The following is a 121,896-nucleotide window of genomic DNA, read 5'->3' as shown; positions in this document are numbered from 1 at the left end:
GTCATATTTAGAGCTGCAAAGATCTTCTCGCCTGATAGGAAGAATTGTGACTAACTTAATAGTTCTGTTTCTTTCATCATTCTTGCCCGATCTTGTCTCTTTAAGGCGTACCTTCTCCTATACATATCTGTTATGGAAAGCCTGACTTATGTGTAGTACCTCTCATTCAAATTACATGGATTTATCACCTGGAGGAAGAAAGTAAGAGGTCTGTTATGAAGAAGAGCACATATGTGTTCTCAAATTATCCCTCCCCTTCATTCTGTAAGCTTATTCATTTTTTAAATCAGCTATTGGGAATTCATATGTCAATGAAACCATACATATTAAAGGAAGGCAAGCTCTTGCTTAGAACAAAGATTTTGTTGTATGTATTCTTAAGAGCATTTCCTTTCAATTACTAAATATGGATCTATAATCTTGAATTACCATAGATTACCATTTTTCAGGAATACAGAAATATAACAATCTCATTCTTCTACTAAAAGCATTCCAAAGAGGAAAAAGATGCTCAGCTCAAAATATGAACCCCATTTCCAATCAATCTTCGAAAATGATGTGGCCTGCTAACTTCACTAAGGGCTGGATGCCATTACAATGTTTATCACATATAGACAATGACTGTCTGTAATTCTAACAGTAAGAAACAAATATTAGCTCAGATGTATTCATGTCAAGAAAGAGATTGAAAAGAAAGCATCACTTTGTTTTCCCTTCTCCGTAGCATGGTCAGCCAATGAAAAAACTGAGAAAATGTGTTAATATTCCAGTGTAAACTTAATTCCAAATTTGGCTTAGCAAAGTAAATCTAGAAGGCGAGATAACAATTACAGCAAAAACCGGTTAATTCCAAGTAGACAATTCTATGCAATTTTAAAACAATAGGATGGTTTTTTTTCTGTATCACCTGCAATGGGAGAAACTCATTATTTCAAAATGTTTAAGCACTTATACCACAAAACTAAGTTATCAAGGAAAACTATTGTTTAGTGTGCACCAAGACTTGCAACATTTTGAAATGTGGGCTTCTTTACTGGAATCTTAAAAATAATGACCATATGAAGACTGCAGATTTTTGTGCTTGATCAGATGCTTATGGGTTGTCATGAAAATAAAAGAAACTTCAGAAGGAAACCACTTTCTGCTCCTTCTCACCACAGTTTCAACACTATAGGTAAAGCCAGCCAGAAAGATATAGAAGAACATGCATTCAAATGAGTCTTCTAGGAAATGCATCTTTGTGTACTGGATCCATCCATGTCTGCTTTGCTGCGGACCTGTGTTTGCAGCTGTTTGGCTTCCAACAGTTGGAGTCCAACCACTTCTTTCTCACCAATATCCAATGGAAAGACACAAATCTTCACACTGTATTTCCAAGGCTGAAAACCTAACATGTTGTCGCCAAGGACTGATGGATGGGGGGTTGGAAGCAGCGCACATGCTCAACTGTTGAACTGTCTGTTTCCACCGATTTCATGTATTTGTTCAGGATGGCAAAAATCTCATTGTTCAGAATTTGGTACTTCCTGATCCTGTCAGCCATTTTCTTAAGTGGCTGGAGATTGAAACAAAAACAGGGAATAAGGAAACATGAACACCATCTCTACTATTTTTTAGCCACCCTGTTGTCAAAACAATCAACAAGACTACTGGTTAAATATTTAGAATAGGTCTTTCCTACCTCTAAGTGGGACTAAATGGGAAAAAAATGTTTCAAACTCCCCTATTCCTAAGGCATCATAAATATAACATCTCTTTACATACTTCCACAAAGGAGCTAAAAGATAAGTCATTTGCTTATTTTTTTATTAAATGTATGTACAAGTGGACCTATATTTGTTAAATTATTGACTTCCTTGAGTCTTTCTTTTCCTCTTTCTCTTTACCTCACTACCATAGAGGCAAAAGTACACAATTGATTGCTAATAAAGGTCAGCAGATCCTGAATTTATTTTATGCATATACAAAGTATCCACATCAAATATCACCGAGTTCAGTTGGGAAGAGCTACTTACTGTTCCTTTATATAATTCTCCTACATAAAAATGCAAAATCCCCCAAATACAAGTTGTGCTAATCTGGTAGACAATTGTCTGCTTTGTTTAGAATAAAAAAGACAATTTCAGGAGAAAATCCATGGCTTAGTGGTAAAGCAGATGCTTTGCACAAAGAATGTCAAAGGTTCCAAAATTTGGATATTCCTGGCCAGAAAGTCATCTTGCTGAAAGAGATTCAGTGCGTGTAAAAGTTCTGAAGTTTGACAGCAAACTATTTTCAAGTTTCCACCTGGGATATGTAAAAAATCTGTTTCAACTCTGGGGAACCACCAATGTATAGAGTGTGCAGTCAGCTAGTGGAACAAACCCTACACATGGCGTCCAAGTCCTCTCAGACTTACCACATTCTTTATGATTTCATCCTTCCCATCCTGTCTCTGCACTTTTAACAAATGATAGCAGAAGTCAAAAAGGTCGAAACGACGCTGTTGTCCCAGAAGAACTATGACGGAGCAGCCAGCCCAGTTTAAGCCATCTCCAAAGCACTGTCTAGAGTAAAAAGGAATAGGGAAGACATTATTTGGAAATGATGGAAAGATTTGGAAGTCATCTTGCTTGATTCTATGAAGAAATAATATATTCTGAGAAGTTCATACAACAAAAAGACAGCCATATGGCCTTCATTCAGGTCTAGCCTCAAAGATACGGAATCAAGTCACTAGCATAGATTTACATGTCATAAAATCTCAGCTCTTTGCAGAATGGATATAGCCTTCAACACAGGCCTACTCACTCAGCAGTGAATTCATTTGTTCCAACAGGAATGCAGTACACAAATTGCATGGCGCTCCAGAGCCGGTGAAATTCAACACATTCATCAACATGCATGACGCCATTGGTTGGGGGAGGCCCACGCCAGATGGGGTCTTGGAGGTAGCTCCGAATGCGCGTCAGGATAACTTCAAACATGGACAGCCCACAGCACAACCTCTCCTTGGTCAGCAAGTCTCCTTCACGGGCTATGGCTATTTGCTGATGAGGAAGGAAAGTTCTATTATGAGATACCAATTTTTCCCAGAATTCCCAGATTGATCTCCCCACCCAAACTTCCAATAAAGTTTGGAACCTGTTCTTAAACCTGTTTAAGAAAGGGCTTAGTCTGCTTAGATTGAATTAAAATCTAGTAAATTTTGCCTGAGAACAATGAGCTGATTTGCTGTTTAGTTTAAGGAAGTTACTTTCTAATACATCTTTGTATATTTTACCCAAATATTTATTACTTTACTGGTATTCTTCAAATGAAATGACATTTTGGAAAGAGCCAACATTTGCTTATCTATTAGGATTTTTTAAAAAAATTAATTTTCCGCACATGGTATTGTTCTTGAAAATTGAATTCCTCACACTGAAATATATGTTTGCAATAATGTTTTCTTACTGTAGTGAATATTTAACTTCTATGAAGTATAATTTGCATAAGACCATGTATTTTAGGTGTGCATTTATTAAATATATTAACAGTATCTGCTTATTATACATTATTAATCCAGATCTGCATGCCTATGTGAATTTGCATTTCCTCTTTAGGATGATCTTACATATCTGATTACATGCTTATATTTAATATTATTTATAATGCAAAATTCATGTAAAACTTATAATGTGGCAGATGATAAAGAGAGCCTAGGAAAAAATGTCACTATTTTAATAATTTTTAATTGTGTATTTTAGTCATGATGACAAGAGAATAAGCATTTTTGAGATAATATAAGAACAATTATTTTTCGCTGCTTTGATATGAAAAGTCAATTTTATAGAAATTTTGTAGAATTTAGAAGCGGTGGTAAAATATAGTCAAAAAATAATTTTTTACAATATCAATTTTTGGAACTTTAAAAAGTGTAAATCATTTGCAGGCAGAAATGAATGAGGGCTATATATACCGTGTTTCCCCGAAAATAAGACCGGATCTAAATTTATTTTTATTTTTTGCTTCTAAAAGAGGCACCAGGTCTTATTTTTGGGGAATGTCTTACTCACCTCCAGCACCAACAGCCTGGCCCAGCAGGTCCACTTCTTCTGGGGCCAAAGGAGCAGCTTCATTCTGCAGCTGCATTTTGGCCTGTATTTTGCAGTCGGAAGGCCACTGCAGCTGAGTACTGAGCTATAGATTCATCTATAGCTCGGTCTTTGGCTGCAGAGGTCTTGCAGAACCGAGCTATGGATTGGATCCATAGCTTAGTTCTTAGCTGCACAGACCTTCTGGAAAGGCCTGTGACTGAGAAACGCAGGCCTGGCTGCAGAAGTGGACCAAGGAGGAGAGGCCTGGCTGCAAGGTAAATGGGTGCGGGGCAGGTGGGGCAGATCCACACCCCCAGCCCAGCTTGATTTTTAGGTGTTTGCCTCGCCCCCAAACTAGGGCTTATTTTTGGGGTAGGACTTATATTAGACCCACCACCCAAAATCAAGCTAGGGCTTATTTTTGGGATAGGCCAGTGGTGGGATTCAGCCAGTTTGCACCACTTTGGCAGAACTGGTAGCTAATTTTGTGTTGCCCAGGCCCAGAATGGACTTCCGGAAGCAGCATCCACACAGAGAACCGGTTGTTCACATATTTAAACCCCACCTTACTTTTGGGGAAACACGGGTACTATTGCCTGGAGAATGGCAGCTGTCAATTTTCTACACTTTCATTTGAAAGAGCAGCACAATGAAAATACAGATATGCAGCATACAAATGAGAGGCAGGATGGCAGAATGAAATGAACCACTAAAGGTATTTCAGCCATCACACAGCTAGGCCATTTCAGTCCTTTGATAATGCAGTTGCGACCACAAGACAGCACAGCTGGATGGACTTTATCTATTTGCTTCACAAAAATGCTAAGGCACCTTCATTAATACATGTTGAGTAACTTCAGTACTGTTTATTTTTTATGTTCAAAAAAACTCCTATTAAGGTAGGAGTTACCCATTACTTCTAGTTTAAATCTAAAGAAAAACATTAGTATGTGTATTGATAGTAATGGATCAATCCATTTTTAAACCATTAGGCACTGAAAGCTAAACGATGGTATAGAAAACTATGAATATAAGTGCACTTTACCAAGGAGTAAATCAATATATGCAAATCAGGCCATATTGGGAATCTCTGAAAATAATTACCAGTCTATATACTTCTTTTGCATGTTGAAGATTCTTATACTGAAATCTTACACTGATTTCCTCTCAAGTAATTTCCCACAAAATTCAGTGGGAATTATACTGACGAAAGTATTTCAGTCTCTTCTTTTCTGCTCCAAGTGTTTTCTAATAATTTTAATGCAGATTATATTCATTTAGTATCAAAACAATGTTTCTCAATAGTTCCAAAGAGTGATTAGCAAAATCTAAGGCCATAGTTGTTTCACGTAGCAAATCTGAGATTAGATGTTCTACTGTTATTATCTAATCTATTGAGTCGCTTTCGATGGTGTGGTGTATAAAATAAATAAATAAATAAATAGAGTTATAAGAACATTCTGAAGGGAAAAAAATTAACTTTACAGAAAATGCAAAGAGATGCAAATCAAATTATTGTATGTAAAATGTATATATTCTATATCTGGGACCTTTCCTAAAATTAACAATACAATTAAAGAAAAATATGTTATTTTCTTGAGACTAATGTGACATAGCCGTTAGAACTACATTGTTTCACGCCTATTCCTCCAGAGTTTTCCATAAAAAAATGCTGAGGTACACATGGTTCTCAATTGGGCATACAGTGTGCTTGAATATTAAGGAATGCCTATCTGCATTTCAGAGGAAGGGTATGATGTGATACAACTCAAATGGAGATATTAATCTAGGAATAGAAGGAGGGTAGTGAAAAACTCAGTGGGATCCCATGGAAATATGGGATAGCTTCCCCACAGACATTATTATCTGTGTAACTCAGAAGCAAACAATCCAAGAACAAGAAGGCCCAAGACTTTGCTGTGTTAGTAACAATCAGCTGAGATCACCAACAACATATCTCCCTCTGTACTTTATATTTTTATCATCTCTAAAATTACCACTTTCATGCTGGATGTGAGACAGCTGATAGTGCAGTATGTATTTGTGAAGTGAGAACTTCCCATAGAAATCAATTCTACCTGATTTTTCTGACTGGGTATGTTTGGTGGTGAGAATTACTGTTTTAGTAATCCTGAGTATTTGAAAAATGAGTAAAGTGTATTAGATAATTAGCAATATTAAATTCCAACATTCAACCAGTAGAATTTATGATTTGACTTGACCTTCCAAATAGAATAGCTGATCCAGTTTGAATAATTGTATTAGAGGTATCCAAACAGATTTAACTTCAACCATGAACGTTTGTGTTTTTATAGTATTAATCAATCTGAACTGATTCAGTTGAATTTAAATCACCATGAGCAATCTGTACATCCATAGAATGTATAAGACTGAACAAATTATATCTTTAAGGTGTAGTGTAAAATCAAGGAAGATACTTGGATGAGGAATATTTCTAATTGGAATCTGCTGTGAGGTTTGTTGCTGTTAACCATTAGCAGTTCATGGAGCTTTAGATTAAATATGAGGATTTTAAAAAGGGTTCAAAGGCTGAGCAAGTTACCTCACTTGATATGGGACTCTGATGAAGTTTTTAATTGTTTTTTTAGAAGAAATTCTAATTTTGGATTTCCCACCATGTCACATTTAGGTTGACTCTAAATTAAATGTTTAATTAAATGTTCTTGTGTGCCACAGACTGCAGTTAGTACAGGCTTACAAATATCTCACTGAAATCAACAGAAGCAATGGAAGTCATTCATTTTATCTGGACTGCTGTTCTGAGACCACTGACTTGGTTATATGGATGTCAGACAAAGAGCAAAGCACTACATACAGAGAAGCCCCCAAGCACAGGCTGTCCTCCTCCATCTTGTAGGGACAGCAACTACCAGCATGATATCTGAGAATTCTGAGTTGCTGTCTTCACACATTTGGAGGGGGCTAGGTTGGAACAGGCAAACACAAACTTCCTTGTATTCATTTAGTCCTCCACAAGGATCAGTTCAAAAATGAGCCCATGAAATGAATTTATATTTAAATTTTGTGATCCAGAACAAACATTGGAATACTGGGTGTCATAAGACAGACACATAGCCTGTACCATACTGGTATTGTGTCTTTTTTAAATTAAATGTCAACATCTCAGTGGTTTTAAAAGTCAAAATCATAAAAGGGGGGGGAAACTAGTAGAGCTGATAGCTTTAAGACCAAGCCCTCTATTAAAAGAATCACAAGTAAAGAGCAGGTGTGTAGCAAAAAAGGGCTGTTCCAAGCACAAAGATTAAATAACTCATGCAAGTGAGCCAAGCCACAGAATATAAAAGCAGGGAGAAAACCCAACATTTCTGGAATTGCAAACAGTCCACTGGCCATTTTAAATATGTATTCAAAAATGTAGAATGGCTGGGTATGCCTGTGTATGTGCGCTTGAAAGGGAGACAAGTAATCAAATGTCAAAACGTGTTGTCATCAGAATGCCAGGATTGATTGCAGATTCTTGTGAATGATACACTAAGAAAGTGAATCAAGAAAATGTCTTGATATAGAAGCACGTTCCCCTCGTCACCTTTTCCTTCTGATAGTTGGGATGAGGATTTAACCTGAAACACGATTCAATGGCTATGTTTTGGGGTACATATGGACCAATAACAGTGGTTTAAAAGTTTCATTAAACACATACTTAATCTAATAAAAATTTGTAGAATGCTTAAAGTTATATTTGTAATGACAGTCAACAAGTGGTAAAACATGAACTGTCATGTCTCTCTTTGGCTGCAAAAAGGAAGGAGATAAGAGCAGGGGATGAGAAGGCAAATTGAAAAATCTACTTGGGTTTGTGTAGTACCAAAACTTCTGAAATGCTATGTTCACCCATCTCAGTGCTGAAGCTCACAAGCCAGAACATGGCTATCTCCATTTCTTTATTACAGAGACATTCTATCTTCAACACTGAAGCTTGGGTCAAGAATGGGCAACAGTCTGTAATAGTCTGTTAGTTCAAAAAGATCGGATAGAGAAATCTAGGATTTATACTCCATGGTAATATAGATGCATATGACCACTGTGATCTGCACTAAGCAGATCGTCTGGTTATATAGGATTTCTCTCTGAAAAAAAATGGGAGCCAGGGGTGTAGGATAAAGTAGGAGTCCATGACTACTTTGAAACTTCAGCGTCCACTTACAGAAACAAGAGATGAATGAATGCCTTGCCTGACATTCATGTGAACAACAACAAAAACCAACAACAAATAATTCTGATTCAGGCCAATAATGATAAACTGATTGTCTCTGTGGCAGATGGCGATTATGGGGGACACAACTACATAAGAACCACATTGAATTTCACTAATTTTGTTCGGTCACAAGTGATATTTCTACAAATATTCTGGGATGTACAGTTGAAATCCAGGCAACAAAACCAGAAAGGCTTCCTGAGATCCAGGGCAGTCAAGGGATGGGGGATGGGGGAGAGAGAATCAGGGCTGGGTGACGTATTGTGGCACCCAGTCAATATGGGTTTCAATGTCATCCTTACCTGAGGAGTTCCCAGCCTCTCTATTAAGGGAACCAGGTGAAGTGGGGCATATTTGGCTTCGAGACGCTTCATGCGTACCTCCAAGCGTTCTCCTTCTGTTAAGCGAGCAGCAAACAGTGAAATGAGAAAGCAAAAAGAAAAAAAACCCTAGCATTTCAGAGTCATCTCCCAACCATTATCCAACTCTGGGACAAGTATGACATAAAATCGTGGAAATGAATTGTGAAAAAGGGTCTCTACTTATAACTGACACCAAATACACTTGTAAGAGGGTCTTGATTTTAACACAAACATCTTGCTCTTTCTTGTGGATTGGCCAGTAGGGCCCCTAGTCCAATGAAGGCAATGAACAGCTAACTATATCTAAGATTCTTTGAAAGCTGAAATATCTGTAACTTCGTAGCTACTACCCAGCTAGGGAATAATGACTGATATCTATGCATCTCTCCACTCCTTACCTTTGATGTAGACCCTGGGTAAAATATTTTGGAAGGGAGCAGCATGCAGCAAATCACACACTTCTTCCTGGGACTGAGGCAGGAGGAAGAAAAATAAAAGGTGTTAAAAATTACCTAAGAATTGACTGTTTAGCTGTCAACCAAACTGGGAAGGCCATAGTGATCAGAAAGCTATTTAATTCTAGCTCAATATCCAGGACAACAGACACATAACCTGTGTCAAAAGTAAGTTTATAATAAAGATAATCTTTTTTAAAAAATTGTAGCTTCTGCTTTGTTACTTCTTTTGATTCAGCAGTAGGATTTTTTGATCCCTGCTGCTGAATGATGTACTCTCCATAAAACTGTAATAAGGGCTGCTGATAATTAACCAAGCTCCTCCTCCTTTGTGTAATCCAAGGACTATGAGGGTCTGTGTTGATGTATCTTGAGGTGGTTACATTATTCCACATAGGTGTATTCACATATAGGTTCCTCATAGACATATTTAATTGATTTGTTCACTCACAATTGCTTTTTTAAAATCAGTCTTAAGAATTCTCTGAGTGATTTGTTTAAATATGAACTATAAAGACACCCTGAAAATTTCATCCTGTTTCAGTAACAAAACATGTAGTATGTCTTGCACTAACAGAAAAAACTCCAGAATGTACCAGACTTTCAGGTTTTCTACTAGGCCATGACTTTAATTATGATTGAACATCTTGTACCTGGTACTGAGAAGTCCCATTACAAAAACTTACAGTGTGTAAGTCATAGTGTATTACAATATGTGATAAAAACTAGTTGCATTTAAGCCACTATGTTCAAACAATAAGCCAGAACCTAGATTTATGAAAAAATGTGCTTACATTATACTGTAACCTATTTTGACAAGGCTTTACCTTGAAAAATAGCATGACGATATTATAAATTAAATTTATATAGTAGGGTTGTTAACTTGCCTTTTAAAGAAAAAAAATGAAAATTGGATCATTTTTGGCTATGTTAATTATAAGTGTGCATCAACAAAGACTTAACATTAGGTAAACTGAAAAAAACACAAGATGGAAAGTAGCAAGGGCATAGCTAAAGGTAACTTTTTCACACACCCTTCCTTGGCCACTGATCGCAGTGGGGCAATGATCAGTCTGATAGGCGTACAGTCTGAGTTTGGAGGTTAGAAAGGCTGGTCTAACATCTGGACACAGAGTATTTGGAATAATGTTGCAAACCGTTTGGTAACTTCTAATCAAGATGTTAGCAGCCTATGGGCCCTGTGATTACAGGAAAATGCCTAAAAATATAAAACAGAGGGTCTGAGAATTCTAGTACTGCCCACTCCGATGTACTCATAAAATGACTCCTTGGCATCACTCAACAGAGTCTGACTTCCTGAGGTGTCTTCTTTTTTAATCAACTTCATTCGGAATCAATTGGTAGTAAATAAGAGATGCAAACTAAAGGAAGAAGAACATGAACCAGACTGGGTGCCAAAGTCGATTCGACACAAGATTTTTCTGTTGGGCTTCTTTGTTGTTGCTGTGTTTTTCATCTGAAAGCAGCCACAAGAGCTGTGTGACATTTGGTTCAAGACTGTGCTTACAGGAAAGGAAGACTTATCTGCTCCCTACATGTCAAATGGGGAAAAATACAGGATGGCAGAGAGGAAGGATCAACCTCCTGGTCATAAAGACATAGGCCAGATTCAAATCTTTAGGAACTGCTTTTACTTTTAAAAACATGGGAGATCTTGATTGGCCTTCAGGCTCTAAGTATACAGTGGATATTTATTTATTTTTATTTATTTATTTTAATTCCATTTATATCCCGCCCTTCTCCGAAGACTCAGGGCGGCTTACAAGCTTAGCAGTAGCCTTCATTCTATGTATATGCCTGCTTATAGCGGCATTATTACAAAGTCAGCTTAATTGCCCCCAACAATCTGGGTCCTCATTTTACCTACCTCGGAAGGATGGAAGGCTGAGTCAACCTTGAGCCTAGTGGGATGCGAACCTGCACTAATTGCAGGCAGCTGGTGTTACTTAAGGAGGCATTAGCCCACTGCTCCACCAAGGTGGATATAATACAGCTGTTCATCTATATACATTCAAACCTAAGTTTCATTAATTTGCTGCACGTTTCTTGGTATGGACCACTCTAAAAAGAGACTCTGTGTTGTAAGTTGTCTATTTTCCTGGGAATAAAGCCCTACTGATCTCAGGTCAAACTTATTTCCAAGTAGCCATACTTAGAACTGAGCTGGAAGAGGCTGAGAGAGGAACCACAAAATGAGAAGGAATTTAAAAACACATACAGCGATCCAGAGTTAATCTAAACTGCAGACACACAAAGAGGCAAGACCTCGGAAGCAGGAATGTTGGCAGAGACTTGAGTAATGATTGCAGCAAATTCTGCATGACTCTACATGGCGGTATAGCAACAAAGTAAGCCATGATAGCTGCATGCAAGGAGGCAAGACACTGCAAAAGGAGGCGGTTTTGATACACCCTTGAGTGAAGACGCATTTGGAACGTTGTGATCAATTCTCCAATTCCCAGCCACACTTTATATAGACCACTGGTCCCTTATTCAAGCCTCAGTGATTTACAGAATGTAATTTTATGTACATTTTTTATAGAGGAGTCTTAAGGAGTTGTTGCCTTAACTTTGACTGCAATACTTTATGGTAAGTAATAAATCATATAATTAGATATCACTGTTTCCTATTTTATAAAAAAGGCCACATCAGAACTGGGATGTTCGACTTCATTCTTTGGAAGTCCAACACAGAGGGAAGGTTTTAGCTGCTTGATGCAGCACCCTGTCATCAGCAGGGCCTCAATGAAGAAACATCCATAAGTGATACAATGTACTCAGTAAAATACATTCTGCATGCAGGGTGCTTATCTTGTGATCATAAAAAAACCAAATAAATTATTTTAGATGCCACCTTCTGCATTTAAGAACTGAAAACTGTCAGGGAAATTAGATAATTTAATTATGGATACAAGAAATACGGTTTCTTTCTTCCAGACCAGAGGATTGTTCTTGGCATATGATTCAGAATGCTTACCTCCATTCCACCTTTGGCAATCTGCAAATTATTGGTACTATACTATTGTCACAATAAACAATGTGCTATTATTAAGCAATTCAAAAAACAACATGCCCAATAAAAGGGAGAACCTACTGTGAGCTTTCAAGTATAGTTTTAATACTGTGCAAATTAGAAGGATTGTCCCAGCAACAAGAAGAATAAGCATGACTTCTTGAAATTATATCTTTAAAATTGGTAAATATGTTTTTCATCTTAATGGAAGAAGGGAAATATCAGAGAGTTATAAACTGGTACCTGTGGCACTCCAGAACTTGCCGAACTACAACTCAGAACATCCCTAAGCTATATAGCAAATTCCTTCATTGGTTATTAAGATATATTCTGACAGAATAGACATCTTTTTTTTTCATTTGGAGCTGGATGCTATCCCAGGTATGTGGGAAGCAATATTGGGTGCTAACCTGATGAGTCAAGTTGTCTTTACAGATCTTTAGAGCAATTTTATGCAAAATTAACAAAATGCACTACAACCATCACTGCTACACCTCAAGTGGGACTGATAGGTAAGGGCTCATTGCACATTTTAAAAATGAAGCACATACATCATGTTATCAAGGTGCACATGTTATTATTTTGATACTATTGTGGTTGGTTAGAGATGCAGCTGATCACAATCTGCAATGAAGCCTGAAGGCAACTGTGGTTTTTTTTTGCAATAGGAAATGGAAAAGCAAGTAAGTAAATAAAATCAGCTCATCAGAATTGTCTTTAGGCACTTAGAGTGCATTAATATGGACAAGCACTTCTGCTTTTGTGTTTGTCTCAGTACTTCTTTCTGCCTGGCTTTTAGCAAGCCTCTGAAAAGAACTGTGACAAGTAATAGCAAGCTGCAGCATCCTTTTCAATCTGGGACCTTTCTGGTTATGTGGCTTCAGCTCACTGAATATCCCAAGCAGCATGGCCATTGCTATCATAAATTCTGGGATTTGACATCCACATATCTGGATGGCATTCAGGTTGAAGAAGGCCGCTGTGCAGAACTGGGAATGTAGGAGTTCCTGAACTAAGAAGTTCTATACTGACATCTAATTGAACACAGATAATTCATTTGTTTCTTCCTTTGTTTCACATACAATGATTTAAGCCCAATTATTTCCCCAAATAATTCATTTTAACTCACCAAGGCCTGTTCTATGAGAAGGCAGAAAAGAATGGCATTACCCACTTCCCTCAGACTTTGGAATACATCAGTCTTTAGTTCTGCATATTCAATTATGTCCTTCAGCTGGTGATGGAAAAACTCCAGGATTCCTGGGGAAAAGCAAGATATAAATAAAACTACAAAGTAGCTGACTGCTTTTTCAAAAGGCAACTGGACTTTCTTCGTTTTTTCTTGAAAACGTTTCATTTCTCATCGAAGAAGCTTCTTCAGTTCTAATTGAATGGTGGGGAATGAAAGGATTTATATTTTCTGCAGCCACCTGCTTGTTAGCACTCTGAATGGTGGTCATTAGCTCTCTGAGAGCCGTTGAGGCCACTTGGGGGCTTATCCAGGCCCACCTCGTAGGACCTACCTGGCCTAAGTTCCTAGCAAAAGGATCTGAATCATGCTCTCTCTGAAGCATATCAAATGCAATGGGCAGATGTAACTGGGAAGAGGTGGGGCCTCAGATTTTGTTAATGGGTAAAAAAATTAAAACAATGTGGGTAAGTAAAATAAATAAATTTAACAGAGACAAGTAGAAAACTCTTCAATAAGAAACCGATGCACAAATACAGGATGGGGATTCTTAGCTTGGTAACAGTATTTGCAAAAAAGATCTTGTAATAGCAGCTGATTGCAAACAGTGTGATGTGGCTACAAAAAAAGCAAAGGCAATTTTTAGACCGCTGCTCACGCACATTGCCTCCAGCCTCCATTTTGCCATCAGAGGCCTTCAGGAAAGGCCTCTGCAGCTGAAAACTGAGCTCTGCATTGATGTGTGCGGGGGGGGGGGGGCACCACACACGTCAATCCGGAGTTTGGTTCTCGGCTGCAGAGGCTTTTCCTGAAATGGAAATGGAAGCGGCAGCGATTTGCCGCAGAAGAAGTAGGCTGGCTGGGCTGTCGGTGCTGCTGCAAGGTGAGACCATGGAAAAGATATCCCCCCAAAATATGACCTGGTGTCTCTTTTGGAGAGGAAAAAACATAAGACCGAGTCTTATTTTCTGGGAAACATGGTATTACAGCACTCTTCAAATATTTGAAAGGATGACATATTTCAGAAGTTCAAAAATTTCATTCTATTGTGCAGGAAGCATAGTAGATTAATTTACACAAAAACTGAATTTGATTTAATGTTAGAAAAAAAATCCTGATAGGAAGTTTGTCAGTGGAAATAACAGCCCAGATAAGTTGTTGGCATATCTGGGATGCCTTAATTTGGATTCTTGCACTGAGCTCAACTCTATGTTTCTACAGTGATTCTTTCACAGTAACTAGGTTGTTTTTACAATTCTCAGTTAGTTGCTAAATTAAACCTGGAATGTTAATTTTTAAAATATATTTCTTCATGTCTAGAGCACAAGTTGAGACCAGAGAAAATTGCTGCAAACATGTACAGTAGATAAAATGAAATGGGTAGTACAATGAAACCTTTAAAATAAGTATAATTCAAAATACATTATGCTGATGATTTTAGGTAAAGAACAGGAATACCCAAAAGTGATAAACAAATAAGAATTAACAGAATAACAGAGTTGGAAGGGACTTTGGGGGTCTTCTAGTCCAACCCCCTGCTTAAGCAGGAAATTCAATATCATTTCAGACAAATGGTTGCCCAATCTCTTATTAAAAACCTCCAGTGTTGAAGCACCACAACTTCTGGATGCAAGCCATTCCACCGATTAATTGTTCTCACTGTCAAGAAATTTCTCCAGATTTACTAATTTCACAGTACTGACCTGGAGATCCATACTCATGCCTTGGCAGGCGGCAAATCTTCGGCATCACCTCTATCAAGGTCTTCACATACTGAAGGATGGTTCCTTGCAACTATCAGAAGCAATTGGAGATGAATGTCAGCTCTGAGAAGTAGACTCAACCTTCAAAGCAGCTTCAGTGTTATAAAGTGGCCTGCAGCTGCAAATCTTGGCTCTCTTCAGCTAATTTATGCAGTTGCCAGTAATCTTGATCCAGTTCAAAGAAGAAGGAAGCCTCAAATATAATGGCTTATTAAACAGAAATAAACAGATGTAGCTATGCCAGATACTTCTTCTGAGTTCAAAAGTTTGTAGGAAGAAGCTGAGGCTTCAGAAGTTCCAAAACCCAAAGGGAAACATTTGCCAAATAAAAACAGATAATCGAAATTGGCAACTGGACGTGCAGTTGTGTTTTTGAGCTGGGATCCAAACAAGTACTATATTCTTGTTGTGAACTGTTTCAGAGTATTTATATTAAGACCAAAAACAAAGATCACTTTTAAGTGGGCTACAATATATTAAATATATCCAAATAGCTGTTTAAAAATATTTTTCTTTGAAAATGAATCCTATCCCTATCGCAAATGTTTGCAACCCAAAATCTATTTTTTTAAAAAATGAATGCCTGCTAGGAGAGGAGTGGGTGGGATTGATGCATTCTGTTTACGGAAATAAAAATAGTAAGAGTAAGAAAAATAGAATATGAAAAATAAGAAAACAATTTTAAAAGTTTACACTGACGCTAACCCTACTTAAAAAAACCCAAGCAGATTTTTTATATTGTTATATTTCAGTGCAAAAAGTATTTTTTCTTTTTTCCTTTTGCTACCAAGAAACCACTATATCTTAATGATGGGGAAATTATGTGTGCTGACCTGATAAATTTGATATATAGGTTTTTGAACACAGGTTTACCATATCATGGGATCTCTCAGAATAATTACAGAATTATAGCAGAAGTTTGCAACCTTGGGCCTTAAAATCTTGAGGCTATATTCAATGACACATGAATCAACTTCTATTCACACAACATGAGTTTTCATTTTCTCTTCCCCAGATCCACTTGCAGTTCCCCTCAGATCTCTGCCAGAACACCAATCAAATTTCTGGAGCAGATTTTGGGGAACCACAAGGAACTTTAGGAGGAGGAAGAGAAGGAGGAAGAGAAGGAAGATGAAAACAGTGGGTTTATTTATCCCCATTACCAGGCTTTTGACAATCTTCAACAATTCTTCCATCACAACAGCAATCCCTTGGTATCCAAGGAGTCGGCAGATTGTCTTGAAGTGGGGGGGTCCCACAAAGTTTCGGTAAGAGCTATAAATGTGGCTGTATGCAATGTTGAGCGGCTGAGAATAAGAGAAGCAAAAATTTATTTAATAAGACAACTAACATATTGTTGTTATATGTTGATAACCACCAGGCAATGACCGATATTTTATTCTTTTCCCTCACCTCTTCACATCCAAACAATTCGGCTCAGATTCTTTTTCTCTTTTAGCAATGGCATTTCAAACAGCTACTAAACAATAATGCATTAATTCGTAAGTTTTATTTAAAGATAATCTAAAGACATGGAAAGGGAATTTAGCAATACAGGATCGAAGCTGTAATATCAGCCCAGCAGTCTGAGCTTGGTTGATACTGCTGTACTATTTTCTGATGCCAAAAGAAACGTTTAGTCCATTTTAGAAAGTTGCTTCTGTCTCCAACAGTGGGAGCTGCTCCTAAAAACAGCATGAAAGGTTTGATGCACAATGTCTTGTAATGTCTGCTTACAACTGCAATGGAGTCCAAAAATTTTATTGCTAAGCCATGTGAGTTTAAGTGAGTTTTGCTCCACTATGGCCTTTTCTTGCCAAAGCTGTTAAGTGAAGTAACAATGCTGTTATGTGAATCTGGCTTTCCCATTAACTTTGCTTGTCAGAGGTCACAAAAGATAATTGCAGGACCACCGGCAGACAGCAACTCTCATTATTCATGCCAAGCATCCAAATTTTGGCCATGTGACCATGGGGATGCTGCAATAATCGTAGGTATGAAAACTGGTCATGTCATTTTTTCAGTGATGCTGTAACCTTGAAAGGTTACTAAATGGATGGTTGTAAGTTGAGGACTAACTGTATATAACATCTTGGGCTTAAGTACTGTGTGAACCACTGATAACAGTGAAATATACTGGGGGGGGGGACATCGGCCCTCTTAAAACTCCAAAAATGCTCTGATACATAAATAATGAGTTACAGACATGCACTAGCTTCCTTGTTCACAGTTATTATTTTATACCCAATGCTGCACTGTTTCAGATGGTGCAACGTGGAAAACTTAAACTCCTTTATTCTGAAGTGGTCAAAAATTAGGATTGCCTACTATTGATTATTCTTGCCAAGTATTCTATAAAATTAGGAACACAGGAATTTTCAAATTCCCCTATCAGCTGCAAGGGGATCTAGAAATAGCAAACATGTTTTTTGACTCACCTTTGAGCCATAAAGATAATATGGCTGAACGTTGGCAGGTTTATCTCTCTGGGGTTCTTGAGTGAATGGAATTGCTGTCCGCACAAACCTAATATTTGTAAAAACAGACAAAAAAAGTGTGTGTGAAACTGGAGGAGGAGGAGGCTGTATTAGTCATCCCAAGCCACTAATAACACAAAGTATCTATGTTTCAATTAAACATTGCTTCCTAATTTAACACAACTTATTTTAGATGTATCTTCCATTAAGACATGTAACACTTTTGCATCCGTACTAGTCAGTTACATGGAATTCATTATATAATGCAACCTGGTTTGGACTATGGAATAGAAAGAAGTCATTTAGGCTACAGAATTCAAACACCTACTCAGTGCAATAATTAAAATTAAATTATCCTAGACTAATTATTGTGCAGCTTCTACTTGAAGACATCTAGTGAAAACCACTGTCTCTCTGGGCAATTAGTTGTACTGTAAAACTAAGTCTTCTTGTTAAGAAATGTATTCTAGCTTTTGGGAAGAGCAGTAAACATAGAGATGCAAAACTATTGCAGTTATTTATCCCTAGCAGCTTAATGTCTATGGAGATTCTCAGTCATCAAAGGTCATAGTTATGGAAGGATTTATACTCCTTGCAGACAGCTGGTCATTTGCATTCTTTTAGAGAGTTGTTGAAGCCATTTGGAGGTTTACCTGTGTCCTCAAGGTCAACTGCTGAAAGGACTGTGTTGTAGTGTTGTCCAGTCTACAACACACTCCTTTCAACAATTCCAAGAAGGCTTCACACCCATTTGCACTACTTAAATGACCTGAGGACACAGATAAACGTCCAAGTGGCCTCAGTGATTCTCTAAAAGAATGCAAATGACCAGCTGTCTGCAAGAAGTATAAATCCTTCCATTCCCCACCATCCAGTCAGAGCTGACGAAGCTTCTTGGATGAGAAGCAAAACATCTTCAAAGAAAAACAAAGAAGTCCAGTTGCCTCATGAAAAGCACCTTTGGGACCCTAGCAGCTTAGTGATTTATCTCTAGTCTTCAGTGAGGGGACCAAAACATATTATTTTGGCATTTCATTTGTACCTGTTAGTAGACCCATTGTAGCAGTAATTAGGTAGAAAATCAAAGTTTAGCTCCCAGAAGACATGCAGCGTGATGCGCCCATAAGGAGCTGACACATTATGATTGGCCTCGCGGAACATGGCATCAAAACTGTCCAGAGTCATGTGGTTGCACAAGAGTCTGTGTGTCAAACGATTGATCTCCAAAAGCCATTCAAGTTCCTGCATTGAAAAAAAACTGCTTTATCAGGATAAAAACTGAAATCCCTTATATACAATGTTTATTTACCCCATATTATTAGATTAAATCAAATATTAACAAATGCATTCTATATACAGGTAGTTTCTGACTTACGACCAACATTTCTATTGCTAAGTGAGACAGTTGTTAAATGAATTTTGCCCTATTTTACAACCTTTCTTGCCAGAGCTGTGAATCATTGCAACTGTTAAGTGAGTACACAGTTGTTAAGTGACTTCACTGACTTTGCTTGTCAGGAAGTTGCAAAAGGTGATCGCTTGACCCCAGGACACTGCAACCATCATAAATATCAGTTGTCAAGTTTCTGAATTCTGATCACATGAGCATGGAGATGCTATAACAGTTGTAAATGTGAAAAATAGTCATAGGTCACTTTTTTCAGTGCTATTGTAACTTCAAACAGTCACTAAATGAATTGTTGTAAGTCAAGTACTCTTGTATAAAGTGCATTTGTGAATCAGAATCAAGTCCAATTTTTGCTTCTTCCCAACCCAAGTTGTTTATAACATCCTGCCAATTTCAGAGGGAACTTGAATCTTACATATATTTAAGAAGTATGAAAAATCTTGAGAATTAGAAAGAAACAGGCGGTTGGTTTGATCTCTGAGCTTGGCAAATCATGGTCTGGTTTCAAGCTGTTTGATTGGCTGGTTGTTCTTGCTGGGCCATAGTCCTTGGTGTTTAAGTTCTGTCTGTGCGATGCAAATAGTTTGTTCATTTGGTTGCTTCTGAATCATGGTCTGGTTTTGGCTTGTTTGGTTGGCTGGCTGTTGTCGAGACGTGGTCTGGTTTCTTGAGGGGGGGCTATGATTTTTGCTGTGTGGTGGGGTGCCTGCTTGTTTGTTTTAAATACTGCCTTCGGGATTGTGGTTGAAGTAGTTCTTTCATTTTCAGTGGTTGGTAGATTGGGTTGATGGCAATGTGTCTGTTTATTGACTTATTGGTGGAGAACCAGGCTTTGAGGAATTCTCTTTCTCTCCTTGAGTTACAACTGTGATCCCAGTTAGATGAAACTTGTGTACTTCTGAGTCTTCGTGGACGGACATGAGAGATAGTGGGTTGTGTCTTTTGATAGCCAGGGAGTGTTCGTGCAGTCTGATAGATAGTTTTCTTCCTGTTTCACCCACATAGTTCTGTTCTGTTCCAGCCTACGACCGGCCCTGTTTGAATCTCAGGGACAACCCCTTTTTATAGTCAACAGGCTGGAAAAAACCCAACCAAATTTATTTGCAAAGAGTTCAAACAAGAGTTAAACCAAAAATTCAAACAAGAGTTAAACAGGAATAACAGACCAGGACTCTAGCAGAAGATCTTCAAACGGTTGCCTTCAGCAACCAGCACCACACCTTTCCCTTTTATCAGCAGTCCCAAGGCTGATAAAAGGGGAAGGTGTGGTGCTGGTTGCTGAAGGCAACCGTTTGAAGATCTTCTGCTAGAGAAGATCACTGCTAGAGAAGATCACTGCCTTCTCCCAAGTTGCCTCATTGCCTTCCTCTGTTCTGCTCTGCTGGATTGCCTCCGGCTCCTAGCTGAATAGATCCAGCTGTGAATCGTCTATATCCAATACCTTGTGCTCACCCGGCTGAGTCTGAGGAGGAACATGATGGGAGGGGCCAGGCTGAGAGTCCTGCAGTGCATCAGAGCCTACCTCTGATACCAAAGGCTCTCCAAACCCCTCCTCCTCCTCCTCCTCTTCAGAATCATCAGACTCAGCTGCCGATACCACAGGCTGAGGCTGAATCACAACAAGTTCTTTTCACAGTTGCTGCACTGGATTTGGTATATGACGGTATATGAGGAATCATATACCAAAAGCCTGAAACCAGACCATGACTCAGAACCATCCGGACAAATAACACCCACACCAATTTACATCACACAAAAAGGTATTTAAAGGCCAGTGCTCTGACAGAGGAGCACAATTAAAAGCACACTGAAGATGTCCCCCCGAATGGAGATGAAACGTTTGTAGCCAAATCACCAAGCTTGGAGATCAAACCAACAGCCCAACTACCAACCCGGGCTACTAATATTCAAACACATCTCAACATTAGAAAGAAATACTGATAATTCTTCCTTGGCTATAGATAAAATCATTAAATGCAGACAATTGCCAAAGGTTATATACAGGTTTGACATCACCTCAACATACTTGTGAGCAAATTAGGACTCACTGTAAAAACATACATACTGCAGATGTATGTTTTATTTTATTATTACACTGATAATAACACACTTTAATAGAGGTTGATGGAAATAAATTGAATGTATTGATGGATACAATTGTACTAGACATGCAATCCTGTGCAATCCTGTATTTCTTTTGATTTCCCCCCCCCCTGTTTTGGAGCAATACTTACCACTATGGATGTCAGATCTTCACTTTCAAAGCGGCTGATAGCCTGATCTAATGATTTGTACATCGCAGCTGAGATACGCTGGGTGATAAGTCTGTTCAAGTCAATTGACCTCCCTAGCAGCTGCAAAAGGCACAAGCGTAAAGCCAAGAAATTTGGTGATTAAAAATAGAGACAAAATCAAGTACAGAGCCGGAACAGTAGAGTGCTTAAGGTTTCAGACTGGCACGAGGTGTCAAACCCCAGGATGCTGAACAAGACCAATGGGACACAAACTATCATCTTCCAATAAGGCATCTTTAATGTTCACCTGGGGCAACAAAAATCTTGAAATATCGGAGGAATTCCTCCCTTTCATTTATAGTGAGTTAATTATGGCAATGTCTCTTTGAATACCTTGAAAGATTTTTCCCCAGATTTCTTCTCACCTGGGCTACATTACTTTTTATAACATAAGCTGCCAATGGAGTTAGCCATTATCTATTTCCTTCCTTACATTGAGAGTACTTTTTATATTTTCCAAAAATATCTCTTATGTAGAATGCCTTCTGCCATACAGAGATTCATGGGTGAAGCCATTACACACCTACCTTTTGCTAGTATGGTTATCTGAAATGTGACACTTGAAAACATAAATACTTGCAGACAAGTATTCTAAGCCCTGGAAGTGTATGCCATGCATACTAATTCCCCCAGACTTTCCCATGGGAAATTAATGTGTGAATTTGCCCTAAGGAGCAGTCCATAAAAAAAACCCAAAGAATTTGCTAAAAGGAAATTGTACCTGGACATGTCTTTGTTTGAGCAATGTTTCATAGCGATTGGATGGTGGGTAAGGGATAATCACTCCATAATTTTTACATTCAGCCCGGAAACGCTTATCCAGTAAAACGCTGGAAATGGAAAATACTCATAAGAATCTTTTCTTGATTGCCTCTTCACGACTGCAATTCACTTATTCTCAAGATGTCAGTGCAAAGAACAGCTATGTAATAAGATCTAGTGCTTGCATTAAGGGATAATGAAGAAACAAATAAGACAGAAGAAACTGACATGGAAGCAATTCTTGCTTTCTCTCCACAAATTTTAAATGCTTTTCTGAGTAGGGTTACAAGAACCTATGTCTTATTATTTCCTACATATGGTTCATTCAGTGTTAGTATGAAAAGATGGTTAGTCAGGAATATTATTGCTATTGTCATCATCATAATATAAATCTGAAAACTTGATTTTTTTGGTCGTGGAAAGAATCCTTCCAATATCTAAGATTACTTGTTAAGCTGCACTGGAAAAGTATTGGCTCATTAGCAGAAATCAAAACCAATAATTCATCAGGACAGTGTGAATTGCCAAATTAATTATGGGAATCATCCGTGGAAAGATGAAATAGTCTAGAAGCAGCTAACATTCTGATAGTAAAGGAGATTGGTTTCCCTGATGCAAAACAGATTTTAGTGGTATTATTCAACCAGTTGATTTTTAATTGCTGAAGAAGCATTGATCATTCAGTAAGAAGCAATACTATGCAAAGGTTTGCCATGGATTACTGCTATCATGTCTGAGTATGAACAATCTTGTCCCATCAGTTTCCAGCTATGTCTGCTTCTTGTAATGTCATCACACAACCATATATCCTTCAGCTCAGGAACTAGTTTATGCATACAGAAGAACATGAGTAGCTGATGCAACGCTCCCCAAACCAACAGAGGCTTCGTACCTGCCAGCCATTGCTTTATAGTAAGCAAAGATTTGATCTGCCAGTTTATACACAAATTGATCAAAACACAAGTTCACCTGATAGAAAAAGAACCAGAAATGGGTTTTAGAATAGTAGGCATAAAAGTTGAAGTGATGCATAAGTAAAATAAATCAAATGTTTGATATTAATAATTAACGAAAACAATGCGGAGAGAACTCACTTCTGCTTCAATTTCATCATAGAGAAACTGCTTTTTAAACTTGGTCAGAGCGTAATATGCGCTGTCGTTGTAGAGGTCCAGTGGATAGAGCACATACCTGCAAAGAATGAAATAGGCTCATTATGTGTCATCACAGACATCTTTGGGCAAACATTTGTCTCAACTCTTGTAGAAATTCTAAAATGCAATTTAATTTAAACACCAGTGGATTTGGGTTAGCATGCATAAAATTTGATACAATATTAAAGCAAGCTTTCTTAATTATGTCCATAAAGAATCAATATTTGCTTACAATCCCTCTGGCTCTATAAAAAAAATTTCTTCATGCATAAAATGGTATTTCATAAGCCTGCTACAATGGAATCCAGCCAATTGCAACTGCCTATGAATTCATTCATTTGCAACATTTCTATTAGCATCTATCAGCCAAGTGCCCATCTACTAGACTGCTCATAAATTATTTCCTATCATCAATTTTTCCTTACATCCTTAAAAATCGCTTTATACAAGTCACTTCATAATTCCTTTATGCTATATGAAACAGCTTGTTATTTAAGAACACTTCAGCCCCTTCACTCCTCTTGGTGAGGGTACCACTAGACCACATGCAATAAATAAAAGTAAATTATCCTTCAAAAGAGATTGGCAGTTGCAACAGAATCTGATCAGGGAGACTGATTACTGCTCCCTGTCACGAGGCAGAAAGCTGAATTTGAATTAAATCAAATTACTTCAAGTATTATCACAAAGACACCCACAGATACATTGCATATATCATCCTGGAGTTCTTACTCCATCATGGAGGGTTCTTTGGTATCCAGGATGTGATCAGTTAGAATCCATGGCATTGACATCTCAATAGGGAACTGAATTCGGCGACCCATGGTCAACTCCAGAAAAAATTCTCGGAACCAAAGTTGGGATAAATCACAGCACTGTTGGAGGGCTTCTGAAAACGTAAAACATTTTCCCAATGTACAAGTGTTAAGTGAAAACATATAATATTCCCCAAAATAAACTGCAAGACAGGTTTAATGCATACAGCATTAAAAAATACATTGCAGAGCGTGTGAATACAACAACTCCATGTTACAAATAGTATATGGAGATAATTTAACGGCATATTTGAACTGATAAAATTGAATATATGAATATATAAAATTAGACTGTTTTCTTACAAAAATAAGATCATGATTTATTTTAAAAAACTAAACAATTTGACTAACAATTTATTTCAAGTTCACACCCTGTTCTAATAATTCTTTAATATAAATCACAATGAACTGAAGATTCATTGCTCCATTATTATTGACAAGCTAATTCTGTCTAGGTTATTTATTTCAGCCTTGATGTTTCTACTTACCACTTATATTGAGAAGATGTGTAAAGAAGAAAGACTGTTTATGGAATTCTTCAATGGCCAGAACTATAGGTCCATCCAGGCTGCTTCTAAGAGTCTTTTTTGAACCACTCTTGTCTGCAATCAGGGATTCTAGCATGGTCCTCACCATATAAAGCTGAAAAGACATGCTGCTGGTTATTATTACAGTAATCCCTTTGTAAGTAATAATAATCATCATGTACAAATAACAGTGCAGGTAATCTTCAACTTAATACCAGTTGTTCAACAACGATTTGGAGTTACAATGGTTATAAGGGCCTTGGGAATGTGCTGTCATAAAATGTCACTCTGCTTCCCTGTTGGTCACATGACCACTTTCGGGTGGTTGGCAGCTAGTTTCCATTTATGACTGGTCGCAGCATCCTGCAGTCATGTGACCATGGTCTGCTACTTTTTTTTGCCAGTTTCTGATGTTTCACATTGGTTTCTGGCAAAAACCATACATTCGGGAGAAAGGGTTAGCCCTTACAACCATGTGATTCATTTAATGACCCCTCATAAAAATGGTTGTAAAATCAGGTCTAGTCACATGGGTACCTTGACTTACAACTGTCACGATTTAGGACTGAAATTCCAGTTCCAATTGTGCTTGTAACTTGAGAACATTATTCACATTCACTGGAAACTGAGACGAGAGGTGGTTGCCAGTCCACATCATCTATTCCACAGCTGAGGATGTACTATTGAGTAGGCCTACTCAAAGGCACCTGGAAGGTGGAATTCACTTGGAGATGGGAATCTCAACAGGATTTCCCTTCTTGATCTCAGTGGAAAAACAGATTCATTTTGGAGCACAGAAGGTTTGCTACTACTATTACAGTCATAACAATCTGTTTCAAAGGAGAAAGAAGCCTCTGATATGTTCAAGTAGATAAATAATAGAATACAGGTAATATTTAAGTTATAACTGTAATGGAGACTTCCCGGTACAGTTGTAAGATGTGACAGTCGTAAAGCTGGTGGATCATATGACCAACACATTTTATGATAGTTTTTTGCAGCAGATGTTAAGTGACCACCATATAGGATAGAACAGAGCAACAGAATTGGAAGGGACTTTAGAGGTCTTCTACTCCAACTCCCTGCTCAGGCTGGAAACCCTATACCACTTCAGACAAATGGTTGTCCAATCTCTTCTTAAAAACTTCCAGTGTTGGAACATTCACAACTTCTGGAGGCAAGTTGTTCTACTGATTAATTGTTCTAACTGTCAGGAAATTTCTCCTTAGTTCTAAGTTGTTTCCATCCATTGCTTCTTGTCTTGCCTTGAGCTGCTTTGGAGAATAGCTTGACTCCCTCTTCTTTGTGGCAACCCCTGAGATATTGGAACATTGCTATCATGTCATCTCTTCATTAAACTAGACACAGCCAATTCCAGCAACTGTTCTTTATATGTTTTGGACTCCAGTCCCCTAATCATCTTTGTTCCTCTTCTCTGCACTCTTTCTAGAGCCTCAACATCCCAACATAGCAATAGGACTTAGATTTATATTATATACCACTTCACAGTGTTTTACATCCCTCTCTAAGCAGTTTACAGAGTCAGCATATTGCCCCCAAATTCTGGGTCCTCATTTTACCGACCTCGGAAGGATGGAAGGCTGTGTCTTTATTTACTTTATCAGTGTGAAATGAACAGTATAATAGAAAAAAACCCTAAACATCTGGTTGATAAATTAACCTGCATCTTCTTAATAAAGAAACACATACCTGTGTACTTGAAGGTCCAACAGCTCGTCGTGGGACTTTGATATCAAAACCCCCTTTGGGATCTTTTTCCCCTCTCAGACAGGGATCGTTTGGAGGCTCACGTCCTCCCTCCCAATCACAGATTGTCTTTCTAATTGCCTGAAGAACACTGGGAAGGTGAAGAGTGGATCTGTCATTGTGCTGAATTGCTGTGTTTATAGCCAAGTCTAAATAATCAGCTTAAATATGAAGTACAAATATAACTATGTAAGTACTGCATGAAGCTTTAGGGATATCATACAAACCTGATAGCATCAGCACTAATTAATACAGAAAAGCTCTTCTACTTTGTCATGTAAAAGAGTTAAACATTATGCATCACATGAAAAGGCTAATTTCAGTTGCTAATCCATTCAGGATAAAAGCAGCAGATCAATGAAGATTGTCTTCATTTACAGACACGCATTCATACACATTATATACACACCCACATAGACTAAGAGATTGTGTGCATTGCTGGAAGCGGTGGTGGTGAGGAGAATAGGAGAAACAAAATGTTCTGTTAGTTTATTGAATGAGAATAGAACAGAGTAGAGTAGAGTAGAGTAGAGTAGAGTAGAGTAGAGTAGAGTAGAATAGAATAGAATAGAATAGAATAGAATAGAATAGAATAGAATAGAATAGAATAGAATAGAATAGAATAGAATAGAATAGAATAGAATAATAACATTATTGTGTCAATTCTGCAATGAACCTGAATGAAGCCATTTGGCTCATTTTCAGTTGCCACCAGAATGGGAGGGGAGTGGTGGAATTTTTCTGCTAGCTTAAACAATTCTCTGTCCTGTGAGAACCAAGGTAATTTCTGTTCATTACACTGAGGGGCTGAGCCTTCTGTTAGAAAGCCTGCCAAACTATTCTATTGGGAAACGTAGTTGATTGCATAGGTTATGGGGTTGGAAGTTTAACTTGGTAATACTGTTACTTTTTGGAGGAACTTTAGTCTTGGTTTCACTTTTGACAGTGCTGATACTTTGTAGCCAATAAACATGTTCTTAAAGCAGACATGTCAAACTCGCGACATTACGTGACGTCGCGAGACATATCGGGACTGTTTTGCCATTGCCAGCAATGGGGTGGGCGTGGCTTCCGGATGATGCGTCCGGCCTGTGGGCCGGCAGTTTGACATCTCTGTCTTAAAGAAAACCTCAAGCCTCAGAGTTCTGTTTTAGTTGGTCTCATCTATTGGAACCATGACGTATTGTCACTTTGAATGTACACTAATTGGCATACATTAAAATGAAATTTCATTGCATTCAGCTCTCAGAGGTCACCACCTCTGATATACACTACATAAATATGACAAAGATAAATACAGAATTATGCATATACCCACATATATTATATGACACAGACAAACAACAGTCTAATTTGGGTTATGTATACATGTGAATGGCGAGAAAAATGAATCTTGTGAGTTTACCAGATGGATGTCATAGGGAACAAAGCTATTACAGAATCGGGTAGTCCTGCTAGAAATACTTTGAAACCTCCTCCCAGTGGGGAGCTACAGAAATAGATTGTAAAGTGGGTGTGTGGGGTCTCTCACAATGCTTTGAACTCTAAGCACATAGCGCTTATAAGTAGCATCCTGAATACCAGGGAGCGTGCTTCCTATGATCTTCTTGGCTGTCCTTACTATTCTCTGTATGGACTTTCTATCTGAGGCCCCGCTGCCACCAAACAGCCAATAGAAGCTGGAGAAAACTAAAAAGCACAACTACAAGAGCTTCTTGGTTATAAGAGACAGGACTATAATGCATGTTCTATCAAGATCTTCTCTATGAAAGAGAGAGACATTACTGGCCAAATGTCCAGCATACATGGATTCTGTCTGGAAAGCTGATTTTCTAAATACAAATTCTTGGTGACAGCAAGTATTTGAAAATGCCTTGCTTGACACCATTGATCCACCTAACCAGGAACTGTTTATTCTTCCTCCAGTTTTCTACACTTGCAACCTAAGTACTTCCCAACCTTTTAATCAGCAATACTATAGATTCAGCCTGGCATTTTCTGTAAGCCATGCATGGAATCAATCCTGCACTTAGAAACATGTATGCTAATTTAATTCTGGGTGTACACATGCAGAAAGATAAATAAATAGAGCCCATGTATTTACAAAGCTTCTAGGAATTGACACTGAATCCAATTAAGTTACCTGATGAGGACATTTTTCTTCTTTCTGACTGCTTGCCTCAGAGGTTCTCGCAGAGTCACCTGAGCAAAGTCCTGCAGAGCAGCGTAGATCGTGTTCCTGATAGCTTGGTTGAAGACGCTCTCCATGCGACCCATGAGCACTTGCAGGCCCTTGATCATAGCAATAACCTAGTAGAATAAAAATAGTCAGTGTGGCTCTTTTAACTACACCATGCCCATCTGCATGGAATCTCAGGACTGCATTTCAAAGGCGCTCTTCCACTGTTACCCTGGAAGCCCTGGATTTGAGTGGGCTTTCTGTGCTAAGAAAAACAATACAAGAACAAGTGGAGAAAACAGGACAGTTGTAAACTGAAGACGGCAATGTCTGGATCCTCCAGTATTCCATTTCAGTACAAGATTGTTTGAGTCATCCCATTGAAGGAAACTATCTACCCTGGTGCAAAAATGAGGGATACAGCCACCTACCTCCACAAAAGCAAACTTTTCCTCACTGGTATAATTGTATCTTGTAGCTCTCTCATACTCTTCGGCAGTGCCTGGACAATCTTTGTTACAGAACTTATCAGTGGGATGGACCAGCTTCCAAGAATACTTCAAGGAGAAAAGAAAAATCCAGTTGGAAAAATCCAACACACTGATTTCTTGGGAAAAATACCCCCAAAAACCTAAATTCGGCCTATAGCATAATTTCTCCAGTATATGTAGATTCTATTTTCTTTAAGTTACGTTTTGTAAACAGGCATGCACATCTTTAAATAACTCTTCAGTTTCGCATGCTTTAGAGGGAAAGTAAATTAAAACTTGTTCAAGACTCTGGTTTACACTGAAGGCAGCTTTGCCTTAAAAATCAGCCTATAAATCTATCGGGGGAAAATAATAATACTTACCACTTCCATCACATGTGCACTCCACTTGGACAAAAGCTGAAGTCCCCGTAAAGCCAGGTCAAAAAGCTCCCTATATTCTTCATCTGACTTCTGACTGTCCAGTCCTGAGCCCGTTACAACCTGGAAAAAGAGCAGACATCTGTCTCACTCAGGAATCTTTTCTGTAGTTGCTTCACCTTGCTAGTTTCATTAACTGGGCAAGAAATTGCAAACATTCATCAACAAGAGTTAATTGGCGGGGCAGGCAATGAAGGGAAGAACTGAGAAATTATTTGACTCAATTATTTACTCAATTTCTATAACCACCCATCTCAATCAATGAATCTGGGTGGCTTACAAATCCAGAATTGCTGGAATGCTACTGAGATAAAATACACAGATGGTTGACATCAAAGTGAAATGATTCCTCCAATCATCTTCATATTCTAGCCCTTCACCTACATATCCCAAACAATATAGCTCAAAGATAACACTGAACTATCTAAATTCATCCAGTTTCCTGCACGTTCAGATAAAACTAGGAAGATCTTCAAACAGACAAAAATGCAGAAAAATGCACCTGAATTTCTTAATTATTGCAACTTTCAATGAATTCTTTTGCAGACATTTTGATGAACGGTAAATATCTAGGATAACTTCTCCTTTGGGTTCATATATGCGTAATATAGTTGTGTAGTATAGCGCCCTCTATTGTACAGGCGATCATCTGCCCACTGATTGTGAATGTTTTTTAACTTTGAAATGGGAAAGGCTGTAGATATCCAACCTATACAGGTGCTGGGTTGAAACAGCACCCAACAGTACATCATCTGAAAGCACTAAAAGCATGGTACAATTTGGAATTTGGGAGGCCTAGGAACACCTAGGGATTCTTAATTGTTTTCAGAAGGAGATTCATATTTATTCTTCAATAGTATACTAGATCCACAATTCAAATAAGTAGATGGTGTCTGAACAAAGACTAATTCGGTTTAACCAATATTTAAGTTTAGTTGAAAACAAATCAATTAAACAGAATTACAAAGATTACTTTTTAATATTTTTCCCTACCATCTAAATTTAAAAACTTATAATTTAAAGGCAACCATTGAAAAAATTTGCAGGTGGCACACAGGGTGTTCCAGGACTGCACATGGCCCTGGGATATTGCATCATGTACTTTTCTATACAAAATAGTAAATAAGAATTGGACTGCAGAATATATCTGTGATATAGAAGAACAGAGAGAGTTTCATAGTTTTGAATGAGGAAAATCTTTCTACTCTGAATATCTGGAGAGCTGCTGTTGGTTGGAATAGACAAGAGTTGGACATTCAACACCTGAATCTCCAAGAGGCAAGCTGTTTGCATTCCAACATCATTAATCAAACACAGAAATAGAGCAATCCTGATTTGTCCATAGAACGCACTCAACATTTATTCTTTCACACATGGATTGTGCAACACATGCCTTCATGGAAGCTTACCTCACTGTTGCTGTAGCGAGCAAGTTCAGAAATAAACCGGATATGATCATCGCGGATCTGTACCATCTGTTCACATATGTTATACTGTGGACTGATGCTGCTCTGAGTGCATGTCCATCTGGGCAGAAAACCAATGTCTTTAAGTTAACACTCATTCCTGAACCTATAGCTATTACTCAAGATAACTTTGCTCCAATGGTCTACTAATATCTCATTTGGTCCAATGTCTTTTGATATGGTGCCTCACCCAGTAACTGACAACTGAAACCTATAGTTGTTGGCAGTAGATGCATTGTTTAATTTCATAATTTTTCCTATATGTGCTATGTCTATTTTACTTATTTTACATTTGGGGTAAAAGTAGCAAATCCATAGCCGACAAACGGAATTATTCACTCATTATTCAAGTGCACGACAGAATTTGAGGACTGGTCTTTAAGAAACTATATATACTGTAAACAAGAGTATATAAGGAAAAGATGTCTAGAATCAAAAATTAGGGTCTATTTAACATATATTTATAACATTCTAGGTTTATGCCAATACAGGACATTAAAAAGTTAAAAATTGAATTAGGAAATAAATAAGGGACAAAAATGATTTGATACATCTGGCAACCATAAAAATAATAGCAAAACATAATTTAGAATAGTTTTGTCTTCCTGGCTCCCAGTGCAAGGTCTAAGCTATGATTCATCTATGCAGATAACACAGAGAATCATAGTGAATAACAAATGAACAAGTGTTTTATAAAATCATCAAATTAGAATTTCAAAGTCTTAGTTACAGGTTCATCATTTCTCGGTTTAAGATGACATCAATAATGACACATCTTTAACTTGGTTTTCTATGAAGTTTGAACTTAGCCATTCATTCCTTCTTTTACATGACCACAAATTATTCTTAAATGTACAAAAGAAACCTGTCTTCTAGGTAAATGTCAGTAAGGAGTATTTATACAGACTATCTGAAGTGCCAACTTTCCTATTCAAAATTTGCTGCTTATTTGGAAAGTGTAGGATATATTAAAATCTCAGTTCTGGGACTAGATCTCCTTGGTTATATTGAAGTAGATGAAATTCTCTTAATTACATTGACAATGATGATTAGGTCCTATTATATTTCCAGGTGTTCAGAAATCCAATGCTTTACTCTTACCCTTTCAGTGTACTGCTTCCCCCAAAGAAATCATCAACAGGTTATCAGTGGTGATCAGATATTTTGCTGTACTAGCTCAACCTGCCATATATAATCTATTCCATTACACAAAATTAAAAGGCCATACAAGGGAAAAAAAACACAGTTAATTACATCTCACCACAAGGATGGAAATGAATTAGGGAGACGAAAAGGAAAAGAGGGGCATGAATGTGCAGGAACATAAAACCCCCACAATTGTTGTACAGCCAAGTTAGTGTTCATAATCTCTTCTCCAAGGAAGGAGACAGAGGCACAGGAGGCGATACTGGTCTGCTTAGAAACTGAATAAGTAAATAATAGTTAGTAAGTAAAGATGAGAAGAAGAAATAGGTTACAGTTTGATTATTGGGATGTAGTAGGATAGATTAGAAATGGGATTAAACACACATTGTTAAATACTTCCATGGACTGGGCTGAGTTTAAAATCCAACTTATTTTGGCAATAGAAGTAAAGGTTAGAATGATGAGTGAGAAACAACATACACAGTTTATGTAGTATGGAAGCCATTAGTCTGATACCATAAAACAAAATAAATATGCACCCAACGAATGCCATGAATTCCAGTAATGAAATCCAATTATATCTTGATTTCTTTTTTTGTAGTAGTTAGTGATTGTCTTTTATTAGCAATAACTCTGTGACTGCTGGCCTTGAGATCTAAATTTGAGAAACCAAAACTATTTGTTTCGATTCTTGGTAATTATCCCAAAATAAAGTCACCACGTTGTGTAGTGAAATGGAAAATGAAACTGCCAACTGAAAGGCATGCAGCAATGCTTTTATCAAATTTGTGGTCTTCGTATAGTTGGACTTACGTCTTGCAATAAATTGAACTGCAACACTAACCCTTCATGACTAGAAATAGCTACAGGGGAAGCTGCCTGAAATACAGTGGGAGAGCATTGCCTCCTAGGGTTCCATATCAAGAGAGGTGGTCATAATTTAACCCTTAATTGTGATTTCATTTACCAGGATCCTTGTAGGGGAGCTGGGCAGCTTCAAAAATAAATAAATAAATAAATAAATAAATAAATAAATAAATAAATAAATAAATAAATAAATAAAAAACTCCTGTCTAAGCTATCACTAAAAACAGTCTCCAAGATCCACATTCATCCCTATGAACAATTCCACTGAAAACAATTCAAGTTGGAAGTAACTAGAGTTTACACTACATTTCTTTTATTGTCCTGCCTAAAGCCCAATCTGAGAATCCTTCTGGACAGATAGAGTGCTGTGTTCATGCTCTGGAGGATTTTCTATCCAATTGAAAAATGTGGATAAAAACTACCCAGAGCAGGCACACTCGGTTACATAGACGTTCACAGTATGAGCATTCATACCTACATTCACAACTGTCAAGCATACAAACAAATAACAGTCCACATACAAGTACAGACACTGAATTTAATATATGCAAATATATTGCCAGTGTATATCATCACTCCTATACATTAACACCCATATCCATTTTTCAGCCAGGTAAGCATACTTCACATATACATACTTGCACAAATCCAATCATTCATTCATTTCTACCTTCATCAAAACCATCAGTCAGTACTTTCTTATACAAACAAGTATTCAGATATTGGTCTCCATGCATACACATAAACTCTTGTGGCAAATTACTGATCTGCTGTCAGTTCTTCCCTGTATCCCCAAAGACACATCTTTATGGCTATAATTTATGAGCACTTTGCTATTAAGAGATATTTAGCCAGCCTGACTGGTGAACATTATGAGAGCTTGAGGAAGCTTGAGGAAGGTAATATCTACATCCCTCGCTAGCCAAAGGACTGGATGAGATTTTAAGCTGAAATTAAGGTGGAAATAGCAAGGAGTAAGTAAGAAAGTTGAAAGTTAGGAGCAAAATCTGCCTGACTTAGGGGAAAACTCTAGGAACACAGGAATTTTGAATGGTAGCCAGAGTTCACTGAGTTCACTTGGTATAAATCAGAATTATAAGTCTTATATTTAGTATAGGTTTTCAATAGCTGCATGTCTAGATTTGTCATCAAAAGATAATCTCTGTGTAGCCAAGCAGAGAAAGGTCCCAAAAGATCTGGACTGCCACTTCAAAGACAAAATAATCTGATTTAATTATATCTTCAGAGCAATTCTAGAGTTATTCTTGAATTGATCCTTTAGTAAATCAAAAAATAGGGGCTTTTATAGGCACTCCGTCAGTTCAAGATCACACCCTGAGATGTTGGGACTTCTAAGAACGGGAAAATACCAGGGAAGGGAGATTAAGATTGAAGAACATTCAATTCCAAAGATGGCAGTACTTGAGGAATCAACGTTTAAAAGACAGCACTTGTCTGCACGAGTTATTTCTTCCTTTCATTTTCAGGGCTTACTGGGAGACCTGGCTAGGGAACCAAGGAAGAATTGGTTTATTTCAGGGAGGTAAGGTACATTTAACTGTACAGAATTGGTAGAATCGGTGTCTTTCAAGGTACAGCAAAGAGAAAATAATAAGTTTATATGGTGACATACATCCTTAGCAAAGCACTCATTCGTATGTTCAATCATTTAACCACTCGGACACAGGCTCACAGGCAGTCACGCAGCGAGCTTACACACGAGTGGGAGAGGAGACTAAGACACACCAAAGCCAAGAGACATTATGGCAGGCACTCACTTGGATTTGTTCTCCTCATAGTGAGCACTGGTCTTAATGTATCTGGCCAGCTCTATCTGCATATCGCCGAATAAAGGAACCACCTGCAGCTGCTGGAAGAAAAAACAAGAAATGGTTTAAAGAAGGTAAAGAGGCTTCCTTTGGTATGAGTGTGGTGCATGGAGTAAAGAAGTATCTAACCACCAGAGGGGGCTAAAAGGCTGAAAGAGTGTTCCTAAACAGTATATGGAGGAGCAAAATAGTTGGTGAATTTTCAGGGTGAAGCCCAGAAATATGTGTTGTTGTGACGACTCAGATCAGGTCAGCACAATTTTTATTGAGCAATCTGCGTCATCATTTTGCATGGGCATCAGTCCTTTTGAAAACTACCTCTGCGGGATTTCTGAATGCTAGGTCTATTCGAAAAAACACACTTTCTCTTACAATATAAGTACACTGAAACACTCTGAGTTCACTAAGTGGTGGTGGTGGGGGGCCACATTGAAAAAGAAATACTGACTGATGGTCTTGAGAAGGTTAATCTTCTCAATGATACCTATTAGAAAGAAGCAGCCATGTTCCAAGGCATCTAGTGTGAGGGATACAAGTTGTCCTCGACTTACAACCACAACTTACAACCACAATTTCTGTCGGGAAGCAAAACGTTTGTTAAGTGAATTTTGCTCCATTTTAAGACCTTTCTTGCGACAGTTGTTAAGTGAATCACTGCAGATGTTGAGTTAGTTATGTGATTGTTAAGTGAATCTGGTTTTCCCATTGACTTTGCTTGTCAGAAGGTTGCAAAAGGTGATTACGTGACCCTGGGACACAGCAACCGTCATAAATACATGGCAGTTCCCAAGCATCTGAATTTTGATCACGTGACCACGGGGATGCTGCAACGGTTGTGTCAAAAACAGTCATAAGTCATTTTTTTTCAGTGCCATTGTAACTTCGAACGGACACTAAATGAACTGTTGTAAGTTGAGGATTACCTGTAGTACTATCATGTGAAAACAAAACAGTGTCTCTAAGTCATCTGGCCAAGTTCACCAAGGGCAGAACCTCTATTGCATTAATAACTGCCTAGAAGAGGAATGTCAGCAGAATTAGTAAAAATGCATGAGCGTTAAGTTCTCTTGCACCTAATCACCCTATGATCACTTTGACACAGGAAATACATCTTCATGTTTTTACTTTCTGTTTTGCCTCCTGCTACCATGCTGAGCCATCAATCTCAACACATGTAGAAGCTTATTATACAGACAGGAAGACAGGATTTCTATTCTCATTACAAATCTTGAATCACATATTTCATTTATTAAATATGAAGCCAAGACTTCTCAATTGGCTCAGATTATTAAAAATGAAAATAGCTTTGGCCAGCGAAAAAAGGAAATTTACCCTTGGTAGGTTTTCAGTATATGATAATATGTTTCACTTGAAGCAATTACATGAATTTATTAATAATCTTGGATTACCATTTGTAGGTTGCAGAAATCTGAATCTTTGCTGCCATCTAATGAGCAACTAGATTTTGCAACCCAAATATGGTAGCCTTAGTCACATTTGAAAACCTAACAGCAAAGGTTATTTCTTAAAGATAATTTGACATTATATGCCCATTTTATTGACAAAAACAACAGAATATCAATTTCATACAACAATAGATTTTTTTCCTAAAAGGAAACTATAGTCTTCAAGGAGTGCTCCTGAATTAAACATGGTCAGATTTTGTTCAACAAAGTGACTTCTCCCAGATGTGCTTTTTTCCAAAAGGCAATAGAACTTTCTTTGTTTTTCCTTGAAGACATTTCACTTCTCATCCAAGAAGCTTCTTCAGTTCTTCTTCAGTTCAGAACTGAAGAAGCTTCTTGGATGAGAAGTGAAACATCTTCAAGGAAAAACAGGAAGTCCAGTTGCCTTTTGGAAAAAGCACGTTTGAGACAACCATGACTTGATGCATGAGAATCTCTATTGAAAAAGTGACTTCTCATTTCCATCCTTCACAGAATATTTTTGATTACAGTGATTTGTTTGAACCATTCACTCTACCCAAATAGCATACTATGAACTACATCATCAAAGTTGAATCAATCAATTAGCAGTCAGTAACTAACACATTATAGGTCTTACATTTAAAGAGGCAGAGCTAGGATTGCTTTTACTGTAACTTTTTTTTTTGGTAAAGTAAAATCTTTAAACTGCATATAGTTCTCATTTAATAGCCATTCATCCAGCAACCATTCAAAGTTACAACAGAGCTGAGGGAGACTTGTGACTAGTCCTCATAGTAGTGGCCACCACAAAGTCCCCATGATCACGATTTGGGCATTTGGAAACCAATTTGCAATTATGACATTGCGGCATTCTGCATTTTGTAATCTTCGCTGCCAACTTCAGACAATCAAAGTCAATGTGGAAGTTGGCAGGAGATCACTAATGGTGACTACATGACCGTGGGACATTGCAACCACGTGGGATTAGCCTAACAATGGCAACTGGGACTGCCAGAATTGCTGAGGTAATTTGGCATAGTCATGTGATATTGTGCTTTCTGATAGCATTGCTTAGCAATCCCAGTTACTGTGGGTTAAAAGGACTACCTGTATATGGAAATGTTATTGGGTAACTGAAGAAAATGGAAGTAACTCAGATATCTAATATGTTTTAGAATGCCACTGTGCTTGGCATAGATTTAACACTATTTTTTAAACAGGTACAAGAATCGAATGGCCTTCTTGTGATAATGAGGACTCTAAACTTTGGGTACCTGTCACTTTTGAAATTCTTGCCCTCCAAATATTAAGTTTATGGAAGAAATTAATTTAAATTAATTTCCATATTTTCATAATTAATTAATTTCCATAATTTCCAGAAATGCAAGAAATCACTTTAACTTCTGCCTGCAAGAGGAAAAATGAAACATGTAAATCAGTTAACATGTAGATTTCTTTCACAGGCACGTGCGTGAACTGTGGAATACTTTCTGGAACTTGGCAATAGCTTCAAGGTATGGTAAAGTCGAACAAGTATACAAATATCTTAATTTAAAATCTGTTTATTTAATTAAACAGGATCCTTAGCAGTTGACCTTGCTGGTGGGCCAAGACTAGAATGATAATAGGTAATATTTACCAAAAGATGCTGTCTTCCTTTATTTACTAAATGAAACACACTGTTATGTCTGAACAGCAGTAGGTAGAATGTTAGTAATTATTAATTAGAGGTGCTGCAGCTACAATGTAGTTTTTGAGTTCAACTTAACAATTTGTTGTTAGTTGCGAAGTCGTGTCCGACCCATCGCGACCCTATGGACAATGTTCCTCCAGGCCTTCCTGTCCTCTACCATCTAACTTAACAATGGAAAGTATTTATTTTGATGAACTTTCAAGAATAAGCATTTAGCAATGCTGCAGATTGAACTGCTGTAAAAGGAGCCACTGGATAGGGCACCTCAAGGTTCACAGCAAAAGTCTGTTGCCCTGATAAAGGAACTATGTTTGGCCACTTATGTACAGCAGACGCTATTTGGAAACTTTAAAACTTCTGCAAACAATCATAAATGATTATGAACGATCCCCTTTCATTTCTTCAAAAATTTTAAGCAGCAGAAATGTTACATCCTTTGTTTAAAACGCACCACAATATGAAAGAGTACCATAATAAATTCTGTCTTTTGAAAGAAGCAGGCAAAATGGCCAGACGCTTTTTCATGCTGATACAGGAGATATACATGACCGATACCTAGTTTTTACAGTTGAGTAGCCATATTTTTTTAAGATGGGTTGAAATTTCTACCACAAGCAGGTCCTGCTCTTCTAAGCAGTCCAAATATGGGAACCATTCTTGGCAAAACCTAAAACAAATTCTAGGCTGGACATTTTTGAGATCAGCAGGTAATACACTGTATTTATACAAATCTGTTATCTAAAATCACTGCAGCTGTCGCTTGACTTGGTTGCTAATAGATAAATCAAGCAAGAATGAAACAGTCAGAACACTTTTTATGCAGTTTACAGTAGCTTTAGTTTGTAAAATAAACTAAAAATGATGATAAAGTTTCTCTCCAGTTGAGTTTAACTTTCAGTGGCCTCTCTGGTGGTTTCCCTGGCATCTGTTTGGAGATATATATTTTTTGAAATACTTTTTCCCCCACTTCTCAATCTAGTCTCTTCCACAGCCTTGGCATTTTTGGATAGCTTTCACTGTTGTACTATAGAACAGAAAATATAGCATGACCTCCCAGCAGGTCCACCCCTTCTTAATGTTTGGAGATGAGTCAAAGTTAGCATTACCATGCTTTTAAAAGTTTGGTACCCGACCGAGAATAATGCACAATTGATTTTTTTTAAAAAAAGAGGGGACAGAGGGAGGTAAATCAGAAAAAAGAACCAAGCAAATTATGTCTTTTACAATCAGCCATTACAGTGAATTCCATAAGGACTTTTTTCTCTCCTCTAATCACATCTAATTTAACTCAGAAAATACCTAAATGGAAGCTACAGTTTCCATTTATTGATGTATGCGAATCTATAAATATGCACAGCCGGTATGTTTTTGTTTTTTGTTTTAGTCCCTCCCCCCCCCCGTTGTAATTTTGTGCATTCTCCTTTTCTTTGTTTTCTGTATTTAATTTAAAAAATGAAAATTAAAAACAAAATTAACTGAATGGACAAGCTTGTGCACTGTAACTCACATTAAAAAAATCACCTCTATCTAAAAGATAATCAACCTATTGTCCTAATATGTGCAGTAGCTATGTCCACTGTAGGAACCAGGTTTTCCCTGAAGAAGAAACAGAAGAATTCCCGTCTATGATTAATGCCCCGATGTTGATTTTTAGGGTTTATTTTGCAGAGGTGAAATCTGGTAGACATGGAATTAATTTGCATGAATCTGATTTTATCATAACTTTTTTTTGCAGAAATATTAGCATGCTGTTAAAACACACAAAATAAAACCCCCTAATTGTTTAAAATTTCCAATTATGCAGCAATAAAATATTCAGATGTTTGTGATTCAATCACACCTTTGGTTCCGGCATGTCAAATTCTTCTGTGTTTGCTTTATCCCTAGACAGAACCAATGCAGAGAGTTTTGGGTTCTTCTGGAAATAATCATGAACCAGAGCCAAGCCAGACACTGACCTTGAAGAATTTATCAATTTTGCTGAGGTTGATTCTCTTCTTGGCATCTAATTTGTAAATATTACTGACATTTCCATCCATCAGATACAGACCAAAACCCATCACCTAAAAGAAAAATACGAGCAACACCTGAATGTTTGACCCATTTAATAGTTACTATTTGAAAGAAGGAAAGAGTATATTCCATGAACAAATTTTCAATTTTTTAAAAAAAACATTTCTCATAATATTTAAGATTACATTTAGTTTGTGACTAACCATAACATACTTTTGATTTCCAAAATTGTAGGAAGCTTCCTTAAATTGCTTCAAAGTATTTGTCCAGTTACTCAGTATTGTCCACTCATACTGGCAGCTGTTCTCTGAATGTAAAGATATTTTACCCTAGCTTGCTTGTACATCTTCCATTTGCACTGGAAATGCAACACTTTGTAGAAAGCATGCACACACACACACAGAGAGAGAGAGAGGGGGGGGGGAAGGATTGGGGGCTTTCTTTGACCCATAGGCTTACAACCTTATATAAAGAAAGAAGGATTTTCAAGCTGACTCTGAAAAAGACTTGTGGGATTTTTTTAATGTATGTTCTTTTAATAATTTTAAATCTTCCTTTTAATAATCCAGAAGTTGTCTTTTCATAGAGAAGTTAAAATCTAAGTATAAAAGCAACATCTGAATGTTTGTCACAGTCAGTTAATAGTTACTGTATGAAAGAAAGAAAAAGAAAAATTGTCTTCAAGAAGTATACAATCTAAAAAGAGAAAAAATGCCACCACCACCCCTCCTCCTCCTCCACCACCACCACCAAGGCATGCATCATGAAAATAGACATCGCTAAGTACTTGGGGAAAACTGAGATGGCTAAGAGACATTTGTGGAGAACTGAAAGAAGTTACCTTCAAGAGCATATGCTTCTCGCTGGGTGTCAAGTACATCTTGTTTTCATAGTAATCCACACAGATGTTGACAATATCAGCCAACAGTTCTTCATAACCAGGGATCACTTCCAGTTGCTGATGCAGGCACTTAAAAAAAATTCCCACAAGACCCTCACTAATTTTCAGTGAGAACAAAATAAAAGGTTGTAAAGTTTAATTTAGCATCTTCCTTGCGGTGTATAGGCAATGAATTAATTTAAGTAAGTACTGCTTACATCAAATACTGCCTTTGCTCTAAATAGTTGTATGCAGTGTAGGAACACGTGTGCAGCAATGTGAACAGCAACAAGACTGCTAGAGAGAGGAGCTGCATTCTTCCCAGGAGTCTCAGTGTAACTAAGGCTGATACAGAAAGATTAAACCTCTTTTCCTATAGCTACTGTATCCTACCATCTGCCTACTCCTGATGTATTTCTGCTACCACCATTCTTTTTAAAGAGGCAATGCCTTTGACTTCTGCACTAACCAATTCTACATGTAGTAGCTTGCGAAAGTTAGTTGCTAACAAAGGCTGCAAAAGCAATAATTTAAGTGTTTGTGTAAAAAAGAAGGAATAGAGTGGAGTACTTGGTGCTCTCTGTTTCCCCATCTCCATCAAACACCTCCCCCCTGCAAAAAATAAAAAAAATAAAAAACCTGACAGGGCAAGTTACTATACTTAAAGAGGCAACACACCCTACTCTCCGTCACACTGATGATGTTACCTAGTTGGATAATGAAATGTCTGTAAGCAAACAATCAAGCTCAGAAAGCACCAAGAACTCCATAGTTCAACCCTGAGCTATATATATTTTCTTCTGCTGAAATGGAATAGAGACAGGAAATTCAGTGGATCATGCCAAATGTTTATTAACAGGGTGTGTTCCTGATTTTGTGCATTTGTGTGTGTGTATGTATGTGTATGTATTTGTATGTGTGTGTGAATGCATCTGTTGTATAGATAAAAACCACAGTATTTGGTTGCTATGGAAATGTGTTTAAAAGCCTTGCACAGTGTTTGCTATTTCATGGAGTTGATGAATGAAGTTGTACAAGTGACACCTATATTTATTTCATAATGCACAGGGTTTCATAAATAGTCCAGGATGATTAATTTCTCATGTAACAACTTGCATTTAATAAAATAAAAGTCCCAAATTCAAATAAGGCCTTATGGTTGTAAATACTTCTTACGATGTACTGTGTCCTTAGAATTGGAGTCCAAAGCATACACGTTAGGTCAAAGTAAATTTATTAACGTATCATACTATGTGACAAAAGATTCTACCTGGGTGATCCTGTTATGGTTTGCTAGGAACATGGAGAGATTCTGTGATTCCTGAATAGACTGAGGATCAGCCATTTTCCTTAAAAACTGGGCTGCTCTGAAAAACAAGAGAAACTCAATTTTGTTGATAAGTTGGAACACGCTGCCAGCATGTGGCTGAGTAACACAGAATTATAAAAAGGAGCCACAAGAGGAATACAATAATGCCATTTCATTATCTTTATTTCACCGTAAATATATTTTGACACAAAACAGGATTCAGAAGCCTCTATTCCATGACTAAATACTATTACCGTAACTTTGAAAAAAACACTGGCCATATTTCCAAAGATCCCAGCAATAAGCCCTGTAAAATACATACATACATATGACTCTCACCTTTTATAAGCAGAATGGTCATTTTTGACACTGCACTTCATGTTCTTCAGTTCGTCCAAGACAGCAAACATGTTGATAAATTTTCCCAAGGTCAGTAGATATGCTTCTGAAACAAAGTCTTTCCTTCTCTCTGCATGGCACAAACGCTTGACCTCACTACAGAATCGTTCAATGGCCTTTCTCTAAGAAATAGTAAGACACCAATAATTTAAAGAAGGAGTAAAAGGGGAGGAACTGCCAGTAATTGATGAGAACTGAGGCTTTATTAAGTACATGGGATTCCACCAGCTCTGGTCTAAATTTGAATTTGCTATCTCCTAAAGAGTGAAGGGATGTTGATCCTGAAGGTGGTTTTTCACGAGGCAACTGGACTTTCTTGTTTTTATTTGAAAACGTTTCACTTCCCATCTGAAGTGCTGAAGAAGCTTCTTGGATGAGAAGTGAAACGTCTTCAAAGAAAAACAAGAAAGTCCAGTTGCCTCATGAAAAAAAGCACCTTTGGGATAACTATGACCTGGATGACTAAGAATCTCCATAAACATGGGATGCTGATGTTTATTCATCTAGTTGATCCAGTGTCCTCAACAAACCAGGCCTCATGAAGCATTCTAAGAAACTAAAAATAGAAATTGGCCCAAATTGTGATAGCCAGAAAACAATCCAAACAAGCAGAGGAAGTACTAAGAAGCACCCAGGAGTCTGGAGAATGGAAAAAGAAGGGATTCTTTTGGGTATGTTAAAAGTATTTGTTTTTGTATACCAGCTCTTATGCCCTGTTTTCCTTATGGATTTGTGTGTGGTGGCTGACATGCAATCTTTCCTGGCTTTGCTTTTGGCAAGATGCATATTTTGCTTTCTTTGTTTCTATCTTTTTTTTAAAGTACAGTATATGTTGGAGATAATTTTCCTTAGCATCCACATTAGCCTACTGTTCCCACACTGTGGAGATGAATTTTGGGAGCTCTGGCCTTGATTGTGGTTTTTTTTCATTTGGTAATTGGATTATTTGCTTTTTCTTTAAAGCCTCACCAAATGACCTATTTGAAAATTAACATTTTTATTTAATATTCCTCTAGAGCAGACATGTCAAACACAAGGCCCGGGGGCCAGATCTGGCCCGCGAAGTGGTTTCATGCGGCCTGCGAAGCCATCCTGGAAACAGTGAGGGAACGGCTCCCACTGCCTTGGCCCTGGCCCAGAGACCCTCCTTCTGCCAGAGACCCTCAGATCTGTCCCACTCCTGCCCAGGCCCCCATAGGCACCCTTGATGCCAACGATGTAGAGCTGGCCACGCCCACCCAGTAGGCCATACGCACTCTAGCCATGCCCACCCAGTAGGCCACACCCACCCTGGCCATACTCACCCGGCCCCTTGAGGGCAACCGCAATGCTGATGCGGCCCTCAATGAAATTGAGTTTGACACCCCTGCTCTAGAGAATGTGACTAAGCAAATATCTTCCTCAGTTTACACCAGTTCGCGAAAGTGCCCACGGCACATTGTCAAACGTTTAAGGAGACTCCTCAACCAAAAAGCTTTTGGGACACCTACACTTTTCTCCTGTGAGAAAAGAATAGCTGAATGGTGCCTCTTTACCTGGCAGTCACATACCTAATTTCATTTGCTGAAAATTGTATTACATGGACTGCTGGGAAAAAAAATGGGATTCAACTGACAAGGGAATTTCAAGAAAGAAATCTGTATTCCTCTTCTGTTTAATTCTTTTAAAAACCTAATTTTAGATATGCTAACAGATAAACAGACTTATGTTAGAAAGGAAAATGAACCTGTATCTAAACAGGATAGTGCTTCATGTGACACAAGTAAGCAAAAAGTGACCACACCACAATAGATTTATTCTGTGCTATCCCCTAATTGTGTGTTTATGTACTTTGAGTAGCCCAGAGCTACGATAGTATTAAATATAAAGTAGTATTTAAAGTATTTCTCCTGTTACTTTTAGTTTAGTCTGTTTCTATCATATTATCTTCCAATTTAAAAGGCTTTCATTATCTGGGGTCATGTCCTTGGGTTTGCTTATTTGGACTATGATTTGCGGTGCAGTTAAACATCTTTCAAAACCTACCACAATGAACCTCACATTAGATTAGAGAACGGTTTTCCCACATCTGTGTAACTAGTCTTTTTAGGCAAGCAGAAGGAAAGGTCAGCCAATATTAACAAGAGCTTGAGTACTGTCTGTGTGGCATCCAATAACATTCATTTGTTGGCAAAATAGCAAGCAGACTGAATGCTGGCTTTCCCCGACAGTATCAAATCTACCTCTGGAGAGTATTATGTCTTTCAAAACAAGTTTGAAAAGTGTACAGGTATACATGAATGGGAATGGATACAATCAGCAGAAATTTGTTCATATAATTTTAGATATTGCCCTCTTTCACTAATTAAATCAAAATAAGATGCCAAATGGGAACATGAACAATATTAAGCACTTAGCAAAATCATCATACCTCAGGTAGTTTTACTGCAAAAATGGTATTTTATTTATTTTATTTATCAAATTTATTAATTGGCCACCCATCTTAGTACAGGGTAACTCTGGACCAAGAAATAATAAAAGATATATACAGTATATCTATACAGTAACTGGGTGGGCCACAATAACAGGTGAAGGGGACCGGAGTGAATTTGGAACACCTACCTGAAAGTACATGAACTTCATGAGTTTTGTGACTTCTGGCTCTAAGACTTCCACTGTCTTCTCATAAATCTCTACTCGGTTTGGCTGCTCATTACACTTTACCTGAAGATCAATATAACAATTTGATATTAGTCGTCCTTGTGGACATGGGACACAGAGCAAGATCATTTCTAAAGGGATAGTTTTAAAAGTCTAATGTATCAAGAACAAAACATCTTGGACCACTTTTTGGATGAAACCAATTTAAACCAAGATCATGGTATCTGGCCCTCTCAATTCCTGGCAAATAGACGGGGAAGAAATGGAGGTAGTGACAGATTTTATTTTCATGGGCTCCAAGATCATCGCAGATGGGGACTGCAGCCAAGAAATTAAAAGATGCTCCTGGGGAGGAAAGCTATGGCAAATCTAGACAGCATACTAAAAAGCACAGACATCATCCTGCCAACAAAAGTGCATATAGTCAAGGCTATGGTTTTCCCAGTTGCAATGTATGGCTGTGAAAGCTGGACCATAAGAAAGGCTGAGTGCCAAAGAATTGAGGCCTTTGAACTATGTTGCTGGAGAAGACTCCTGTGAGTCCCTTGGACTGCAAGGCGTTCAAACCGGTCAGTCCTAGAGGAGATCAACCCTAACTGTTCTTTAGAAGGCCAGATCCTGAAATTGAAACTCAAATACTTTGGCCACCTAATGAGAAGGAAGGACTCACTGAAGAAGAGCCTAATGCTGGGAAAGATTGAGAGCAATAGAAGAAGGGGACGAGAGAGAATGAGGTGGCTGGATGGAGTCACTGAAGCAGTAGGCGTGAGCCTAAATGGACTCCAGAAGATGGTAGAGGACAGGAAGACCTGGACGAACGTTGTCCATGGGGTCGCGATGGGTTGGACATGACTTCGCAACTAACAACAACAACAAATTTAATGTATTTGGTATTTTTGTCCATCTATCAAGTCCCAGATCACAACTGCAGGATGAAAGCCTCTTTATTTAAGATTATGCAGTGTAATCTACACAATGATCCAATATGAGTTTGTAGTGAAATGCTTATCAACTTCCCAGTCTAGGATTGATTGGCTCAAATTCACCAAACCAGATTTTGTGCTTAAGTGTAGACTAGAACCTGTGTCTTCACACTCTAATCCAGCACTACACTGGTTGTCCATAGTAGGTTAAATAAGAAATACAATCATTATTTGAGTGAATGTTGATGTTCTAGTGATTTGTTTCTTTGGAAATACTGGTAGTCAAAAGCTGGTCATAGTGACCCGTATGTTATGGCATTAACATAAGTAGACTATTATTCCTTGGGTCTTATAAGTTATTAGAGTTTGTCTACTAAGAAAAAGAGAAGCTTATAGCATTCTCAGAGTATATTTCAATTTCTTCTTGATAGCAGACAGAAACGTCTCTCTGATTGAAGTGGATTACAATTTAACTGCACATCTTACCTGGGGAATAGCTCTGGAGCAGCTCCTCCAGGTATAAAGCATTACTGCATATTCATGCCCTTCTTCCAACATCTCATTCTGAAACACAATGGGACAATATAACAGTGCTAGTTGTCACATAACAGTAGACCCTACATCCCCTTCAGCTGATACCTACCATGCTGGAATGCACTGTTGCTTGCTCAATGTACCTTGCAATGCCAGTTACAAAAGCATTTCTGTCTTCAAAATTAGTATCAAAGTTGGCCTGAAAGCAGATCAAGAAAGAGTTAGACATTCTATTTACATTTTCATTTGTTTTCAGAGATTTTCCACTGTCCTATTGTAAGAGTTATCTTGGCATGTGCAACCAGTTAAAATGGAAAATATTAAACTTGATACAAGTAATGCATAAAAAATAAGCAGCTATAAAACAGTTATCAGATTACAGAAAGTAGAGTATTTATCTAACTTAATATTAAAAACAAATGGCAGTGAACAGTACTACTGTACCAATAAGATAAAATCAGAATAAAACCAAGAATAAAAATGGAAATTAATATTAGCCTTACAACGATTTAGTGATTTAGCTACTTGGCTGTTTGGCTAAGATCTAAGTTCAAGTGTACATTGCATTATATAATGCTAACTTTATATATCATTTGATCACTAGGGCAGGGTTTTTCAACCTTTTCACCCATTGTACAACTTTTAGGATATGACAATATCCGAGTACCACCAGTCGCCTAGCAAGGTGTCAAAAACTTGATGACCAAAAAAAAAGAAGGAAAAAAGTGATGAAGTACAGGTAGTCCTCGACTTACAACAGTTTGCTTAGTGACTGTTTGAAGTTACAATGGCACTGAAAAAAGTGCCCCCCAAGCCACAGCCGAGCAAGACACCTGCCTGCCCATCCGGCGGCGCTCTTCCTCCTGTCCGAGGTTTTCATTGTTGTGAGCATTTCTGTTGAGGATTAGCAGCGGGGTTGGGGATGGGGTGTCTGGTTTTTATTCCCCCCATCTGCTGGGTGGTTGTAGCAGGTTTGGGTCATTTCATATGACCCTGGGACACTGTGACCATCATAAATATGAATCAGTTGCCAAGCATCTGAATGTAAATCACAAGACCCTGGAGGTGCTGCAACATTCCTGCTGATCGGCGCTTCTTCTGGGCTCAGAAGCACCAGGATCAGCGCCGAGCTCCAGCTTGCTTCCATGCCACTAAATAAGGGTACAGCTTTATAGCCAAACTATCCCATGATTAACGTTCTTTTCCTGCTTCTTTAAGTCTTCTTTACTTGTCCTCTTCCACACTATTCTATCTGCCTCTTGGAACTGTCTACTATTTTCCCCATTGACAAACTTTCTTCTGCTCTTCAAAGCCTGAGTTGACGTGTCACTTTAAGGTATGATTGTAAGGAAATGTTTGTCACCTGGTACATAATGGACGATGGAGGTGGCTCAATGCATGGCTGCTGATCTGGTAATGGCAGCTCCTCCAATAGGTCCACGTTGGACAGAGCATCCTCCAGCGTCACGTGAGTTGTCATGATTCCCAGCTTTTAGACTCACCACTAAAACAACAATAATAAGTGCTTATGTTACAGAACTGAAATAGAAATATAGAACTTTAGAATGACTACTGAAGAAAATTAGGCAAGAGCAAAACATGACTGTTTCTGATGGGGACTATAAGTTCCAGTGCCACTTTCGACAAAATGCCAGCTGGGTGATATTGAAGACAGCAAAAGCCTTCAGTGTGAAGCTGATTAAAATCTGGTCAGTTTCAAGAAACAGAGAAAGGGTGGGCTCACTTTCTCTGCTTCTTGAAACTGACTAGATTTTAATCAGTCTAATCAACTAATTAAGGTCATAGAGCTGATCTTATTAACTTGCCCTTAGCACTTTAGGGAAGTGCTGGGCTGCAGAGAGAAGCAGCTCAGGAAGAGATAGCTTGTTTAAGCAATTTATCCACCTTGCAAACAGGGGCAAAAAGTGGGGGGGGGGGGCGAGAGAGTCAGGCACAGGACACTGTGGGAGAGAACTTTATCTGCACGACATGGCAATAACCATTGATTTTCTCAGCATTTTCCCCCTCTCAGTCATGTATTCACTTAGCAACCATTTTTCTTATGACTATGCCATTAGAACAGAAGGTGGTCACCAAAGAGAGGATATAAACTAAACTACTAATAAGTGTATGCCAGTCCAAAGATACCAAATGTTTTCTGTCCTCAGACTGGCTTGTTTTTTTCCTCTCTCCCTCATGCAGAGGAGACAGATTAGAGAGGAAGGGATTACCAGAGAAACATACAAAACATTCAAAATGAAATACATCTAGCTGTTTGCATAGTGTGCTCATGGTGGCTGGTGCCGCTACAAACAAAGTGAAAGGTGTGAATTTGACTAGTTTTGTCCATTTCAAACCAAGGGCAAGGGTGAGCATTTCAAAGGGTGGGGAAGTGAAGAAAGGGAAAGCCCAGTTACAGTCACATGATTTCCCACTTACGCCTGCTTCACTTAATAGAGCTGCTGGTTGTAATTTTGGTCGCTAAACAAGGACTACTGATATTTTTTACACATTTTGGAAGAAATTTATTTACAAATAACATTAGTAAAACATTTTCCCTCTGCAAGGTGGCTTTTCATATCATTCTCACCACTTTTTACTATTTCAAAATTCACATCATAAAAACAAATAAACATAAACTCCGTAAAGGAATAATCTGCAAATCTCAACCGTGAAGCAATAGGTACTGTACAAACTCCGCAAAGCAAACAGACATGTATCAATTACCGGTACTCAAACAGTTCAGATAAAAGTGGCATTGCCGTCTTGTCTTTTAAATTCTCTTTCACCATGTAGCTACTATCAGTGTAGCACGAAAGTCCATATTGCCTGGAAGATCGTGTAAGATCTGCTTCTGCAGAGCTTTTTATATTTCATCAGATAACATATTGTTTTTAAGGGCAATTTCACACAACGAAATCTTGTTAATAGTATATAAAATATATGGCAAAAGCATTAATGGTCAGCGAGGGACTATGAATTATGCATATATAGCCAACTACAATCGCATATCAAGATACATTTATTGTTCAGCATCTATCAGTGGTTAGTAGCACTTGGAAAAGGGATGGATTTCCAGAAGACCTTCTTTATTAGCATCTTTATAGTTTAACAATTTTAAAGACATACAAAAATTTATTGGTGGGACTTTACAAGCTTATCTTCTGCATGGGGGGGAGTTTCCTTAACTATGTTATTCCCACAAACAAGCTGTTAAAGGGACATGAGACACACACTCACACTTGGCAATCCAACAATCCTAATAAAGAAACAAATCAGGTATCTTAATCCACAACCAGTTTCTACTGGTTACATTAGCAATTTTATCTTTGTGTTCCCAATTCTTGGTTTCTAAACATCAAACGTTGTAGCAGTAGATCTACCCAGCATTCTCATATGAATGAAGAACATCTGCCAGTTAATGTTAGAGTCATTATCACAAGCAGCCCAAGCCAAAGAAAGTCACCTTTTGCAAAGCTACAGCAATGGGTTCATGGGGTCACTGATCAAAGGTCAGCATGAAATATTAGCCAACAGAAACCATCTGTGCCTTCCCCTAAACCTAAACCAGGCAGGGTTGATTGAAGTGAGAGCTCAAAAGTGAACAAAACAGGATGGTGGGGGAAGGGGCGTTGAGGAAAGGCAAATAAGCTGTTAGGTCTGTGGTTCATGTATAAGTGCAACACTTCCTGCACCATCATGCTCAAGAGACAGCAGTTGCAACTCCAGATTCTCAAGAAGTTAACAGCTGGATACTAGACGTAGATTATTCAATACCAAAAAACTTGAAAGAGGAATTTTTTTTGAAAACTAGGCTGTTTTACTTTTTGTACTGGAAATACAAAAAACACAGAGAGCACTATCGCTTGTACAATCTGGAGTGATTTATGGCTTCATTAAAAAAACAAATCCATGGAAATTCACATTCCCTCCCCCCTCATAGAGATAAGTATATAAGTATTTCCAGCCACTACAAAACAAATGAAATCAGTAATATTGGATCTCTGGAGTTAATTTGCTCCTTTATGAACACAGAAGAGCTAGTTAATTGGTTTGTGGGGAGTGGAGTTCTTTCCGAAATGTACAGTTATTACTTTCCAGAGATGCACAGAAAACGTAGCTCTTCCATGTGCTTCTGGTATCAATCTTGGTGGAGCAGTGGGCTAATGCCTCCTTAAGTAACACCAGCTGCCTGCAATTAGTGCAGGTTCGCGTCCCACCAGGCTCAAGGTTGACTCAGCCTTCCATCCTTCCGAGGTAGGTAAAATGAGGACCCAGATTGTTGGGGACAATTAAGCTGACTTTGTAATAATGCCGCTTGGGGTGTGTGTGAAAGCCCTAATAAGCAGGCATATACATAGAATGAAGGCTACTGCTAAGTTTGTAAGCCGCCCTGAGTCTTCGGAGAAGGGCGGGATATAAATAGAATGAAATAGAATGAAATCTAAGGCAGCAGCAACTCCAGTATGAAAAAATACCTCGAACTGGCTTGGTGACATCTGAAAGAACTATATGAGCCTGGAAAAAACTGCATGGTTGCACATTCATTTGCAGATTTTGGTTGGAAGTACTCGATTGCATGGAACCCATAATTTGAACATAAAGGTATAGGTAAAGGTAAAGGTTCCCCCGCACATGTGTGCTAGTCGTTTCCGACTCTAGGGGCCGGTGCTCATCTCCGTTTCAAAGCTGAAGAGCCAGCGCTTGTCCGAGGACGTCTCCGTGGTCATGTGGCCGGCATGACTAGACGCCAAAGGCGCACGGAACGCTGTTACCTTCCCACCGTAGTGGTCCCTATTTTTCCACTTGCATTTTTTACGTGCTTTCGAACTGCTAGGTTGGCAGAAGCTGGGACGAGTAACAGGCGCTCACTCTGCTACGCGGCACTCGGGATTCGACCCGCCAAACTGCCGTCCTTCTGATTGACAAGCTCAGCGTCCTAACCCACTGAGCCACCGCGTCCCTTAATTTGAACATGCTGTCATTCAAATGCTGAATCTGATATTGATTCAGGATTGTCCAGATTATTTGAATTTATTTATACATCTTTTGTTGCAACTGCAACATGGAAACAAGGGACATAAAAATCAGAAAGAGTCTGGTAGCACTTTTTAAACTAACAAATATTACTAAACTTTATAAGCTTTTGTGGAGACATCCAGGAGAGGTATGAGGAATTGAAGACAGCTCTGGAAATGGACAGCCAATGACCACGGCAAAGAAAGAGGAACTAGTGAGTAGATGGGTCATAGGAACATCTCCAAATAAGGATGGAAGATTGCCCACATAAGCTCTGGATAGCTGTTCCTCAGGTGTCTGTAGGACATTGGTTTTCGGCAGGTTTGAGCACTGAGAGACAATGGGATTAGCCATCTTGCTCACAATCACAGTGGAAACTTTTAAAGGACACTAAGTTTGCAAACTGCGCTTTATAATCACTCTTGGAAATTGCTCATTAACTACTTCTAAGCTATTAGAAATCTTCAAAACGATGAGTTTAAAAACACTAGGTGAGTCTGCTTTTAATTCTGGATGAAAGAATAGCTTAATTATAAGCTTATAATATGAAATAAACAGAAAAAAGTAAATATGATTTTGATCTTAAAAAGTTATAAACTGATTAAGGGTCCAAATAAAATTGGAATATCGAATCTTTTAAGTAAGGTTTTGGAATTAATTATAAACTTTCATGGGAAATAGATTTTGTTTTGGACTAAATTTTAGGTAGAGGAAAGATACACAGGTCTACAAGATAGTTATGACTTTTGAAGAATGGAATCAGAACAATAACAATGTCAGTAATGATATCTGTTTCTATGGTTAGGCTATGTCCAAAAGATGTAATTGAAAAAATATCATTTACAGAACAAATTTTATCTAACAAGACAGAGATGGATTGAAAGTGGATTTGCAAGTGACAGATCAAGAAAGGATATTTCACTTGATTAAAAAAGGATGATTCACTTGATTAGGAAAGGATATTTCACTTGATTAAAAAAAACCTGGCTGATATTTTCAAATTTAGAAAGGAAATACAAATAATAAACCAAGAGAGCAACCTGGATATTTTTTGCAACTAGATTTAGAAAAGAGTCTTGCAAAAGAACTCTGTGCAATGAAATAAAGAAGAAATGAAGGCAAATTGAACAATACTTAAATGAACTAAATATTGCAATTAAAAATAAGGAATATAAAATTGGTTTATTTGATCAAGTTTAAAACAATATATGTTGTTACTTCTGGTTATCCTTTTTCAACTTTCTGCTGACACCAGGACTGATAATTTGTTTATAGATAATAAATGGGATATGGGATGATGAAATAACTGTTTGTAACTTTAGAGAAAGTGAAGAGTTTGCAATAGTGGTGAATATCAGTAGCTGGGGTGTAGGACAAGGGTGAAGGTTCATTCTCCGAGCTTGTGGGTTTGCTTCTGAATGTTACCAGGCTAGATAACTTCTTCGTTACCAGGCTAGATAACATTTTCAGCAGAGTTTAGGGGATATCAGTGTTCTTCTGTTTATAAGGGCTTCAGGTGAAGATGTGTTAAGTGAGGGTCTGTGATGGGTCTTGTGATGGGTAGCTTACATCAGGTCAGGTGTCAATTCTACAACAAACCTGGATGAAGCCATTTTGCTCATACTAGGTTGTCATAAGAAAGGGAACGTGGTGCGGAGTATTTTTGCTAGTCTAAACAATTCTGGGTCCCATGGGAACCAAGGTCATTCTATCAGTTAGAAGGTTGGACGTTTTGTTAGAAAGCCTAACAAATTATCCTATTGGGGAATGTAGCCAATAGCCGTTCATTGGGAGGTGAACTGATAGTGTGAGGGGAGGTCGTGTGTGGGTTGGTTGAGGGTCGGTGCTGTCTCTGGTTGGCTAATTTGGATTCTGAGGGGATTGTAGGCTGGTTGTAGGTCAATGTTTTTGTTGATGGAATTGCATGTGGAGTGCCAGGCTTTGATGAACTCACGAGTGTGGCAGGTGGTAGTGTGGCTGATGATTTTTGTGTTGCTCCAATCGAACTGATGCTGTTTGGTGTAGGTGTGGGTAGTGAAGAGTTACTAAATTTGTTTATACTTGTGATGAAAGTTGGAATTCATTTCTTGATATATTTCTTTTTTCTTTATTATATTCTTACTTTTCTCTTTCTTCTTCTTTTTTCTTCCACTGTTTACTCCTCTTTTTCCTTTTTTTAAATTTAGTTTCTATTAGATTTTACAATTATAATCAAAATTCTTAAAACTGCAGCTCACTTCATCACATGTATGAAGTAGCCAGACTAACAGGAAAGTGTACACTTATATGTTTGTTTATCCATTTATTTATTTATTTATAGTTTACACGTCTTCTCATTAAATTGAGCAGATAGGTAAACAGCTAAGTTGAAAAGATGCATATAAAAAACAGAAGTGGGATGAAGACCATGAAGTGACAAAGGAAGTTAAGATGAAAGACTGAATAACAGTTGCCTCACACACCTGGCAGAATAAGGAAGCAATGGATTTTTAAAAAATTCAGTCTGTGGCTGGCAAGCAGCAAGAAAGATGATCATGAATAATGTACAGTGGGATCTTTGGTTTGATTCATGGCATCTGTCCTTGGGGAGAGAGTTGTAAGTATTACAACAATGAGAGAGTAGACTTGGTGAGGTGGTAGAAGATCAAATGAGCACCAGGCCACAAGCAAACAGAACAGACTTTTTTTGTTGGAGGTATACTTGCTGTTCAAGTCACCAGGAAAGACTGATGAGCAGTCAGAGGTAGAGAGACAGGATTTGAAAAAGCACCTGGAAGGTGCATCAGGTGAGTTCTGTAGCCTAGAGCAGTTGATGGACAGATGAAAACCTATTCATTGCCAAGGGAAGTTCAGGTGTTGGTTTATTGAAGGGGAGAGTCAACAATGGTGAGGACATACCTTAGACCCTGCTCATAGGAGCAAAGCGACTGCCTGAATGAGCAGGAAGGATAAATGGGATGGTGTGATGGAAGTGTAAGAGGGTGGTTATGTGATGGATAAAATAGGAGGTGGTTACAGGATATGCGGGAAGTTTTAAGGGACTGCTCCAAACAGAATGCTGGAAGGGAGTATGAGAGTATGGGAATCACAAGAAGCTAATATTGAGGACATATTCCCATTGCCATGGTCCATGGGAACTACGACAGTAGGGTTTTGGTGAGCCATTTTAGAAGAGGGAATATCAGCAATTTTAATACAAATCCTAGTGTTCAACATCATCTCTCAGTTCAGAGGGGAGGGTTACTAGACACAATGGTCTCAGACAGCTTTTGCTAAATGCCACATTAGTGTGCAAAGATACCTCATTTATCCACAATACAGTGGAAGAGTAACACGTGGACAAGACTTGCTTCACAAAGCTGTGACTGGCTGAGGACAGGGATGTAACCATGCAAACCTCAAAACTTTTTCTAAAGCCAGACCGACCAATTAGTTTTTGTGATCTAGAGAACAATCCTGCCCAATCCAAACATCTTTCATGGAAATAAGCACTATATTGCTACTATCATCCAGACAGTTTTACTTCAATACAAATTGTTTCCACTCTAACTTTTGTTGCCACTGCGCTTCTTATGATACAGGAGGGCAAGGAATGGGGAAACAAAATATGGGAAAGCAGGAGAGGGGAACTAATATGTATTAACCAAACAATCCACAATTATGACATCAGAAGAGATCATAAAATCAATTTTCTACTGACTTGAATAATAATAATAATAATATAGAAATATAAGATGCAATCAGAAAAGCAGAGAAAGGCACTGCAGGAATTTAAATTGAACATATAGGTTATCTTAAATACTATATGTTCAATTAAAAATAAATCACAGTGTCACATAGGATTTATTCCCAGATATTCCCAGCATAGAAGTGTCACCCATATGTTTAAAATGGGAACTAGTCTTGAATCTAATCTAGCAAATGAAAAATTCTTTTTCCAAGAAATATGATGGTTAAATTCTTCTGAAACTGTTCTAACTTTCTCAGTCCCTACAAACTCAATTTTGTCTTTGGAATTTGTTCTTTCCCTTATGATTTCTGATTTGCTGAAAGAAAATCTAACAAAACAAACATGAATGTTACTTGGAATTTTGTTAAAGTTCCACGTAATTAAGAGAAAGAGACTTCATTAAATCCATTGTTTACAATTAATTTCTCAGTTGCCTAAATATTCTAAGTTAAGATATAAATGGAAGAAGTAATCAGCTATTCCGCCTATCTATCTATTCATGCCTTCTGTAGCTAAGACTTCCCAATCTTGCATGATCTCATGGAAGAATGCCAATTCATCACTTTCTGGGGCATCAGTAGTGAATGTGGGGCAGAGACAAGATGACAATTGCAGCAGAATGATCAAAATCCCATCCCTTTTCACTGTGTGATATTGATGAACCTATCAAGAAGGGTTTGGTACATTTAAAACTGCCCCACTGACTTCCTTTTTTTGATTTTAACTGTGTATGCCTGTGCTTTATTGTTTGATATGGCCTCTGAAGTTGAGAGAGGTTGTTGTTCCTTGATCTACTTGAAAGAACCATATTCCTTCCCCAAACAAACTCAGGACAGCTTACATGCAATTTCCTTCCTTTGACTGTAATTTTGTCCACACTTGTTTCAGATTAGAATTTACTATATTTATAGTCTTTTTCCCCCTTACTTTATTGTTCTAAATGGAGCATACCAAATCAATTTAAAATGTAGCTTTTCATAAGCTCCGGAGGCAATGTGGCTTTCATTCTTATTGAATTAACTATTACTGAATAGATAGTTATTGTGGCTTTGTCACTCACCTTTGAAGTGGAACTGAGTATGTTTAGTTAGTTTGAATTGTGTGCTTCTACTGAATAAATGCATTTATCATTTCTTTATCACTCAAAACACATCACACCACTTCTTGGGTCCCACTACCTTTCAGACCCAGTCCAAAAACTCTATTACCATTTCCTTAATTATTTTCAAGAACAAATACTTGGCTTTTATCAAATTCCAGGAAGCAAACATTTTTCTTCATTTGAAGAAGAAATATTTGAGATATGAGGCAACTTCCTGTCGGTTTCTCTCAGCCAAAATCAGTGGGGAAGCCGGCAGGAAATTGCAAGTTCCAGGCTTGCAGGCTGGTTGGTGGTTGCTGCCAGGTAGGAGAGGGTGCAAGGGTAAGTGTGAGAGACATTGTATGGGTCAGGGAAGGTGTGCAGGGTGCCCAAGTCGCTGGCACAGAGCTGGGTTACAGTGTGCTGTTGGGGGAGACTTAACCCCTGTTATTTGCAACTTTTCCCACTGGCTTCCCCTTTGACTTTCTGGAATTTTGTAAATCCACTTTCTATAGCTATTATGTGTGAAGTAGTCATCATGACTTATTCACAGTCAATTTTTTTCCATTAGTCCCCTTTTCTAAAAGGTGGAAAAGAATATTTAATTATATTGTAATACTCAGGCCTTTTTTTTCTTCCCCTCTCCCTTTAAAAATTGCTCTGCTATCACTATCAAGTCTTTAATGTGGCATTTGCTTGTACTTTTCTTTTTAATTTTTTTCGCATACGCAAAATTTTTTAAAAAAATTATGAAAAAGTTCACTATATATTTGAATGCAGATGGTTTAATCTTGATCATGATTTAGGAAAGTAAAACAAAATCACATTGTTATAAATAATCTTGGTCTGTTTGATTCAGAAAAGCAAGCTCTCTTCCTCAATGCCATTCCAGAGAAGGCAGGAAACAAATCTATGGTTAAATCAATTTAATACAATTTGCCAACCAATCACAGTTTAATACAATTTGCAAACCAAATCAGTTTATCTTTCTATGATAATTCTCCTCCATTGAATGTTAGCTATAAGAGTTTTTTTTAAAACACAGTCCTGTCCTTTATTATTCTACAAGCACAGTAATGAAGTATATATAACAACAATCCAATCTGACACAATGAATATCCTTACAGTGGATTCAATGAAAATTTATCTTAAATTTACTATTGGCCTCTTTCTGTGCCCTATCAAAGTAACTTTGATTTCTATACAATTAGAATCATCATGTGGCAAGTTTCCATTATATGAATTTACCTCCTATGAAAGCAACTTGAGAAAACATGATTGTACACCAAACAGTTTCATTTGTCTGTGTAATAAACATATACGGCAACATAGTATTTTTCATGCTATGGTATATACAAATTTCCATATTGATTCTGATTCCCACTTAGAGGGAGCCCACACTGGAGGGCTTTCAACATTTAGCAGTGACTTTTAACTCTTGACCTAATATGAACCCCCATCTTTTTATGAATGTTTTTTCACGATGAACAACTATTGATAAATGTGTAAAGTCTACAGATGAAGCTGACCGTTTGGTTCTTGTAATGAAATTTAGTTTTACATCTACTTTTTATTCATTGTAGTGTAAAAATTGTATTTGGAGCCCTACTGATTATTTTTTTATTATTGTAAGTAGCCTTGGATATCATCTTGGTCACAAAATAGGGCAAAAACATAATAAAATAAGAAAAGAGACAAAAAGTTATTTAGAAGAAAATCTTCCTGAATTCAGTAAGTGCCGTGTAAATATGAATAGATCTAAGCCTCAAATGGGAAAGAAAAGCATTCATGGGTAAATAACAGATTCCAGGAAAGCAAGATGGGTTTGAAGAAAAAGGTACTTATACAGTACATACCCAAATGCACACACTGAAAATTAAGTTTAGTTGTGCTAATCTGGAAGAATAGCATTGGTTGTTTGGCCACTGGGTTGGAGAATTTATTTTACTTTGAATGCTGGTATTAGCTGAAACTTTATTTCAATGCAGATTAAAGTCAGCTGATTTCTTGTATTATACCAGCCAAAACATTTTTTATCCACATAGGTCTAATGTTTCTTCTAACAAAATAGCCTAGGAATAACGTCAGATCTCTGCATGCGTCTCTTTCCATTTCCTGTAGTTAAGTCAATCTCATTACTTGAGATTTTTGTGATGGGAAATCCCTGAGCCACCAACAGCAACAGATGGCTCAGGAGGCTTCTGTTTCACTAACAGCAGTCTCGTTTTTACCTGAAAACTCCAAAATCTTTAAAACAGCCTAATGAAACTGCACAAGGCCATTCCTTTCTATATGTCCTTTCCCCTTTTTATTTCAGAGATCTCAGCTATGATTGACAGTACAATTCATTGCAAACCTTATTTAGCTGTTGTCTGGCACTAGCAAATAGCTGATTTCCAACCCACTCAGGCTTTATAGGCACAAAAGTTTGCCTCATCCCTAAGGTATCCTCAGGGATAGAAGTTAAATGACACATAAAAATAATAAATTGTTATAGCCCATTTCAGCTTCCAATCCTGAAATTCTAGTCCAAATTCCCCTTTATCTAACCTTTTCTTTAAAGACTCCATTAAGAACAAGATGGTAGAGAAACAGTCCAAATAAGCATGACTTAGATAATTACACTTATTTTGCATATTTAACCACCCAAAGCATCTTTTGTATTTTCAAGTTGAGAAATACACCTGTTGTGATTCCATTTCCTTTGAGTATTTTCTACTAACCACCCCTCCCAGATGTTTGTTCCTATGCATCACACCTTTTATTTTGAAAGAAAGAAAGAAAGAAAGAAAGAAAGGAAGGAAGGAAGGAAGGAAGGAAGGAAGGAAGGAAGGAAGGAAGGAAGGAAGGAAGGACTAAAATAGTAATCATTTTGCCAACATCATGTGATTTAATTTAATCCCCAAAGCCATCCCTTAATTCAATCTGACGTGTGTGTTAACAAAGATCCAATTAGCATTTCATGGCATGGAAAACCCAGCCTCGGATCACGGATGTTTTTTTTCACGCAAGACATCAATAAAAAGGCTGATCACATGGCAGTTGCTTGATGGACTCTTTATAAACAAGGAGGCCTCAATGCAATAGCATAGGTATCTCTAAGCATTCTGGGATATCGCTCGTAAAATCCTCTTTCCCGAGGGGGCTAGCAGGGCCCGCTCTCCTAGCAGAATGACAGTCGCACCTGCTTGTGCCCCCCTCATTCCTCCTCTCTCCCCCCCCCCGTCAGCCGGGGTCTCTTAAGAGCCTGTTGCAGAAGGGCTGGAATCGGGGCAACCTCTGCAGCAGCCAAGCTGTCACCGCCAGCTCTTGGCGGCCGCGGCCGCCGCCTCCACCTCCCTCGCACCCGTCAACCCACCCAAGGCCGCCAAGCCGAGCGATCGGAAGGGCTATGGAGGAGGCCAGAGGCGGATAAATGAAGGGTGGGTGGCGGAGAATGAAGGGAGAGTCTCGGTTCCCGCGCCCCGCTTCCTCAAAGCTACACCTGCGGCTCTGCTCCTCGATTTAACGTCTCACCCCCCCCTCCCCCGCCTTCATGCATCTGCAGGTCTTCTGCCTTTCATCAACCCAAACAGCAAACCCCCCCCCATACACACACACACACACACACACAATCCCTTTTGCCAGCCGCCGGAGCAGCAATCTCGGCCCCACGCCGCGTGGTCCAGGGTAGCTCTCCGAGCCCAAGGCGAGGAGAAACCGCGAGGTTCCCGGGAGTACAAATCGCGAGGAGCCCCGTGGCTTACCTGGCGTGAGAGGAAGGATGCTTACCCGGCCTCTGCGGTTGGGCTCGACGGTGGCTACAGCGGAGACGGAGGCAGGGATGCTACAGCGTCGACGCCGCCACCGCTCGGCAGTCTCCACCTCCGCCGCCACAGCCGCCGCCTCCTCCCCCTCCCTTTATCGCTGCTTGCTCGAATCTATTTGTGTCTTTCTCGCACACGCAGAGCAGGAGCCGACGGGGCTGTAGCCGGGGTAGACTTCCTGAGCTCTTGCTTTAAAATGATTCCCACCCGCCGAGAGAAAGAAACCTGCCTCTCCATCGCCTGCATGCCAGCCAGCCAGCCAGCCTACATGCCCGCCCGTCCCCCGGCTGTTTACCACTCAAGAAGCCAAACTCTTGTCCCGATGAGCAGTTCGCACCTGTTAATCAGACAAGGACTCATTCATACTTCTCCTTTAAAAAAAAATCACACCCACACACCCACCCACACCCACACACCCACCCCATTTCTAGTGGCAAATGTTGGGGCACCCCCATCCTCAGTTTGAAAAGAATAAAAGAACAGAGTTGCATCTGTTCTTCCCAAACCGTGCAAATTTGTATTTTACGTGTGGAATATGAACGGACTTGTCCTCTTTTAAAACGGATGCAAGTTCTTTTTCACCCCGTTCCTTAAATATCTTCTCTTCCTGTAAGTGTGTTACAATAAATACTTTGGAAGGAAATCGATTCTAGAGCTCCATCTGAAAAAAACAAACCTTGAAGTTACAGTCTCTCTCTGGGTATTGGACAGGGGGAACCACGATGAAAGGGGTTTATGGGAACTGAATTTCAACATACTCGAAAGGCACACATTTCGGTAAGTTGGACTACCTCAGTGGGTTGTACACAGAATTCTCTGAGTACATGACTGGAACTGCAATTGGATGAGTGATGTAACACAGATAAACCAGGAACATTTTAATTAAAAGGGCACTTTAAGTACATAGCTTGGATTCATGTCATTTATTTTAAAATTCTTATTTTAGAATTATTCATTAACAGAATTAAGGGAAATTTATACAGTCAACGTCTAGATGCACATCTACGCTCACATTTTATAAATATGTATAACACCATTGTTTATTTCCTAGCTTAAAAACATATTTAATATTTTAACAATGCTCAAAATGGATAACACTTTTAAAATATAAGCATAATATAAAACATACAGCAGTTATCTACAAAATCCTTCAATAGCAATTCCTTTCAAATAGAGTTCAATCATTTTAAATCATCCTAAAATAACCAGGATAAAGAATTGTACATCCCCTCCTAAATGGTTAATAAATGAAGGACTTTAATAAACCTGCTTTGGCAAAGCTATATATCAATTCAATGCCACTAAAAAGTCATTAATAAATATAACATTTTATGAACCTGTGATATTACTACAAATATAATTTCAAGGAACTAACTCATAATTTAAGAATTGGAAAAGTAATGCACAGAGTAATTGGACTTTATGGATATATATAATAAAATGGGCCCCTTGACATCATTAAGCTAGTAATACAGGGGTCTTCAAACTTGGCCCTTTTATGACTTGTGGACTTCAACTCCCAGAATTCCTCAGCCAGGCACGCTGGCTGAGGAATTCTGGGAGTTGAAGTCCACAAGTCATAAAAGGGCCAAGTTTGAAGAGCCCTGAAGTAACATGTCCAAAGCATGCAATTTATACTTTGATTGATGACATCATGATGCACATTATATCACTGGCTCCCCTGTGAGTATCCAGGCATTTATAAAATGAAATCCAGAAATATATAGATATGCCAGAAATCTTCCATTATTTTTATCTAACCTTTTAATACATCAGCCTATTTCTTCTATTCTGGAACAATTTACTTTTCCATCTAATGGTCAATATTTCTTCAAGCTCAGGGTCTGTGACTGTTACCCTGAGAAACTGAAGCTGAATGCTTGAGAGGCATCCTTTGCAGCATTATTTATTTGGAATGTTAATGTTTTACAAACATGATTGCAATTTATTCCTTTTACTGCTTGTTGATATGTATGTGTGGTGGAAAATAAATGTTAATTCAGAAATACAATTTTTTATGTAGTCTACAATCTCCAATAGTTTTCTCCTCCTTGAAAGAGTAAGATGTAGCAAACCTCAGAGAAGATGAATTCAGCGAGATTTCAGACCCATATAAGTGATTTACAGCAAGCAAAGTTACATACTGCTTATTTTTAAAGGAATGGTTAAAAATACGATCAATATATTTCAGACAAAAATAAAGAATTACAACTTGCAGTCACAAACAGATCAGACCGAGTTGCATAAGAATAGTTCAGAATAACTTTATAAAAGCAATCTTTATATTTGGGGCAATTCCACAAAAAAATAAGTGGATGCCTTTATATATTCATGGCAACTTTTAATGAAACTGACAAAAAGCATATCAATAACTTTAGTTTAAGAAAACTCAGATAATGGATTTAGCTCTATCTCCTGAATCTGTCCATAACAGTGTAATTATAGAATCAGTGAATGAAAGATGCAAGGACTTATTTCACTGCAGCCAAATTAGAATGAAAATCAAAGAAGAGCCTTGGTGGAGCAGTGGGCTAATGCCTCCTTAAGTAACACCAGCTGCCTGCAATTAGTGCAGGTTCGAGTCCCACCAGGCTCAAGGTTGACTCAGCCTTCCATCCTTCCGAGGTAGGTAAAATGAGGACCCAGATTGTTGGGGGCAATTAAGCTGACTTTGTAATAATGCCGCTTGGGGGTGTGTGTGAAAGCCCTAATAAGCAGGCATATACATAGAATGAAGGCTACTGCTAAGCTTGTAAGCTGCCCTGAGTCTTCGGAGAAGGGCGGGATATAAATGGAATTAAAATAAAAATAAAAAAAATAAAAAAATAAGTCTATTCCATTCTCTCTCTCTCTCCTCTCTCTCTCTCTCTCTCTCTCTCTCTCTCTCTCTCTCTCTCTCTCTCTCTCTCTCTCTCTCTCTCTCTCTCTCTCTCTCTCTCTCTCTCTCTCTCTCTCTCTTTCTTTCAGGCAAGGAACAGCACATCAGACTACTTTCCTGTATCTTGAACTGACCACTTTCTTGGGTCTCAATTTTCTCAGAAGGCCAAGAGTCTTCTTAATATCTCAGTTGCAGTTTGTTACTCTTTCAAGATATAGATTAATGATTTACAAAAATGTATGTTTTTCATATCTTCTCAAATCCACTCATTCTTAAAGATCAGATTCAGAAATTTCATTGAGATGGTAGAGCATGTGAGAAAAAGGTGGTCTGTCGTTTTGATTCTGAAAAATAAAAAAAACAAGGAAAGAGAATTAAGTGCTAACTTGTGAGTGCACTAGAATGGCAATTATGAAAAAAAGCCTATAACAAAATAACATTTTAGAGTACTGCACAAAGATGAATTCAAGAGACTATTTTGGCGGGTTGAATCCCGAGTGCCACGTAACAGAGTGAGCGCCTGTTACTTGTCCCAGCTTCTGCCAACCTAGCAGTTCGAAAGCACGTAAAAATGCAAGTAGAAAAATAGGGACCACTACGGTGGGAAGGTAACAGCGTTCCATGTGCCTTTGGCGTCCAGTCATGCCGGCCACATGACCACGGAGATGTCCTCGGACAAGCGCTGGCTCTTTGGCTTTGAAACAGAAATGAGCACTGGCCCCTAGAGTTGGAAACAACTAGCACGCATGTGCGGTGGAACCTTTACCTTTACCTTTATAATGGTGTTATCTAGTAGCAAATGTATTGATAATTTCCTCCCTCCTGGAGGTGAAGCCATTTGTAACTGATAGGAAGTCAGAAGGGAAATCCATAACAAAGAATTCTGCTACTAGATGAATGGTCCAAATTTACAAGAAAGATATTTAGCCCCATTCTTAAATAAGTATAATTTAAAATCCAAAGATAAAATGAGCCATTCTAAATCGTGTTTATTTTTTAAAATCCCACATTCCATGTTAAAGATGAATATTTGCCTCTTTTTGGCATTTCGCCATTGACAGAAACTCTTGCTAAGTGATCACAGATACTTGTAATTTAATAAACACTAAGTAGTAACATTTATATGGCCCCTATATCTTAGTTAGAGTACATGTAGTTGAATAATTACATTTTTTCAATAATAAAACTTCCAGATAACAACTTAGTTATATCCTTAATAGATAGGTAATAGAAAGTCAAAAAATGCCATTTTGTGAGAAACCTTTTCTCTACTGACTTTACAGTCAGGTCCATGAAATCACCAAGAGTTGGATGACTCAATGGAGAATATATTACTTTATTCTTACATCTTTCTTTCATGAAATAGGGTGTACTAACCTCATTCCAACAATGTTGCATAAGATTATAAATGGTATTGGAAGCATGTCTTGGTTTATACAATCGGAGGCCAGCACTGACTTCTTCTACCACCTCAGCATTTGTCCGATTCTCGTAAGGAGTTTTGCCTTCAGAGAATACCTCCCACATCAATACTCCTGAAATAAAGCAAGATGCATAATTCATGAAGAACAGCATAATAATGTCCTCCATTCTGTCTTTCTCTCGAATATCTTAATGTTTTGATCCATTGCTTAAAATAGTCATTTTTTTGGTGAGATTCACAATGTAATCCTATAGATAATAGAGAAAGTTTCATTCAGTTTAAAGGAACTTTCTCCTAAATTAAGATGTAAGGTTGCACATTGGTTAGTCATCCTATTGAAATAATAATAGCAGGCTCCAGATTGTCAACAGATTATGAGTTTGCTTTTGACTATATATTCATATGTTGTTTGTTCACTGTCACTTACTATTACTACACTCCCCCTCCTCCCTAATCCTGCTGTTCTGTGTATTGTGGCAGCATAGGCAGGTGGGATGATGATGAATGGCAGAAACATATGTCAAGAGAATATAATCCTAGCAGGGTCCTCTAAGGGTTGGTGGTCATCCCAGCTGCCTGCTAAAACAAGCAGACCTCTCTATTGAGCAGTGGTGATAGAGGAAGATGCTAGAAGCTTATGATCAATTTAGTGACATCATTTCACACTGGCAGGAAAAGGCAATTATCAAACTATTTGTGCATTTCACCAACCCCCCACCCCCACAAGGGTAAACATTATAATGTGAAAGACAATATAGTGCTGGATGATGGCCCCCTCAGGTCAAATGGCACTCAACACACTATTGAGAAAGAGCTGTGGATCTGTGGATCTTTCAGGGTACTAATGACTAGATTAAAGTCTTCAGGATGCTTCCATGGAAGAAAAGAAAATCTGAAGCTACAAAGATAGAATTACAACCGGAGCATAAAATGTAAGAAGCATCAACATGGAAAAGCTCCACACAGTGAAGAATCAAATGAATTGCTTACACATTGACATTTTATGCATCAGCAAATCAACACTTTCAGCCAGGAGACTATACTATAGCTAGTCCTCGTTTAGTAACTGACTTCTTTAGCAACTCTTTCAAATTACCACACTGATGAAAAATTAACTTTGGACAGTCCTTTCATTTACAATCTTTGCAGGTAATGTTCAAGTTCCAAGTTAAGCTAAAGTAGAAGCAGGAAGCCAACCAGTTTCCATGATATGATCTTGACCATATACCCAACATTTTCAAGAAGAACATTAGGAATCACTTTGAAGTCCCACATTTCACCAATAAGGAACCATAGGAATCGTAGAATGAATTTGAAGATGTTGTTAAGAAAAGAAACAGCCAAAGACAAAGAAACAAAAAAGAAGGAAAGAAGAAAGAAAAAGAAAAGAAAAGAATCAAGCCAATTGTCAGAATAAACAATGGAAATTGCCAAGAAGAGAAGAGAAGAGAAGAGAAGCTCAAAACAAGAAAGACAAAGATCTCAGGAAGAAACTTAACAAAGAGTTTCAGAAAACTGTTAGAAGAGACAAGAAGCTACATTGCAACAATATCTATAAAGACACGATGTAAACAGGCTTGAAAAGGAAAGCCTTCCCAAAAAAATCTCTGAATTCAAGAGTTTCCAACTTGAAATGGTGTGATAAAAGACACCAATGGACAGACAGTAACTGATTCCAAAAAGGTCAAACAAAAATAGAAGGAGTATATTGAGATTCTGTACAATATAGATGTCAACTTCCAAGATACTGAAGAAAATATTCTGTAATTACAAGACCCTCTTATGTTAGAACAGACATGTCAAACACAAGGCCCGGGGGCCAGATCCGGCCCGCAAAGTGGTTTCATGTGGCCCGCAAAGCCATCCTAGAAACAGTGAGGGAACGGCCCCCACTGCCTTGGCCCTGGCCCAGAGACCCTCCTCCTGCCAGAGACCCTCAGATCTGTCCCACTCCTGCCCAGGCCCCCATAGGCACCCTTGATGCGAACGATGCAGAGCTGGCCATGCCCACCCAGTAGGCCATGCCCACCCTGGCCATACCCACCTGGCCCCCTGAGGGCAACCACAATGCTGATGCGGCCCTCAATGAAATTGAGTTTGACAACCCTGTGTTAGAAGATGATGTTAAATCAGCATTCTCCTCCTCATCATTTGGAAGGCTATGGGAATTAATGGAATATTTATAGAATTGTGGCAAACAACAGAAAAAGATGCGGTAAAGGTTCCAATCAAACTACACTAGCAAATCTAGACAACAACCTAGAGGTCAACAGATTGGCTGAGGTTCGGTCTTTATATCAATAGCAAAGAAATCTGCAAAATATTATAAATAATCCTTAACTTCACATCCTAACAAAACAATGCTTACATGGAAGAGGAGATGCCACATGCTCAATCTGGCTTTAGAAAAGGCTGAGGAACATAAGACATTACTGGATAATTGAGAAAGTCAAAGAATATCAACAAGGTCAGTATGAGTTTATATTTAATTTATGAGATTATAGAAAGGGCTTTCATTGTGCTGATCATGTGAAACTGCTGAATCTGTTTAAAAACTCTGAAAGATCCTATTGCCCTCATCCAAAAACTATAGAAAGATCAGAAAGCCACAGTGTTGGCACACAAGCTTCATATTGGCAAAAGAGAGAGAAGGATGTGTACACACCCGTTATTTATACAACGTATGTTAAATACATATTGAGGGAAATTAGATTGGAAGAAGCTGAACATGGAGATAAAAGTGGAGGAATATCTGCATGATGCTGATGACACTATTTTGATAACTGAAAATGCAAATGATCTGCAAGTTCCAATAATGAAATAAAGGAATACAGTGAAAAAAGGGAAATAAAATTATATATATAGATGGCCAAACTAATGACAACAGGTGCAATTAATAAGAAAGCTGCTAAAATGGTGGGATAGCTTATGCCTCAAAGTAGTGCTTAGTAGAATAGAAATGAAGGCCTGGAAATGATACTCAGATGTTATTCTGTATATACATACTTTTAGGTATTCTATACTACATAATCACAATTGTGCAGGAAATATATTTCTCTATGACATTATATGAATCTGAAAACTGAACTTTGAAAATCCAAGACAGGAAGATTTCTGACAAGTTTGATGTTGGGAAATACTTTTGAGAACCCCACAGATAGCCAAGACAACAAACAAATCATTGAACAAATTAATTCCACAGTTCTCACTCAGGACACAAATGAACAGGTTCAAATTGTCATATTTTTGAACATATTGTGCAAAGAAAAAGCTCTTGGGAAAAGTCTATAGTCTTGGGTGAATTGGAAGGAAAGAAAGAAAATGATAACCAAGGTGGATAGACTCAATCACAATGGCAATGAATGGCAATTTAGAAAAATAAAATAAAGAACAGCACCGATTCATTTGAACAACCTCCTATGTTCTTTTCTTAATTTGAATCAAAATTTGTCAATGTGAATCAACCTGATAAATGGCTGGCTTCAAAAGAGCTCATCTAAAAGAGGAAAGGTGAAAGAATGAGAAACAAAAAGAATCTGAACTGTCCTTGAAATGTAAAATGCTCTTCTTCTGATTGACTGGAAATAGCAAACCAGATTATTTGGGATACTTGTAAACTTATCACAGTTAGGTTGATTTTTATTCAATTTTCAGCATGCAAATTTTTTAAAACAAAAATCTTAATTGAAACAGAAAGTTCTTTAGATATATCTTGAACAAACAGTCCCTGTATACCTAGTAAAAATATGAAATGGACTGAGAAGGGTGAAGCAGAAAATCCCCTTTTATGCCAATCATGTGATGTGGTGTGATAATAAACTATGGAAGGATCTCATGTTTTGTGAATTTTTTGTTACTCTATGTCTTCACAAAATTCTAAAGATAAATATGGCTTTAGATACTTTACACTTAAAAAAAAGATATTGAAATATTTTTAGAGAACATCTAAGACAAAAAATGTGGTCGAATTTCTTGTCCTGTTAAGACAAACAACGAACAGTTTTTTAACCACAAGACCTTGAAGCAATTATGTGACTAGATATTTGTTATTTAAGACTTCTTACCAAATGACCATACATCCGACTTGGTGCTATAGCGATTATAGGAAAAAACCTCTGGTGCTGACCACCTGATGGGGAATTTAGTACCCATGGAACTGGTATATTGATCATCAAGAACATACCTAAAAGGGATAAACTTGTTTAAAGTCATTAACTGGTAATTCTAATGTTATAGCTCATGCATGGAAAACAAAAGATTCAAATCTCAGAATCCTATTGAACCATTAATTTGAAACCATGAGTTATAATGACACAGGACGCTCTACCTTTTTATATACCTGATCCACCAGTAGTAATAGAACAGGAATATATATACCCAGATTGCAAGTTACACAGATTGATTGTCATTCCATGTTATCAAACACTAACCATTCTATAGACATGCTTCTCTTTAACTGTCAGTTCTATGGAAGCTATTGAAATAAGACAGACGGCTTGTTGTTATACTACAACCAATGCCATCATTGATTTTATGAGTAGCGCTATTCTTTCACACTCTCCTCTTTAGAAAAGCAGTAATGTCTGTGGAAAGAAACTGACTTCAGATTACCAATAAAATATAATTGGAATGTGTCTGGCTGGCAAGTGATAGAAAGGTGTTTGCAAAGAAGGAAATGATACTAGAGAAGTATGCATGATAGGATGTTGGGTGTTTCAGTGAATGGAACTCAAAGGTGAACTCCAATAACATCCTGTGCAGAACTACTACCAGCATAACTATGAGCAGAAAATTTCTTTTCCCTAATGTAGTCCCTTGGGCACCTTCCAAATCTGATTTGCAAGTTTTATGGGAAAAGAAATTGTATTGAAATGGCAGGGGAACTAGTGCCCCACTAAGCAAGCAGAGCTGCTATACAATATAGCACTCCAAATATGAGTTATAGTTGCCTTCTTCAATGTAGTAGTGCCCTATAGATGGGTTTGGTTTTGAATGTTGGGAATTACAGTCCTAATCCATCTGAAGAAGGCCTGGTTGGGAAAGGCTGTACTATGAACCTTACTGTCTTCATTCATACAAGTTACAGATTTGCAAAGGTGAACAGTGGGAAAATTCAAATGATAAACTAATACAAAAATGCATCGAGATACTTTAGTTCTCTTAATCTGGCTGTCAAGAAAGGAGTAGGTTAAAGAAATTGCAGCAGAAACAGCAGAAATGAGCTTTAGAAGCATTTGCCAATCCAATAAATTTGAATTGGGTTAGGTTGGATATAATTCAAAAACTGTAGTGGATTTCCACTTATCAACTATAGGGTTAATAATGTATAAGAGATCTATATTACCGTGACATTCCAAAATCTGACACTTTGACAACTTGAAATTCGCCCACCAAACAGTTCCGAGCAGCCTGTGGGAAAGAAAAGAAAGAATATATTTGTAGAGAAAATATGAGCCACATTGTACAATACTCACATTTATTGCTGACTGAAAACCCTTTATGAACTTCTGGCAAACAGAAAAAAAATGAATTTCATGAGTGACCAGGATATGAATGACCATGAACAGGGTATGCTGATCCAGGGGTGGGTAAAATTGGTACATAAGATGAACCTGTGCAAAGGGCCTCTAATTCATGGCTGCCATCTGCTTTTTGAATAGCAGCCATAAGTCTAGAACAGGGGTGTCAAACTCAATTTCATTGAGGGCCGCATCAGCATTGCGGTTGCCCTCAGGGGGCTGGGTGGGTATGGCTTGGGTGAGTGTGGCCTACTGGGTGGGCGTGGCTAGAGTGCATATGGCCTACTGGGTGGGCGTGGCCAGCTCTACATCGTTCACATCAAGGGTGCCTATGGGGGCCTGGGCAGGAGTGGGACAGGTCTGAGGGTCTCTGGCAGAAGGAGGGTCTCTGGGCCAGGGCCAAGGCAGTGGGGGCCGTTCCCTCACTGTTTCCAGGATGGCTTCACGGGCCGCATGAAACCACTTCGCGGGCCGGATCCGGCCCCCGGGCCTTGTGTTTGACATGTCTAGTCTAGAAGATTTTGTAAACAGAGCTCTGGCTTTGTTTGAGACAATGCTATCCTATTCTGAACCAGATGGAAAAAATCTCTGGATCCAGGAAGTCCCATAATCCACAGGGACTCAATTATATGAAGGTTGACTCTGAACCTGTTTTCTTCTATCCAATCCTTTATAATCCCCTCCATCTAGACTCTGCAGACAGAACCTTAGTGTGATATGATATATGATATCATACCCAATAACAATAAAAAATTAGCAAACCACAAAGACATTAAATTTACATCACATCACATCAAAACTAGTGGGCACTACAAAACCAGACAAAATCAATAAAAATTTTAATACTCTCACATAGAAGGAATAAATATTGCACAATCCCCACTGTTGTACACTGTTTGTCCAAACACTGAAAGTCTTCTTACGTTAAAATTTAAAGATAATGGCATAATTTCACTTTTTATCTTACAGATTTATTTGCAGGGAAAACAGATGTGATTCAAACATACCAGATCTCTATGAATGACAGATGCCTCCTCAAGATAAGCCATTCCCTCACAAACATCTTGACACATTCCAAGAAGTTCTTCCTTTGATAAGCTTCCACGTTGCCTCTTCAGGTAATCAGATAAACATCCCAACTCCATGAACTCAAATACTAGACATATAGGAGAATTTTGCATGCATACCCCATGTAACTGGACCAGTTTGGGATGAGATAGCTTCCTGATCATGCAAAAAGATAAATCAGATAGAAATTTTCAACAGAAAATAAGGAAGAATACCACAAAAGAAGAAACCCAGATATATAACTGATATGCTAAGAAATAAAAAAAGTGCATAGTATGATTAATGGAAAAACCATGCTACATTTCCCTCATTCATTATGGATAATTCTTGAAATGGAAACCAATTGTGAAGTTACTGCTTTCACATATATATAAAATTCCACTGACATTTTTTATTTTCTGAAAAATACGAATCTTGTTAAATATGTGTCCATAGAATCATCAGGAATAAAGTTCACCTCAAAGAAAAATAATTTTCTTAAAACCTAATTAAAAACAGTATTAGAGATTAGATTCTGTAGAACTTGTAGCAGTACAGCTGCTTCAAGAAAGATCCCAATTGTTTAATGCCTGATTGTGCCAATCATTTGTGAGACATAGCAAACAGTAAGATTTTTTAAAATAACAAAGCAGTCATATTTTAAAAGTTTCTTTGTGTGTACCAGTGATAGAAATTATTTACTACTTCAAAAATAGTACATAGCAAAAATTCTGAAGTATAAAGGAACACTCAAACAATCCAAAAACTGACTACCATTATTTAATGCACATTGCTTTAGAAGCTTTATGCCATTAGAATTGCCTAATATTAAAAATGCCTGTTGTCAGCTTGAGACTAAGAAACACTATGCATTTGCTAATATTTATTCATACAAACATGGGCACATAACTGTAGACAACAACATTCATTTGATAATTCTAATTCTTCCAGTAAATATTTATAGAAGAGATGTGTTGATCAAATCATATATTTTAATTTCATCCATGATGCACAACATTCAGTGTTGCTTTGAATAAATAAGTTGGAAGAAGATTCTAAATTTAATTATAAAAATGATAAAAAAATTGTTGTCCCGCTTATCAAAATTATTTAAAATAAATAATAATGTGAGCCACCCAAAGTGATTAAAACTCATGTCATTGCATTATTCATTGTATAAATAAAATGGGAGTTAAGTAGGTATTTTTACTGCTTACATCATGACTTGGGCCTCTTCAATAAAGTCTTCTTCTGACATTGTTCCTGTGCGAATTGTCTTTATAGCCACTTTCATCCGATCAAGCCAGTAACCAAGATGAACCACCCCAAACTCGCCAACACCGATCTCCTTTTCAAATGTCAGTTCTTGCGGATTAATAATCCATTTACCTAGGAAAAAGCAAAAGAAAAACAATCTTGTTTTTGTCCAATAAATAATAATTGATATATAATCAATAGTGCCAGTGTTTGTGTATGTGGAACGAACTTGGTCAGGAATCCTTCATGTAATCATTTCCTCCTCTAATACTCCACACCCTTACTCCCAGTCACAGAAATAAAGAGAATTTGTGATTGCCTTATTTGCCCTTATTTAAATTTTAAAGAAAGGAAGTGTGAGTTTTACTTTCATTTTGTCTCAAAACCAAAAAATTACAAGACCCTTTAACAAAACATCTAGTTTACTTACCATAACTTAATCCAGCTGTAACAGGAGCTTTTTCTCTCCAGGAGGAAACAGCATACCTCAACCGAGTAACAAGACCTGTGTTTTGAAGAAATGTACAAATACATTAAAAAAGACTCAAAAGTAAGAGTCAGTACCAATAAAGGAGAATATTTTAACTCAGGATTGAAATGAGGTTTTCTTGGCATTCTCTGAGCTTGGTTGTTTTCTTGCAGGCATTTCATTAGCCAAACTAGGTAACATCATCAGGTTACTGATGTACAGTGATGTTTGCAAGAAAATAACCGAGCCCAGAGAGCACCAAGGACTCCTCATAAGTGCCAGCTTTTGGTAGCTTAGAAAAGATGATGGCCATAAAAATAGAATTATGGAGATGCACTATAAGAATGTATTTTAGAGTCAAATATAGAAATAAGAAGTTACTAATGTGACACTTCAATAAAGTATACCCAAACAGTTTTCCTATTATATGTGAAAATTTTCAGGAAGGTCTGTGATGTTTTGAGTATAGCCACTTTGAGCATGTACCTGAACATGCTGAGCATTTTATATTAAATTTGTCCCAGAATATTCAAAAAGGCAAAGAATTGTCATTTATTTATATAGAATCTTTCTCGTCAATATAATTCAAAGTTATACTTCATAGGAGCACCTATAAAGAGAAAGCAACTATAGGTTTCCTGCAAAAGAGATCCAGAATTCAGGAAACATTCAGCATTTTATGATATTAAGCAACTTGATATTAAGTTATCACAAGAATTATTAAATTATTTATTATTATTATTATTATTATTATAATTATTATTATTATTATTATTATTATTATTATTAATTAAAGAATTATTTAAAACATCAGATGTTGGGGTAATTTTTCCTTCCATTTTTAAGATGTTAGAATCTTAGACTTAAGTTATCTGCATCTTCTTACCTTTCTTGTCTCAACTTACCTCCTGCATTATACTGGTGGTAATTGATCAGTTCTGGGATATAATCAAAAATATGTTTCTCTGCCAGGTAATACCTCTTGGGCTTGTCACTGGTCTCCTTGATGTGATAGTGCTTTATAACAGGGCTGTTGTCATTGCTAAAAAGACAGCAAATATACCTCTTTAAAATAATGTAAAAACTTCTAAAATTTCCAGGTAGGGCAAAATGAGCAATGATTCATGAAGCATTAATCCAGTTCAGGTTTGAACCATAGAATAAATATTATGACCACTTTATTAGGGTCCTGCTACCTGTATAGTTCCACAGTACATTAACAATATTTTTTTCTTCTTTTCGTGTTATGTTTCTTCAAACAAGTACCAGAATGCCACACTTTGGAAAGTCTAAACTGGGAGACTAATTTGGCCAGGATATATATAAGTTCTACCATTCCTTCAAAATGACGATATAAAACAAATATCCTTTTATCTTTTCCTCTGATTTTGAAAGAATATAATCTTGGAATTAGGGAAAAACAACAAAGGATCTGTGTTGAAAATCTATTGGGCATTATTAAATGTCTCTGAAAAGCCAGACTTTACATCTTTAGGAAAATGAAAACAATACAGAAAATTAAAACTGTAATTCTTTATTTAGACTGAAACTATCAAGCTTCGACTTTGGAAAAATTAAAGAACATTTAATGAAATGAATACATCAACGGTATCATATTCTATTATTTTATCAAAAATATGAAGACTATATAAATAGTCAGAAGAGATAGAAACATGCAATTTTGTTTGCTGAGATTATTATTTTATGAATCAATAATTCTGACAATTGGTTTTCAGGGAAATATGTAAATTGTTTATTGAGTGGCGTGGTGGCCTAGTTCTGAAGACACTTGCCTCCCACATGGAAGGTTGAGAGTTCAATCCCAGGTAATAATAAATGCTGCAAACTCCATATAGGTGTCAGGAAGGGTATCTGGTCATGCGAATGATGAGTTCCATCTAGTCGCGCCAACCCTACTCCCAAATTAAGGGATTAAAAAGGTAAAAGTAAAGGTTCCCCCGCACATGCGTGCTAGTCGTTTCCGACTCTAGGGGCCGGTGCTTATCTCTGTTTCAAAGCCGAAGAGCCAGCGCTTGTCCGAGGATGTCTCCGTGGTCATGTGGCTGGCATGACTGGATGCCAAAGACGCACGGAACGCTGTTACCTTCCCACCGTAGTGGTCCCTATTTTTCTATTTGCATTTTTACGTGCTTTCGAACTTCTAGGTTGGCAGAAGCTGGGACGAGTAACAGGTGCTCACTCTGTTACGCGGCACTCAGGATTCGACCCGCCAAACTGCCGACCTTCTGATCGACAAGCTCAGCGTCCTAACCCACTGAGCCATCGCGTCCCCCCATTAAGGGATTATAGGGTTGTAAAAAGGAAGTTTTTATGTAAGTTGTTTATTGTTGCAGCAACACCAAAATTCTGTTCTGCCTTCTGTTAGTGTTGAGAAATTAATGTTGAAAACAAATGTATGTTTATCTGAGTGATAACCTCCTATATTCATCCATCAGTTAATCAGATCAGTTAATCAACTCTTCCCAAGTGCCATCACTCAAGGATTGTCACCTGATGAGGCCTTGGAAGGGGGTCCATTTTGAATTGCCATTGACAATCCTTGAAACTCTTTGGCAGGTTTTGTTACCTTGATCCATCTTGGGCTTTAGGAATATTGTGGGGGAAAAAAACCTACCTGTTTCATGTGTTGAAATTGTAAAGTAGAGCTCATTGGTGCAGGACATTTGTATGTTTTGGTTTTTATTTCTTCATGCTCTTTTAAATGTATTTGGGATTAGGGGGTCATTTTTTTATATGTTGACACTGTTAGCTGCCCAGATTCTTAGGGAATAAGCAGCAGACAAGCAGACAGGGCAAATGAATAATCCAGAGGGCAGCAAGAATACCAATAGCCTAGTAATAGTAGTATATTCCAGTTGCAGAACTTTAGCACATCATTTATTAGAAAGTGTATTAATAACAAAGTCAGGATATTAGAGAGAGCATCTATTTTTATTTTATTTTGAAATATCAAATTATGCTAAAGGGCATTTGCCACAATAATTGTGTAAAACCAAGATGAAGATGAACTACTATTGTGAAGAGAAGGCTCTCCAACAGATGTCATGAAGAAGCCATATATTACAGTAAATTATTTTTTATTTTCAATGCCTGACAAAGTTTTATTGAATATTATTTTTTGTATTAAAATGATTTTTTTTTAAAAAATGCCATTTTTCCTAAGATTTAGCTTACCTTAATGCTTTTGTGAAGACAGAGACTGTATAGGTGCCAGGTTGCCTTGAGTCTCTCACCATAAAAGCTCCTTCTTTATCCTGCAGAAAGATGAAAAAGACCAGTTTTAAAGTCTGAAATGCTATGTAAGCATTCATTCATTCATTCATTCCAGTCATGGCAACTTCTGGACAAGTCCATGCAATCCTTTTGGCAACATTTTTTTCAGTAGTTAGTTTGTTATAGCCTTCTGCTGAGAGTGTGACTTGCCCAAAGTTACCTAGCTGTCTTTGTGCCTAACGTAGGACTAGAATTTGGATTTTCACCTTAACTGCTAGATCAAACTGGCTTGCAGTGACCAAATGTATCCATTGCTAATCATATAATAAAGGCATTTATACTTCATGCTTGTACACATACAGTACATCCCTATGCAATTTGCCTAAAGGAAAAAAAAAAACAAAACAAAAATGCAAGGAAGCCAGAAAATGAGAAGATTTAATTTAATTTAATTTATTAATATTTCTATACCGCCCTTCTCCCGAAGGACTCAGGGCGGTGTACAGGGCAAGAGTAAAATACAAAATTACAAAAGTTAAAAGTAATTAAATATATGCCCGTTAAAAGAACAATTAATTCATAATAAATAACCCCAATAAAATAATAATAACCCCCCCAATCCCCCCTCAGGCCAGGCCACCTTGTTCGAACAAGTATGTTTTTAGGTCGCAGCGGAAGGAGCGGAGATCGGGCGCCGTCCGGAGCTCAACTGGTAGCTGGTTCCATAATTCTGGGGCGCCCACAGAGAAAGATCTCCCCCTGGGGGCCACCAATCTACATTCTCTGACCGGTGGCACCCTGAGGAGGCCCTCTGTGGGAACGCACAGGGCGGAGGGAAGTTGATGCCGGCAGCAGGTGTTCCCTAAGGTACTCCGGACCCCTGCCATGTAGGGCTTTAAACACCATTACTAGTACCTTGAATCTCACCCGGAAGACAACTGGCAACCAATGCAGCTCACGGAGTAGAGGTGTAACGTGGGAGCATCGGGAGACTCCCAACACAACTCTCGCGGCTGCATTCTGTACCAGTTGGAGCCTCCGGGTGGTCCTCAAGGGAAGCCCCATGTAGAGAGCGTTGCAGTAGTCCAGACGAGAGGTCACGAGCGCATGAGTGACCGTGCATAAATCATCCCGGCTTAGATAGGGCCGCAACTGGCGCACCAGGCGAACCTGGGCGAAAGCCCCCCTAGTCACAGCCACCATGTGATCTTCCAAGGTGAGCCGTGAATCTAGGAGGACTCCCAAGTTGCGAGCCCTATCTACGGGGGGTAATAATTCACCCCCCATAGAAAGAGATGGAATATCCGAATAAACCCGGGATGAAGGTATGCAAAGCCACTCGGTCTTGTCGGGGTTGAGTTGAAGTCTGTTCCTCCCCATCCAGACCCGAACCGCCTCCAGGCAACGGGACATCACGTTGAGGGCATCACTGGGGTGGTTTGGGGTCGAAAGAAAAAGCTGGGTATCATCAGCATACTGATGATACCCAACTCCAAAGCCACGAATGATCTCACCCAGCGGTTTCATGTAGATGTTGAACAGGAGAGGCGAGAGGACCGACCCCTGAGGAACTCCACAAACGAGAGACCTCGGGGTCGACCTCTGCCCTCCTGTCAACACCGACTGCGAGCGTCCCTGGAGATAGGAGGAGAACCACTGTAAGACCGTGCCTCCCACTCCCAATCCCCTGAGACGCCGCAGCAGGATACCATGGTCGATGGTATCGAAAGCCGCTGAGAGGTCTAATAGGACTAGAACAGAGGAATGACCCCTGTCCCGAGCCCTCCAGAGATCATTCACCAGCGCGACCAATGCCGTCTCCGTGCTGTGCCCGGGCCTGAAACCCGATTGGTACGGGTCTAGATAATCCGCTTCATCCAGGACCAAAGGGAGCTGATGCGCCACCACACTCTCAACAACCTTCGCAAGAAAGCGAAGGTTGGAGACCGGACGAAAGTTGTTCAATACAGCTGGGTCCAAGGCAGGCTTCTTGAGGAGAGGCCTCACCACCGCCTCTTTCAAGACGGCAGGGAAGCTACCCTCACTCAAAGAAGCTGATATAACTGCTTGGAACCAGCTGCGTGTCCTCTCCCGGGCTGCATAAACCAGCCAGGAAGGGCACGGGTCCAATAAACATGTGGTGGAGCTCAGTCTCCCCATAATCCTGTCCACTTCCTCCGGAGTCACAGAATCAAACTCCTCCCAGGTGATATCGACAAGACCGCCTGTGTCCTGATCGCCAGACTCTGCCCAGTCAGAGTCCAGACGGATCCGAATCCGAGCGATTTTGTCCGACAGATAATTATTAAACTCCTCGGCACGACCCTGCAAGGGTTCCTCCCTCACCTCCTGATTAAGGAGGGAGCGAGTCACCCTAAACAGAGCGGCCGGGCGATTATCTGCGGACGCGATAAGGGTAGCGAAGTGATTAGACCTCGCCACCCTTATCGCAGCGAGATAAGACCTAATGTAGGTTCTTAGTCGCAATCGGTCGGATTCGGATCGGCTGGACCTCCAACCGCTCTCTAGGCCCCGTCTCCGACGCTTCATCTCCCGGAGCTCCGCGGAGAACCATGGAGCTCGACGGGATCTGCATCGGGTCAGGGGCCGCAAGGGTACAACTCGGTCAAGAGCCTCAGTGGCCGCCCTTTCCCAGGCTTCCACTAAGGCATCTGCCGAGCTGTGAGTGGGGGAGGCAGGTGGGGACCCCAGCGCTGCCTGGAACCTCTCGGGATCCATTAAGCGTCTGGGGCGGTACCATCTAACTGGTTCCACACACCCACGGCGGGGGGTAGCAAAACGGAAGACCAGCCGCAGGAGATGATGATCGGTCCATGACAGGGGCATAATAATTGGAGAGCCCCCACCAAGATCATCTAACCACCGTCCAGATAAGAAAACTAGGTCAAGGGTGTGGCCTCCCTCATGAGTCGGTCCTGAAAGATGACTAATAAGGAACAGACCAAACACCACCATAACCAACCAATTCAAATTAAACAATTTTAACCACTTCAATTCAAACTTACTACTCGATTTCTTCATTACATTACTGAATGTTAGTTTCCTATATGCCCAAGTAGGTGAAGCAAGAATTGATTTAAGTATGGTAAAATGCGAGTACTACCTAAAGGGATTTACCTTACCTCTTCCCTGAGCATTGCTTCTGCTTTGGTTCTGCTGATATTCTTGTTGTACCAACTGCAACGGTTAAGTACAAAGCAAAACATATTGTGTGTCAAATGGAACCAATCCATAAACAGCATTAATATTTGGCAGAAAAACATTTTTGTAGATTCTGGTAGTCCTCAAGTTATGATGGTAATTGGAGCCCGAATTTCCAATTGCTAAGCATTGTGGTCATAAAGCACGACCACAGTGATTAGTGATATGAATGCCAGCAGTCCCCATTGTCATTGTTAACTGAATCCAACCAGTCACAATTCAAGGACCATACCAATTTAAGCCACCCCTGTTTTGGTTCCCCCCCCCCCCAGTCCAGAGCTTTGGCAAGGTGAGGGACTGCCTCCTCTTGAACTCTCCCATCTTTGTTCTTCTGGCCAACCTGCACACCAGCACTCCTTGGCAGTGATGCAAGGCTGAATTAGAAGCCTGGGGCCTGAATTAGATGCCTGGCAATATCAGCCAATCACTGTTACCTCCAGGCCTCTTAACTTCTGCCCCAGCATCACCAGTCCACTCCTGCTGCTGAGAAGCCCGTGGCACAATCAGCAGCTCCAGTACTACAGTGCAAAGCACCAGGTGCTCCAACCATCCTGCCTTCGTAGACCCTGACGCCTCCAGCTGAGCTTCACCATCTCTTTCTTTCAGCTGCTGACAAGGCATATGCCTGGCCTTATGCGAGGCAGCTGCTTGCTGTGGCAGGTCTTCTTCCTGAAGCCATCTGTGCCTTCGGAGGCCTTCCAAAGCATTGCATGATTTGGAGAAGGGTGGGCAGAGCCTTCTTGCAAGCTTTTGGAAGGCCTTCTCAGCAGTACGTGTAAGAAGAAGGTGAAGGGAAGGGAAGGGAAGGGAAGGGAAGGGAAGGGAAGGGAAGGGAAGGGAGACTGAGATTTCCATTTCATTCTATGAACTCAAGGAAGAACTTTAATCTAATCTAACATTGCTTGGGAGTTCTGATTAGCTAACATTTTTCTCTATGCTTTTGAATGCAGTTATCAGTTTATTTTTCTAATAAAAATTGAATTGACATCTTAATGTGAAGATTTAAAAATTACATAATTCAAAGTTTCAGTTATAACTTGTTAATGATATTACATACAAAGAAGCAACAAATTCTTACTTATATATTTGAAGATTATCTGGTGATTTTTCTACTATGTAGCTGCTTGGCACATATCCTCCATGCCTGCAACAAATAAGTTGTCATGTTATTAAAAGATGAGAAACTTCAGTATATGACTTGATTAAAGTTGTCTATTAAGAGCAGAATATATGATACCAAACCTTCTGCTAATGAAATTAATGAGTAAATAGCACCATCCCTTACTGAATACAGAAAATAAAACTTTCAACTTTATTTCAAAACATTTTATTATTTTGTGTATGACGTGTAATACATGGACTTGCAATATATATTAACATTTAATCTAGATTAGTAAAAGACAATAAAACATAAATGTTACAAAGATCTATGTCCAAATACCAATGTCTAGGACATCTAAAGAAAAACACAGCAGAACATATATATTTTATTCATCGTGGACTATACTTAAAGTATGGTGCAGTAATCTGAGACAGGAAAGCAAAATGAATAAGAAACTTACAGCATATGGGAAAAATGTAATGTAGGAGGGAATTGAACATACATTTTTTAAAAAAAGAAAAGTTGTTTTTTTCTACAAACCTACCCATTCTTATCCTGAACCAACCACCAATGGACTTCAGAATTATCAATAACATAATATTCCTCATGGCATCGTAATGTCAGTTCCCGAGAATTCTGAGCAATATAATCATAAATGGCAACTACTGAAGATTCCTTGCTATCCAGTGATGATTTCTGTTTTTTTTAAAAAAGAACTATTAAATGCAGAAAATGAATGCAACAAATATTTGATTACATATATAGTATGCCAGCTTTGTCAAATCTTCTTATATTTCAAAACTGGGAGATTTCTAGAATTCTAGAACTAAGGAGAAATTTCCTGACAGTTAGAACAATTAATCAGTGGAACAACCTGCCTCCAGAAATTGTGAATGCTCCAACATGGAAGTTTTTAAGAAGACACTGGACAATCATTTGTCTGAAATGGTATGGGGCTTCCTGCCTGAGCAGGGGGTTGGACTAGAAGACCTCTAAGGTCCCTTCCATCTATTATTGTTGTTGTTGTTGTTGTTCTTGTTTGTAATATTAATACCATAGGCATACTAGCCTTTTAAAATGTATTGTTTATTTATTTGTGTGCTGTTTTTATTATTTTTACAAATAATTTAAAATGGTGAATATATACCGTATATACTTGAGTATAAGCCAACTCGAGTATAAGCCGAGACCCCCATTTTCACCCCCAAAAACTGGAAAAAGTTCGTGACTCGAGTATAAGCCGATCCGCCGTTCTGCAAGCCTCCGCCGCCAGCAGAGGCTCGATCCGCCATTTTGCAAGCCTGAATACACAGGAATACCCTGTGTGGCCGCGGCTCTCGGGGAAGCCCTGGCTGTCCGCTTCCTCGCTCCACGCTGCCATTTGGGGCCCGCGCGTTCCCCGGGCAAATCGTGGCACCCAGCAGGCGAGGAAACACGCCCGCTCCAGTCGCCCCCCCTTCCCTCAGGAGACGCGAAGCAAGTGACCGCCCGGAGCTTACCGAGGACTTGCGCGCGGCCGAGGCTTCGGTGCTTCCAGGATCGCGCGCACCTCTCCCAAGCCGCCACCGTCTGGAGACCTGCTGAAGTTTGGGGAGATTTGGGGAGGTGCGCGCGCACCTCCCCAAACCTCCCCAAACGTCGGCAGGTCTCCGGATCTCCGTGCCTTGCCTGCCTGCTTCTTTCCGCTGCGGAAAGAAGCAGGCAGGAAGGTCACGGAGATCCGGAGACCTGCCGACGTTTGGGGAGGTTTGGGGAGGTGCCCAAACCTCCCCAAACGTCGGCAGGTCTCCGGATCTCCGAGACCTGCCTGCCTGCTTCTTTCCGCAGCGGAAAGAAGCAGGCAGGCAAGGCACGGAGATCCGGAGACCTGCCGACGTTTGGGGAGGTTTGGGGAGGAGATCCGGAGACCTGCTGACATTTGGGGAGGTTTGGGGAGGTGCCCAAACCTCCCCAAACGTCGGCAGGTCTCCGGATCTCCGTGCCTTGCCTGCCTGCTTCTTTCCACTGCGGAAAGAAGCAGGCAGGCAAGGCATGGAGATCCGGAGACCTGCTGACGTTTGGGGAGGTTTGGGCACCTCCCCAAACCTCCCCAAACGTCGGCAGGTCTCCGGATCTCCGTGCCTTGCCTGCCTGCTTCTTTCCGCTGCGGAAAGAAGCAGGCAGGCAAGGCACGGAGATCCGGAGACCTGCTGACGTTTGGGGAGGTTTGGGCACCTCCCCAAACCTCCCCAAATGTCGGCAGGTCTCCGGATCTCCGTGCCTTGCCTGCCTGCTTCTTTCCGCAGCGGAAAGAAGCAGCCTGCTTCGTTCAGGCTGCTTCGTTCCGCAGCGGAAAGAAGCAGGCAGGCTGCTTCGTTCCGCAGCGGAAAGAAGCAGGCAGGCTGCTTCTTTCCGCTGCGGAAAGAAGGCTGCTTCTTTCCGCAGTGGAAAGAAGCAGCCTGCTTCGTTCAGGCTGCTTCGTTCCGCAGCGGAAGGAAGCAGGCAGGCTGCTTCGTTCCGCAGCGGAACGAAGCAGGCAGGCAGGGCGCGGAGGTCCGGAGACCTGCCGACGTTTGGGGAGGTTTGCGCGCGCACCTCCCCAAACTTCGTCAGGTCTCCGGACGGCGGTGGCTTGGGAGAGGTGCGCACGATCCCGGAAGCACCAAAGCCTCGGCCGCGCACAAGTCCTCGGTAAGTTTTTTTTGTTGACTGGAGTATAAGCCGAAGTGGAATTTTTCAGCCCAAAAAGTGGGCTGAAAAATTCGGCTTATACTCAAGTATATACGGTATTTCTCTTTCTATTTTACCCATAAGAATCCTGTGAGGTAGGTTGGCCTGAGAGAGAGTAAAGTAAAGCCCAAAGTCACCCAGCTGCCTTTCATGGGTATGGTAGAACATGAACTTACAGTCTCCCACTTTCTATCCTGATGCCTTAACCACTAGACCAAACTAGCTCAATATTGGCCTTTTATTTATAAATAGATACTGAACTTGAATAAATGAGCCCTACATTTTTTACCAAATTGGGCTTTAGTTGCTGTATTCTTAGAAAGTAATAAGAGAAAGTATCATGTGGGATCATGCAAATGACGGATATTGAAATATGGTCACCACAAATTGCAGACCTATTACCTGTACTAAAAAGTTTGACTAGAGATGTTACAAAAAAATTGCAATCATTGAGCCACATTTTAGACGTAAAATTTGTTGTAACATTTCAAAAACTGAATTTCAGGCTTCATGACATCAATGCCATACATATAATGGCTCTTCCATATGTACTATCTACATCTTGATACTCACCATGTTATTCTCCGGTGTAGGCGGAAGAGGTTTACTAGAGGCTAGGAAAAGAAAAACATATGAAATCAACATGACTTGTGTGCATACCAAACAGAAAAAAAGAAAAGAAAATGGGAGCTTTATGAAGTCAAGTGTTTTCAAGGACTACAGAGTAACTGTATATTGATTGTTCCCTATATTTTTTAATCAAGGGCTGAGGTAGAACATCTTCAATGACCCAGGGAATGGGTAAAATACTAGATCAAGTATCATGACTAGAAAATATAAGCAAACAGATCTCACTTTTTGCTAAGAAATAACTTTAGGAAATGAACACTTGACTCCATCTAAACTACATCTGCAAGTTCTGCCAAGTACACAATTAACCACAGCAAACTTATAAGTATGCCAAATTAAATAGAAAAGAAATACAATTTACAAATAGAAATACAATTCACAAAAAGTGTTTTGTTTCTCAGAGCTATATTTTTCTTTGGACCTAGTGTTTTCTCTCTTCTTTACAGTACGTGTGATTCAGTGGCGTCGTGATAAAGTTTTCATATATATGCAAGAAGATCTGTCTTTAATCCAAAAACCTACAGTACATCGCTGTACAATGTGTAGGGAATGCAGCTTTATTAATTGGGCAGCCATTTATTTGGAGTAGGATCTGGCAATGGCCACAACAGCAGCCCACAATCAGGACATGAGTGATAAGAGGATAAGAGTATTGCCCTTAAACACAGAGGCCAGAGCAAAGGAAGTGAAGCTTGTGCACCAGAAAGAAAAAACACTCACAGATTCTAATGAATCCAAAAGTGAAACCTAGTGCTTAAAAGAGATAATCTTCAATACATATTTTACTTATTTAAGATATATAATTAATGCATAGGACTGCATATCAGCTAACAGTACCATCCACATATGTTCTAAACAGTGACTGCCTCACAAACACAGTGCAAGAAGCACAAGAAAATAATTCTAAGTGGGTTTTTTAACATTACACATTGCTTTGCACCATATTATGGAGAAGTTAAGTATTTAGACATTTATTGGTTTGATAGATGAGCAACACTAAGTCTGGAAATCTTCAGTCCCAAAGGAAATTAATAAATCCACATTACAGATTTAAACCATATGGTGACCAGATCACTCTCATGAGCCAAACCACAAGGCAGTCAAGCCACTATATAAAAATAACAGAATTAAACATAAAGCTGTATTGAACTTCTCTCATATACATTTTACAGGTGTCCTATAGCTTATATAACAGTACTTTAAATTACTCTTGAAGCCTTGATGGAAGAGAAGTTTTTGAATTTCCTACCAATCTTGGCTGGAATATACTCCGTGCAGCCTGTTGCCATCTTTTCTAGCTGAGCACAACATCTCCATCGTCCGTCTATCCAGAAATTTGGGTGAAACGTTGACACCAAAGTGGTGTTGTTCTGAGTTTCTGAAATGGGGAAAATGTCAGATAATGGTAAACAACTTTTACAATAGACGTCCCCCGTTGGATACCTTGTAAGTGTATTGGGATTGCCATTTCTCCTAGACAATCATTTTAATCATTACATTTGATGGGAAAGAATTGCTTCCATTACATGCTCCATCCCATGAAGCAGAAGACAGCAGTTATTTATGAAATTCGAAAGCATCCTGACCATGATACAGAAAAGCAAAAACTACTTTTACTGGGATTAAAACAAAGCAAAACACAAAACTTCTGAAGTTTGGAGAACAGATTTCACCATGATATTATGAAAAGATGATGAACATGCCATTGTGCTTACTACAAATAATAAGGACCAATCTTGTTTTATTTTAATGTGCTATAACGTAAAAGGAGTTGTCGATGCACCATGTAATTTAATTAGATTCTTAGATAAACACTTATCTCTATCGTCCTTAAATACTATACCCAGCATACGGAGGTGAAATAAATTTGTTCCAGACAAATGGTACGTTAATAAATATTTTATTTTATCATTAATTTTTATAGCACCGACTAATAACATCAACATCTGGACATAAAATAGACTCTGTGACCAGGTTAATTTCTGAAATATAAGTTTCCTTTACCATTTGCCATCAACTATTTTTTTTTAAAAAAAGTGATACCAAAATAATTAACGGCTGCAGCAGGAAACAGGGATATAAAAATCACTTCAAAGCCACAAAAGTTTATATCTAACATGTATTTCTTAGCCTTAATGTTACCTTGACATACTGACATTGAATTTCAAATGAAGAGTTGACCTAAGGAATTACAGTGTGATGGGTTAGGAATTACCTTCTTTCAGAACCATGACCCATTTCTGGCAGCTTGCTAGGTTGGGAGCAAAGATGTAGAGCATATAACTGTCATGAAAAATCTGTGATGAGAGAAAAAAGGATTTAGAGTCGATTTTAAACTGAACAGGATCAGCCCATGCTTTCTGATGTGATGTTAGAAGGAAAAATGAACTTGTATTAATAAATAATAAATAATATAATGCGGTATCAGATTACTAACAAAACTATTACATTAAACATTTTGCCAAGTGAACATTATATGATTTGTTATTCTGAGATATTTGTGTGTGGTATGTGTGTGTCTAGTGAATACATTACATATATTTGCATACATTTGATAAAACGTAACAAAGCACTGAAGGCCCATTATCCCATTGTTAGATCTTCTTAGCAAAATTTCAACAGATTTCCACAGACTGGAATAGAATAGAAAGTAAATCTAGCTGAGATTCTAAAACTCCTAATTCTCCAACAAATATTCATATCTGAATTTGTTTTGTAAGAAACAGAAACCACAAGCTATTTCTATCCTGGTCAATCATGAATTGTATCACTAGAATCAAACAATTTTCTTGACTTTCTGAATGATATTATATCTGCAGCACATTATGAATTGTTCATTTCATTGCCAAACAGGAAGCTAACATTTGGGCTGCAGCTGAGGGGAAAAAATAATTTCACATGCTATTTACATTGTTATATAGCTGGCTTGCTTTAGCACAACCCACTAAAAAAAAAGTTCCACATTTCCGGCTTCCAGTTTGTGATCACGGCGCCAGCGGAGAACGCTCGCTCCGTAGCCCGGTTTTCCTCCCTTCAGAGACCCTGAAAAGGGTCAAAAGTCACCCTGGAGGGGTGCCGACCATGAGGAGAACCTCCAATTGATCATGGAAGGGCCGTTTGATCTGGAGCAGCTCCTTTGGACCGACGAAGACATGGCCGATCACTAAGCTGTACCAGCTGAAAGCCAAAAGCACCACCAAGCACGATGAAAGCAACACAGAGGAATTGGGTGAGATCTTACCTTACCTTTCTTTTACTCCCAACTACTTTCCTGTGGGAGCATTTTGAAAATTTTTCCCCCCCTTGTAATGGCGGTGTTTATCTACCTGGGGAATTAAAGCTTTGAAAAGAAAAGAAAAGAATAACTAAACTAAACAACTAAATAATTGGACTTGCACCTTTTGGATATTTGGAGTCCCAAAAGTTCCTATTCCTACGGAGACCTATTACCTTATCTATTTGTTAAGCTGGGGAAAAAAATAAACTGGATAAAAACCTAACTTGAGTTTGGAAAAAGATTTTTACATGCTATTGGGGACATCCTGTGGCGAAACCTGGTATAGCAAGTGAATTTCTTTTAACTGTGAGACCTGCTTACAGCCTAGATTTGTCCTTGGCACTATCTAAAAAAGATAAGAACTTGAAACAGCTGGGCGGTGAAAACAATTCCTAGGAATAGTGGAGGTGAACATTACTGACTCTTATAAAAATAGCCTCCACTAAAGGACTATCTGTAAACACCTTAGGAATGGAAGAATACTACCCACAACTTAACTATAAGCTTATACTTGAAACAATCCTTGAAGCTACTGAGCTAATGAATTCCAGACTGAAAGACAAAGGTGCCAGCCTAAATTTACAAAATGAAGCCCTGATTTCAACTGATGAACTTACAATCCAAAAAGCAACAGAAGAGGAAGAAATTAACATCAAGACAGAGGACTTTAAAGAACAACAAGTACAATCCACTGAGAACTTTGATCGCCAAACCTTGATCTCAACTAAAAAATCTACAATTCAAAAAGCAACAGAAGCTGAAGAAAGCAACACTAAGATGGAGGATGCTAAAGATCAACAAATACAGCATATTGAGAATCTAGACAACCAAACAACAACTACAACATTGGACATGACTTCTTATCCAAGCCAGATGAAAATGGAAGAAGAAGACCAGACTGAACTGACAACAAATATACTAAACCAAACATGGCGATTTAAACTATTAGGGCAATAATTTAATGATTACAAAGGGGCCAGTTCCTTTGAAAAATTGGTAACTGGATGGTCTCCCTTGATTCAAATAACATGTGTAGGAATGAAGGGAGATCCACCTGAGGATTTAAAGGCACTGGTATGGAAGCCTGCTTGGCACAAAAAGAAAGCCAGAGTTAGACTTAAAAAATGGGGGGCTATGGGCTATGGAGAGACTTTAAAAGATATTGTTTCAATATTTAGGACTTAGAATTACAAGGGAAATGAAATTTAGCTATTCAGCTATAGTTTTGAATTATGGTTTGAACAAAGGATACTTTATTAGTAAATGATGAGGTATTAGGATGAGAAATAGAACATATTTGTGAAATAAATTAAGAATGTATTTAAGTAAACAATATGTGTATTTTAGACATGATAACTACTACGTAATGAAATAAGGGAAATCTGGGTTATCCGAAATCTAATTATTATGGACCTTAAAGGCCAATTGGAATACTCTAATTGAAATTAGGTAAAATTTAAAAACAGGACATGGATATCTATAAGTAAAAATATATTGATGAATGTTTTAACTGATCGTGTTATAATTAGAAGTGTACTAACTTGAATGTGATATAGTAATTAAGGGAAATAGAGAGGGAATTTTTGATGATGTAACCTAAGACATGTACAAAAGACCTTGTTATTGGACTATTGATTACCCAACCACCACGCTGCTTCCTAAATATTTGAATGTAAAATTGGAAAATTAATAAAACTTGTTTTTTAAAAAAGTCCCACATTTCCCAGAAGAAACAAAAAGTTTTCTCCCCAATTAATTACTTGTGTTTGGGGATGGGATGGGGAGTTTCTAGAGCTTTCTTTCTAGAGAAAAATGCTATTGGAAGCATTTGGTGGCAGGTAAAAATAATGGAAGCAAGAGACTGAAATAGACAAAGGAAGAAACAGCATAAAATTAAATTTTATATACTGTTCTAAAATTTGATCAGAAAAGTATTGTACAAAGCAACTGGATCCTTTTTAAAAATACTCATTAGCATCAAAAACAGAAACAACTCTGAAAATGCTATAAGCTGTTTTTGGTACAATTTCCCTCTCAACACCTAAGCAGTTTTTACCCTTTAAATCTTAAAAAAGCATTAAGCATGACTTGCAAGTTGGATGTACTGGTTATGTTTAGGATGATTGCAATGGCATATGTTACTTACCTGGAAAGGATATTTATAGTGACATGGAACTGGGATGTCACTTTTCACAAGTTCTACACATTTAATCTTGGATAGTTCAATTGAACCCTTTAGAATTCTTTTTTTCTAAGAGGAGAAAGAAAATACAAAATACAATTAGACTCCATGATCGGTTTCATTGCTTACTTGACATTACACTACCAAGTCTTTAAACATTCAAGGAAAGTATTTTAGCAAGGGAATGCATAACATGTTATGATTTTCAGCATAAAGCAAAAAGAGAGAGAAGAAAGAAATATCTAGGGAAATGTCTAATTAAATTTCTGAACATGTAGGTGACTTATTTCCTGAGAAATAGTGGGGTTTTTCCCCCCTCTCTCTCTTTTTCCTTGGTGGATCTAGGAAGCATCAATGGATTAGCTTGTATATTTTGCTATAAAAGCTGCATTGAACAGGAAGCCAAAAAGCAACAACTATAATAACCCTGCTGTCCATTTATGCCTTGCTTTGAATGATTCACAGCCCTCTTTGAAAGTAACTGATTTCCTGCTTCGATTTTTCTACAGCCGAGATGGAATTTTTGTTATTCATTTCAGAGAGAGCTTAAATGTGGAGTTTCAGGAATAATTCTTCTAATGTGACAAGCAATTGATCTTATGCCTTTTCTATCAGAAACAAATCTAAGTGGCTTACAAAAATGACACACAATTATGCAATTCATAAGAAATGGCATTATCATATAATCACAAGAAGAACATCAGAAGCATCTTTGACTGAAGAAAACTTTCACAAATTGGGAGGATAGATTTTGGTATAGTTTTCATTCACATATAATTAGGTAAGCCTTACATAGCCCAAAGCTGTGTGATATCATATGTTTTTTCCATGCTTGAGGATGACAACTTAGTCCAAATAGATTGTGAGTCAGATTCTATTTATAGGTTATGGCATTCACATTCACCATATGTGAATCTGCATATGGTTTAGAAGGACTGACACAGTTTATCTGTCATCCATTATTTAAAAATGCACCCCAAAGAATGCTATACCCTGATATAAAAGGTTCCTGCACAATTCCTGAACAGGGCATGGTGAAGCACTGGTTAAACATTAGACAGACAGATACCTCTGGGAAGTAAAGTATCCAACTCTTCCGCAAGTCGCACCCCAATCCAAAATAGACAGGGAGGGCATGACCCACCAATTGGAAAACTGCCAGCAGCAGTCAAATTTGACCAATGGGTGCTGGGCCTGATTATGCTATTGCTAACATCATCAATGAAGCATCAGAGAATGCTGCTTCCTCCTCAACAGAGGAGAGGAAAAACTTTAAAGCTCAAACACGGGAAGACGAACTGAAGAAGGCTGAGTATGAGACAAAAGATGCTTCATAAAGACAAACTCTCTAAACTCATGTCCTCTAAAGGCAGAGGACTGGATAGTTGATTCTGATTTTGGATTACTCTAATTTAAGCAATTTACAGAAGAAATTTGTTCTGAGATTTTTCTTCCAAACCAAACTTTGCCCCAAACCAGGCAAATGATAGCAAAATAAGCCTGCTATCCTAATGTGTCCCTTTGGTTATAATTACATTTGTTTTGGGGTTTTTTGCCCTCACTTGTAAAAAGATTTTATACAGTGTACAGCTTAAGCTGTAAATGTGAAAAGAGCTTCTCCCTGGTTTATTTTCAGCAAATCCTTGATACATATATCAATATTTATTGTGAAATAAAATACTCTGCATATGTTTAAATGCACTAAATTGTTCCATGAATTCCTGTGAAAAAGAAATCCTGATGATTATGTAGACATAGTCAAACAATTTTCTTGACAACAGAATAGAGATGGTTTGCCATTGCCATTTTTCTGTAATATTTTTCAGTTGCCTAGTTTGCTATGTCAATTTCCATCACCCCATTTTTAATGTTTATCCAGTGATTCAGAGGCTGCTGAATTTGCTAAAGAATAATTGGGATGAATTGATACATTATTTATTGAGTGTATTAGTAGTACAACCTCTACTAATTACAAACTCCAAGGGATTAGAAATAGGAAATATAAATAAACAAACAGACTTGATATGACTGTTAATACTTGCAGGCATTGGGCCCAAACAACAATGAAACATCAATATCCTTAGAGCCAACTTGATTAGCCTTCAGCCGTATGGCTTTCCAATTTGTTGCAATAAAGCAGACATGTCAAACTTGCAACGTCACATGACATTGTGCAATGTATCGGGACGGTTTTGCCATTGCCAGCAATGGGGTGGGTGCGTCCGGCCCACGGGCTGGCAATTTGACACCCCTACAATAAAGATTCAAGTCAAAGTTATGGTTTCCCCAGTAGTAATGTATAGCTGTGAGACTTGAACTATAAGAAAGGCTCAGCACCAAAGAATTGATACTTTCAAATTGTGGTGCTGGAAAAGATTCTTGAGAGTTCCTTGGACTGTAAGGAGATCAAATCAGCCAATCCTAAAGGAAATCAAACCTGTTCTTTAGAAGAAAAGATGCTGAAGCTGTAGCTCAAATACTTTGGCCACTTTACAAGAAGAGAGGACTCATTGGAAAAGACTCAAATGTTTGGAAAGATTGAAGGCAAAAGAAGAAGATGATGGCAGAGGATGAGATTGTTAGATAGTGTTATCAATGCAATGAACATGAATTTGAGCAAACTTCAGAAGACAGTGGAAAACAGGGGAGTCTGGCATGCTATGGTGCATGAAGTCATGAAGAGTTGAACATGACTTAATGATTAAACAACAAAAAATCAATACCTACAGAAGCAGTCCAAACAAAACTGTTACATTGTATTTTCTGAGTAAATATATATTCCAGTCCTGATTAGGATTGGAATTAGGACCTGGTTCCATAGAGGTTTGCACGAGGCAGTGTCAACTCAGGTGCTAGACTAAATTGATTTTTATAGAAGCATCTTTGACTTCTTTGATCTTCCTAAATTACTTTTATTCAATCTGGGAATAAAGGCTGTGATCTGGGTATCAGATAATATAGTCTCTCAGTACATTATTTAATCTATTTAGAACACCAGAAGCTAATGCAGAAGAGACAAGTAGAACTTTGATATTGACCTTCAGATATCAAATACCCTTGTGTTTTTTTTACACTAAGCCATGGGTAAGAATAATTAATCATTTAGCTTTTAAATTTACTACAATCATTTTGCAAACAATTTATGTAGTTGTCTTTATCTTTCATTGTTGATGTATGTACAGTATTTTGTTTTATTTAATTTTAATAATATTTAATTATTATTATTTAATAATAATAATAGCAGAACATCCAGATTCAGACATAGTTTCATTCCATATAGCATTAACCTTGTGAACTCTCAAGCTTCCTCCTTCCGTTATATATTCAAGATGGACAGTATTTAATATTTATTTGTTATGTAATGTAGGGGTGTGGGTCTATACATATGTTGTATATGGTATGGTTAGGTGTGTGTCACGTATGTGTTTCACTTTGAGAGTGGGCAATTAAATTTCATTTTTCATGTGTGCCGTTGTGCCCACAGTAAGAAAAATGACAATAAAGTTTATCTTATCTTATCTTATCTTATCTTATCTTATCTTATCTTATCTTATCTTATCTTATCTTATCTTATCTTATCTTATCTTATCTTATCTTATCTTATCATCTTATCTTATCTTATCTTATCTTATCTTATCTTATCTTATCTTATCTTATCTTATCTTATCATCTTATCTTATCTTATCTTATCTACAACAACAACAGATCTGAAGTTAATAGGAATCGCAAAGTTACCCACCTCTAGTCATCTCTAGCTGGAGTTTATTCCCAGTGGGTCTCTCTACCAACAAATTGCAAGACATACATAGCAATTAAACTATTTAAAATTTCCTTCAATTTGTTCGCAGTCGGTGTTGGCAGGGGGACAGAGGTCAACCTAGAGGCCTCTCGTTTGTGGAGTTCCTCAGGGGTCGGTCCTCTCGCCTCTCCTGTTCAACATCTATATGAAGCCTCTGGGTGAGATCATTCATGGTTTTGGAGTTGGGTATCATCAGTATGCTGATGATACCCAGCTTTTCATTTCGACCCCAAACCACCCCAGTGATGCCCTCAACGTGATGTCCTGTTGCCTGGAGGCGGTTTGGGTCTGGATGGGGAGGAACAGGCTTCGACTCAACCCTGACAAGACTGAGTGGCTGTGTGTACCGGCATCTTGGGATATTCAGAATATTCCATCTCTTTCTATGGGGGGTGAGTTATTACCCCCCGTAGATAGGGCTCGCAACTTAGGAGTCCTCCTAGATTCACAGCTTTCTTTAGAAGACCATATAGCAAATGTGACTAGGGGGGCCTTTGCCCAGATTTGCCTGGTGCGCCAGTTGCGGCCCTATCTAGACCGGGAGGCCTTGTGCACGGTCACTCATGCGCTTGTGACCTCTCATTTGGACTACTGCAACGCTCTCTACATGGGGCTGCCCTTGAGGACCACTCAGAGGCTCCAACTGGTACAGAATGCAGCCACGAGAGTTGTGTGGGGAGTTTCCTGATACTCCCATGTTACACCCTTGCTCCGCGAGCTGCATTGGCTCCCAGTTGTCTTCCGTGTGAGATTCAAGGTGCTGGTAATGACCTACAAAGCCCTTCATGGCATGGGTCCAGAATACCTCAGGGAGCACCTGCAGCCGGCATCAACTTCCCTCCGCCCAGTGCGCTCCCACAGAGAGGGCCTCCTCAGGGTGCCACCGGTCAAAGAATGTCGACTGGTGGCCCCCAGGGGGAGGGCGTTCTCTGTGGGCGAGCCGGATTTATGGAACCATCTTCCGGTTGAGCTCCGGATGGCACCTGACCTTCGCTCCTTCCGGCGCGATCTAAAGACCTACCTGTTTGAACAAGCCGGCCTGGCCTGATGGGTGATGGGTTTGGGTTTTATTGCTTTTTATGTATTTTAACTTATTGTTATAGTTTTGGGGCATCTTGTTTAATCTCTTTTAATTTTTGTATTCTTGTCTTTTAACATGTATTGCCCTGTTCACCGCCCTGAGTCCTTCGGGAGAAGGGCGGTATACAAATAAAATTATTATTATTATTATTATTATTATTATTATTATTATTATTATTATTATTATTATTATTATTATTATTATTATTATTATTATTATTATTATTATTTAGCACATCCTGTCTTTGAAATTATCTTATTTTATAATAATAATAATAATAAAATTAGAAGGGACCTTGGAGGTCATCTAGTCCAACTCCCTGCTCAGGCAGCAAACCCTATACCATTTCAGACAAATGTTTGTCCAGTCTCTTCTTAAAAACTTCCAGTGTTGGAGCATTCACTGCTTCTGGAGGCAGGTTGTTCCACTGGTTAATTGTTCTAAGTGTCAGGAAATTTCTCCTTAGTTCTAGGTTGCTTCTCTCCTTGATTAGTTTTCATCCATTGCTTCTTGTCCTGCCTTTGGGCGCTTTGGAGAATAGCTTGACTCCCTCTTCTTTGTGGCAGCCCCTGAGATATTGGAACACTGCTATCATGTCACCCCTACTCCTTCTTTTCATTAAACTAGACATACTCAATTCCAGCAACTGTTCCTTATATGTTTTAGCCTCCAGTCCCCTAATCATCTTTGTTGCTCTTTTCTGTAATCTTTCTGGATTCTCAACATCTTTTTACATCATGGTGAGCAAAACTGGATGCAGTATTTCAAGTGTGGCCTTACTAAGGCCTTGTAAAGTGGTATTAATATTACACGTGATCTTGATTCTATCCCTCTGTTAATGCAGCCTAGCACTATGTTGGCTTTTTTGGCAGCTGCAGCACACTGGCTCATATGTAAATGATTGTCCACTAGGACTCCAAGATCCCTGTCACAGTTACTACTATTGAGCAAGGTACCACCTATATTATACCTGTATATTTGGGTTTTTTTACCTAAATGTAGAACCTTTTTTCACCATTGAATTTCATTTTGTTAGATAGTGCCCAGTGTTCAAGTCTGTCCAGATCCTCCTGTATCTTAAGCCTATCTTCTGTAGTGTTGGCTATTCCTGCCAGCTTGGTATCATCTGCATTTGATGAGTTCCCCATCTATCCCCTCATCCAAATCATTGATGAATTGTTCATTTCTTGGGTTTTATTTTACCATATTTTTTTCTCTTTTTACTTTTGTCTTATCTATCTAGCACGCTGATATTTCCTGTTTTTTTAATTCTTAATATAGTAAAATACAAAAGAAAAGTTTTCACTAAATAGTGATAATACAATAAAGAAGATAAAATCTAAATATATTATTCTGATTAAATGAACTGGACAATGATTAAATAAAAATACAAAAGATGTACATAAAAATATCTATATAGAATTAATTCAAATGTTGAACTTATCATTAAATCTGACCATATAGAAACCTTAATGTCATCTTATAATTTTTAGGATACTAACATTTTTCAAAGACAGATAAAAAGTTAAAAACCTGGATCCATTCCTTAAAAGCAGCAGAATAATTTTTAATTGACATAGAATTATTTTCTTTATTCCCTTTTAGATGCCCACAAGGGCTCTAAAAAGAGAACTCTTAATAATATTGGAAATTCTATATTTTATGAATATAAGTCAACATTACATTGGAGAAATATTAATATAATTTGGGAAAGAAATATTAAAGTATCTGTTAATTTGAAATAAAAACAAAGTTACAGTAGACCCTGACCAAATCATAGAATTAAAGAATATTCTTAATCACTAACAAAAGAAGTTCTAAATGTCTGTCCATTTTTAAACATTCTTTAAGAGTTCCAATAAATCTGAAATAATACTGTCTGATGAATTAGTTTTATTTTTAAATCATAAGAACCATATTTCACTTTTTAAACATCTGGACTCATTGATTCCCAAAACTGGATATACTACCTCTGCTTTCCATAGTTATACAACAAATAATTTTATTTACCTCTTTTATATCTTTTAAAATTGGATTCTTGGCTTCCATTTAAAGTGTAGAATGTCTTAAAGAAACCAAAATTGCCGGTATCTTAGAAGCTATTAGCACATTAGCACATCCAAAGTGTTTAGTTACCTATATTACCAACTGTATATGGAAAGTAAGTCAAACTTGAAAGGCAATCTTTCAAAATCTTTACAAAAAGAACCCATTAAAATATCAAGTGATTTAAAGTATTCCAAAAAACATGTTCCCTACTATTTTCACATTTAGCCCTGGTATTTCCTAATGATCCAAGTACTTATCTTATTTAACACAGTTTAGCTTCTGAGTGCAGATACGATTGACCAATGCTGCTGAAGCTGAATTATCAGAAAATACTTTGTACTGCTTCAGGTTCCTCCACCATCCCCAACCTTTTTAAAAACTAAAATAGCCTGGGCAGTTTTATCCATGCTCTGGGAGCAACTATATTAATCTCTGGCAATAAATTGTAAAGCTTTGTGCCTTCGAAGTTGCTTTTTGCAACTAACACAGCAAAAAGATTCTAACCTGGTCAAATGGTAAGTGCATGTTATAGTACAGCTGTTGTGGTTTCATGTTTATTTACAGGAAAAACACAAATGGCTATTTTTAAACTTTCAGGCTGGATGCAGCATATGACTTGGATCATCTTTTTTAATGGGAACCTACCTGCCTGTTAGGTTTGGCATTATAGTAAAGATTTCCTTGGTGATCTATGTAATTGTCCAAAGCTTTAACAGATTAGTAGTATGTTTAGATATTTTGATATTCTGTTTTCTTTTTATAGTCTACAATGCAATCTTAAACTATTTATAAACCATTTTGAATGTTAAATATTAAACTAAACTAAACAAAGATAGCCTATGAAAAATATCATCAGATGTCAAAATACAGGGGATGAGGAAGAACCATGAGCATTTCAGGTGGCTTGATGAAGACAGCTTAATATCTGTAATTTAAAATCAATCTCATCACAGAGATTAAACACAAACAGCAATAAAAACTGCATTTGGAGGTATTAAACTATAATTGCCAATAGCCATTCAGAGACAAAGAAATTGAAAATACAAAGACCAGCTGAATCTCATACTTTACAATAGTAAATCACAGTATACTCCAGGTTGCTGTGTCAATAAATGAATTTCTCTGGGAGGATTTGTTGTTTAGATTTGCTTTACTACTTTATTAGTTTTACTGCTGGTTACTAAATTATCCATGTATAGGGATCTACTTCCCAAATTAAAGCTGGATTTTTTGACATGAACATAACTATCTAAAAGTGGGTGTAAATGCTACCTACTATGATGCTGTGGCCAGCCTAGGGATATTTAAGGAGATAATTAGACAATTCAGAACAGAGCAAATTAAGCTGCATAAATCTTGAACTTGGTACAGAAGAGTCAAATGATAAGAGCCTAGGAATATAATTTACCGTATATTGCCAGGACATTTTGTAAACAACTAAAGAAGAAATCTCTTTAGTGAAGCAAGCAGTGAAAACAATAAAGGAAAAAAAGACAGTTTTTAAATATCTCCTTTGTATTTCACTTTTCTCTCCCCCAAAACTAATCTTTTATAATTGTAGAAAGATGTCTACTGCGTATGAGAGAGAATAAATATAGAATATAATTTATGGTCTTTACCCAGTGTTGAGTTAATTTCTATCTTTGAATTGGCAGAAAACTATGCCAGTATAACATCTGCAGTCTTCATGACTGAATCCTATCCGTAGAGGACATAAGGAATGGCCTGAAAGAATGGAGGAAGAATGGCTACCATGGCAACAGCCAGATAAGCAGAACTTGAGCCTGGGCCGAGAAAATAACTTGAGAAAACTGTCTCAAACAAACCTCTCCTCTCACAAAGACAAAGGGAAGGACAGAGGAAGCACTTTTAGATTTTCAAGGTTCTGTTTCCATATCTATTTAAATAAAATTAACCATAACCTACATGGTATGGGCTTCTTAGTCTGGTCTAAGAAAAACCCAGCAAGTTATCTGTTCTGAACTACAGTCAAAACTGGAGCAATGGAATATCTCTCTGCAGGTATAGTCTTGAGAAGATCCCAAAAGCATATTGATTCCTTCACTGTGATACTTGATAGTAATTGATTCAAAACTGAATGTGCTGGGTGAACTGCAAGCTTTGAGTTCCTTGCTCGCTGCACCTTGCTTGCAACATGTTTTGTAGAGTTGACCTAATTCAGGGCTCCAGTAAACAGAATGTAGAGACTAGATTCTCAGAGTAAAAACATAGAACAAAAGCAGGTAACCTAGTGTCCTTTCAGTATTTTGGAGTTCAACTCCTGTCAACCTTAGCTAAACAAGACTAACTACTTGGAAGAATGGTGGAAGTACTAATCCAGGACATCTTTAGGGAGCTGTTTTCCCTACCCATGTACTAGTGCAGAGGAAGGCAACCTTGGCTCTTTTATGACTTGTGGACTTCAATACCCAGAATTCCTGAACTAGCCATGCTAACTCAGGAATTCTGGGGGTTGAAGTCCACAAGTCATAAAAGAGCCAAGGTTGCCTACTCCTGTACTAGTGCAACAGATGATTATAAAAACTCTTGTAAAACATCCAAGATCTAGTACTGATAGCTATCCGCTTCAAGTAATGCATAGCAAGAGAGGAACTGCAATAAGATGTCTCAGTCTCACCCATGTGGTGGTTTTAATTCTGAAAAACCACAAGATACAACTCAGAGTAACAAAGACAATACATTAAAATACTTACTGCACCTGCATTAACGTGCAGTGCATGTGATGAATGTTTGTATGCTCTACTTACATAAAATGCAAGAAAATCACGTTGATAACTTTGGCAGATAACATGAGACGCAACTTAGCAGAATGGTTTAATGCAGCAGACATGTTAGCTAACTAGAATTAGATTTGAGCTTGTGGGATATATCTTCTTTTATCCAACATAAAGAGGATAAAGCTCTTTTTCAAGTGAAACACAGCTCCTGGGGAATTCATAATACACCTCTTTGCAATTTTACTGGCAGCAGTTTAGAAGGATTTACTACTACTTTCTTCTTGGATTTTCCCTCTCTCAACTTTCCAATCCAGCCCAAAGCCTTAATATTCCCTGGAATATGAAATAGCTGAGGAGACCTGAGCCTTCTTAGCCCAGAGGTCATACCTGCCTTATTTTTTATTTTATTTTTTAAAGAATTGTCATGTTTGTTCGCACATACTTAAAACTATATCCAACAGGAGCAGAACTGGCTTCAAGTAACCTGCAAAAATAAAAGAGTTGATTTAAAAGATGTCACAATAAATAAATTATTCTTGGGGTGTTTTACTTTATCACTTAAGCCTTTGAATGTTAAAAAATAAAAGGCTCTGTAAAGACTGAGCCTAACTCCATTGGAAAACTAAACAACAGGAAATGCTGGAAGAAGCATGGATGGGGCCATGGAAATAGCAACTGAAGTCTACCACCCAAATAGTAAATAGCTCTACTCAACCTTTTGGGAGAATAAGTCAAATCTGATCTGGTGCTGCCTCTGTAATGATAAGCAGAACAGTGGTCTTCATTCGTACCAGCAGCCTTCACCAAAAGAATCTATTTGGCTAGTTTGGGAATGGATTACTAGAGAGGCCTTTGTTGTTAAGTGAATCTGGCTTCCCCATTGACTTTGCTTGTCAGAAGGTCGCAAAAGGTGATAACATGACCCTGGGACACAGCAATGGTCATGAATATGAACCAATTGCCAAGCATTTGAATTTTGATCACATGATCATGGGGATGCTACAAAGGTTGTAACTGTGAAAAATGGTCATAAGTCACATTTTTCAGTGCCATTGTAACTTTGAACAGTCACTAAATGAATTGTTGTATGTCAAGGACTACCTATATACAATATTCAAATTGTGCAGACAAGGCAATTTAAACCCAACAATCCTACACATGTTCCTTTAGAATTCAGCTCATAAATTTTTTAATATATTTTAAAACAGCTTTTACAGCTTTTCCCCCCATGATCATTTGAATTTTTTGCTCATTTAGACATATTTCAACAGAAGAATCTATTTAAATGTAGAATTATATTAACCCCTCTGTCAAGTTATCTGTCTATCAATTAGTTTAGTTTATTTATGAAGTAGGATACTTTTTAATCGGATGTAAAAATCTAGTTTCAAGGCAAAGCGTTGTATAAAAATATAACTGAGGGAAAGACACAAACACAGCAGCATCAATGATCAAAATATTTTAGCAGGAATTTTTGCACAATTACTGCCTATCATCTTAGGTACACACTTCTGAACTAAGCCTGACAGGTAACAGATATGATGGGAAAGAAACCGAAGTGAGGGCTTACCATTTCTATGTTTTACCACCTTTATAAATGAATGTTATCTTGCTCACAGCTCTCTCACCCATATATATAGTTGGCTATGTTGCCTTTCTATTGTTATAGTCCAGCATTCCCCAAGTTAGATGCTTTTAGAATGTATGATGTTTGACTGTCATTATTCCATGCTAAGCATAATTATCAAGATTTCTAGGAGTTAAAAGTTAAAGATAGTGACGGAGATTCTCAATCATCCAGGTAATGGTTGTCCCAAAGGTGCTTTTCAAAAGGCAGCTGAACTTCTTTAATTTTTTTCTTGAAAACTTTTCACTTCTCATCCAAGCTTCCAGTTGCCTTTTGAAAAGCACCTTTGGGATAAAGATGGTGATAAACACCTGATTCTGTGGCACCATGATCTGAATAACTGTGATGGCAGGTTTGGCAGCTGATCCAAGGGGAACAACATTTTCTCAGACTCTCCTAGTTCATGTATCAGGTGAGCTCATGTATCAAACGTTTGTGAACATTATGATACAATAACTTAAGTAAAGGATATCAAATACTTTAAAATAGATATTTAAATGCTAAATATACTTTATTTGCAAGACAGAGGTTTGTATACACATTGATAAAAATGTTGAAAGCACAGTTGGAGCAGCAAGAAAATGAGGGAAGTTTAACAAGCTACTGATTTTCTGGAGAAAATTGTGGTCCTTATTTAAGGACGCTACTATAAGAAAACAAGAAGTGGTATCACAAGAAGTATACAGCATAATTGCCATATATAAAATTTAGTAATGGATTTTTAAAATATATTCTTAAAGCATTTTAAAAAATTAGAAACTGAAGATTCCCATAAGGTTTATGACCCAGCTGATTTCCTAATTCAGTCTGGATTCAATCAACTATCAAACTAACAAAATCTTCAAAGCAGGATAGAAGAGATCCTAAGCTATAAATGCTCGCTTCTTATTGATTGCGATTTCATTACTGACATATTTGTTTGCTAGATTATCACGAGGAAAAAAAGCAATAATTTAAGATTTTTTTTAAAAAAAATGATACAATTTTTCCCCCCAGTTCTTTAGAACAGTGAAAAATGCCATCAGGCAAGCGCTCCCTGGCTGATGGAATAAGTATTTAAGAATTTTTGTCAATACAGTATCTTTCCAATGAACTGGATTTAAAACTCATGGACATTATGATAGCTGGAAATTGTAAATGTTGCTGTTCAACAGATCTGCAAGTCATGACAGTGGGAGGGTTAATATGGAGAGATGTACCCTGGATGAAATCATGAAATAGAACAAGAAAAGAAATTTGGAGTAATTGAATCCTGTATTTTTATACCATCTAGTTCCTCATCACACACAGTGTAGCTAGGCTTTGAATAACTTAATAAATACGTTATAAATTGAAGCTGTTCTGTGTAATTCCACTATGGACATTTCTAAATGTCCTGTACTGTATTTTTTAAAAAAATCTTTTTATAAGGCAGCTGTTGCTGTTTTGAATTGCATTGTCAGTTAAATGCCTTAAATGCTGCCAGCATTTTTCCCCCCAAAGAATACCTGCATTCTATATTATAAAGTAACCCTGATATGGTCAAGTAAGCCTGCACCCCCCAAATTTACTGCTGCCAAGAATTCTCCCATCACCAAATTACAGTGAAGTTACATTTTTGCACTGGAATGGAATATGATTTTATATTTTCTAAATGTAGAATATGTCTATCATTCCGAAGACACTCAGAATTTTGAACAGTCCAACACACACCTATCTCCAATGAAAGAGTACATTCTTTTTTTTTAAGAAGGAAAAGATAAAATGACTTTAACATGGAAGAATTATATTATCAGAGACACTAATTCAGCTACCATTTTCTAAAATTACTAATACAGTTATAATCTTATTACAGGAAGTCTTACCATGACTTTAAATTATAACTATCATTCCTGGCACAGAAAGTTCTTTCTCCTCTTGTGTTTAGCACGCAATTTCCATTAGCATTAATGAAAGATTTGTATGTAAGCAGGGGAAAAATTAACCCCAGAAAGACCACCAACAATAAGCATCTGTGTCTTCCAAAATTCATTTTACAGTGCACAATGAGGACCTATCTCATCATGAAGGAAAGCACTCATAATGGGTATGTGTTTCCAAGCTTGTCTCCCTGCATACGTCCACCAGCATCTCATAACTGGCTTTCTTATTATAAGATGCAAATTACTATTGCAGACAAAACTCCCACCCACCCTCTGAAAATCTGACCTTACATACACTGACGTATGCATGCAAACTACGAATATGCCTGCAGTATAATTGGCAAACAGCCTGGCCCCTGGCAAAATTCCAAAATGTGAATTCCAGAAGTACGAGTATTCCCAATCTTTTCAGGTTTGTTGGTTTTTAAAATTAGGATGCTGCCTTTTTGTGAATGGTCCTCAAGGCAGATTTTCCAACATTATATATAAATAGAACCTAAAACCAGAAATCACAAAGATGGCAACAGCAGACAAATTAAAATATGCTAAAATATAGCCATGAGATCATCGATCATAGAACTGGTGCCCAAAGAAAAGCAATTCAGTTCACCGACAAAGGCCAACATAAATCAGTGTCTGCCAACGAGGCTTAATACTTTTCTCTGGAAGGAAACGGTAGTTGTGGCCCAACCAGAGAATAGTGTTCACCAAAGGTAGCCTCAGGAGGCAAAAATTCATTCAGAGATGGGGCTCCAACAGGTATCAGAAGAGTCATGGGGCATAAGAGATCCCTCAGTATCTGCCGTTGGTTACTCACTGAGGCACTTTCCTCCTGTTTTAAGGAAAAACAGAATGCCAGTCTGGTTTAACTTCAGCATTAAGAACCCTTGTTGCCAGGCCAAATGATCAGGCATAGTGAGGGCAATAAAATATTCTGTGCCATGTAAACCAATTAATTTTTTTTTAGTTTATTTGGCACAATACAGGTAATCCTCGATTTATGACTACAATTGAGCCCAAAATTTATGTGGCTAAGTGAGAAATTTGTTAAGTGAGTTTTGCCCCATTTTATAACTTTTCTTGCCAGATTTGTTAAGTGAATCACTGCAGTTGTTAAGTTAGCAAAATGGTTTTTAAGTGAATCTGGATTCCCTATTGACTGCTTGTCAGAAGGTCGTAACTTCAAACTGTCACTAAATGAATTGTTCTAAGTCGAGCCCAAAATTTATGTGGCTAAGTGAGAAATTTGTTAAGTGAGTTTTGCCCCATTTTATAACTTTTCTTGCCAGATTTGTTAAGTGAATCACTGCAGTTGTTAAGTTAGCAAAATGGTTTTTAAGTGAATCTGGATTCCCTATTGACTGCTTGTCAGAAGGTCGTAACTTCAAACTGTCACTAAATGAATTGTTCTAAGTCGAAGACTACTTGTCTTGTTTTTGCCTTCTAATCATAGTTACAAAAGCTCATCTTCTTGCTGCTTGGATTCTGAGAGTTGATAAACACGGATTGTATCATTCTAAATACAATTTTGTAGATTTAAGATTCAGGTAGTTTACTATGTGACTAAATGAACGCTGCAGTTCTGGGGGTGAGAACGGAAGATGTTCCATGACACATTTTGAATTTTACACTTTAGCAATCAGAGCAGTTTTGATAAATTAAGCCAAAAATTAGTATAGGTTCAGCCAATGAAATAACCATGTGGATTTTTTTTTTTAAAAAAACTAAAAATTCCCTTGGGGATTTTTTTTTTAATATTACCATCACTAAGTTTTAAGTGGAAGATTAATATGGGGGCGGGGAAGTCTCTGTTTCCTCTCAAAAGACCACTTTTCCATTCAAAACAGTTTCTTTTCCATATAGGTTAGCCTCTTCTCCTATGAGAGAACTACTTATAAAATAAGTTGCAGGCAGGAAAAGGTACATATGATGAGGGCACCTGTGAGGGGAGGAATATCAACAAAAAAAAAGTCAAGATGGCAGTTGTGATCATGCAATACAATTTCTTCCTCCCGCACAGTCCCCCTGCAAAATAGAGACCAATTTTACTCATGCCATTTTAAGTATTCCTTACATTTAATAGCAGTGCCATTAGTTTTTGACACATTTTGGCTAATAATACACAAGTGTAACCAGAGCCCAGGTTTGCCCCGAGGATGCTCATGTTATTATATACAAGGTATGTAATCTAGAGATTACCTTGCAAGTCAATATACTATAGCTCACATTCCATTGACTAGGGAGGAAATGCAGTGTAGTGACCCACAATCAGGATACAGGTAACATATATTGATGAGTAATTTTCTATGATCTTACTTTTCTCATGCTGAGGGCCATACGTGAGGTGTGCCAAGTTGCATTTTTTTTTAAAAAAATGGGACCATGTTTTCCCCAATATTATTTAGTTAAATATATGTTTCATTTTAGAAACAACCTTGCAGCATTAAATTTTACAACTTTTAGAGAAGATCTGCAGACTACCCTTAAGTTTTTCATTATGTTTTTATTTATACCCAACCTTTCTGAAGCTTGCTGGTCTGCACAGCAGTCCCATTTCCAAGGTTTTTCATGACAACCTTGTAAGATAGTTGGGGTGGGGGGAGGCAGGTAGGGAGGGAGAGAGACAGGCTCAAAATTATCCAGAGAATTTTTAGAACTAGGTGTGTGCTTGAACCTGACTTTGTCTTGGTCTAATTTCACCTTTGTATAGTAGTATACCTGAACATTTTAGGGGCTCGTATTATGCACCTGTCTTAAATTATACCACATTCACTCTTACAGGAGGGCTGATTTGTACAGGAAAATCAAACTAATTATATACAGTATGCCTGGACTACATACAGAAGTAGGTTAAAATAGAAATAAAAGTGAATTATTAATTTATAGAAACATACCACTAAATATTTATATTTTTATCTGCTTATAAAACAGGTAACAAGGTCCTATGTTTAAGAGATACAGTGTAGAACAGGGGTGTCAAACTTAATTTCATTGAGGGCCGCATCAGCATGGCGGTTGCCCTCAGGGGGCCGGGTGGGTATGGCCTGGGCGGGCGTGACCTACTGGGTGGGCGTGGCTAGAGTGAGTATGGCCTACTGGGTGGGCGTGGCCAGCTCTACATCGTTTGCATCAAGGGTGCCTATGGGGGCCTGGGCAGGAGTGGGACAGATCTGAGGGTCTCTGGCACGAGGAGGGTCTCTGGGCCAGGGCCAAGGCAGTGGGGGCCGTTCCCTCACTGTTTCCAGGATGGCTTCGCGGGCCGCATGAAACCACTTCGCGGGCTGGATCTGGCCCCCGGGCCTTGTGTTTGACATGTCTGGTGTAGAAGATGCAGAATATTTATTTCCCACCACCTGCTATTTACTTTAACTTAAAATCAGCCATATGGGAGCCTAATGAAAACTGGTTGAATGTATTGCATGAGATATGATTCAGAAATCACCACTGACTCACCTTTGAGGTAAGTAGCTTCAGTGTACGTGTAATGTTATTTTGGTCGGAGAGTCCAAGGTAAATCAGAAGTACATTTCTGAGCAGTACTCCCAAAATATTTTTCTTTTAAAAAATATACAAAGTGTCTGATACATATATTGTCGAAGATAAGAAAAAAGAATACTTAAAAAGTGCTATAACATAAAAAAATGAAAAAATAAAGTAGGAAAGAAACATATGTTTTTTTTCCTTTTTTGTTATTAATTAAAGAGCAATAAAAATTAAACAGAAACAACGTTTCTGAACATTTATAGGAAACTCAGTGATATCTATGGAGATTCTCAATCATCCAAGTCATGGTTGTCCCAAAAAGGCAACTGGACTTTCTTGATTTTTCACCTTTATGGCACTTAGTGATAAAAAATTTTTTTTGGGGGGGCTTACAGTAAAAGCAAAACAATACATATTTATATAATACTTTATCATTGGCAAAATAATTTACATGTTTTCTTTTTAAAAATGTTTAATAAGTCACTTTTCAAACTTATTAGGAGTGTAAAAATTAGCTTTCAATATAGGGAGGTAAGATGGGGGGGAAAATACAGGAGCGATAGTTGAAAAAACAGTTCTGGATGCTGTGGCTATGGTCCTATCCAATTCTTCCTGAGATATTTTTAAAATATCAGGAGATGTGATCTTGCCTGTATTGAGCTCATGTTAAATTATCAAAACATAATTTAAACTTTTTAACAGAGGTGATCATCTCAGACAAAGTTAATATCATACTTTATTTCACCGCTTTTCTGTTTTTCAAGATTTAACATTCCACATTAAATGTGGAAAAATGTGTGGGAAATTGGGGGCCCTTGTCCCGGGTTTCGCTCAATGTAAGGCTTACATGAATCAAATATCATTTTTATTCAAGGCAGTAAAACAATAAATTAAAACAGAAATAACTCCAAGAGCTGTTTCAATATTTGAATAGGTTGATTCAGCCTTCCATCCTTCCAAGATTGGTAAAATGAGGACCCAGATTGTTGGGGGCAATACGCTGACATTTGTAAACTGCCCAGAGAATTCTATAAAGCAGGGGTCCTCAACCTTGGCAACTTTAAGACTTGTGGACTTCAACCCCCAGAATTCCTCAGGAATTCTGGGAGTTGAAGTCCGCAAGTCTTAAAGTTGCCAAGGTTGAGGACCCTGCTGTAAAGAACTATGGAGCGGTATATAAGTCCAAGTGCTATTGTTATTACTACGTATTTTATTCAGTCTGCCTCACAGATATAATTTCATGAAATCCAGACATAATCATTCACTTGTAACCCCCTTTTTTCTCAGTAGAGTAGTTCTTTTATTTATATCTCTTAAAACAAAAGCATTTATAAAGGAATAACATGGCCACACAACACCGTTTTACTGTTATTTTTCTTGCATACAATCATGGCCAGTCTAGGAAAAGGACTAGTGAGGACATGACAGCAGTGTTCCAGTATTTGAGAGACTGCCACAAAGGGGTATGTGGAGTCAGTTTATTTTCCAAAGCACCAGAAGGCAAGAAAAGAAACAATGGATCGAAACTAATCAAGGAGAGAAACAACCTGAAATTAAGGAGAAACTTCCTAACAGTGAGGACAATTAACCAGTGGAACAGCTTTCCTTCAGATGATGTGGGTGCTTCATCACTCAAGATTTTTAAGAAGAGACTGGACAGCCACTTGTATGAAATGGTATAGGGACTCCTGCTTGAGCAGGGGGCTGGACTAGAAGACCTCCAAGGTCCCTTCCTGCTATTATTATTATTATCATTATCACTATCATCATCATCATCATCATCATCATCATCCAGTTCTTGGAAACCACCAAGTCTCTGTAGTTTTCTTGGAAAGTTTGTCAGAATTGGTTTGGCATGCCTTCTTCCTTGCGCTGAGAAAAAGTGACTGGTCTGAGGTCACCCAGCCAGCTTAGTGCCCAAGGCAGCACTAGAACTCACCCTTTCCTGGTTTCTAGTTTCATGCCTTAACCCCTACACCAACTGGTAATACCTGTCAAAAGGCACTCTTGGGTGCGAATATTTTCAGACAAGGCTTTATCTTGCAATTGGCCTGTCCTGTTCGGAGAATTTTACAAGGAGATCAAACATTTTCAAATTCTATTTGTTAAGTCTCTTTTTTTAATTAGTTACTTTTACTCCTTATATTATATGGGACGCGGTGGCTCAGTGGGTTGGGACACTGAGCTTGTCGATCAGAAGGTCGGCAGTTTGGCGGGTCGAATCCTGAGTGCCGTGTAGCAGAGTGAGCGCCTGTTACTCCTCCCAGCTTCTGCCAACCTAGCAGTTCGAAAGCACGTAAAAATGCAAATAGAAAACTAGGGACCACTCCGGTGGGAAGGTAACAGCGTTCCGTGCGCCTTTGGCGTCTAGTCATGCCGGCCACATGACCACGGAGACATCCTCGGACAAGCGCTTGCTCTTCGGCTTTGAAACGGAGATGAGCACCAGCCCCTAGAGTCGGAAACGACTAGCACGCATATGCAGGGGAACCTTTACCTTTACCTTTTACTCCTTATATTATTTTCTTATTAAAGAATAAAATACTGAGATGGAATACCACACTGTCTTTTGACAGGTAAATCCAGGAGCAATCAGGGATAACTCCAGTATTCACTCTCTTCCTTTTTGAATCTTAAGAAGTGATGAGACAAAACTACTGATATTATAAGAAAAACATCTCTACTTGAATTGACAGTTCCTACCTTTGGCACTAGACATTGCCCTTCACCTGTCTAGATGGATAATGAAGAGGGAAACTGTTCTTCCTGTTCAGAATCTCTCCCTTCCTATTATTCGTTACCACCTTCCATCTGTGGTATTAAAAACATATTGGAAAGCAGGTGGTAGAAGAAAGCTGATGACAGGACTTGAATCAACAATGAGCCAGAAAAACTACATTTGTCTTTCATCCTACTTTCATGAGTGATGTAAAGGAAGCAAGTCCAGCTTTCTATGGAAAGACAAAGCAATACAATGGTATAAAATTGTAAGAATTATCTGCAAAAAATGTATTTCAATAATATTCAACAACAGTTCCTAAATTCAGAACTGTTTCAGAAAAAAAAAATACCATACAACCAGAAAGCGGCAAAGTAGAAACAATCACTTTGAAATACTTATGATTTCAGCAGCGGCTTCAAACTGGTTAGATAAACTGGAAGTGTTCAGCTGATAGTTGTTACCAGCCAAGCATCTGGAGAGTTGGTCGATGGACTTCCTTAAGCTGGGGATCTGAAGTATTAGTCTACATTTCATTTTACTAAGTATTTAGAAAAATAATAATATTATTTATATCCTAAAAGGAAGTTAATAACATTTTAATTTCCTTGGAGGATATTCAAATAATAGAAACAAGAGTACTACTCCATTTTCCTGAAAAAAGTACATAGGAGAATTTTTTACTGGCGTGGCTGAAAAGGTGTGTACGTGCAAAATATTGGTTCTGTGTGCTCCTGCAGGATTTGAATAAGTCCCCTTTTCAATAAGAAATCTGGACCCTGATAAACCTTTCAATTGTAGTTAAAAGACTACCCTTCAGAATACACAAGCTGATTACCAAACTCTTTTCAACATTCTTTTATATACATCATTTTGTGTTAACCAAAGACATAGACACCATGGGCAAAAAACACAGAACTACCTGTATTAACACTGTGGCTGAACAAAAGCCAAAACTTTAAACTGTAAAGGGATAAACAGCATTATGCTTTTATGATGTTCCCCTCAAATGCACAAGATAAAGTGTTAATTCACAAAGTAATTATTTTTCATATCAGAAAATATTAGTCTGATGAAAGCTTTGTTCACTACCCAATTACAAAATAGCTATGATGCTACGTAGTATGTAACACACATACTATGAAATCATTATATATAGAATAAACAGAGTAAAACTTTGAAGGCTTGCTCTACAAAAATTAACAGTAAAAATCCAGTGAAATATTATTCATTTTCTTAAGAGCTTCTGTATTTTTTGAATGACAGAGCTAGGAAACTTCATGGAAAAATAGCACACATACCCCAGGTCGACGTTCAAAATATGCCAGTCTTGATTTTGTTAAGACGAAGACTCGAACTTTAAAGTTGGAAGGGGAGGTTCTTCTCTTTTGCTGAGATTTTTTTATCAGTTCTTCTTCCAGAAGAACACAGTTATTCATTGCCAGAAAATAATAATCCAAATTACAGGATGAAAAGGGACCTGCTCTTAATACTCCACACATGAGACCAGGAAAATGATATTAGAGACAAAGAGTGAACTGTCTCAAACATGGATGCAAAAAACAATGTAGGTGCTTTATCTTTCCATCTGTCATCCAGGCAGTACTGTTCTATAGCTTCTTTTCTGATATAAAACCCACAACCACATCCTTTCAAACACACTGCGCAATGCATTGCAATTTATGTTACACATGTAATTGAAAAGTAACTCAAAAGCTTGAATGACAACTGCTCTTTATCTGAAAAATAAATGCTTTGGTGAAAACACTTGGAGCCATATTTTGCATATGAAATAAATCCATAAAACTATATATTTACTTTTGTTTTGTCTTACTATTCAACTTTAGGAAGGATTATTTTTTTTTAATCCTTGACATTTTCTAAACTGGATTCCAAAATTCAACTGCAGTTCAGATTTTTAATTAGCCCATAGTTATTAATATACGTGGGTGCTATTCATTTCAGAATCTTAAGTATGCTTAATTTATATTGATATTTCTTCATAACATCTATTGCAAAAAATGTATGCACACATATTTTATAGAAAAATAGACACCTTAGAATTTAAGCACTTACTTCCCAAATGTAAGCAAAACCACCAAAATAGATTTGTTGTTGTTGTTAGTTGCGAAGTCGTGTCCGACCCATCGTGACCCCATGGACAATGTTCCTCCAGGCCTTACGGAGAATCAAGTAATTGAGTGAAATCATTTGACACAGATGGTATTTTTTGACTGATTATAAGTGGATAAAATTATAACTGTCTACATTTTTAGGGTATTTGAATGTTTTTCCTATCTATAAGCCCATTTCCTTGTTCATCTTTTCAATTTACTCTGTGCTCATTTAGTTTTCTGTTTTGTTCAGTGATTCAACCAAGAGTATTACAATGGTATCTGTGCTGTTTCAGGAGTTTGTGGGTCTGCAACTATTTTCTAATAGTTGTGTCATTGTTTTGGTTTAAAGATTAAGCAAAGCATGTAAGGTATGTGGAAGAATGTGGACTATCCCAATTGCTTGACTGGCTGATTAAATCAGCTAGCATGCGACTGATACCATGCGTAGTGGTAGTAGTCAATTATTTCCTAGCAGGAGGGAGAGAATAATAAGCTTTCTACCAAAGAATCCTCATTGGCATGATTATGCTGGCAAAGGTTGAAATGAGGTATCAGTGTGTTGATAACATCTAGTTCAATTACTTCTTACCATCCTTCTCCAAAAGTCTTTGCTAAAGTTCAGTATGCAATGAGGTAGATGAGAGAATGGTTGAATGTAAAATAATTTATAAGAGAAGTTTTATAGTCTGGAAGTGATCCTTTATATTAATCTGTCAATGGATTATTAGTTGGAAGTTATGGAAAGAAGTGCCATTACAAAATTATGTCTAGCCAGCCATGACATCACTTATTTTCTCCCATATTTAGAGAAAGGGCTTCCATGCTGCGTTCAGGGCATACTTGCTATGAGCTCTCTGTGGAAGGTACATCTGCTATTGCACAGTAGCCAAGCTACTATTACTTTTCATTGATTATGTTTATATGAAATTCATGAATCCTGATACTATGCTCCTCAGCTATTGGTATTTCCGCTGTAGTCTATCATTGCCTGCTTACTATATGGAATATATTAAGTACTCCTAAGTATGAAGAATGTGTGAAAATTGTGATATAGGCTTTGTCGCTTGATTTGCATTCGAAGATTGAATTTTTGAAAATAGTATTTGTATTAAAATGGGCATAGATTATACACAAGATTTGCTATTGAAAAAAATTGTTTTCAGTCAAAGCATTCACTCAAGAGTGAAATGTTCAACCTGATTCAAGAGACACTTGGAATGGGCTGTTGATTCCTTTACATTGTTTTTGAAACCTAAATCATCATCCAAAGCTGCTACTTGCTTTTCTCAAAGCATAAACTGTTCCTTTTTAAAAGTATAGCAAAACATAACTCTTTTAATCCTGAAGTGTATTTAGTGCTTTCTACAGATCATTGCATTTCATAAAGCTAAGCAAAAAAGATAGTTCCTCTCAAGCCATGATTACTGCTGCTCTCTGCTGCCTATGGGTGGCATAACATGAAGGCAAACACATGTAATAAAGTGGACCACAGTATAATACATATTTTGTTGTTTTTATTTGATCCATTAACAATGTATTTTATATGTGAAATTTATGTGGCAGTAGAAATTCATTTGAAAAACATTAGAGTTACATTGGACAATATGTATTCCATGAAATCGATTATATCCTTTATGCTGTGTTACAAATAAAAAAATATCTTCTTTTCATATGTATTTATTTAATAAATTTATATTGCTTACTATCTCCCATTTGTGACGCTGTGAAACAAAGTTAAAAAACACAAAAATATAACAAAATAGCTAATAAGAAACACAAAACTATCAATGGGTGAGCATGCGTTCAATTTCCCTAGTAATATAACCACTTTACAGTCGTTCCTGGATCCCTAGGCAAAATGGCAAGGCCATGTTATCAGACTATTTTGGAAAGCCAAGAAGGTAGGAGCCAATCTCACTTAATGATTTTCCAAAAGGTAGGGGCTCACGGCAAAAAAAGGATCACAATATGCTCTTCCTCCTGGATCCTGATAGGATGGGTAGATTTGACTGGAGGGAAGGGGCCCCTCAAATATCCATCTTCCAGAAGTGAAGAAGTGAGTTCTACAGTGAGGAATACCCCACTAAATTTCAACTGGTAGCATGTGGATATAGTATACAGGAATTCAGGAAAATATCTCTTACAATTTTAAGAATTGGTCTTGTTTTTTTTTCCATCTAACAATATCTTAATATTTTCCATTATTAAAAAGAGATAAGAAAATGTGATCATCATATCAGAACCTACATATATTTCAACTACAATTTCCAAGGCACAGTGATCAACATAGTAACCTGCAGATTTTCCTGATAACATAAAAGCAGGCACATTAGGATAGAAGAGCCATCTTTTCTGGGGGCATAAGCATAATAAGTTACTGAAAATCTCTTTTCTATCCAATTGCCCAATACTGTGTCTAGCCCAGTGGTTCTGAACCTGTGATTGGCCCCAGGTCGGCTGTGATGTTATCACAGGGGGTCTGCAAAGGCTTGAAGAAATGTTATGATTTAAATCTTGAATTAAGTCTTGGGACTCCATGGCCATGGTTTTATGTTATTATAAAAGATATTTAAAGGGGTCCTGTGGTGAAGAAAATCTAGCCACTATATTTTATCCTGGAGTCACTGAAGAACATTAAGCGAATCCAGGTGCTAAAACACCAACAACACTGTATAAACCATACAGATACAAGGATAAATTTACATCTGAATATTTAATGGTCAAGATGTTAAAAGACAAAGACCACTTTTTCAAAGACAGCAGAGTCCACATTGCTGGTTGATTGAGGGGTCAAAAAAGCCACCTATGTCGAAATTGAATAGCCCTTTCTCAACAGAGGGAAGGGATATGACATTATCTATGGACAGTCTACAGAACAGTCCTTTCAACAGTTCCAAGAAGGCTCCATACCCATTTGCACTACTCAGGTACTGAGGACACAGATAAGCCTCCAGGTAGCCTCAATGACTCTCTAAGTCTAAAAGAATGCAAATGACCAGCTCTGTGCAAGAAGTGTAAATCCTTCCATTCCCCACCATCCAGTCAGAGCTGAAGAAGCTTCTTGGATGAGAAGCGAAATGTCTTCAAAGAAAAGAAAGTCCAGTTGCCTCTTGAAAAAGCATCTTTGGGATTAATTTAACATAAATTTAACAGCTAGTTTTAGAACAGCGAAGCTATTTTGGGTCTCCCAACATCTTTTACAGGACTGTCCTAAGACATTTTACTGAGCATCTTAAGCAGTTGAACCTGCAGTCGGCCCAGGTTCGAATCTCAGAAGGGTATGGCTGACTGATGAGAACAAATAAGTTTGAAATGATCATATCGGTCTCCCTTTATTCTTTGTTAGCAAGCCAAATATATATATATATATATATGATTCAAATTATTTAAATTGTTTTCCAGACAACAGTGTCTGAACACTAGGTACTTCAACTTCCTTATACATTTATGAACAATCCTGGATTTAAAAGTTTTGAAAACCACTCTCACCATATTTCCTAATCAATTTGCAATTCACAATAGAATCAAAATAGTTTAGATTCCCTACCTCCTACCTGCAAAAAAATTGAAATTCAATGGTGAAAAAAGGTTCTACATTTAGGCAAGAAAATGCACAGGTACAGTATAGGTCAGGGGCCTATATGTGGCCAGACGCAACACGAGCAAACTGCACCCACCCCATTGCCGGCAATGGGGAAAAAGTTCCAATACGTTGCGTGATGACATGTGATGTTGTGAGTTTGACATGTCTGGTATAGGTGGTACCTTGCTCAATAGCAGTAACTGTGAGAGGGATCTCGAAGTCCTGGTGGAGAATCACTTAAATATGAGCCAGCAGTGGGCTACACCTGCCAAAAAAGCCAATTCAGTGGTAGGCTGCATTAACAGAGGGACAGAATCAAGATCACGTTAAGTGTTAATACCACTTTACAAGCCCTTGGTAAGGCTACACTTGGAATATTGCATCCAATTTTGCTCATCACGATGTAAAAAAGATGTTGAGATTCCAGAAAGAGTACAGAGAAAAGCAACAAAGATGATTAGGAGACTGGAGTCTAAAACATATAAAGAATGGTTGCTGGAATTGGGTATGTCTAGTCTTTCCCAGGAAAGATCTAATTATGAAAGAATTTGACTAATATTTGTGTGGCCGTCTAATCACAGCTACAATAAAATCCTAGGTATTTCCACGGCTTCTCTAAACATTTCAGGAAATCTGTGCCACCCAAAAACAAACTTCTCCCATCACTAAATGTCTATGGAGAGTCTCAAGTCATCCAGGTCATGATTGTCCCAAAGATGCTTTTTCACAAGACTCTGACTGGATGGTGGGGAATGGAAGGACTTGCAGACAGCTGGTCATTTGCATTGTTTTAGAGAGTCGTTAAGGTCACTGGTCCTCAGGCTACCTCAGTAGGGCAAATGGGTGTGGAGCCTTCTTGGAACTGCTGAAAGGTCTGTGCTGTGGAGCTGTGTTTCCTGCAGGATGTTTTCTGCCCTGTCTCCCTTCACTGTTGAACACAGGCGCAGGATGCTGGGGATGAGCCTGTGTTCCATCTCAAACTGAAGCAAAAATGGTTCCTGTAAGTCAGACATGTCAAACACAAGGCCTGGGGCCCAGATCCGGCCCGCGAAGTGGTTTCATGCAGCCCCCCCGAAGCCATCCTGGAAACAGTGAGGGAACGGCCCCCACTGCCTTGGCCCAGAGACCCTCCTTCTGCCAGAGACCCTCAGATCTGTCCCACTCCTGCCCAGGCCCCCATAGGCACCCTTGATGCGAACGATGTAGAGCTGACCACGCCCACCCAGTAGGCCATACGCACTCTAGCCACCCCCACCCAGTAGGCCACGCCCACCCTGGCCACACCCACCCCCCTGAGGACAACCGCAGTGCTGATGCGACCCTCAATGAAATTGAGTTTGACACCCCTGCTGTAAGTCTTTCTTTCCTTCCATTTTCCCACCATCCAGTCAGCGCTGAGGAAGCTTCTTGGATGAGAAGAGAAACGTCTTCAAAGAAAAACAAGAAAGTCCATTTGCCTCCTGAACAGGCATCTTTGGGAGACCCATCTGCTTAAAGTGGCCTATTGTGGGGGGGGGGAGGAAAGAGGTGGGGGTGGTGGAGGGCGGTTAAAGAAGACGAAACGGCCATGCGCAACCGCTGACTGGCGACGAAAGCCCCTCGCGCAAATTGCCCCCACTCCGCCCCTCCCCTTTTATCGGTCTGCGATTTGCTTCCGACAGCGTCTTTTTTTCGTTTTCCCGTTTTTTGGAAGGGCGCTCGCGCCTCTTCCGCGGAAGCCAATGAGGAGAGCGGCGGCGCTACCGGCATAAATTGCGCGCTCCGGAAGCAATTGTGCTGCAGCTGCTGAGGAGAAGCGGAGTGGATCCCGGTGGCTGATCTTGTTGCGCGGAGCTGCTGGAAGCCCGGCGACTGATCTCTTTTTGGTGTCTGTAGGCGTAATTATCAAGTAAGCCGAAGTTTTTCGCTCGGAATTCCCCTCCTCTGTAATGTCGGAACCAACTCTGACTGATCCCAGGTGCTTTTGAGGGTCTGCCTCCTGCGCTTTTCCCGCTTGTTTTGCCCGAAGAGGAGCCGTAGAGGCCTGAGGTTGGAACACTTCCGGTTTGCCGTTTATCAGCTGTTAGTGAGGCGGTTTTTTCTTATATTTTCGTGCACGGGACCGATAATTCAACCAGACTCCTTGTCTTCCACTTAGCTATTCCTTAATAAGGGAGGAGAGAAGGCAGATTAATGGATTGATTGGGCACGACTTTAATGTCTTAGGACCAAAAATTAAAAGCGATCAGCATCCACGTTCGCAGTAAGGTTACCATCTCAAATCTGTTCTTTGTCTTACATTTGAGTAAGGGGCGGAGAAATTTTGCTGCTGACTCTCTCTTTAAAATAAAGTGAATGTAGTTTTATATTTAGTGCCGAAGGAAAAAGGACAGGAAGTTTGGATAAAGTGAGGCGGATTTAATATATATGGGAGCGGCCTCTTCAGTGAGTGGGAATGTATATACATATTTAGAATTTAGAATAGAATAGAGCTGGAAGGGACCTTGGAGGTCTTCTAGTCCAGCCCGTCCAGTCTCTTATTAAAAACCTGCAATGATGGAGCGCCCACGATTTCTGAAGGCAAGCTGTTCCACTGGTTTAACTGTCCAAACTGTTAGGAAGTTTCTCCTTAATTCCAGGTTGCTTCTCTCTCTATTTAGTTTCTAATCATTGTTTCTTGTCCTGCCATCTGGTGCTTTGGAGAATAATTTGAACCTCTCTTCTTTGTGGCTTAGCCTCTCATATACTGGAATACCCAGGAATAGGCTTCATTAGACCATGTGTATGAAGTGAACTTCCCAACTTTGTTATCAAGATTGGCAAAGTTGTGTCAGCTTTATCTTTCAGGTAATGTGATGTTGTTTGTTACTGTAGAAGTGAATTTCTGGATAAGGCAAGGAGGCGGAGTAGATGATCTTGAATGTATCATAAAATTGGTGTGTTTCTTAAAATATGTGTTATGGTTGGCAGTAGAAAAAAATACAGTAGGATCCAATTTACACATTATAATTGTAGTGAACAATAATATTAAGATATTAAAACAGTAAGGGAAACTGTTGGGTCAACCCTCTTGCATGTTTTTAGGCACATATTTCAAGTGTGTAGGCACATATTTCAAGTGTGTATGGTGAGGAAACCAAATTTTTGTCAATTTATTTTAAATCCCAAATATTTATAAACAGGTGGCAGATAACTCCATAATTTGTGCTAGTAAATAGTATTCTTACCTATTTGGTCTGTTGGACAGAAACAGTTCAGCTTTATTGTAATATATAAATGCTTATCTGTCTTGCATGTGTTTAAATGCTAATTTTATTTTTATCTTTGCATATTTTATCTCTTTATTCTAGCTATTTGTCCTGCTGCAATGGGTGAACCTCAGCAAGTGAGTGCTCTGCCTCCACCTCCAATGCAATATATTAAAGAATATACTGATGAAAACATTCGGAAAGGTTTAGCTCCTAAGCCTCCACCACCTATTAAAGATAGCTATATGATGTTTGGAAATCAGTTCCAATGTGATGACCTAATTATTCGGCCATTAGAAAGTCAGGGTATTGAACGATTGCATCCCATGCAGTTTGACCATAAAAAGGAGTTAAGGAAACTTAATATGTCAATCCTGGTCAACTTCTTAGATCTCTTGGATATATTAATAAGAAGCCCAGGCAGCATAAAAAGAGAAGAGAAACTGGAAGATTTAAAACTGCTATTTGTTCATGTGCATCACCTTATAAATGAATATCGACCTCACCAAGCCAGAGAGACATTGAGAGTCATGATGGAAGTACAGAAACGTCAGCGTCTAGAAACTGCAGAAAGATTTCAGAAACATTTAGAACGAGTTGTGGAAATGATTCAGAATTGCTTGGCTTCTCTGCCAGAAGATTTACCTCATTCAGATGGAGGGATGAGAATAAAAACTGAACCAATGGACACTGAAGACAGCATAAACTGTATTGGATCGAATGAACAGCAAAGAACAATCTCTAGTGTAAAAAAAGATCAGGTTTTGGATAAAGATGCTAATATGTGTAGCATTATTGATGAAATGACATGAAAACAGCCTTGGGATTTGTGATTTTCACAGAATGCAACTGATGCTTAGGGAATTAGAGTATGAAGTTTCTTTTCCTTTTGCTATTTAAGATTTAAAAGAAGATTTAAACAGTCGTGGAACACAATCTATGAATCAATAAATATTAAAAAATTATTGTTTAGTTTTTGCATGTGTATCTATGTTTGACTTTAAAGAACATCAATGTTACTGACAGCTTTACCTGTAAACTATGCAATTCATCAGTATCCAAATTCTGCTGATGGTTATTATTTATTTATTTATTTATTTGGTTTATATACCGCCCTACTCCCAAAGGACTCAGGGCGGTTTACAAGGCAAAATTTAAAAATAATACAATATAAAATTAAAATTAAATTAAGTCTAGCCGCAAAAATTAAACCCCTCAGTCCAGACCAGATAGCTCAAAGAGCCAGGTTTTTAGGTCCCGGCAAAAAGAACGAAGGTCGGGGGCAGTCCGGAGTTCCGTTGGCAGTTGATTCCATAGGGCAGGCGCGCCCACAGAGAACACCCTCCCCCTGGGGATCGCCCGTTGGCAATCCTTGACCGGTGGTACCCTGAGGAGGCCCTCCCTGTGGGAGCGCACAGGACGATGGGAAATTGACGCTGGCAGCAGGTGCTCCCTTAGATAGTCCGGGCCCATGCCATTTAGGGCTTTATAGGACATCACCAGCACCTTGAATCTCACCTGGAGGGCAACTGGAAGCCAATGCAGCTCGCGAAGAGGTGTTACATGGGAGTATCGGGAGACTCCCATCACAACTCGCGCGGCTGCATGCTGCACCAGCTGAAGCCTCCGAGTGGTCCTCAGGGGCAGCCCCATGTAGAGAGCATTGCAGTAGTCTAGCCGGGAGGTCACGAGCGCTATTATTGAAGTATGGGAGGTAATTTAAGGAATTTAAATACATGTGATTCCTTGTTTAGGTTAAATTAAAAGATATAACACAGCAACACTGTTATGTATACAGAGGAAGTAAAACAAATATTTTTTTTCTTTTTATGAATGTGAATTAAAGCAACTGCTTCTGCAGATAGGGAAGCTTGGCGACTAACATTTATTAAAAAGAGAAATTTTAAGCAATTCTTTGAAATAACTATCTTTAAAATATTTAACAAAAGATTTGAGCCAAATTAGCTTTGTATTTTGCAGGATAAGCCTTATTACTTCCCTCTGATTAAAATGTAACTCAATTTTATTGGGTTGTAAAACAGTTGTTCGTCAGAGCTTGACTGCTTCTTAAAGCTGACTTAAGTATTATTGAACTACTGTGTTGAAATCTGTGTGTGTGTGTTTACTAAAGAACTGGAAGTATGTAAACAGCATGGCCAGAGTATCCAACATCATTTAAACCACATACTTAAAACACTTAAAACATTATTTCCTAATTTCTAAATTTCTACACAATCAGGAAAACTTTTTATACAAGATAATTATAATTGTGAGCCAAGAAAAAATAGTACTTGCAAGAACAAATACTAACATACGAAAGAATACCAAAGAATAAATTAAGGTGTATATATTACAAGGTAATGATCTTTTTCTTTGTTCTTTAAAGATTGAATAATTCAATTTCCCCAAATTCATTATTTTCTGGGGAAAATGTGAGGGTGGCAGATATTTTTCTTGACTTCAATCTGTGTAGAACTTTTACTTTGCTAGTATGGTGTAACCAGAGGTGGTTTGGTACTATTAGTATTAGTGAAAGTAATGTTTTGCTTCTATCTGTCCTCGCTACCATGATTGTATTTCTTTGTACCAAATATGCAATTCAGAAAGTCTTTCCATTCTCAAAAACAGCTTTACTATGATTAATGTGTTGTTGTTGTTAGTTGCGAAGTCGTGTCCGACCCATCGCGACCCTATGGACAATGTTCCTCCAGGCCTTCCTGTCATCTACCATCCTTTCTTATGGTCCAGCTTTCACTGCCATACATTGCAACTGGGAAGACCATAGCCTTGACTATACGCACTTTTGTTGACAGGGTGATGTCTCTGCTTTTTAGTGTGCTGTCTAGATTTGCCATTGCTTTCCTCCCAAGGAGCAAGCGTCTTTTAATTTCTTGGCTACAGTCCCCATCTGCAGTGATCTTGGAGCCCAGGAAAATAAAATCTGTCACTACCTCCATTTCTTCCCCATCTATTTGCCAGGAATTGAGAGGGCCAGATGCCATGATCTTGGTTTTCTTAATGTTAAGTTTCAACCCAACTTTTGCACTCTCCTTCTTCACCCGCAACAAGAGGCTCTTTAGTTCCTCTTCACTTTCTGCCATTAGAGTGGTATCATCTGCATATCTTAGGTTGTTGATGTTTCTTCCGGCAATCTTAATTCCAACTTTTGATTCATCTAGCCCTGCCTTTCTCATGATGTGCTCTGCATATAAGTTAAATAGGCAAGGCGACAGTATACAGCCTTGCCGGACTCCTTTCCCAATTTTGAACCAATCAGTGGTTCCGTGTCCAGTTCTCACTGTTGCTTCTTGGCCCGCATATAGGTTTCTCAAGAGACAAATAAGATGGTCTGGTATGCCCATCTCTTTAAGGACTTGCCACAGTTTGTTATGATCCACACAATCAAAGGCTTTAGCATAGTCAATGAAGCAGAAGTAGATGTTTTTCTGGAACTCCCTAGCTTTCTCCATGATCCAGCGTATGTTGGCAATTTGATCTCTAGTTCCTCTGCCTCTTCGAAATCCTGCCTGTACTTCTGGTAGTTCTCGATCCACATACTGCTGGAGTCTAGCTTGTAGAATTTTAAGCATAACTTTACTAGCATGAGAAATGAGTGCAATGGTGCGATAGTTTGAACATTCTTTGGCACTGCCTTTCTTTGGAATTGGAATGTAAACTGATCTTTTCCAATCCTGTGGCCACTGTTGAGTTTTCCAAAATTGCTGGCAAATTGAGTGTAGCACTTTTACTGCATCCTCTTTTAAGATTTTGAATAGCTCAGCTGGAATACTGTCACCTCCACTAGCTTTGTTGTTGCTCAGCTTTTCTAAGGCCCACTTCACTTCACATTCTAGGATGTCTGGCTCGAGGTCAGTGACCACCTCATTGTGATTATCAGGGACGTTAAGCTCATTCTTGTATAGTTCTTCTGTGTAATTTTGCCACCTCTTCTTAATCTCTTCCGCCTCTGTTAGGTCCCTGCCATTTTGGTCCTTTATCATGCCCATTTTTGCATGAAATGTTCCTTTCATCTCTCCAATTTTCTTGAAAAGATCTCTGGTCCTCCCTATTCTATTGTTTTCTTTTATTTCTTTGCACTGTTCATTTAAGAAGGCATTTTTATCTCTTCTAGCTATTCTCTGGAATTCTGCATTCAATTGGGCGTATCTTTCTTTTTCTCCCTTGCCTTTCGCTTCCCTCCTTTCCTCAGCTATTTGCAAAGCTTCCTCAGACAGCCATTTTGCTTTCTTGCATTTCCTTTTCTTTGGGATGGTTTTGGTTGCTACCTCTTGTACAATGTTGCGAACCTCTGTCCATAGTTCTTCAGGCACTCTGTCTATCAGATCTAATTCCTTAAATCTATTTGTCACCTCTACTGTATATTCAACAGGGATATGATTTAATTCATACCTGACTGGCCTAGCGCTTTTCCCTACTTTCTTTAATTTAAGCCTAAACTTTGCAACAAGA

At 38.4% G+C, this 121,896-nt stretch overlaps 3 protein-coding genes across 8 annotated transcripts; 1 reads left to right on the top strand and 2 right to left on the bottom strand.

The window, feature by feature from the left end:
* Positions 1–1,387: 1,387 nt before the first annotated feature.
* CYFIP2 (cytoplasmic FMR1 interacting protein 2) lies at positions 1,388–60,123 on the bottom strand (the record flags this gene model as incomplete). The annotated part of the gene is made up of 31 exons (XM_081316742.1): positions 60,094–60,123; positions 47,881–48,021; positions 46,627–46,716; positions 46,470–46,547; positions 45,022–45,123; positions 42,361–42,542; positions 41,983–42,079; positions 40,674–40,802; positions 39,778–39,882; positions 34,649–34,740; positions 30,801–30,918; positions 29,335–29,454; positions 28,913–29,038; positions 28,446–28,612; positions 26,246–26,393; positions 24,497–24,650; positions 23,926–24,082; positions 23,134–23,230; positions 22,932–23,008; positions 21,999–22,107; positions 21,218–21,337; positions 18,618–18,817; positions 17,537–17,624; positions 16,262–16,405; positions 15,039–15,129; positions 13,276–13,406; positions 9,056–9,128; positions 8,598–8,692; positions 2,791–3,029; positions 2,399–2,546; positions 1,388–1,555 (listed from the first exon to the last, which is right to left on the bottom strand). The coding sequence occupies exons 2-31, from the start codon at positions 47,995–47,997 to the stop codon at positions 1,388–1,390; spliced, it is 3,762 nt and encodes a 1,253-aa protein (XP_081172868.1). The 5' UTR covers positions 47,998–48,021; positions 60,094–60,123.
* Positions 60,124–62,998: 2,875 nt separating this feature from the next.
* ITK (IL2 inducible T cell kinase) lies at positions 62,999–109,953 on the bottom strand. Its single transcript, XM_081321260.1, has 17 exons — positions 109,801–109,953; positions 89,067–89,171; positions 85,859–85,940; positions 84,893–85,021; positions 83,587–83,627; positions 80,849–81,000; positions 80,281–80,346; positions 79,124–79,178; positions 75,942–76,021; positions 73,652–73,788; positions 72,708–72,782; positions 72,238–72,409; positions 70,981–71,197; positions 69,799–69,863; positions 68,519–68,637; positions 64,409–64,566; positions 62,999–63,375 (listed from the first exon to the last, which is right to left on the bottom strand). Exons 1-17 carry the CDS (start codon positions 109,936–109,938, stop codon positions 63,304–63,306), a joined length of 1,863 nt encoding a protein of 620 aa, XP_081177386.1. The 5' UTR covers positions 109,939–109,953; the 3' UTR covers positions 62,999–63,303.
* A 6,020-nt stretch (positions 109,954–115,973) lies between these two features.
* Positions 115,974–118,380, top strand: MED7 (mediator complex subunit 7). Of its 6 annotated transcripts, none has more exons than XM_081316737.1 (3): positions 115,986–116,087; positions 116,914–117,025; positions 117,529–118,380. In XM_081316737.1, exon 3 carries the CDS (start codon positions 117,546–117,548, stop codon positions 118,236–118,238), a length of 693 nt encoding a protein of 230 aa, XP_081172863.1. In that variant the 5' UTR covers positions 115,986–116,087; positions 116,914–117,025; positions 117,529–117,545; the 3' UTR covers positions 118,239–118,380. The 6 variants fall into 6 exon arrangements, with proteins under 6 accessions (XP_081172861.1, XP_081172863.1, XP_081172864.1 ...); XM_081316738.1 differs by having other exon boundaries at positions 116,082–116,260; XM_081316739.1 differs by lacking the exon at positions 115,986–116,087 and adding an exon at positions 116,211–116,227.
* Positions 118,381–121,896: the final 3,516 nt, after the last annotated feature.

The sequence above is a fragment of the Vipera berus genome (genome assembly GCF_964194415.1).
Source record: "Vipera berus genome assembly, chromosome: 2".
NCBI lineage: Eukaryota > Metazoa > Chordata > Lepidosauria > Squamata > Viperidae > Vipera > Vipera berus.
Note: the sequence above shows the minus strand (reverse complement) of the source record. Positions and strands in the feature narration are given on the sequence as shown.

Coding starts and splice junctions, on each gene's coding strand:
- ITK (XM_081321260.1), bottom strand. CDS start 109,938: ATGAATAACTGTGTTCTTCTGGAAGAAGAACTGATAAAAAAATCTCAG. Junction 72,783..73,651: donor CCACCAGTATAATGCAGGAG/GTAAGTTGAGAC, acceptor TTCAAAACACAG/GTCTTGTTACTCGGTTGAGG. Junction 71,198..72,237: donor GAAGAGGCCCAAGTCATGAT/GTAAGCAGTAAA, acceptor TTGCATGATCAG/GAAGCTATCTCATCCCAAAC.
- MED7 (XM_081316735.1), top strand. CDS start 117,546: ATGGGTGAACCTCAGCAAGTGAGTGCTCTGCCTCCACCTCCAATGCAA.